This window comes from Engystomops pustulosus, chromosome 6 (assembly GCF_040894005.1).
Source record: "Engystomops pustulosus chromosome 6, aEngPut4.maternal, whole genome shotgun sequence".
In the NCBI taxonomy this organism is placed as follows: domain Eukaryota; kingdom Metazoa; phylum Chordata; class Amphibia; order Anura; family Leptodactylidae; genus Engystomops; species Engystomops pustulosus.
The window spans coordinates 124,191,186-124,335,364 of NC_092416.1; the positions used below are offsets into that span (position 1 = coordinate 124,191,186).

The 144,179-nt window shown below is 43.6% G+C and overlaps 1 protein-coding gene and 1 long non-coding RNA gene across 7 annotated transcripts; one reads left to right on the plus strand and one right to left on the minus strand.

The window, feature by feature from the left end:
• Nucleotides 1–12,736: 12,736 nt before the first annotated feature.
• LKAAEAR1 (LKAAEAR motif containing 1) lies at nt 12,737–53,662 on the minus strand. 3 transcript variants are annotated; one of them, XM_072110885.1, is made up of 5 exons: nt 48,540–48,823; nt 48,146–48,194; nt 17,951–18,302; nt 15,279–15,401; nt 12,737–12,930 (listed from the first exon to the last, which is right to left on the minus strand). In XM_072110885.1, the coding sequence occupies exons 3-5, from the start codon at nt 18,257–18,259 to the stop codon at nt 12,868–12,870; spliced, it is 495 nt and encodes a 164-aa protein (XP_071966986.1). In that variant the 5' UTR covers nt 18,260–18,302; nt 48,146–48,194; nt 48,540–48,823; the 3' UTR covers nt 12,737–12,867. The 3 variants fall into 3 exon arrangements, with proteins under 3 accessions (XP_071966986.1, XP_071966987.1, XP_071966985.1); XM_072110886.1 differs by lacking the exons at nt 48,146–48,194; nt 48,540–48,823 and adding an exon at nt 53,576–53,662; XM_072110884.1 differs by lacking the exon at nt 48,146–48,194 and having other exon boundaries at nt 48,540–48,821.
• LOC140064212 (uncharacterized) lies at nt 27,929–120,647 on the plus strand. 4 transcript variants are annotated; one of them, XR_011847722.1, is made up of 5 exons: nt 27,929–28,055; nt 53,581–53,704; nt 104,970–105,146; nt 105,488–105,594; nt 120,114–120,647. It is a non-coding gene; the product is annotated as an uncharacterized lncRNA (long non-coding RNA). The 4 variants fall into 4 exon arrangements; XR_011847723.1 differs by lacking the exon at nt 53,581–53,704; XR_011847724.1 differs by lacking the exons at nt 27,929–28,055; nt 53,581–53,704 and adding an exon at nt 64,581–64,668.
• Nucleotides 120,648–144,179: the final 23,532 nt, after the last annotated feature.

The window sequence follows — 144,179 nt, forward strand, 5'->3', positions numbered from 1 at the left end:
ATACATTCTGTTTATTAGTACTGTATCTGTATAAAACTAGTAGAAAGGTTTAATGAACATTGAGAGACATTTGTGACTGTGTACCTCTAACTTAAGAGAAGTCGATTATTTTCCAGCTATACTGTAGTAAAAATTGTTTTACCAGAAAAGCAGACAGAATGACAGGTGCTGTCTGGAAAGTTGTTTACACTTTAGAAACTTGCTGCCATAGAATATTACGCGGATTCAATGTAAGTCTATAGGAGAATGCTTTGTAATTGTTTTTGTGCTGAAATGTTACCACCCCTCCCCTGGTAGGAGGTATGTTAGGAGAATAGTCCCAGTCCCTAATGTATTGCAGTTAGAGAACATAGCTTGGAGCAAAGCTCTGCCATATACCCTGGGCTCCTGGCCTGTCAGGCTTCTGAGAAAGAGAGGAACAGGCCTGTCCTCAGCATAGAAGATTTCTTCTGCCAGGGAGGAGATTGGAGAAGTCCGCCCTTTGATTTGCTTGTATTGCTTTGCACCTTAATTTCTTCAATAAAGAAGATATATATTCCCTGTAGACCCCGACTCTCTGGACTTATTTCCTATTGGGTTGCACCATGCCTTAACATCCACTCAGGAAAGCAGCAATACATGGTACCTCTCAATGGTGCCTGGCGGACCCAGCATAGTGTTGGAACCACCGCTAACCCAGGCACTGTCCCTGGTTTATTATGATGGATTTTGAGGGTAGATTTTCTTTAATTAATGCACAGTTTAGCAGTCACCCCTTTCCCCTTATTAATAAATGCAGAGTTCAGGAGCATCCCACTTAATAATTAATGCAGAGTTATATTGTTGTTCATAAACTGAAACTATAGTGGTTATATTTTTCTTAGTAGGTTATATTTAAGAAGATGTACAAAGGGGGCATGAATGTAGTCTGTGTTCTGCTGGGACTTTTTTTTATCGTAGATAGATATATTGATGTTCCTCCTATAATCCATTCAAATAATAATAGTGCCCCTCTTGACTTCTTCAGGACTCCAGTGACTTATGTATAGACACAAGTGGTGCCCCATCTGGGAGAGCATTGTGGCCTTAGGAAGGCATGTAGCTCAGCTTCTTCCAATCTTAAAGACACCATTACAATGTGGCTGCAACAGATAGTTTTGACAGAATTAAAAGGTCATTCTGATTGAAAGGGGGCCTGTGCCACTGGCTAGGACTGTAGTCTTAATGGGGTAATAATACAGTAGTAATTTTCATGCTTATAAAAGCAATATCCATGTATATAAGTAACAGGATTATAGTTAATTTTTGTTAACAAAGGAAACATGGTGGTAATATAATTGCATAGAGTGTAGCAGTATTATAGTCTTCATACTGTTTTACAGGGGAGGCAATATTATAGTCTCCACATATGTAAACATGGCATACTATTATAGTAGTTATTATCTTACACGTCATGCTTAGAAGTTTTTGTATTGCGGGTAGAAGGCAGTATTATAGTAGTTATATTATTGTCTATAATAAACAGTAATATTGGGGGAGATTGATCGCTGCTTCTATACCAGTTTTCTGGCGTAGAAACAGTAAAATAATTGCAAAGTCTTGTGCAGTGCAAGAATTTGTGATTACTGTAGCGACCACGCCACCTGCCCTGCGTCTGTGTTCTTTTTAAAAACAAACATTAGTTGGACCAGGTTGGACCAGGCATAGTTTTGTCCAGCGGATACATGGAGTACTCACCATACCGACGCCCCGGGCAGCGTTTCTTCTTTCTTCATGTGCTCCAGGATCGCGACAGCTCAGTGCACACGGCCAGGTCAGGGCACAACTGTGATGTCGGCAGCGTCTGACATCACACTTGTGTGCCTGCCGAGCCTGTCGCGGACCTGCTGCCGGCGCACATGAAGAAGGAAGAAGCACTGCCCCCGGAGCTGTTGCAGACCTGGAGCTGGCGGCACCCACATGAAGGTAGAAGAGGAGCTGCCAAGGACACCCGAATGGTGAGTTTATTTTTTCATATACTCGAGTATAAGCCAAGTAGGGAATTTTCAACACAAAAATTGTGCTGAAAAACTCGGCTTACACTTGAGTATATACAGTATATTTGGTATGGAATTCCATGATTACTTAGGTCAGCATGACGCCTCAGTCATTATTTCTCATTGAAAGGGGGACCTTTCACGCCAGCCTGCTAGAGACAATTTTTCATTACATTAATAATAGTAATAATCATCTTTATTTATATAGTTCCATCATATTCTGTAGTTTATTACAAATTATGGGAGACATATACAAATAAAAATTAAAATAAAACACGAACGTAACTTAAAGGGGGTGAAGAGGCCTAGGGGGCTCATGTGGTGTACTTTTCCTGTATAAGAAGACTAGTACTCTAAACAATACATTATAATTGGGGGCCTGGTACACATTTTGCCCACACTGCGGCCCAACAGCTTCAAGTTACACCACTGAGTGAAAACAATCATATGGAATATTATGAGTAAGGACTCTGTTTGCAAGTGCTTACAAGTGTGGGAGGTTCAAATTTAGGAAGAGAATAATCTTGGGCGATAGACTGAGATGAGAGAAGAGAGACAGGAAGGTGCCGCAACGTGCAGAGCTTTGAGGATGTGGGTGATTATTTTAAACAGTATTTGGACAAGTGCAGTGACTGACACAGACTGGAGGCATCTGTGTAGCGTTTGGACTGAAAGACAAGCCTGAATGCTGCATTAAAGGGTACCTGTCCCCAGGAATCTCATTTCACTAAAGACAGGTTCCAGAAGCCCATCACACCTGATGTCAACTCACTGATGTCACAGATGTCAACTCACCAGGCTGTGAGCTCTGAAGAAGCAGGTGTGAGGAGCTGTATAGGAGCAAAAAGGTGAAGGCCAAGAGCTGAGCAGTCTGCAGCACAGACAAGTCACATGTTGTTTTCTGAAATACATCCAAACAAAACCCCAACCCGAAGGTTACACAGAGGATTTTGTCATGGTGCAAGGTAAGTTATAACACAATTATATTGTAATGCAAATGCTTAGAGAAAGCAGAAAGACATATTTGCACTTCAGGTATAGTGGGCTTCTGCAACCTGTTTTTAGTGAAAATGAGATCCCTTGTGACTTTAAGAATAGATTGTAGAGGAGAGGGTTTAGTGAGTGGAAGAACGATTAATAGGGAGATACAGTAGTCTAGACAAGAGTGAATCAATTGACGATAAGTGTTTTAGAGATTAGCGAGAGAGATCCAGAAGAGACACTGAAAGTGTGGTCAGAGAGATAGGAAGAAAACTAATACAGTGTCTTTCATGTCAAAAGAGCAAAGCATTCTGTCGATAAACTGGTGATCCACAGTATCAAACATTCCAAAAGAATGAGGAGAGCATCGTCACCATTGGATTTAGCAGTGAGGAGATCATTGGAGACTTGGAGTTTGGAAATGAAAAGGAGACTGGTCGGTAGTTAATAGCACTTGATGGGTCCAGGGATGGTTTTATTAGTAATGGGGTAACAATAGCATACTTGAAGGAAGAGCACCAGAAGAGAATGAGAGAGGGTTAAAATTTTAGTGAGGTGAGAAGTGACCACTGGGGAGAGGGACTGTATGAGATGTGAGGGGATGGGGTCACTGATGCAGTTAGTGGGGCGAGCAGAGGAAAGGAGCCGGGACAATGGAGCCTAGTGTGAAGAGTCAGATAGCCTTGTTAGAGAATAGAGAGAGAGGATATTATATTTGTGAAATAGACATGCTTGACAAGTTCTTAACATAAATTTGAATTTTGCTGATATGCACAATTTTCTCAACAGAAGTGGTACTTGAGGAGCACTGCTGAAGGAAACAGGTTTGGGGCATGTGCCAAGGTTGCCGACATCTGTTTCAAAAAATTCGGACAGAGAGTGGTACCGCCTTATCCAGGGAAATTTTGAGATCATGATTATAATGGTTAGTAGCCATGTTTGGACAGGAGAGAAATTAGATGGGGGACAGTGATGACTGCAAAGTTTATGTGAGATGGTGAGTGCTAAAGGCAAATTGGTTCCAGTATGTGTGATAAATGGGCATATTCTGTAGAGAACAAAAACTATTTACAGTATAGGAGAGAAGGTTATGGTCTGAAAGTGGAAAAGTAATATTAGTGAAGTGAAAGAGTTGGGCAAAGTTAAGAATGTTTCCTTTCTGGTGAGTTAGTTAAATAAAAGCAAATCATCATAGGGCAGAACAGTGGGGTGAAGCAGGGTCATCCTGTTGGATCTACATTTCAATGATGGTTCAAGCGTATTGCCCACGGATTGTCCATTCCAGGGGGCACATGTGGAAGGAATTATGGGAGGAGGAGAGAGAAAAGAAGGGATGAAATGTATATTTGGTTATTTTGCAGGGTTATTTTGAATGATGAAAAGTTTTACACCAGAGCAAGATGGAATCAGGTGGTTAGATAAGGTATAGAACACATAAGAGGAGAGCAAAGGTGAAGGAAGGATGGAAGAGCTGATTTGGATACATGTACAGAAGGCATGGAGAAAAACACTTAACTTTAGTGTAATAAAATAAAAGAGGTTTATTACTCCAGGCTGCCCTTTAAATTGCTTTAGGGGGGTATATGTATGAAGTCCCCTCCTTTGTAGGAAAGGGAGATAGGAGTAAACTAAAAAAGGTAATTAGACAAATCTAAATTTGATTCTTTCACTAATGGTTCCAGGTTAAAAGAGGTAGGTAAGAACTTAGAAATCATTTTTTCAACATACTCATGAATGCAGGGCCTCTAGATGCAGGGGTATGCCTTGATTTTAATATAAGACCATAAAACCCTTCCCATCACTTGCATAAGGGTTGGTGTTTCTCTTATGATCTGGGGCCTCTGATTCTCCAGGGACTGCCTTTGTGGTATGTCGACCTTTGGCCTCTGGCATTGCAGAGCTGCATCAGAAGCCCACATGTGTAATATTCAGCTGCAGTGTATGGAGTATATCCCCGATCACTAAGCTGTACACTGTGGGAATATTCCCAGCAGTGGATATTTCGAGGCTCGGTCTTTAAATCACTTTCTATTTTAACCATAAGAGCTTTAAGTGTCCTGATAAGATTCATCCAATTATGGACGACTTCTCAGCCAAGTCCAGGCAAAAAGACAGTATAGCCTATTAAAGAATCCTAGCAAGTTGACTGTAGACCGCACATGATAGGTGTAGATGCAGCTCAGCAGACACTATCACACATTGGGCCACATGTATTAATGTTTTGTACAAGGTCTGTTTTCTGGTGCCCAACTTTAGTGATGTTTTATACTGTGATTTTACATTGTTCAAGGGGGCAATGTATTTGGCATACCGAAAGAAGACAAAGAGGGTGCCAGAAATGACACTCCAGAATCAGAAAGGTGTTAAGAAGTTGGTAGGCTTGCTTTTTGTTGGTATTAATGTGTGACAAAAATTGTGCCAACAATAGGTGTGGGGCAACTAGAAGTGCAGGAAAAGTGTTGGGAAACAAAAGCTGCACCCAAATTGAGAGACAAAAAAAAGATGTGAGTGTCTAAAAACTGGTTTGTGGGCAGATACTATGGAAATCTGTTGGAACAGGCGCAAGATAAAAAAAATCCTGGATTTGCTGGACAAAAAACATGGGCAAAATTAATACACCCCCCTTTTTATGTTTAGAAGTAGTGGCTCTGAAGACAGCATCCAACATGATAGTTATCGCTGTAACAATCTAGGTCGCAGGGGTGCAACCAAAACAAAACAGTTTCATGTGTGGTGCACTGGTAGCTCTGACTATTGGCTGTTATGGGTGGCACCATGACAACTGGCTGCTTTGGGGGACAATGTGATTTTTGACTGCTGTGGGGATGATCTATGATTATTGGCTATTGTGGGGGTACGGTAAATATATTGGCTACTGTGGGGCCCCTGTGACTACATTGCCTACTGTGGGCACTGTAACTTTATTGGCTACTGTGATGCCTATGTTACTTTATTGGATATGGTGGGGACACGGTTCCTGTATCCCAATCGTCACAATGTCTTCCCCAGGAGAAAACTGGCATACAAGCCCTCATAAATGTCCCCCATTGTCTTTCTTTATAAAATAGTTTGATGCAGTTTTAACTATACTATAATGCACATAAAAGAAATCTTACGATGGAATGGTCAGGCTTCTTAATATTGCTAAGGGGGGCACCTCTTGGGCTTTTGATTGGCCAGGCATACCTCCAGTAGAAAGCCATGCATTTACGGATCCTATTTACCTTGGTGAAATAATCTTGCCTTGTCACTTTTAAGGTCCTGTCTCAACAATAAATGATAAAAGACGTAAAAACATTATATATTTCTACCTCTTGATGACAAAGCTGAGGAAAGGGGAATACTCTTATCTTCATTTATGGAGACAGGGTGATAATTGGATAACAGAAAAGCTGCTGCACAAATAATTTGAAGGCTAACTTTGCATCATATGTTCTTAACATGCCACTGCATAATAACTATGGCCCAGATTTATCAATAGCACTAAGTTCAGTTTTCCACACATATGTGCGGGGTGCACCAGAAGGTTTTAATTTTTTTAATGTGTTAAAACACAATAAAACCTATCTAAATTTACATGATTGTACATGTTATAGAATATTAAATACAGTCACTATGAAGTACATTTTGTTGTGCAGAAAACAAGCCCTCACACAAATCTTTACATGGAAAAGTTATAGATTTTTGAATGTGGGGAGTGAAAAATGGAAGTGTAAAATCGAAAAAGGGTATTGTTGGGGAGGGGTAAAATAATTTTCTGTGGAAACTCCCTTTTATTGGTTAGTCATTATTGTTTATTCCCATCCAGTCGATAAACGTGAAGAGAACATCATGCTGGCTGTGTTCTGGCATAGCTATCTCATTAGATTTTTTGGAAAGTTTTGGAAAGCGGAGTAACGTACGGGAGACATAAACAAAACAATGATAGCTGCAGAGTGTTACATGTATACTATGTACAAAAAGAATGAAACCAATATTGTATATTGTTATGTTGTTTCATCATACATGCAGTGACATGAATTCCATAGTGCAATGCTGGGACTCTTAGGAATGTGACTGGTTGTGGATGAAGAGATAACGCAGCTTTGGTGTTCCCTATAGACTACTATTATACATCCATCTATTTGAATGTGAATTCAGCCTCTCAAATCATTAGATGCTGTCTCTTCCTGGTATTCTGAATGATCTGCTGGAACATAGGGCTCTAACCATTATGCGAAAAAGGAAAGCTTAGCACATACAGCTGATCCCCCTTCTCATTGAGGGGAATTTATTAAGACTGCCGTCCCCCCACCAGCGCACAGAATGCCGGATCTACTAAGAGGCTCCATCCCCCTAGTAGTTCCTGAAAGAGACCTCCACCAAGTTGCATCTGTTTAGACCAAATCTAACAGGAGGTTTCATTTACTGGTTTTCTGCTGGAGACTATAGTAAATACCGTGGTGTGGGGCATTCCCGTCCATGCCCAACCTTCCATCTTTCTGCCATGTCATGCCCAAAGTGGTGTGCGGGATCTAAAAGCACAATAAACGGCGCACTTGGGGCTTCATACATGTTTGTCCACCAAATAACTGGTGGAGAAGGCATAGTAAAAGTTCCCCATTGAGTAGAGAAAATTTCAGGGTTGCAAAACTCCCATTCTAGAAAAGTGGGAAACATGGGAAAGACACAGAGATATGCTTATATCCAACACAATTTTATTACTAACTATTTAACTATGTTGGTTAGCTGCTGCAGCTCTCTTGTTAGGCAGACAAATCATTTGTCTAGTATATGTGACTTGGCATTATCTACATTTTTGCTTTGCTGTGGTCATCAAAAATTAATTTTCTGCTAATATCAAGAAAAATACTGTAGAGCAGTGGTAGCAAACCTTTTAGAGACCAAATGCCAAAACTACAACCAAAACCCACACAATTTTCACAAATTGCCAATACGGCAACTTAAGCAGTAATTTATTCCTCCCTGCTCTGTTAAAAGTTTCGATTGTAGTGGCATCCTGGGGACACAAATACAGTAGAAAGAATGAGTAGAAATTCTGATTATCATTGTAGCTTCCCTCCAGAGTCCCTTGAACAGGTAGAATCACAGGTCCCAGAGCCCTGTCCACAATTCCTTGCTACTCCTGCAGTTCAAAGTAACTTTAAAATAACATTGAGCGTGGCAGGTCCTGAGCTGCATGGGACCGCAGGAGGAGGCCTAGAGTCCTGTGCTGGGGCGATGGCTTTAGTGCCCACAGAGAGGGCTCTGAGTGGCATCTCTGGCACCCATGCCATAGGTTCACCACCACTGATGTAGGTGATAGTGAGATCTTCTGATGTTCAATAGGTAAGATGGCCTGGTTGCAGAGCATTCCTTCAAGTGAATGGACCTGAGCTGTAATACCAAGCGCAGCTACTGCAAAAAATATGTTGAATGGCTTGATGAGCAATGAAGAGACTACAGATCTTGCCAAAATGCTGCACTCTATTTAAGAAGCTTACCAGTGGGTGGTGTCAGGTGTCGTACACCCCAATATCTCAATCTCTACATTTACTTTTAATCTTTAGCTCTCACACTACTCCATCAGTTATATTTACTCCACAACTATGCCAGCATAAAAGTATAACTAATCCTACCCAAAACAACCCCTTGTTAATGGAAAATGTTGAGATTTATTGCTCCAAAAAATTAAAACAATAAATTGCCAGGTCCTTAAATGATCACCACAACAAACATTGCGTAAATGAATAATACACATACATATAATAACCATTAAAATGTATCTAATGTGCTTGCATTTGCTTTTTCTGTTGAACCATTACCAATAGTGGGGCAGATTTCTCAAGCTGTCTGAAAGTCAGAATATTTGTAGTTGCCCATGGCAACCAATCACAGCTCCCCTTTAAAATATTCATGAGCACTGGAAAAATGAAAGCTGAGCTCTGATTGGTTGTCATGGGCAAATAGAAATATTCTGCCTTTCAGACAGTTTGATAAATCTGCCCCAATATACTCACAAATAGGGACGGTGAGTTTAACACCTGTTCACACATGGTGAGCCTTTTTTCCTGTTCACATGGTGCGGTGTTGCATGGCGTCCGCCGCTTCTGTGGTGCGGTGCTGGTGGGGGCCTGGGCCCGGAGCCATGGGGGCTATGCCCGCCAGTATGGGTACTGGGGGGCAACCGGGTCTTGGTCCCTGCCGGCGCTGTGCTGCAGCGGGGGTGGACGCCATGTGATGCTGCACAAAATAGCGTAGGGACCCACCATAAAGAGGTCACCGTGAAGTGGTTGGTGGGCTTATACAATTTGATCAAAATGTAACTAAGAACCTCGAGTTCGTTATATAATGTAGCCTAGCGGCATTAGATCATTGTGTGATGTGTGGATGTGCGGTCCAGTTCTTTTTCTCTCCCCATGTTGGTTTAGTACATTCTATCCCTTCATTTATTTTGTTTTTCCTGGTACCAGCACTCCGCCCCATTCGACCCAGGTGTTTTTAAATTAGCAGGAGACTGCATTTAGGGGCCGCCTACTTCCTCTCAGCCAGTGTCTGAGACCACATGGAACGGTGAGTTTAACACCTGTTCACACATGGTGCGGTGTTGCATGGCGTCCGCCGCTTCTGTGGTGCGGTGCTGGTGGGGGCCTTGGCCCGGAGCCATGGGGGCTATGCCCGCCAGTATGGGTACTGGGGGGCAACCGGGTCTTGGTCCCTGCCGGCGCTGTGCTGCAGCGGGGGTGGACGCCATGTGATGCCGCACATAATAGCGTAGAGACCCACCATAAGGAGGTCACCGTGAAGTGGTTGGTGGGCTTATACAATTTGATCAAAATGTAACTAAGAACCTCGAGTTCGTTATATAATGTAGCCTAGCGGCATTAGATCATTGTGTGATGTGTGGATGTGCGGTCCAGTTCTTTTTCTCTCCCCATGTTGGTTTAGTACATTCTATCCCTTCATTTATTTTGTTTTTCCTGGTACCAGCACTCCGCCCCATTCGACCCAGGTGTTTTTAAATTAGCAGGAGACTGCATTTAGGGGCCGCCTACTTCCTCTCAGCCAGTGTCTGAGACCACATGGAACGGTGAGTTTACCACCTGTTCACACATGGTGAGCCTTTTTTCCTGTTCACATGGTGCGGTGTTGCATGGCGTCCGCCGCTTCTGTGGTGCAGTGCTGGTGGGGGCCTGGGCCCGGAGCCATGGGGGCTATGCCCGCCAGTATGGTTACTGGGGGGCAACCGGGTCTTGGTCCCTGCCGGCGCTGTGCTGCAGCGGGGGTGGACGCCATGTGATGCTGCACAAAATAGCGTAGAGACCCACCATAAGGAGGTCACCGTGAAGTGGTTGGTGGGCTTATACAATTTGATCAAAATGTAACTAAGAACCTCGAGTTCGTTATATAATGTAGCCTAGCGGCATTAGATCATTGTGTGATGTGTGGATGTGCGGTCCAGTTCTTTTTCTCTCCCCATGTTGACAAATAGGGACATTCATCATTACGCAGGCTTTTTGCAATAGTTCCATGTTTGCCTTTGGAGCTCTGTAGCTTTTCAGATGTATTAAAGTGGCATTGGCTCTTTAATACATCTCTCTGGGATTTTTTAAAATAATCGCAACAGCACATATGCCAGGAGGGGAGTGGAGTGACCTTGCAATTTTTTGGGAATTATTTTTTTTTAAAAAATTGCAAATCAGAAATCTGGCTTTGCAGTGGTTCTATTTTTAAAGCGGTATTCCAGGAATACGCATATTTTATATACAAATGGGTACTCAAAATATAAGCTAACATATAATAAGTTGCTATTTAATATTTTGCTCCCCTTAGCAGTAAATGCTGTGGACAATGTAATGAAGAATTAAAATGCTACGGGCCCTCTAATCAATCCGTTGATTTCCTCCGTGTGGAGCTGACAAAGGACAGAAGATGGCCGCTGGTCACATGTAGTGACGTGATGACTACTCTATTTTGCTGTAGTTAGTTGGTTGCAGTACATCCAGTATGACCGACCTTGTGGTGAGACATTATCTCAGAGAGGTAACCTCACCATATCCCTATACTCTACCACAGTGATGGCTAACCTATGGCACTGGTGCCAGAGGTGGCACTCAGAGCCCTTTCTGTGGGCACTCAGGCCATCACCAGAGATGACTCCAGGTATCTTCCTGCAATCCCAGGCAGCCCAGGACTTGCTTTGCACAGAGATATTTTAAAATGAAAGTGCTACCTGGGACTATTTTCTGCTTTATTGGTGTCCTCAGAGTACTGGTATCAATGAAAACTGTGACAGAGCAGGGAGTATAAATCCCACATTAAATTTCTGTGTTGGCACTTTGCGATAAATAAGCGGGTCTTTGTTGTAGTTTGGGCACTTGGCCTCTAAAATGTTTGCCATCACTGCTCTACCATATAAAACCAGATCATACTTGATAAAGGTCGTGATGACAAACGTCGTAAACTACCTCCGATCTGTAAAATATATACCTTTCCTGTATTCATATATCTCGGTGAAGGCTATGCTATGTGATATACTCACTAAAATAAAATCATAAAAATTACTCCTGTGTGTGCCATGTTCTCTGTATGTTCCCCCAGTGATGTCACCATCCTAATATGAACAGTGACATCACCGGGTCCTCTTCCTGCCGGGTGACCTATGCACTCAAAAGGGCTGTGGGGAGAGATGCAATACACTGCCCATAGCTGTTCATTGCCTCCGCCTGACCGACATATGCATAGCTTGTTATGTCTTTCCATCCTGCAATTTTTGACATATGGGAGGTATAGGGGCCAGAAAGAGGCTACAACTATGCCTCCATCTGCCACTATGGGGGTCATTTACTAAGGGCCCAAATCGCGTTTTCCCGACGTGTTACCCGAATATTTCCGATTTGCGCCGATTGTACCTGAATTGCCCCGGGATTGTGGCGCACGCGATCGGATTGTGGCGCATCGGCGCCGGCTTGCGCGCGACGGAAATCGGGGGGCGTGGCCGAACGAAAACCCGACGTATTCGGAAAAACCGCCGCATTTAAAAACCGAAAAAGTGTCGCTTGGGAAGCGCTTACCTTCACCTGGTCCGAGGTGGTGCATTCCGGCGCGTTGAGATGATTTTCAGCGCAGCGGCGCCACCTGGTGGACGGCGGAGGAACTACCTTCATAGATCCCGGCCGGACCCGAATCCTGTGCAGAGAACGCGCCGCTGGATCGCGAATGGGCCGGGTAAGTAAATCTGCCCCTATGTGTCAATGTATATACTAAGCGTATACGTCCGGTGCTTTCCCAACATATACACTTAGTGTATACAAAAAACATGATGTAAACCCAGCCTAAGTAATCATAAGAAATCTGCTTTCTGTGAAGTCATTAGCTGGACATTTAGATTTCGACTATTTCTATCAATTGTTGGCCATCAGATCAGCATAGTCTTATATTCAGATGTCAGACACTCCGTATATCAAGATATATATTCTCTGTACCTACATTGTTGACATTGATTATGTGTTTTCCTGTAGGCAGCTATCTATGTGGATAATGTCTTTCTCTACATATACCTGTCTAGAGGAAGTAAAGGGCAGTCAGTGAAGGAGGGAGCTACAAAGGGGCTGTCATTAGAAAGAGAAGCAGTAGGTGGCGCTCAAGCCCAGAGTTACACAAGGCCTATAGGTAACAGTAAAACTATAATAGAAACACCTTTTACGTAAAAATGGCGTTCCTTATCTGCCAGGGTAAGAACTACACACAAAATGAGAACATCAGTACATGCAGACTTTAATAAGGAGCAGAATCAGTCAGCATCAGTATAAGGGTTACAGACTACAGAGGAGATTGTTTGGGTAACATTGCTTGTGTTCTGTATGACAAGGGTCAGTTCCGACCAGATCACCTAGGAAATTCGGTTAGTCGCCAATCCTCGATCATCCTCCAGGAGTTGTTCAACTCGTTCTCTCTGTAAAAGGACACAAGACAATACTCAGTGTTCATCTCATATGTGGATCATACTCTCTTCTCATCTGACTGCTCCCTATCACAGGACCTTCTACCCCCCTTTACCTCAGAGCACTTGCCATCCTCTCATAAACAGATCATTCTCCCTCCGAATATAGATTGATAATCTCATCGTAATGAACAGAGTGCTGAAGTTATCTTAATATACAGAGCGCTTAGATTCCCTTGTTTAGCAGAGCTAAGACCACCTGCTATAAATAGACCCTACAATGTCCATTCAAAATGACGGAGTAATTCCATCCAGTGTCATCTATTTGGATTTTAGCCGCAGTACCCGAAGCTAGAAAATCATAATGATATGTCTTCACAGTGGCAGATTTTAGGAATAGTTAATTTGGTAGCAGTTATGTACTCAGACCTGCAAATATTACAAATATAAACCATTTATAAAAGGGAAAGGGGGTCAGTAGTAAAATCTCTAACTCCCATGCAGGTTAAGATTACCTGGAGAAATCTTAAGGATCCACCAAAATATTTCAAGGGAACCTGCCCTTTCAATTAAATCCCACAAAATAAATTTTTAATGAAACAATGATTACAATTATTGCCCTTATCCTTATATGGTTTCTTTCCAATTGTTAAGAAATCAGTTTGTGAACTTGTATGCAACTCACCTGATGTGAGTCCAATAATATTAATGGAGTTCTGCATATTCAATTTTACTTGCATTGATCTTCCCTGATAGGTCTCACTGTTAGGACATGCAGCTGTATGGAACTAATACTGAGGGACCCGCCAGCAATTCAACTAGCAACATAAACAGCTATTTACTTATTATTGGAAGTAGAAAAAGCTGTGTCAAAGTTTGTACACTTTGGGAGTCATTTACTAAGGGCCCGATATGCGGTTTCCCGACGTGTTACCCGAATATTTCCGATTTGCGCCGATTTTCCCTGAATTGCCCCGGGATTTTGGCGCACGCAATCGGATTGTGTCGCATCGGTGCCGGCATGCACACGACAGAAATCGGGGGCCTGGCCGAACGAAAACCCGACGGATTCAGAAAAAATGCCGCATTTAAAAAAAAAAGTGTCGCTGGACTCGCGCTTACCTTCACCCAGGAATAGGACGGTGAAGTAAGGGCCTGATTCGCGTTTTCCCAACGTGTTACCCGAATATTTCCATTTTGCGACGATTTTCGTGCATTCTGGCAGGCCGCGGCGGACTTCAGCGCAGAAGCGACACCTGGTGAACGTCGGAAGAACTACCTTAGTGAATCCCGGCCGGACCAGAATCCACCGCAGAGAAAGCGCCGCTGGATCGCAAAGGGACCGGGTAAGTAAATCTGCCCCTGTGCATTAAATGAGAGAGAGTTCCGTTGCATCATTGAGTTCTTCAAGTCTTGTGACCAAATGAATGTAATTTAAGGTCCTTTTTCCAGCAACATTTGCTTTGCCCAGAAACATTAACATCTGCCTCATTTATGTATCTGATCACATGAAATCACAGCATGCCTCCATGCAGAATAGGGAGGAGTAGAAGTCCATGGAGGTATGCTGTGATTTCATGTGATCAGATACTTACATTAGGTAGATGTCACTGGGCAAAGTACCTTGACATGAAGAAGAAGGCATGGGGCGGATTAGATGGGAGGGGCCAGCTGAGCAGGACATGCCCCATCTGATGCCAGTAGGATAACATAAAGTTGATATTATGGGGATGTGAGGGGGCACATTTTAACTAAAAGAAGGGTGTTATTAGAGTTCTAAGGCTACTTGTCAATAGCTGTATTTGTGAAAAACATGGTGACAAGTTCAAATTAACACATATGGCAGCTTTGAAAATTGCATAAACCTGCCGTTCATTAAAACATGTGAGCCATCTACCACCCTATGTAAAGTAAGCAAAATAAAACAAAGAAACATATTCCCTGCATGGAGATTTTCTATCAGACTGTAATATAGTCTGTATAACATTGTCACATCAAGCTGACCAAATAGTCTCATCCTATTCATTCCAATAACAGCTTCAATGTGAACTTTTTAATGAAGTGTTACTTTAAAGAAAATCTACCATCATAATCAAACAGGATACACCAGGGTCACTTAATCATAGATTAATGTACTGTGACTGTGATAATCTTCTGATATTTGTTATACATGGTATCCTTTCTTCTAAAATCAACTTTTAAAATTAAGCTAATGAGCCAGAAAGGCTGTGGGGTGTTTTAGATGTAAGCCATGGGTAACAAGTATTATAAGATTACCAAAATCACGGTGCCTGGGTCTACCTAAGTGTCCCTGGTTTATCATGCTTGATTTTGATTGTAGATTCCTTTTCCAGGCTTACCTGTAGTGGGCGTAAAGAGTCATGGGACTTTACTGCATGTGACTTGGGTGGCAGGAAAACTTCTAGACGGATTGCTTCACGGGCAGTGGGTTGACAAGATATCAGATATTTTATTTCCTGAGCCTGTAAGAAAGTGTTAGATTGTTACTAACATTATACATTGCTTTGAAGTTCGTGGACATGTCTAAACAGTATTTCAACAACATTACTTTAAAGGGAACTTGTCACCACACCAACCCCCTAAGCCCACAAACAGTACTTTCTTCTGTAATATGTACGTCCCCAGAGATCTTTTTAATATATTTCTAGGTAGCAGCATGAATGATAAAGCATCTTTTATTCTTTTTTCGTAAGATGCTGTCAGGCAACTCTGCCTTCCTCAGTTAATCTGCTCTTCCCAATCCAAGCGTCTGGTATCCCAGGCCTGCCTCCTAATTGTGCCATCATACTCCACCTATCCACAATTAGAAGGCAGGGCTGGGACACCAGATGCATGAAATTGGCAGAGCAAGCTGACTGCAGGAGGCGGAGTTGCCTGACAGCAGGAGGCGTGGTTACCTGACTATCTGACTGCATCATACAAAAGAATAAAAGATTTTTTTTTCATTCATGCTGCACCTAGAAATGTGCTAAACAAACCTCAAGAGGATGTACATATTAAAGAGGAAGGTATGGTTGGTGGGCTTGGGGGGTTAGTGTGGTGACAGGTTCCTTTTAATTTTTCAATTTGTCTCTGTAACTTATTATCCCTTATCCCTGACTTACTATTCTCCCGTAACAACCCTGGACAGACCCAACTAAAAATCTCTGCTTGCCCCTCCTAAACTGTGGTCTTACTCTAAACTACCTTAGAACACTGCCTGCCTGCACCTCAACCTGCCACTAACTACGATGAATCTGAATTTTGCTGCATTGCACAGGCATTTCTTGATTTGAGCATGTCAGCTGCGCATTATTCTCAGAGGTTATGACCTACTGAGTAACAATTCATATATAATGTTTTGATGCCTTATGTCTGTTACATGTATATACATATATATATAAAGAAGTATAATGAATCGATATGTGGTCTACGTTATATCTGAATTGTTACTAAGCCACGGGAAAGAGAGTCTCGTAATTACTAGACTAATTTTCACACTGAATTATCAAACGAGCATGTATTCTATTTGTCAAGACTGTTATGACCTACTGACCCTGTCATAGCTAGGCCTGGCTTATGGCTGCTAAGGTAGTGGGCCCTGTGCCACCTGAAGGGTGGCGCATTTGAGTGGACTTCCCCGCCATCAGCCGGACAGAAAGTGGAGGTTATTGAACAATTATAGGGAGAACCAGTACCTGGACACCAATAACAATTTACAAAAATAAAACTGCCAGATGCACCAATACAATACTTAAAACCCATATTAAGAAAATGGAATTTACATTCTCAGGCTTCTTTATCCTATACATTCTGGTCTCAACAGTAATTCAACACACATAAGGAATGAGGGAGTCTGCCATTTTTACTAGTCCCCTCTTTTATATAGATTGGGCAGTTTAGACCTCTAGAACTATTGTTTGGAATCATCACACCCATGCCGCAGGCCCTGTGAGCATTCTTCCAGATCTAGTCTGGGCTACACACAACTCCTGACACATTCTTGACCTCCTCTCAGTGAGAGGTATTTCTGGTGCATGTGACATGGGATGGATGAGGATAAAACAGGGAGGCAGGCTTTCTTAATTTGGATTTCTAAAAATAACTGCAGTGGGGATGTCGGGAGGAAATTTAGAACACATTCCAGATGTTTTAGGAGATACGGTTCAAACAATGTCACCCTTTGCTAGAGATTGCTGCAGGCCTTAACAATTAGCTGGAAGAAATCTTATGATTAAAAGGAATAAAATTTTGCATTGAAGACCATTTTGGGCGTATTCTCCCTTCTTAAAATGGACAGCTGTTATAGGGATGAAGAAAACAGAACTATTTCTAGTTTGGCTAAGTAACTTGCCAAAGTTTGTTTATTTAATCAGTTATTTTAATCAGCCAATGCTCCAAACATGAAGGGTGCCAAAAAGAATCAAATAAACTTGGCAATGCTAAAGAATAGAATATAAACGTCCCCTTGAGGGTCGTGTGCATGGGGCCTAAGGTTCCTCAGTTCCTGCCAGTCCTTTTTTAATAGGTACTTGCAGTCTACACTGGCGGTGCATACAAATATTTGCCAGAGCCCTACACAGGTTCCTACAATCTCCATTGACAATAAAATAGAAATCTGTATATCCAGAATATTGGCTGATGGGTGAAAAGCCATTTCCACCGACAACACTTAAAAACTATATTTATAGATCTGAGAGCTGAAATATAATTGCGGTTCTTTTAGCTGAAAGCATTAGACCATGTGTAGGGGAAAAAGATAAAAAGCTACCACATTCTCCACAATCAGCTTGTTGCTGTGTGTTTATGCAAATGGAGGGAAACAGCCCTCACTTGACCTGTCCTCTCCTGTCTGCATCTCTGCTGAGACTGCACTAGATGTCTAGCATGGATGCCACCATTCCCTCCATCATGGGTGGCAAAAAAGTCCAATTTAAAGTTCTGGGGGCCCCTATAGACACATTCATTGTAGAAAGATGTGGGGAGATAATAAGAACATTGTGGACACATAATTTGTGTACGTGAATTTTACCCTCATAAACTGAAAGCGTAGTCTCATCAGACGTAAACGGTTGTGAGCTTCTGCAGCCTTCAGTTGTCCTACCACCTTCATTTGTTTCTCTTGTTCTGGATCAGGCATCTGCTTTTTTGGTTCTTGGACAGACTTCAGAGCATGTTCCCTCAATCGGTTCTGAGTCATGAGCAAGGATGTAGCTATGGGTTTGCTGGGTTGTTCATAAGCCATGTGTCTTGCTCTTTGCAGGGGATCCATTTTCTTGATGTCTCCATGACTAATTATTTTCTTTCCTTGAAAACCAGGTTTGCTTTTTCCTGAAGCCATTATGACACATCAAGTTTTCTTCAATATCATTAGTGAAACCTACCTAAAAATGAACACAACATGGGGTATTAATATTTGAGTTATGGCTCTCTGTGTTCATTTTGCAGCACCATATTATTGAGCCTTGCTGAGCCTTGCCCTTGATGAGCCTTGCTTCTGTGTAATACAGCATCTAATAGATCATGATCTGGGCCACATCTGCCTTAAGGTGGGATGAATGGGGGTGGCAGATCACCACCGGTAGTACAAACTCGCCAAACCCTGCAAGTCTGTATTACCTGAAAATCTATTACATTGGTGCCTCTAAGGCACCAACATAATTAATAGACAGAGTGGTGCAGCACAGTGCGCCTATGTGTACCACTCTGCAGGACACATTTAATTTGGGTGTATGTATATGGGCGCTGTTATAAATAAATTTGGGGAACTGTATATAAATCGGGTGTGTATATAAATTAGCAGGGTGCTATAATTCAGGGGGCCTGGTATATATAATAAATTGTGGGTTCTGTAGATACTATAAATTATCGAGGGAAGGTATGGAGCAGGGTTTTTTGTTTAATAACCTGGAACAGGGGACAGGGGGCCACAGGTAAAGGAGGCTGCAGGACTGGAGGCCACACTGGGGGTGTCTGTAGGACTGGAGGCCACATTGGGGGAGACTGCAGGTCAGGAGGCCACACCGGGGGAGACTGCAGGTCAGGAGGCCACATTGGGGGAGACTGCAGGTCAGGAGGCCACACCGGGGGAGGTTGCAGGACTGGAGGCCACATTAGGGGAGGCTGCAGGACTGGAGGGCACATTGGGAGAGACTGCAGGAGCAGAGGCCACACTGGGGTCCTTGGATCAGGCAAAAGTGTTTGATCAGGTTAACCACGAGTACCTCTGGTCTATCCTTCTGAGGTATGGCCTGCCGGGGGAGTTTGTTGATTGGCTGAAAGTTTTGTATGTAGTGGCAGAGAGTTTCCTGCTTGTAAATGGTTGGATTGGCCATTCTTTTGAGGTTGGGTCTGGTGTTCGCCAGGGTTATCCTCTGAGCCCAGTACTGTACTTGTTCGCAATCGACCCATTCCTTAGGAGGGTTGATCATGGCACGCTGGTAGGAGTCAGGATGGACCGTGGTAGCGTATGCTGATGATGTCGCCGTTTTCGTGTCCTTGGGAGGGGAGGTGCAATGGGTGATGTCGAAGGTTGACCGCTACCCAGAGGCTTCTCTCCTTTGGAGGGGGTCCTCCTTTAGTGTCCCTTAGTCTGTCATCTCCCCTCCTGGGGTTGCGCTGATGCTGACACAGTAGATTTTTGTTTTGTTTTTAGTTTTGTTTTGTACGATATTTTCTTTGTTATGTTGTAAATAGTGTATATATTGAATATAGTGGGGTTTGGGACATACAGTTAGGTTTGGAGGGAGTGATGGTGGTGGGATTATTTTTTTTATTTATGAACTGACCTTGACATTAGACCAGTGTCTGAGGGGAAGGGGCGGGAGTGGGCGTGGGATTCAGTTTAGTCTATAGTGTATTCTGTGTTTGTTAGTATATATATATATATATATATATATATATATATATATATATATATATATCATGATGATATCTGTGTGGGGTGTGTTTATGTTAATTGGTTTCTTTGTGGGTGTGGCTTGTCTTTTTTTTTTTTTGGTTGGCTGGGGGTCGGGCTATTTAGTGTTTATTTTGGTGTGTATTAAGTTATTGTTATTTCTAGGTGTTTTTGCTAACTGTGAATGGGGCTGGACCAACAGATGAGTTATTATATGTTATATTATGTTACATATTGTTATGTTTTCTACTTTCAATTTTAGTAAAAGATCTACAGGACTTGAGGCCACAATGGGGAGGCTGCTGGAATAGAGGCCACATTGGGGGAGGCTGTAGAGGCTGCAGGACTGGAGGCCACATTGGGGGAGGCTGCAGGACTGGAGGCCACATTGGGGGAGGCTGCAGGACTGGAGGCCACATTGGGGGAGGCTGCAGGACTGGAGGCCACATGGGGGGAGGCTGCAGGACTGGAGGCCACACTGGGGAGACTGCAGGACTGGAGGCCACATAGGGTGAGGCTGCAGGACAGGAGTCCACACTGGGGGAGGATACAGGACAGGAGTCCAGACTGGGGGAGGCTACAGGACAAGAGTCCACATTGGGGAAGGCTACAGGACAGGAGGCCACACTGGGGGAGACTGGAGGACAGGAGGAGCCTGGGGGACAGGGGGCTACATGAGAAGGCAGGTAGACAGGAGGATGCTGGAAGACAGGAGAACACAATATGAAGGAGGATGGAGGACAGGAGGCCACAGGAAGAGAAGGATGGGGGACAGGAGGCTACACTATGAGGGAAATGGTGGACAGAGGAGTCCAATATGAGCGGGATGGAGGAGGACAGGAGGCCACAATAGGAGGGAGGATGGAGGACAGGCGCAGCACCATTTAAGGAGGCATGGGTGTAAGATAACTGATAGTATTATTTATAAGTTTGGGGAGATAAATGAAAGTGAAAAACCCAAATGTAAAGGTAGTATAAAAAAGTTTTATATGTTGCCGGTATACTATGTTTGGAGGTGGGGCAATGGGTGTGGTTAGAAAAAAAGGCAAGGAACTATTTGTCCCCCTTTCTCTCACCCAATAGTTGGGAGGTATGGATTTTTGTTATGTTTATATTATGCAAACTGTAAGCATATTGCATGCTGTACTACATGTGTTGATGTATGTATTGGGTATGCTACATGTGTTCATGTCTATAATATGTATCCTGTATGTATTCATGTGTATAGTGTGAGTCATGAGTGTGAGGCCTACTTATTAGTGTAAATGGGCTATTATATGTATTAACATATGCTATATGTAGATATAGGGGCTTATTTACTAAGGGTCCGAATTTACTAAGGGTCCGAATTGCGCACTTTTGTCGGTTTTGGCCCAGGATTTTGGCGCACGCTATCGGATTTTGGCGCATCGGCGCCAGCTTTCACGCAACACAAATGGGGGGGGGCGTGGCCGTCGGACAACCCAACGCATTCGGAAAAACCACGGCATTTAAAAAGAATTTGTGTCGCAAGATCAGCACTTACATGCACCAGGACGAAGAAGGTGAACTCCGGCAGACCTCGGTGCAGCATCGACACCTGGTGGATATCGGGCGCACGGACCTTAGTGAATCCCGGCAGGCCCGAATCCTCGTCGGAGAACTCGCCGCTGGATCGCGACTGGACCGGGTAAGTAAATGTGCCCCATAGTGTCAGCAGCATAAAGATCGCAGTTGCTTACTCGCCTTTAGCCATGTTCCCTGGAGTCCTGGTTCCTCCTCTCCCCGGGGCTCAGAGATGAGGGGAAGGGAGAGGGGCCACCAAGGGTAGGAGCTACAGACGGATGGCCCTGCCCCCTCCTCATCGTCATCTCGAAGCCCCAGGAAGAGGAGGAAGCAGGACAGCAGGGGAACGATGGAAAGGCAAGGTATGTTTTTTTTGTTTAATAACCAGGAGGGGAGATAGGCCACAAAAAGTAAAGATGAAGGACAGGGGCCACAATATTCAGAGGAGGGAAGCTACAATATAAGTGGCTGGAGGATAGGAGGCAAGAAGAGGAGGCTGGAGGACAGAAAGCTACAGGAAGAGGCTGGAGGACAGGAGGTTGCAGGAGGAGGCTGGAGGACAAGAGGCTACAGGAGAAGTTTAGAGGAAAGGGGAGGCTACAGGAGGAGGCTACAGAAGGAGGCTGGAGGACAGGAGGCTGCAGGAAAAGAGGCTATTGGAGGAGGCTAAAGGGGGCCACAGGAGGCTACAGGAGGAGGCTGGAGAATAGGAGGCAACTCGAGGAGGTTGTAGAACAGGAGGCCACAGGAGGAGGCTGGAGAACAGGGGGCTATAGGAGGAGGAGGCTGGAGGACAGGAGGCCACAGGAGGAGGCTGGAGGACAGGAGGCGGCTGGAGTACAGGGGACTACAGGAGGAGGCTGGAAGACAGAAGGCTAAAGGAGGAGGCTGGAGAACAGGAGGCTACAGGAGGAGGCTAAAGGGGGCCACAGGAGGCTACAGGGGGGCTATAGGAGGAGGCTGATGAACAGGAGGCTACAGGAGGAGGCTTGGGGACAGAGGGTCACAGGAGGAGGCTGGAGGACAGGAGGCTACAGGAGGAGGCTGGAGGACAGGAGGGCACATAAGGAGGCTGGAGGACAGGAGGGCACAAGAGGAGGTTGGAGGACAGGTGGCCTCAGGAGGGGGCTGGAGGACAGGAGGCTACAACACAATTTGTGTTGTGGTAAAAACTCTCTGGGTTACAAGCGCACCCATCCGTAGCGCCAACCTTTTCCTCTACCCATACTCTTGTACTTACGGTTCCAACGGATACCGGTCTTGGAGCGTTTGGGAAGCTGCTGAGGTAACCTGAGAAGGATCCACCAACAAGGGTAACCTAGTTCCCTACACCTATATATGCTACTAGCCAAGTGGCTACCAGGTGAGCACCCTCTATCACTCACCTAAAAGAAACCGTTCAAAAACGTTATCACACGAGGCGCCGTCCTCTTCGGTTGTTTTCTTTGTTTTTTTCCTTTTCATGAGGGATGCCACAGGGGGAGGCTGAATGGAAGGAGGCCACAGGAGAAGGCTACAGGAGGAGGCTAGAGAACAGGAGGCTAAAGGGGGCCACAGGAGGAGGCTGGAGAACAGGAGGCTGGAGGACAGTCTGATATATCGGCTGATACATAATGGCCCACTATATTCATTTCAGGGTAATTCATTTCAGGGTAATTTCAGGGTAATCTAGCTATTGTCAAGGGATTCATTTCTAAGTCTATGCCACCATCTAATGGTTACTTATGGTATTGCAGTTGAATTACCTTCTGTCTGTGAAAGTAGTGTTAATGTTTACACTGTTTACAATTAAATGTAACATTATGTATATCCTTCTCTGCAGCAAGTTCAGCCATTGGTTGGAAGCGTGGAATACCCCCAGAGTAGAACTTTATAAATACTCTCTCTGGCTGGAGTTCTAGAGCATTCCATCAGTCTGTTCTGGATTCTTTCTATATGAGGAGGTCTGCAGATATAAGCAGCCTGCAGTTGCTGTCTCCCCTCAGAGGGCTATCCCTCCAGCAGACCAGCAGCTCTCCACAGAACCTCCAATAAATGCTGCCCAAGCCGCCTAAGCTATTCTCCAGCCCCAAGCTACAGGACCAGGGCTATGAGCTACACTCAGACTGCAAACCAACTAAGAGCTATCTCGTGGACCTGACTGAAAGGGCCTTCTACCTGTTTTCCACTGGTCTGTTGGAAGTATGCTGAATTAAGAGACTGTGAGTTATATGTTTATCAACCTTGCAATCCTTGGCTGTCACTAGCATCACATGCCTCCCCTTTAACATCTGCCCGTGGATTCCTTCACTACACATACACTGGTAGCACCCCAAGGTAAACCTTCCACTACATTGCAGCCTCCACCTCTTCTTGCATCCTCTCGCTTGCCCTACCCAGTGTGAAAAAGGCTTGTTCACCTGAACAAAGCTACCTGTCACACAATTAGCACTAGGCTGCGCAACAAGGCAGCCACTCAGGTATCAGGGAAATCCTGCTCTCACTCCTAAGATTAGGCCCCGGTGGGAGGACGTTGCAATTACTCCCTGTGATATAACAAGCCGTGCACCTATGTGACATCACATGACCGTGGACAATGAAGCTTCCTATAGCATGACAGAAAGCAGAGATCTAGACAGCATAAGGAATTGATAGAGAAAGAATATTGGAAAATGGTATAATTTTTCATTACACAAGCTTTATCAATAATTTACTGAAACTGCAAACCCTTTTAAGCAATTAAGGAACTACAGGCAATCCCTGGGTTATGTACAAGATAGGTTCTGTAGGTTTGTTCTTAAGTTGAATTTGTATGTAAGTCGGGACTGTATATCATATATTTGTAACCCCAGCCAAATTTTTTTGGGTCTCTGTGACAATTGAATTTTAAAAATGTTGGATTGTCATCAGAACCAGGATTTTCAAAATCTGAATTGCAGACACCTTTGATAACTGTTACAGCTGTTACAGCCTAGGGTTAAAGTAGAGTAAATTACCAGAAGTCTGTTTGTGACTAGGGGTTGTTTGTAAGTCGGGTGTTGTTAAGTAGGGTACTGCCTGTATACGTTTTGCATCAACTTTGTTCTATGTGCGAGTTCCTGGTTATAGCCACTAACATCATGGGCCTCTCCTTTTATCGCGAGCCGGGACCCATTATATACACCAGGAATGCCCCATGGAGGACCTTGTTACTACAGAACCCTCCTCTTCTTTCTTCACTTTGCTGACCCTGACGGGTGTGGAAGAAATATCCACCTGGATTGTGCTACGGTGACTCCGTGGCCAGGCTGCCACAAAGTCAGCCATTCAACTTCTGGTCTACTGTCTGCTTTAATACATAGGCCCTGGTGGGGTTGGTGTATATATGTATGGATTCCCTTTAAAAAAAATTAGGGGACCCCAGAGTTGTTCCTATCGCATTGCTTTGGTGAAGACAAGCATATTAAGTACCGAGGAGATCTGAGCTACAACATTTTCTGCCTGTGAATGACTCCTTACAAGACTGACATAATAAGCTGATGTATACTGAGCACCAAAGAAGGCAGTATGAAAACCAAGCTTCAAACCCAGCGTCCTTCAACGCACACGTTGGTACAGCACATTTATAATTATTCTTTTATTTATTTATGCTGTGTCTAAACAGCATACTGTATGTCTCTGCAGTTAATATTGACAATGGACAATGCAGCATAATTTGAGATGGGTTTAAATTCTGCAGCAGATGTGTGTAAATCCCATCACTATACAGGTCCAAAAATCAGATTATTCTGTGTATGGCTCTACCTTAAATCAAAAGTATCAAAAGTATTGTAGCTTTAACCTTGAGATTCTGATGGAATTTTTAAATAACTGAACTGATCTGGATGAGAAATACATTTCATTAAGTACAAGTTAGAGAACTCAGCTGGGAAATCTTTAAATAGGTTTGTAGTCCTGATTGGCTAAATACTGCAAGGATTATTTGTCTTACTGGAACAGCGTAGATTTGTTGGAATTCTTTATAGGGCTTCTGCTATTTGCAAGTATAAACTCTAATACCCGTTCTCTCCCTGTGCCCCTTGAGTACTACTGCTGAGCTTGAAACCACTCTGTATGCTGCAGTCAAACGGTTCCACATGCCAGGCATGAGAGGAATGGATCTTCCAGTGCGCACACAAAGAATCATTAAGAGAACAAAGCGCCTAGGTCTGAATGTAACCTAGCATGCAGAAAGCTGGTAAGCAGCTGAGATCAAACTAGAGAAGCAAAACTAGTGTTTTGGGTCAAATGCAGTCACTTATTCTTTACAGTAAATGCAGCTCCCAGGTCTCCTACCTCCTGAAGCAACACACAGTGGGGCTTATTTACTTAGGGTCCGCGGATCACACTTTTGCTGGATTTTTGAAATTTTGGGGTTTTACGCCGCTCTGACAGGTATCTAACTGGGGATTGTCTCGCACATGATTGGATTGTGGCGCATTGCGCTGGCTTTCATGCAAGTCGGGAGTCGTGCCATCAGATGATCCGACTGATTTGGACTGAGTGCAGGATTTAATATTCAAATTGTGTCGCATCCAATTCACTTGCACTTCGGCTGAACTCCATCGGCCAGGTAGGTAAATGTGCCCCAGTGTGTTCATGGACTGTTTTTAAACAGAATGAAAATGCAAGATTTTTTGGATGTTTATTATGCGTTTGGCTGGTTTGATTCAGTTTATCTTTATTTCTAGAAGTGTAGGCAGTTGTGAAACGGGTTAAAACCAGCCAAACGCTTGGTAAACATTCAAAAAAGCTTGCATTTTCAGTCGGTTTTAAAACGGTCCAAGAACACACAGTGTGACAGCACCCAGGGTGTTGCTGCAGTAGGTAGAGGACCTTAAAACTTTACTGACAATTTCCTTTTTGCATCGAATTGCCCCGGGATTTTTGCACACACGAATCAGATTTTGGCGCAACGGCGCCGGCTTGCACGCAATGGAAATGAGGGGGGGGGGGCGACGGATTCGGACATCCCACTGAATTTAAAAACCCGATTGTGTCGCAAGATCAAGCACTCACATGCAGCGGGAAGAAGCAGGTTAACTCCAGCGGACCTTGGTGGGGAAGCGATGGATGCAGGAACTCCGGCGCACGATCTTCATGAGTCAACCCGAACAACGCGCCGCAGGATTGCGACAGGACTGGGTAAGTAAATCTGCCCCACTGTGTGACAGTGGTGCCTTCTTGGCCTGTTTTTCCTTTTTTTGTATGTCTACCATGCTTTTATCTTGTTTTAATCCATTTCACGGTTGCCTACTCTTCTAGAAATAAAGATAAACTGAATCAAACCAGCCAAACGCATGGCAAACGTACAAAAAGTTAATATTCTTGTGAAATTCTCAATATGTTTGAGTAAAATGACACTCTTCCTATTTGTAATAAAAAGTTGGATCCAAAATGGCAAACGTCAAAATGGCCGTCATGGTCAACAATCATCTTGAAAAGTTTCCCCCCTCCCTTATACTAATTTGCCACAAACTGGAAGTTGATATCAACAGCTATTCCCATTTAATTTAAGTGTTTCAATATAAATGGTTACCCTGTAGACTGTGTGGGAGGCTGTACAAGGGGGCTTTTTACAAATAGACTGTGGAAGAGACTATGAGGCACATTTACTAAGGGTCCGAACACCGCATTTTCATTGGGTTTCGCAATTTTTTTCAGATTTGCCCTGAATTGCCCCGGGTTTTTGGCGCATGCGATCAGATTGTGGGGCATCGGCACCGGCTTGCATACAACCCGACTGATTCGGACAAACCGCGGAATTTAAAAACCAAATTGTGTCGCAAGATCAGCACTCACATGCACTGGGAAGAAGAAGGTGAACTCCGGCGGACCTCAGTGGGGGAAGCAGGAAATCGGACGCATGATCTTAGTCTATTGCGGCAGACCCAATCCTCGTCGGACATTCCGGATCGGCGGTATCAACAGGACGGGTAAGTAAATGTGCCCCTATATGTACACTGTGTGGGAGCTGTACAAGGAGGCTGCATACAAATAGACTCTAGGGGGGACTGTATGTAGACTGTGTGGTCGGTACCTTAGACTGTGGGATGGTCTATATGTAGACTGTGGGGGGAGGTTGTACAAGGGGGCTGCATACAAATAGACTGTGGGGGCTGTTTATAGACTGTGGGGTTGGGGTGTATATAGATTGTCGGTGGGGCTGTATATAGACACTGTATATAGACTGTGGGGGGGTGTATATAGACTGTGGGGGAGGACTGTATATGGATTGTGGGTGGGGTTGTATATAGACTGTGTGGGGGGGAGCTGTATATAGATTACTAAGGCTCTGGTCACATGATGCATTTCTACGCACAATGGGAGAAATGCATCATCAGACATAAGTGTGTAGTAGGAACATGTGTTATGCATTGTTAATCCTTATTATTGTTATTATTAATGTTCAAAGACATAACACATGTTGTTAGTTATAGAAATAACTTATACATATGCATTTAGTGAATTATTATCATATATAATAATAATAATAATAATAATTAGGCATTCCTGTATAAAAGCTTTAGTATCCAGGTGACAATATACTGTGACTGTGGTATATTTACAGGCGCAGTGTGGAAATGTGCTGCCAGTAGCTGAAGACATCTGGTGGTGAATTCAGCAGTGATCAGCCATGGCTGGGAGAAGTGGTAATGAAGTCCATTCCCTGATGGAGCAAATCATCACCTGTAAGGTACTAGATGCTACTAATGTCTGTGTCACTGACGGATCTGCTAGTGTGTGAGACAGATTCAGCCTTTGTAGTGGCCTTTGCAGTTATTAGTAATGTTGTTAGCATTTTCTGATCAGGGCATGGGAGCTTTTTAAGGATTTGTCTGTGAATTCAGTGCAATTATTATAGCAGAGGATCAGGAGTAGGCTGCTTGGGGGCAGCATTTATATTTTCGCCGAAGGGTGATGCCACACGTCCCATTTGCATGAGTTTTTAAATGGACTGAAAACGCGTGCTTTAAAATGGTTCAAAAAAAACGGGACGTGTGGCATCACCCTCAGGCTTGCAGGGCTGTAGATTGGCTGGTTGTGGTGAAAATGAGCAGCATTGGTTTGTAAGGATGCCAGAGTGGACCAGTGAGCAGCTCTGAAGCATCAACCATATGACACTCAATCTGGTAGCAATGCACAGAACTCTATGAGTCAGAAGTCAAAGACAAAGACTAAAATCTCATGAAAAAGAGATGCCAAGAGCTCTATATAGACCCTCTATTTAAAGTTTTGGTCTGTCTATACACCCTGTGTAGCCAGCCAATGACAGCCTGTGAAAATCTCACAGAACCGCAGGCTCAAGTCTATGCGTTCTCTGCTCCGAAGCCAGTACTGCGCAGACTCGGGCCTGCTGTTCTGCGCATGCGCAGACGGCAGTTTTCTCGGATGAAGGCACGCAGCCACGAGGGGCGCTGGGGCGTGGAGTAGCCGCACCATGTAGCCTTAGCTCCGGCTACCCCGCCCTTCAGTAGCCTCTTTACAAGATGTACATATTAGTAGAATAAAAGTTATAAAAAAATTGTGGGGACGTGAGGACTAGCCCTTAAAAGGGCTATCCTCACATCCTATAGATCCATCTACCACCCGATCAGGGCCAGTTCTAGACAAAGTGGGGCCCTGAGCAAAACTAAAAGTGGGGCCCCAAAATAAAACTATTTTATGACCAGTCACAGTCAGGAAGTGGCTCCCTTTAGTATGGTAAAACAAACTGTAATATGGGAAAATTTTATAGGAGATAGATAATAGGGAGATTTATGGGCAGCATGGTGGCTCCGTGATTAGCACTACAGCCTTGCTGCGCTGGTCAACATCTGCAAAGATTTTGTATGTTCTCTCTGTGTCTGCGTGGGTTTCCTCTGGGTCCTCCGGTTTCCTCCCACACTCCAAAAGATTACTGGTAGGTTGATTAGACTGTGAGGCCTATTGGGGAGAGGAACTGATATTTTCTGAAAGCAGACACTTGCCCGATTTTCAAAATTGCATCAAACAGTTTATAGACAGAGGCACCTGCATGCAATTTTGATTCAAACTGAAACATTTTATAAAAAATACTTAAAATTTGACTTTGATGGCAAAAAATGTGCTCCAAACAGAAAATGTTTACCTTCACATCTCCTAAATGTAATACATGGACATGTGTAGAGTTCACAAATGTGCCCTATTGATATGTTCACATAATATCACTAAAACTGTAATAACTAGATATCTGCTTTTCAGCTAGACATTTTTAGACAGTCACAACCTGCAAAATATAGCAATAAAACAGAATAAAAAGTATAGGCGCCATAAAACCTATAGAATTTTGAAAGCAGACAACCAGGCGATGCATTTGGCAATTAACATTTAAAATTCCCTCTAAAATATGTACAAATCCAGGATACTTACCTTATATACTCGAGTATAAGCCTAGTTTTTCAGCACAAAAAAATGTGCTGAAAACCCAAACTCGGCTTATACTCGAGTACAAAATATATAGGTTTTACCAGGTTTTTGTGGTAAAATTAGGGGCCTCTGCTTATACTTGGGTCGGCTTATACTCGAGTATATACGGTATATAAAGAAAATATACTTTCCTAAAAGAGTAAGATGTGAGGAGATCATACAGACCCCACACCAATATACTGTATTCACCAAAATATGCAGCAAATGGAACTGCAGAAAATTCACACAGATCTATCATTGTCTGTTCCTTACACAATGGTAACCCAAATAAATAACTATATATCCATAAACCAAGCTAATGAGATAATAAAAGTCACTTTTAGATGTCTCCAATGTATTAGCCGCACAATAACAGAACCCTCCGCGCTTCATAAGAATGAGAGTGAGAACGTCATAACATAGGTGTGAGTAATGGAGGATGGTGGGAGATACAAACTTTATTCCAGAACGTGTGTGTTTTTGGTGTTACATATAACTTTATGGACATGTTCTGGTCGAGGTGTAGTCACATTAGGCGAAGAGGATCGAATGTTCATCGTATCAGTCAATTTTCCCAACACTAAAAGACTATCACAAAATAAAAGGGAATAAGAGAGAAAGGGCCCCATTTATCACTTTTGTGCGCCTAAGTGTAGTAGTTGCGCCTAAATTCTGGGGCACTGTTTTCCAGAATTATCACATGCTACTATCATCTGTGATAAGTTAATTTCCTGCTTCTTATTAATCACTTTACTTTAACACAGTGTAGGCGCAATTTTGGCGCAGTTTAGGCGCAATGTTAGATTCAGGCTCTTACATGTGATCCTGCTACAAGCTCCTCTCTGCTTCTCCCACACAGAATGAAGATAACACTCACAGCAGCACCCAGGTGTGTGACACCCAGCAGGGGCTTCTCCTGAAGGGGATCCTCCAGTATTGATCTTATGCTGCACCCCTGTAATTCTCCACAGTATCCCCCTCAGACACACTGGTGTCTGAGGGGGATACTGTGCAGAATTACACGGGGGACACTTGTCTGTGATATCTGCAACATTCTGCAAAGTTCTGAGCTCTTGCTTTGAGCTCAGGAGTCTGCAGAATGTTTTGTAAATAGAAGGTGATGAACTGTAAATAGAGTCTGCAGCTCCTGTCTGCAGAGTATCTTATGTCTGTATTATATGTTCTAGTGTCTGCAGTGTCTGGCTGAGCTCTGCTGCTAGAAATGAGCTGTTCTGCAAAGGGGCTCAGTGCTTACTTCTCAGTTAACGCCACCTTCGGGTTGGAGTGTTTTTGCGCCTAAATGAAAAGTCGCAAGTGATGAATATCATTAGGCGCTGGATTGCTATGATAAATGAGGGAAAGCTGGTTATTTTTGCTGTGCAGCTAGTTTGCCGTTTAGTCGCAAAAATGGCGCAAAAAAAGGTGCGCCTGAATGAAAAGGCGCAAAAACAACAGAAAAAAACGATTGATACATGTGGCCCAAAGTGTGTTCTTAGATAGTTCTGCATAGAGAAGGGTTAAAAACATGAATATTAGTTGAAATTATCCCTTCTCAAAATGTAGTAACATATAAAGTGAATATTTCCATTATCTGTGAGGTGCAGCAGCTCCTGTGTGCAGCAAATGCTCCCTGCAGCCTGATGGCTAAGAATCTGGATTGGGGGGGGGGGGGGGGGGTTAATTTTAGGGCGTTGTATCTCTGGCTCTGTGACACATAGAACCTCACTTCTTTTTTCCTATGAAAGAAGAGAGTCTCCTCTTTTATATGAATCTAAATTTGTGTTTCTAAAATGCAGAAAAACGGAGATATTAACTGTTAAACTGCCGTCGGAAGTGATATTTATATATAAAAATGGCACCTGATATTCTCACTTTAAACCTGAATATCTCTGGATCCATAGCACCTAGAAACAAAATTCAAGATTCATTTGAAAGAAGAGATTATCCCCTTTCAGGGGGGCCCTGGGCAATTGCCACCTTTGCCTACCCATAGCGCTGGCCCTGCACCCGATCTACCTTTATAGGTAGATTTGTGGTGGTAGGTTCCCTTTAAATTGATGGGGCAATTGCTAGCACGAAGGTCTCTCCATCCACTCCTATTGGTAAAAACAGTAAAAAATAAATTATAGCAGTTTGGTTCTCCCTCTATCCCCCCCATTTGACGCATAACTCTTTTACCATTTACAGCCAGATGGTACTCAACGCTGACCTGACAGTGTGCTTGTAAGCTGCTGGGCAACCTGGGAATTGTGTAGACATTATGCACAGTCCAGGTGGTGTTAGCACAGTCGCTCAATCATATGCTGCCCCCTAATCACCCCCATTGAAGCTACTGTGACTTATAGGACAGAAGCAACAAACAACTCTCTGGCTTTTCAGGTTTTTGTGCACAGCACAATCTTACAAATACATGTTGGAAATATATGGCCTAGGCCACTTGCACACGAACATGATACTTTGTTTGCGACCTGTCTGTCATCAACGTGTGAGCACTGCCCATAATCTGATGACAATAGAAAAAGATTGCCCAAGCAGCAAACCTGGGCATGAAACCTGTAGAAGTAAATAGAAACATTTGCCATTGCAAAATGGCTGCCACAAATAAAGTTTTGCTGTATTTCTCATGCAAATGTCTCTGCAGTTCTCCCATAACATTCAACATTGCTGCAGGTTTAAAACTTTAAGTACAAATCCCTTAAGTATATAAATGGGATTTACTTAAAGGGAATCTACCATTTGTTTTTTTTTTTTGCATTATGAACTAGAGATGAGCGAGCACTAAAATGCTCGGGTGCTCGTTATTCGAGACGAACTTTTCCAGATGCTCGAGTGCTCGTCTCGAATAACGAGCCCCATTGAAGTCAATGGGAGACCCGAGCATTTTTCAAAGGGACCATGGTTCGGGAATAAAATGTGTTAATTAACTGAAAAAGAATGTCTTCTGATAAGTTAGCAGATGTATGCAAACATCTGCGATCTATTCTTCACTGTTCCGTGCGTATATTATCTCCCGACAAGTTAACAGATGTGAAGAACAGTGAAGAATAGAATAAAAACAGTGAACACAGGATGATTTAAGTGAAAAACGCAGTGAAGAATAGATTACAGATGTTCTGCACATCTGCTTACTTGTCGGGGTGATACGCTGTCCCGGGATCCGCTCTGCTTCTTCCACTGAAGTCTCCCCCGGGCTGCCCGATGTCTGTGTCCCCCAGGCTGCCCGATGTCTGTGCCCCCCGGGCTGCCCGATGTCTGTGCCCCCCGGGCTGCCCGATGTCTGTGTCCCCCGGGCTGCCCGATGTCTGTCTCCCCCGTGGTGCTGCCCGATGTCTGTCTCCCCCGTGGTGCTGCCCGATGTCTGTCTCCCCCGTGGTGCTGCCCGATGTCTGTCTCCCCCGTGGTGCTGCCCGATGTCTGTCTCCCCCGTGGTGCTGCCCGATGTCTGTCTCCCCCGTGGTGCTGCCCGATGTCTGTCTCCCCCGTGGTGCTGCCCGATGTCTGTCTCCCCCGTGGTGCTGCCCGATGTCTGTCTCCCCCGTGGTGCTGCCCGATGTCTGTCTCCCCCGTGGTGCTGCCCGATGTCTGTCTCCCCCGTGGTGCTGCCCGATGTCTGTCTCCCCCGTGGTGCTGCCCGATGTCTGTCTCCCCCGTGGTGCTGCCCGATGTCTGTCTCCCCCGTGGTGCTGCCCGATGTCTGTCTCCCCCGTGGTGCTGCCCGATGTCTGTCTCCCCCGTGGTGCTGCCCGATGTCTGTCTCCCCCGTGGTGCTGCCCGATGTCTGTCTCCCCCGTGGTGCTGCCCGATGTCTGTCTCCCCCGTGGTGCTGCCCGATGTCTGTCTCCCCCGTGGTGCTGCCCGATGTCTGTCTCCCCCGTGGTGCTGCCCGATGTCTGTCTCCCCCGTGGTGCTGCCCGATGTCTGTCTCCCCCGTGGTGCTGCCCGATGTCTGTCTCCCCCGTGGTGCTGCCCGATGTCTGTCTCCCCCGTGGTGCTGCCCGATGTCTGTCTCCCCCGTGGTGCTGCCCGATGTCTGTCTCCCCCGTGGTGCTGCCCGATGTCTGTCTCCCCCGTGGTGCTGCCCGATGTCTGTCTCCCCCGTGGTGCTGCCCGATGTCTGTCTCCCTGCTGCCGTTCCGCGCGTATCTTCCGACAGGTAAGCAGATGTGCCGAACATCTGTAATCTATTCTTCACTGTGTTCTTCACTGTGTTTTTAACTTAAATGATCCTGTGTTCACTGTGTTCACTGTTTTTATTCTATTCTTCATTGTTCTTCACTGTGTTTTTTTAATTAAATGCTCGATCTCGAGCAGGGGAAATACTCGTCCGAGCAACGAGCCGTTTCGAGTACCTTAATACTCGAACGAGCATCAAGCTCGGACGAGTATACTCGCTCATCTCTATTATGAACCAACCATACCTTGAGAATGCTGTAGCTACACTGATGCAAAAACATATCTCGTTTAATCCCCAAACTGAGTGTTTTTTCTCAAAAAAAAAAAAAGATAAAACTCAGGACCTTGGGAAAGCTGGGTGCTGGCTTGCTGCCGTGCATAAACACATTACTTCCACATGCCTCAACTGTACAAACAGGACTAATCGTCCTGGGCTGGATGACTCATACACAGCCGCTGGGGGATGGTACAGCGATTGCTTACTCATGCCACTTTGCCACTCTACCTTTTTTTCCCAGCCTCTGATCTTAAAAATGTTATAATAACAACAAAAAACATGTCTATGTTATTTACATGATAATATTTCTATGTTCTTTTATTTTTTATGGTTTATGTATATTTTATGGTTTTTGTAGTTCACATTGAGATCTATATTACTTCTCCTACTACTTTAGGATCTTGTTTTTATAATAAAAACTTTTTAGCACATGTGAACAGTGTGAACTGGTGGTTGGTGCAGATTTTTGATTGCTTACTTATGCCTGTCACGGGCAACACAGTGATGAGTAATTCTCAGCTTATGCGGGGCAGGACAAGGCTGAAGAAGTGCATAATTAGGGCTCCTGGCCAGCCACAGGAGCAACAGAGCCTCATTATCATAATTTTATAATAGTTTTTTCACCAAAACCACTCAGCTCAGGGATTAAACAAGACATGAACCTGCATCAGTGTAGCTACAGCATTCTCAAGGTAAGTTTGGTTCACAATGCGTAATATCCTTTATAAGGATATGTACCATTTGGTTTTTATAAGGGTTTTCCCACCAAACAATTTAGGCCCTATCTACAGGGGTTCTCTGTGATGAGACCTCCACAGTTTATGAAAACAGGGGGTACAAAAGAGTCCAAGGTGCCTCCGTCAGACTCTTCGTTGCTCCCCAAGATGACAAGCAGACAGCCGCACATGTCAGTTTTGCTCCATTCATCTCTATGGAGTTGACAGAGATTGCCAAGCGGTGCTTGTAACTTGTTTGGTGGGAGAACCCCTTTTACCATGTAGCATCATGGTTATATTGTGTTTATTGCATTCATGTGTATATTGTGAGTCATGTAAACATTTGTTTGAAGTCAAAGTCTGTGATATGTAAATATAGGTGCTCATTTACTAAGGGTCGCAGAGCACACTTTCGTTGGACTGTGCGCCATTTTCGGGGATTGCACCACTTTGACAGGTATTTAGCAAGTGTCTGCACCAGGATTTTGACGCAACCGGTCGATTTTTGACGCAGCTGTGCTGGCCTTCATACAACCCAAATTGGGGTTGTGCCATCAGACTGTCCGACTATTTCGGACTGAGCGCGGGATTTAACATTCAAATTGTGTTGCAAGCCCAAGCACTTAAATGCACCACATAAAAGATGGTGAACTCTGTCGGACCTGAGCGGGGAAGCGACACATGCAGAATATCGGGCGCATAATCTTGGTGAATCGCAGCACAGTGCATTACTGTTGGAACAATGCACTTCGAAGCTGGGTAAGTAAATGTACCCCATAGTGTCAGCGGCATAAAGCTCACGGTCACAGAGGCCCTGGGATGGAAGGGCCTGCAAGACACGCACACAATTGATTATCAGAGCACACGTGCAGAGACATATCTGTGGCATCATACAGTGCGTGCAGGCAAAGTGCATAGACTTGTCTCTGCCTGTGCTACTGCATCTGCTGTGTGTCTGCTTAGATTTTTTACCGATTTTTTTACCCACAGAAGCCACACCCTAGCCACGCCCCTAACCACACCCCCTGGCCACGCCACTGCTCATACCTTCAACGCATCCACTGGCACCAATGTATATTTATGTATATAATTGGGGGGCATATTCCACTCCCCCTAGACAATGAGCATGTCCCCCCCAGACAACGAGCATGTCCCCCCCCCAGACAACGAGCATGCCCTCCTAGACAACGAGCATGTCCTCCCCTAGACAACGAGCATGCCCCCCCCAGACAACGAGCATGCCCTCCAAGACAACGAGCATGTCCTCCCCTAGACAACGAGCATGCCCCCCCCAGACAACGAGCATGTCCTCCCCTAGACAACAAGCATGTCCCCCCCTAGACAACGAGCATGTCCCCCCCAGACAACGGGCATGTCCACCCCCAGACAACGAGCATGTCCGCCCCCAGACAACGAGCATGTCCGCCCCAGACAACGAGCATGCCCCCCCTAGACAACGAGCATGTCCTCTCCTAGACAACGAGCATGCCCCCCCCAGACAACGAGCATGCCCCCCCTAGACAACGAGCATGTCCCCCCCTAGACAACGAGCATGTCCCCCCCTAGACAACGAGCATGTCCCCCCAAGACAACGGGCATGTCCGCCCCCAGACAACGAGCATGCCCCCCCTAGACAACGAGCATGCCCCCCCCAGACAACGAGCATGCCCCCCCTAGACAACGAGCATGCCCCCCTAGGCAACGAGCATGTCCCCCCCTAGACAACGAGCATGCCCCCCCCTAGACAACGAGCATGCCCCCCCTAGACAACGAGCATGTACCCCCACCTAGACAACGAGAATGTCCCCCCCCTAGACAACGAGCATGTCCCCCCCCTAGACAACGAGCATGTCCTCCCCTGTGGCTGCGTGCCCTTTTTTGTGTGTTTGTGTTATTTTTGTCTTCCAGGACCGTGCCTGCTGTGGACTGCTTCGGATTCGAAGGATTACGTCGATGACCGACATTTCTAACAAATAAAATGGTTAACGAGGGTGTGTCTGCGTTTTTTGTCCAATAAAATTTTCTGAAAACGGTGTGATTATTTATTTTTTTGCGACACTCTTCATAGTTTGCCGTAGTAGTGGTGCCGGCTAGGTGACGGTGCTCATTACTAAGGGCTGGCCTTAGTGTTTGCCTTAATTTTTTTGGCAAATTCACACTAACGCCCATACCATTACCCCGGTACCCACCGCCACCAGGGGTGCCGGGAAGAGCCGGGTACAAACCAGTACCTGACCGTCTATAGATGGTCAGGTAGTGGGGCGGCTGCAGGCTGTTATTGTTGCGCTGGAATAGCCCCCTAACAGTGGCCTATCCCAGTTCAGTAATGGCAGGCTGCTGCTGCTTTTTTGTATCAGGCTGATTTGAAAAATAGGGGGAGCCCCATGCCGTTTTTTCTTCAAATTTTTGACAAAAATATGCGTGGGGTTCCCCCTTTAAAGGGAGCTCCCAGGCTGTTTCCCCCATTTTTACAAAAAAATGGGGGGAAAAACGGCATGGGGTGCCCCCTATTGTTCAAATCAGCCAGATACAATAAAGCAGCAGCAGCCTGCCATTACTGAGCTGGGATAGGCAACTGTTAGGGGGCTATTCCAGCGCAACAATAACAGCCTGCAGCCGCCCCACTACCTGACCATCTATAGACGGTCAGGTACTGGTTTGTACCCGGCTCTTCCCGGCACCCCTGGTGGCGGTGGGTACCGGGGTAATGGTATGGGCGTTAGTGTGAATTTGCCAAAAAAATTAAGGCAAACACTAAGGCCAGCCCTTAGTAATGAGCACCGTCACCTAGCCGGCACCACTACTATGGCAAACTATGAAGAGTGTCGCAAAAAAATAAATAATCACACCGTTTTCAGAAAATTTTATTGAACAAAAAACGCAGACACACCCTCGTTGACCATTTTATTTGTTAGAAATGTCGGTCATCGACGTAATCCTTCGAATCCGAAGCAGTCCACAGCAGGCACGGTCCTGGAAGACAAAAATAACACAAACACACAAAAAAGGGCACGCAGCCACAGGGGAGGACATGCTCGTTGTCTAGGGGTCGGGGGTAGACATGCTCGTTGTCTAGGGGGGGGGGAATGCTCGTTGTCTAGGGGGGGGGACATGCTCGTTGTCTAGGAGTCGGGGGGAGACATGCTCGTTGTCTAGGGGGGGGGGAAATGCTCGTTGTCTGGGGGGGGACATGCTCGTTGTCTAGGGGGGGACATGCTCGTTGTCTTGGGGGGGGACATGCTCGTTGTCTAGGGGTCAGGGGGAGACATGCTCGTTGTCTGGGGGGGGGGAAATGCTCGTTGTCTAGGGGGGGACATGCTTGTTGTCTAGGGGGGGGGAGACATGCTCGTTGTCGCAGTAAAGGGGAGGGGTCCTATGGAGCGCAGTAAAGGGGAGGGGTCCTATGGAGCGCAGTAAAGGGGAGGGGTCCTATGGAGCGCGCAGTGAAAGCCATAAAAACCACATTTGATATTTTCCTTCCCGCTTCCCAGTACAGGGCCTGTAATATTTAATACTGTCACTAGGAAGTGTAATTTGTTACGCAGAAACAGGCCGCACACAGCTCTGTACGTGGAGAAATAAAAAAGTTATTGATTTTTGAAAGTGGGGAGTGAAATATGGAAACGCAAAAATCGTTCTGTCAGAGTAATGGAGCAGACGGCCGTGTATGACCATTCTGCTCCATTACTGTCATAGAGCGATGACATGGACCTTATGTGGACCCCAACAGACCCCTCGTTTTCATGATCTATGGGGGTCACATCACTGAAACCCCCACACATCAGCAGGTTAAGCCCTGTCCTATGGATAGGGCCTAACTTGTATTTGTGGGAAAACCCCTTTAACCCCTTAACGCTCTGCGCCGTAGCTCTACGGCGCAGAGGTATAAGGAGTGTATGAAGAGGGCTCACGGGCTGAGTCCTCTTCATACAAGGTGGGGGGTTTTGCATGTTGCAGAAAACCCCCACCGCTAATAACCGCAGTCGGTCATTCTCGCCGGCAAAGTCTTTTTTACGATCGCTGTGACCCCGAACGTCATCGGGGGGCGGCGATCGTTTGCCGTGGTAGCCTCGGGTCTTCTTTTGACACGAGGCTACATGGCTTCTGCAGATTCGTTACAATGAGCCAGAAGTATTGCAGTATATGGTAGGAGCGATCTGACCATCTAGGGTTAATGTACCCTAGAGGGTCTAAGAAATAGTGGAAAAAAAAAGAAAAAAAAAAGTTTTAAAAATAAAAAAAATGTATAAAATATTAAAAATTCTAATCACCCCCCTTTCCCTAGAACGGATATAAAACATAATAAACAGTAAAGATCACAGACACATTGGGTATCGCCGCATCCCAAAATGCCCGATCTATCAAAATATAAAAACGGTTACGGGCGGCGGTGACCTCCGAGGCGGGAAATGGCGCCCAAATGTCCGAAATGCGACTTTTACACCTTTTTACATCACATAAAAAATGAAATTAAAAATGATCAAAATGTCGCACAGACCTCAAAATGGTAGCAATGAAAACGTCGGCTCATTTCGCCAAAAATGACCCCCTCCCCCAGCTCCGTGCACCGAAATATGAAAAAGTTATTAGCGTCAGAAGATTTTTTTTGCACACATTCGTTTAATTTTTGAAAATGTATTAAAACACAATAAAACCTATAAATCTGGTATCACCGCGATCGCACCGAACCAAAGAATAAAGCTGAGCTGTTATTTTGAGTGCACAGTCAAAGTCGAAAAAACTGAGCCCACAAGAACGTGACATGTGCGGTTTTTTTTTTAAAATTTTCCACATTTGGAATTTTTTGCAGCTTCGCAGTACATGGCATGTTAAAATAAATAACAATACAGGAAAGTAACATTTGTTACGCACAAAATAAGCCCTCACACAGGTCTGTACACGGAAACATGAAAAAGTTATGGATTTTTGAAGTTGGAGAGCGAGAAATGAGAGGAAAAACCCTGCGTCCTTAAGGGGTTAAGGGATTAAGTATATGGTACAATAAAAACAGAATAGAAGGGCACTGGGGGGATTAGGGATGGGGGCAGGGGGTCTATGGAGGAAAGTGTTTAACCCTTTAGCTGCTGCCTGCAGTCACTGTAGAGAACCTGTTATCACACTGCAGCAGCTGCACACACTCGGCTCTGCTTCATCAGACGAACTTCAGTGAAGAGCAGGAGGAGGTGGGGGCAGGGAGCTATTGATGTAGCAGAGCTGGAGAGCTCCTGCCTGCACGGAGGCTGATCCCCTGGGGCTGCTGTGCAGGGGCAGTGCAGAGAATATGACACTCTGCACTGCTCCATCCATCCATCCATCCATGTGCCTGCAACTGGCAGCCTGAGGACAGGGAGGGCTCTGCCTCCCAGGGGAGGGGATGGGGGAGGTGCTGGCTCTGCAGCAGACAGCCCGGGAGCTGGAGAGGAGGAGGACGCTGCACCCCGCCCCCTGGCTTCTCTGTATCCTGAGCAGGACGGAGGCGGGACTCGGGGGCGGGACTCGGGGGCGGGACAAGACGGAAAAATCTGTGAAAACGCAGAAATAACCGGGACTTTCACTTAACGGTCCGTGCAGTCGGGACAAGGGTTAAAAAACGGGACTGTCCCGCCCAAAACGGGACGGTTGGGAGGTATGCACTGATCATTACTGAACTTTAGGCACATGAGCAAAACCCTTTAATAAGAGAGACTGGACATTATGTATAAGGTGTATGAATATGGTGCTGTGAGAATATGTTGGTGTAGCACTGTGTTCTTCTTCAGGAATGGGACAAAATAATCTAGGAACACAGGGAGTTATTTTAGGGCATGAAAACATACTTTTTTGGCTATAAAACTCACAACAGACTGTATCCCCCAACCCCACCTCTCCCTGGAGAAAATTTATGTTTACAGCCGCTCCCTGGGCAAAAAAAGGTTGGGGACCACTGGTGTAACATATATATGTATTTTCAAGGGAAATGTGAAACGATATTTCAATCAGTTTCTGTCAGAGTTTTTTCAGTGTTTCAATTTTTTACAGACGTTTATGATGCGCTTGAAAAAAAAATGAAGATTTGGTAAATGTTTTCTATGACAATGGATCAGTGAAACATGCATTAGACCAGGGTGTAGAATGCAGTGTGTTTTTAATGCATCCTCATAGACTTACACGTATGCGGTTTCTCTTAATCCTATCCTCTATGCTTCCTTGTAAATTGCTGTAGGTTAGAGCTTAGAGTTAGCACAGACATACTGCTGGGGACAGAACACTTTACATGACAGCGACCTGTGGTGTAAGGAGTTCCTGCTTTTCTAATAACCCCTTAACGCCGCAGCCCTTTTACGTTTTTGCGTTTTCATTTTTCACTCTCCACCTTAAAAAATCTATAACTTTTTTATTTTTCCATGTACAGAGCTGTGTGATGGCTTATTTTCTGCATAACAAATTACACTTCAAAATGGTAGTACGGTACTTAATATTCCATGCAGTGTACTCGGAAGGAGGAAAAAAATTCCAAATGCCTGGCGCTAATAACTTTTTTATACTTTGGTGTACAGAGCTGTGGGTGGTGTAGTTTTTTTTGCGGATTTTGATGACGTTTACATTGTTATCATTTTTAGGACTGTGCGACCTTTTGATCACTTTTTAAAGAATTTTTTTTTAAAAAAGGGTTTTGATAGATCGGACATTTTTGGACGCAGCGATACCTAATGGGGGTAATTTACTAAGGGCCCGATTCGCGGTTTCCCGACGTGTTACCCGAATATTTCCGATTTGCGCCGATTTTCCCTGTATTGCCCCGGGATTTTGGCGCGCGCGATCGGATTGTGGCGCATCGGCGCTGGCATGCACGCAACGGAAATCGGGGGGCGTGGCCGAACGAAAACCCGACGTATTCTGAAAAACCGCCGCATTTAAAAACGGAAAATAGTTTATACGGTTGAAAAAAGACACTTGTCCATCAAGTTCAACCAAGGAAGGGTAGGGATTGGATGAGGAAGGGATTTAGGGGAAACAATTCTATATAACATAACCATCAATGGTATTTAGGTGTAAAAAGGCATCTAGACCCTTCTTAAAGCTCTCTGCTGTCCCTGCTGTGACCAGCTCCTGAGGCAGGCTATTCCACAGATTGACCGTTCTCATAGTAAAAAAGCCCTGTCGCCTCCGGTGATTAAACCTTGATTTCTCCAAACGGAGACAGTGCCCCCTCGTCTTTTGATTTGATCTAATCTGAAACAACTTACCACCATATTTTTTGTATGGACCATTCATATATTTATATAAATTTATCATGTCTCCTCGTAGTCGTCTCTTTTCCAGACTAAATAAATCTAGTTGTTTTAATCTTTCCTCATAACCAAGACCCTCCATACCCCTTATCATTTTTGTGGCTCTACGTTGAACCCTCTCCAGCTCCAGGGCATCCTTTTTATGGACCGGTGCCCAGACCTGGACAGCATATTCCAGATGAGGCCGAACCAATGCCTTGTATAGTGGTAATATTACATCCCTATCACGAGAGTCCATACCACTTTTGATACATGACAAGATCCTACTAGCTTTAGAGGCAGCTGATTGACATTGCATGCTGTTATTCAATTTATGATCTACTAGTACCCCCAGGTCCTTCTCAACAAGGGACTCTCCCAGATTTACTCCCCCAAGGACATATTTTGCCTTTGGATTATTGGCCCCCAGGTGCATAACCTTACATTTATCCACATTAAACCTCATTTGCCAAGTGGATGACCAAACATTCAGTTTGTCCAAGTCACCCTGCAGCCTATGAACATCCTCCATAGACTGTATTACACTACACAGTTTGGTGTCATCTGCAAAAATAGACACAGTGCTATTAATTCCTACCTCTATATCATTAATAAATATATTAAATAGTAGTGGGCCAAGCACAGAACCCTGGGGTACACCACTCATAACTGGTGACCATTCCGAGTATGAATCATTGACCACAACTCTCTGGATACGATCCTTCAGCCAGTTTTCAATCCAATTGCAAATGATTTCTGCCAAACCAATAGCCCTAATTTTACCCATCAGACGTCTATGAGGGACAGTGTCAAATGCCTTTGCAAAGTCCAAGAACACAATATCCACAGCTGCTCCTCCATCCAGGCACCTGCTCACCTCTTCATAGAAGCAGATAAGGTTAGTTTGACAACTTCTATTCTTAGTAAACCCATGCTGGCTATCACTTATTATTCTATTTGATGTCACATACTCCAGTATATAGTCTTTTACTAACCCTTCCAATACTTTCCCCACAATGGAAGTTAAGCTTACAGGCCTGTAATTGCCAGGCGAAGTTCTAGAGCCCTTTTTATGTATTGGCACCACATTTGCCTTGCGCCAGTCACTTGGCACCACACCAGACATTATGGAGTCCCTGAAGATTTTAGACAGTGGTACAGCAATAACAGAACTGAGTTCTTTAAGAACTCTGGGGTGTAACCCATCTGGTCCAGGAGCTTGGGACGCGCTTAGGACGCGCTTAGGACGCTTGGGACGCGCTTACCTTCACTTGGTCCGGGTCAGTGAATTTCAGGGCATCCGGATGCTTTTCAGCGCAGCAGCGCCACCTGGTGGACGGCGGAGGAACTACCTTGATGAATCCCGTCTGGACCCGAATCCACCGCAGAGAACGCGCCGCTGGATCGCGAATGGACCGGGTAAGTAAATCTGCCCCAATGTGTTTTTGATTTTTACTGTTTATTTATATTTATATCAGTTCTAGGGAAAGGGGGGTGATTTGAGTTTTTAGGTTTTTTTATTATAATTTTTTTAAAATTTTTACTATTTTTCAGACTCCCTAGGGTACTTTAACCCTAAGTTGTCTGTAGGATTCTAAGGATTCTATCATATACTGCCATACAACTGTATGGCAGTACAGGCAGTCCCCGGGTTACATACAAGATAGGGTCCAGATGTTTGTTCTTAAGTTGAATTTGTATGTAAGTCGAATCTGTATATTTTATAATTGAAGTTCTAGACAAATTTTTTTCTTTTGCCCCAGTGACAATTGGAGTTTCAAAATTTTTGGTGTAATTGGACCAAGAATTATCAATAAAGCTTCATTACAGACACTTTATAGCTGATCATTGCAATCTGGGACTATAGTAAAGCATCCAGAGAGCTTCACCAGAGGTCACAGTGGGCAGAGGGGTCCGTCTGTAACTATGGGTTGTCTGTAAGTCGGGTGGCCTTAAGTAGGGAACCTCCTGTGTATGGGGATTTTACTCCTCATACATTACAATGTGCTGGTAGCACATTGTAATGCATGGGTTAAGCCGAAGTAGCCCCAGGTCTTCGGAAGACCCGAAGCTACCATGGCGACTGATCGCTGCTCCCCGATAACGTCACGGGGAGCGACGATCCTCGGAAAGGAAGCCGCCGGCAGCCGCCACTTTCTTTTCAGAGGATCGTCGCTCCCTGTGACGTTATCGCAATATGCAACAAAGATTTACCGGCTATGGAGAGGGCTCAGGCCGTGAGCCCTCTCCATGCACCCGCACCCGGCATGTGACTACTACGTCACATGTCGGTAAGGGGTTAAACAGCAGTGCCAACAGTGTAAACATGGTTACAGTCTCGGTGCAGCTGTTTAACCGCTAAAGAGCCCCAGACGAAAATGTACGTCCATCTCGGCATCTAGTTCATGCACCTGGACGTACATTTTTGTCTTGCACTGCTGTCACTGTGACAGCGGTCAACAGTAACAGCTGTGCAGGAGCCCGGCTGTATGCAACAGCCGTGATCCCAGCTGTTTAACCATTAAGACGTTTTTTGGGGCGCTGTCAGAGACAGGATCTGTCATTGTGCATATTAACCTATGCATGTGCATAGTCTCACTGCTGCAATACACTGCCATATATCAGAATCAAATCAACCTACCAGTATGTTTTGGAGTGTGGGGGGAAACTGGAGGACCCAGAGGAAACCCATGCAAACACGGAGAGAGCATACAAACTCTTTGCAGATGTTAACCTTGGATGGGACTTGAACCCAGGACCCCAGCGCTGCAAGGCTGTAGTGCTAACCACAAAGCCACCGTGTTGCCCTAAATGCATTATTATTCTGCAAAACTAAAACATTTAAACATAAAAATTAGATATAGAACCTATATTTTGTTTTATTTCATGTTCGATGTTTAAACGGTTATTAAGCTTAACAAGGGCTGTTTGAATAGTTTGAGGGGTGCAACTTAATAATGGGGTACTTTGTGAGGAGTTTCTAATAAATAGACCTTTAAAACGCCTATAAATGTGAATAAGCCTCTAAAATAAATACATTTTCGGGAAAATCTGGAGAAAGAAATTACATCAACATAGTTATATCAAGTCATATGGTTAATATTAGTTAGTTCGTTAGTTTGGGAGGTTAGACGAACTGTGTGATGAGCATAACATTTAGAAATCAGAAAACGCAAATGTTTAGATCTAGACACATACGTGATTGGGGAGAAGTAACTCTAGATGTGCTTGAAAAGCATTTCAAAACACAATTCAGATGCAACTTGTGAGCATGGTGCAGCACCGCTGCCAATGCATAGGAAGGCTGGTAATTGCGAATAACGCCCTCTCCTGGTCAAGAGCTGCTAGGGGGAGTCATGAACCCTCTAGGAAGGTTCTGTAACCTGGATATTATGTAATTGCAGCTGTAGATGCATGGAATGGCAACAGTTAACTAGTGTATGTAATCATCCAATGATGTGGCTGAAAAGTCAGCTGGATTGTGATTGGAGAGGTGCTACCACCTGACCAGGGGGAGTATAAAAACCCCTGCTGGGTGAGAGCATGTGGTCAGAGCAGAGAGTCAAACCTCATGGTCTGTTCTTCAGTGAGAATGAGGAGCACAGCTTCAGTGCTGCCTTAGCCCTCAATCCCAGGAACTTCTAGTGCTTCATGCCTACTGCCTGGCACACAGGGCAAGTCTGCAGCTTCCACCACTTGGACTCAGTTCCATCGTAACCAGCCAAGCCTGCATCTACTATCAGGCTGCGTACACCTTTCCTGCGCCTTTCCAACTCTCCATGACCACTCCAGCATCCAAGAATCTGCTGTTAACTGTTTTGGGCCATTGCCTGCTGTTCAATAAAGAACCGTAAGTTGATTTGCACAACATTGTCTCTGTCTGATCCCTGGATAGGGCTGCTTACCACCAGAGGCTTCCCCATCCATTACCCGGGGACTCATCCTACAGACACTCAGGGGTTACCCCAGGGAGAACCAGTACTTCAGCTTCTCCCTCCATATTTCAACCACACACCACCTGCTGGAGACCTACCAGACTGTAGGCCAGCCCTCCGGTCCCCATATCAAACACCGTGACCACAGAGTGCCCAAGGCTGCACTAGCCAGCCACTCCAGTATTCTAGGCCCTGGCTGCCTCCAGGCCCACAAGAAAAGGCTAGGCCCCGGTGGACCTCATGATAAGCAAGACGAGTGATGAGCGTTCAGTTCCTAACATACTTTCCCTGTTTGTGGTCTTGTTTGCATTGCAAACATGGCCATGTGCATGAGGCCTTAGGCTGCATTCACACAATGGAAGAGATTTATCAAATGAGAGCTAAGAGCAAAACTGTTCTAGTTGCTCATGGCAACCAATCAGAGCTCAGAATTCAATTTCCCACAGCAGTTTGGACCCAAAATCTCTATGTTTTGTTCTCTGAGCCATTTAGTTATCACCTTTGCTTTAAGGCAAACTGCTCCATCATGCTGGAAAAGACATTGTTGATCACCAAACTGCTCTTGGACGGTTGGGAGAAGTTGCTCTTGGAGGACATTCTGGTACCATTCTTTATTCATTGATGTGTTTTTAGGCAAGACTGTGAGGGAGCCGATTCCCTTGGCTGAGAAGCAACTCCACACATGAATGGTTGCAGTTGGCATGAGACAAGACTGGTGGTATCGCTCACCTTGTCTTCTCCTAACAAGCTGTTTTCCAGATGTTCCAAATCGGAAAGAGAAAATGACTTTACCCCAGTCCTCAGCAGTCCACTCCCTGTACCTTTTGCAGAATATCAGTCTGTCCCTGCTGTTTTTTCTGGAGAGAAGTGGCTTCTTTGCTGCCCTCCTTGACACCTGGCCTTGATCCGCCTCACAGTGCATGCAGATGCACTCACATCTGCCTGCTGCCATTCCTGAGCAAGCTCTGCATTGCTAGTAGCCCAATCCAAAAGCTGGAACACCTTTAGGAGACAGTCCTGGCGCTTGCTGGTCCTTCTTGGGCGCCCTGGAGCCTTTTTGGCAACAATGGAACCTCTCTCCTTGAATTCCTTGATGATGCGATAGATTGTTGACTGAGGTGCAATCTTTCTAGCTGTGATACTCTTCCCTGTTAGGCCAGTTTTGTGCAGGCAATGATGACTGCACGTGTTTCTTTAGAGATAACCATGGTTAACAGAAGAGAAACAATGATCCCAAGCACCAGCCTCCTTTTAAAGTGTCCAGTGGTGTGATTCTTACTTGATCATGACAGATTGATCTCCAGCCATTTCCTCATCAACACCCACACCTGTGTTAATGGAGCAATCACTGAAACAATGTTAGCTGCTCCTTTTAAGGCAGGCATGCAGGGAAGATGAAATGTGTTTTGGTGGAAAAAGTTCATTTTCTAGGCAAATGTTAACTTTGCAATTAATTGCTGTTAAGCTGATCACTCTTTATAACATTCTGGAGTATATGCAAACAGCCATTATAAAAACCTCATGCAGTTTGTAAAAATTAACATTTGTATCATTTCCAAAACTTTTGGCCATGACAGTATTGCATATCCCCAGGCTATTACAGGCTATCAGCAATGGAAATTCGCTGCCACGACAGCTAGGAGTACTTCTGAGACTGCCCAGTACATTGCAAGAAATTTTTAGGGTGACTAGAAAGTACAACTTGTCGCACAGAAACTAGCTCTGATATATCTCTGTAAACTGAACAAATCTTAAAGGTATGGTTTTTATAATAAAGTGAGGAAAGCAAAAGGTCTACGGTGTTAAGTGGTAAAATCCCATCCATATAAATTTTGATAGTTGGCCACCATGGAATTTATTTAGTATCCTTGGTTCAACTCAGACAGCAGAAAACAGAATCATTGGGGATTATTTATCTTAGGCTTTTCTCTTTTTTTTCTCCTATACTTGCAATATTTTTTTGTCGTATTTGCATATTTGAGCCAGAAATTTGCAAGTTTTCTACTCACCTTGCATGGTTAGCTGTGCAATCATTTTTCAGTGTTGCACCTCACATATCTTTAAAATACAGATATATAAATATAAAAATGGTGCAATTTTGACATATTTTGTGTTAAAAATTGCATATAAACTCCAGTACAGATCATGCGTAGGAAAACCTTTAAACGAGATTGCAGAAGATTGTGCGACTTTTGCAGAAGATTTATTGACTTTTGTGTGACTTTTTAATAAAAATTTGCAAAAACCCAACAGATTCAACTGCCTTATATATCAACCTCTAAGATAAATCAAAGAGGTCCAAGACCTGCGAAAACCAGAAAAAGACACAAAGATTCCCGGAGCAAAGATAAAGTTTGAGCAGTGACTGTAAGCAAAAAAATGTGTGATCACACTACAGCGTACCTTGTCCTATTTGCAGTCCACTAGCCGTGCAGCCTTTGGTCTCTGCATGTCTTTTTCCTTGTGGCTAGATTCCTTGAGACAGTATTGTTTCACAAACTCAGTTTCCTGGCAACCATGGAGCCCTGCCTCTCTGCGTGCTGATCCTCCATGGAGAATGCTGCTTTGTCTCCTGACAGTACTCAATCACAAACTGGGGCAACAAGGACAAACAGCAGGAGAATACAATGGAAGAGACAAACTGGGAAGAGACAGCATTTATGCACCACACAATTCCAGCGCTGGAGGGGGGCTTTCCTTATGTGTTCACAAATATTCTGTGAGACACCAGGCGCACAAGTCATGCAACAGCAGCTCCGAGTGATGCAAAAGTTACTGCAAGTAAGATCTGTGCAGCTCCGTGTTAGAGACACCTGGCTGCCTGATAACAACTGTGCAATGGAACAGCACCCCCAACTTCTTCCTCTCTCCTTACTGGGGAGGAGGAATCAGAGAACCAGAATGTTTGCATTGCTAAGACACAGAAGTATAAAAACACACAAACACCAATACAAATAAACAAAAAAATACAGGATCACATTTACTTTCAGGGTCACCAGAGTTCACTGAAAGTGCATTGTCCATCTACACTCACCTGTCACTTTATTAGGTACACCATGCTAGTAACGGGTTGGACCCCCTTTTGCCTTCAGAACTGCCTCAATTCTTCGTGGTGTAGATTCAACAAGGTGCTGGAAGCATTCCTCAGAGATTTTGGTCCATATTGACATGATGGCATCACACAGTTGCCGCAGCTTTGTCGGCTGCATATCCATGATGCGAATCTCCCGTTCCACCACATCCCAAAGATGCTCTATTGGATTGAGATCTGGTGACTGTGGAGGCCATTTGAGTACAGTGAACTCATTGTCATGTTCAAGAAACCAGTCTGAGATGATTCCAGCTTTATGACATGGCGCATTATCCTGCTGAAAGTAGCCATCAGATGTTGGGTACATTGTGGTCATAAAGGGATGGACATGGTCTGCAACAATACTCAGGTAGGCTGTGGCAATGCAATGATGCTCAATTGGTGCCAAGGGGCCCAAAGAGTGCCAAGAAAATATTCCCCACACCATGGCACCACCACCACCAGCCTGAAACATTGATACAAGGCAGGATGGATCCATGCTTTCATGTTGTTGACGCCAAATTCTGACCCTACCATCCAAATGTCACAGCAGAAATCGAGAGTCATCAGACCAGGCAACGTTTTTCAAATCTTCTACTGTCCAATTTCAATGAGCTTGTGCAAATTGTAGCCTCAGTTTCCTGTTCTTAGCTGAAAGGAGTGGCACCCGGTGTGTGGTCTTCTGCTGCTGTAGCCCATCTGCCTCAAAGTTTGACGTACTGTGCGTTCAGAGATGCTCTTCTGCCTACCTTGGTTGTAACGGGTGGCAATTTGAGTCACTGTTGCCTTTCTATCAGCTCGAACCAGTCTGCCCATTCTCCTCTGACCTCTGGCATCAACAAGGCATTTTCGCCCACAGAACTGCCGCTCACTGGATGTTTTTTCTTTTTCGGACCATTCTCTGTAAACCCTAGAGATGGTTGTGCGTGAAAATCCCAGTAGATCAGCAGTTTCTGAAATACTCAGACCAGCCCTTCTGGCACCAACAACCATGCCACGTTCAAAGGCACTCAAATCACCTTTCTTCCCCATACTGATGCTCGGTTTGAACTGCAGGAGATTGTCTTGACCATGTCTACATGCCTAAATGCACTGAGTTGCCACCATGTGATTGGCTGATTAGAAATTAAGTGTTAACGAGCAGTTGGACAGGTGTACCTAATAAAGTGGCCGGTGAGTGTATAATGCAGCTTGTGAAGATTTATTAAGATTGTGCGCCTGACATTATGAATGTGTCGCTTCTAGGTCCAACAGAGTTCACCATCTTTTTTATGGTGCGTTTTAAACATAGGGTGTGTGTTAAATACGGCGCTCAGTCCGAATCAGTCGGACCGTCCGATGGCATCCCCCCTAATTTGTGTTGCATTGGAAGCCAGTGCATCTGCGCCACAAAAAGGATTGCATGCTCCACAATCCCAGCGCACACACTTATTAAATACCTGTGCAAGACGTTTTAGCCCCAAAAAAGGTGCACGGTCCAACAAAAGTACATGAGCCTCATAGACTTGGAGTTTTTCTGGACCCTGACCTCTCCTTTACACCCTACATTTAATTACCTACACACTCATACCGCATGCACCTTTGGAATCCGCCCATTACTTACCATGAATACCTCTAAAAAAGCCCTGTCATTCAATGTTGTCACTCCGTACTTACCAGCCTTCAACTGACTAAACTTTCCCTCTGCAATCTATAAATTTCATACAATTCTATATAATGGTAAAGATTATATTTTGTGAAGTTGTCATTTTGAAATAAACAAAAAGGAAATACAAGAAGAATTATTGTGTGTGCCAAATTTTTCAGAATTGATGTAATTGGACTGAGAATACACCACTAAAATCTGAAGAGTGCGGTTTCTTCTGGTTCCTGGTCTGGAACACTTACTGACTGCTTGACACACCCCTCTGGGTCTGGACTTGTCTCAAAGACAGACCCTTCAATTCTGACCATGTGCTCCCACCCACAAGGGGTTTTATCAAATTATGAGGTGGCAGGTACTTGTCCAACCAGTACACCCCTTCCTTCACAGCAATTAACTCATGACCTCCCAGGCAGAATCGTACAGCAGCAATTACCAAGTTTCTCATGCTGGATACCTCAGTCTCACCAGGTAGTTACTGACATGGAGAGGGACACTTTCTCACCACCTACCTATCCCATGCATTGACAGGCGTGTTACAGTTGGGTGCAGCAAAAAAATGGTCACTTTACTGGCCACAAACAGTCAGGCTTGAACAATGCAGTACAATGCAATCAGTTCTGTAAGCGACTTCAATGGTTTCTCTAGGGATGGCTAGCCGACTTTTGCAGCTGTATACTGTTCACCAGTTTTATAAGGAAATTACTAAAACCTTGTTCCTTATTTCCTCTGTGATATTGGGATTCAACTAGAGGCTACCTGTTCTGAATGCAGAAAGGAGCCAGCAGACATGACTCATATACTGTGGTCTTGTCCTTGGCTTCACTCTTTTTGGACAAAGATATTATTGATTAAAGTCTATGGTGTCCGTCTTCCTAGGAATAACTTATTGGGGCTTATTTAATAAGGGTCGCGGATAACATTTCATCGGAATCTGCAATGTTTTCAGGATTTATGCAGCTTTGACAGGTACTTAACAGGGGTTTGCTCTGCGATTGTGTCGCACACGGATTGCTGCGTTGGCTTTCATGCGACAGAAATCGGGGACCGTGTCATCAGACAATCTGACTGATTCGGGCTAAGAGCGGCATTTAACTTTAAAATTGTGTTGCAAGACAATGCACTTACATACACCAGGGAGAAGAAGGTGAACTCTGGCAGACCTGAGCGGGGAAGTGACACATGCAGGATATCGGCACAGTGTATTATCGTCAGACAATGCACTTAAGTTAAACTCAGTCAGACGGTAAGTAAATCTCCCCCATTATGTACTAGGTTGTACTAACAAAATATTGATGGAGGGGCAGTTGTTAAATTAAGTATAAGTATTTCATTTGAATGAGCAGGCCGTATATAGAAAGCCGAGTACCACACCTCTAAGTTTGAAAAATTGTGGGATCCCTTGCTTGAAACACCAGGTCTGGTTTCCCCCAGTACTATGGGATAGATGTATATTTATTTGCAACTTTCAGAATTCTGTGTTTTGTTGCTGATATTGCCCTTTATCATGGCAAGGGGGAAATTGTTTTGGAGTTTCTTTTTATTTTATTGTTTGTATATCTGAAAAACTTTAATAAAAATAAAACTTAATTCAAACTCATATGTTTCCACAGTTTTTTGGGTGATTTAATGATTGTCTATCCATGACAAGGAAATGGATGAAAATCAAATGGTTTTAATAATCCAACAGGAATGGGTCAGAAGGCTAATAATAAAAACACCGAATCAGAATTAATCCTAATAAAAGGGAAAACACAATAATATCAGTCTCGGAGTTTAATTAAAAAGATTTTAGATATTCAGTCCATATTTTCTTAGCTATTGTTCCCTTAAATTAATTACACTTCTGCTGATAGACAATGTAGTAAATCTGAATTAGCATCTATTCATATACAGTTTTGGTGGATACCATTTTCCAGCTATCCAATTACAGTGTTGGCTCTTCCATTACACCCAGCTGAATAGCAGGAGATATGGAACAATATCTCTGATATGGGGATATTGTTCATGTGACAGGCGCCAGGCTTTTTAATGGAGCTGTTCGGCTCAGTAGAGGACACTCTGGTGTAGCCCTCTCTTGGAAACTAATAATGTGCTCTGCAGAGGTGAGATATTATCTATTAATGAATGAAAGAAAGATCCATGCTGCTTTGATAGCACACACATTTCTGTTAAGTCATTCTGCCAGATAGGATCTCATCCTTCATAATCAGTCACCGACAAATCCCATAAAGGGGAGGGGGAGGAAAGTGGTCTCTTGAACATCAGCACTGATTCCTCTTGTATATCCTATACATGGGGGTATATTCAAGAAATCTGCAACATTTTATTGTTTAAACATTGATTCTTAAGGGAAGTTTAAGTGGTGGAGTAGAGGGCATAGCTAAGTGGAGTAGTTGTCATGGCCTGTGGCATAACTTGAAGCTGATGGGCCCCAGTGCAAAGTCTGTGCCAGGTCCCTGATTACAATGTATGGTTTAAAGTACTAGTCTTCTCATATGGTAAAGTGACAAATGATGGGCCCCAGGAGCCTCTTGGGCCCAGGTGCGACCGCACTCTCTGCACCCCCTCAAGTTATGCCCCTGGTCATGACCACAAATTTGGTTGCTCTGACATTTTTCTTTAAAAAGAAGAGCAACGGATGGGAAATTCTTTTTTTCATAAGGTTTGTAAAATAATGACCATTAACTTCATTTTGGAATAATGCAATTGTATGTCACTTTATACCTCAGTTCTGTCAGTTCTGACAGTATAAAGAGAGAAGACTTGGTTCCTGCACTCCAGAGGATAAAATATGATGGTGGTCACCCCCAGGACAGCTATCTTGGGCTTTCCCAGGTCCTCCCCCCTCTACAGGTAACAAATTGTAACTGAACTGTTCAGCATGTGCACATATACTGGATTTCAACTGCCTCTATCTGCACATCTAATGGATGCATTCCCTTGTCGTTCATTGTGTATGCAACGAGAAGCAGTAGCTTTACCATTAGGCTACATGCACTGAAACGTATGCCCCGGCAGGCATACATTCGTCCCGATGGAGAGAACGAGTGGAGAAGCCTCCCCTGTTCATAGCAATGGATGGCGCATGGCGACATAAGACAGGGAAATATAGGATATGTCCAATCCTTTCCCCGTGTACAGAACGATGCAGCACCGTATCGTTTTGTGCAGCCATTGCTTTCTATGGGGGACTTACAAGTTTGGGGCTATACAAACTTACCCCATACAGTTGTGTGAATGCGGCTTTAGGTCAAGATAACAGATATAAATGATAGCTGTCCACACATGTGTCATAGATACCAAACAGGGTGAATGCAGATGACATTAGGGTAGTTTATGAAGCTTGGGACTGGAAAAATATTTCCACCAAGTCTGACCTGATGGTGATGGTGTTATGCAGAGAGAAGACCCTTAAACCACATCTAATCTACCATCAAAATCAAGCATGATAACAAGGGACACTTACTCATAGATCCTGGCACTGTGGCAATCTTTTTATATTTGCTATCCATGGCCTTCTTCCTTAAACAACCAACTTTTAAAATTGCAGCTTCATAGGCTGTTAGACTGTTTCACCCTCCCCCTCTGCTCCCTCAGCAATTGCCCACGGGGAATTGGTCCTGATGCCATGCTTCTCAACAAAGCTTGGTTGTAGTACTGTACTTATGTATTGAACTCCATACTAGGGCTGTATTTATGTACTAAGCTTTGTTCTGGTGAAGTATATATGTAAATCACTATTATAATAATTCATGACAGGCACAATATTATAATTGTATAACTGTACATTTTAATTAATGGGGAGAGCACTGTATATGTATTAATTTGTGGGAGCAATGTCTAAGATAACTTAGTGGGATAGTGCTGCATACACTATAATCCATACATACATGCATGTCTCTTATATTTTTAATTTGGTGGGGTGGTCTGTTTATGCTAAAATCAAGGCACATTGTATATATTTTATTGTACTTGAGGGGTTGGAGGGAGATTTTTTGAGATTCGCCCTGTGCTACAAATTACCTAAAATCTGCCCTGGTTGCTATCCCTACGGGTACATGTTTAACATATACAGTAGGTAGCAGATTCTAATATAACTTTCTTTCCTCCTACTAGAGGGTTGATTGTACGGTAGGTGAGAAGTCAGATTTTATATACCGTATATACTCGAGTATAAGCCGACCCGTGTATAAGCCGAGACCCCTCATTTTACCACCAAAAACTGGAAAAAAACCTATTGAATCGAGTATAAGCCGAGGGTGGGAAACGCATTGGTCACAGACCCCCCCAGTATTTAGCCAACCAGCCCCCTATAGTATACAGCTGCCCCCTGTAGTTTACAGCCAGCCCAGCTTGTCCCCAGCAGTATACAGCCAGCCCAGCTTGCCCCCAGCAGTATACAGCCAGCCCAGCTTGCCCCCAGCAGTATACAGCCAGCCCTGCCTGCCCCCAGCAGTATACAGCCAGCCCAGCCAGCCCCCAGTAGTATACAGCCTGCCCCCAGTAGTTTACAGCTTGCCCCCAGTAGTATACAGCCTGCCCCCAGTAGTATACAGCCTGCCCCAGTAGTATACAGCTTGCCCCCAGTAGTATACAGCCAGTCCCCAGTAGTATACAGCTTGCCCCCAGTAGTATACAGCCAGTCCCCAGTAGTATACAGCTTGCCCCCAGTAGTATACAGCCAGTCCCCAGTAGTATACAGCTTGCCCCCAGTAGTATACAGCTTGCCCCCAGTAGCATACAGCCTGCCCCAGTAGCATACAGCCTGCCCCCAGTAGTATACAGCTTGCCCCCAGTAGTATACAGCCTGCCCCCAGTAGTATACAGTCTGCCCCTAGTAGTATACAGCCTGCCCCCAGTAGTATACAGCTTGCCCCGAGTAGTATATAGCTTGCCCCCAGTAGAATACAGCCCAGCCCAGCATTAGAAAATAATAAACTTACAGTATATACTCACCCTCCGGTGGCCCCGATGCGCAGCGCTGCTCCCTCGATGTCCACGCGTCTCGTCTTCAGGCTTCCGTGCTCGTCTTCTTTCTTCTGTAGGGTGCCGCCATTGTTCTCCCCCGGCCAGCAGGCGCATAGTGTGACGCGACGCTGCTGACGTTATACTAGGCGCCGCCTGGGGGTAAAACAAGGCGGCGCCCAGCAGAAGTAAGAAGACAGTGCGGAAGGCTGGAGACGAGCCGCACGGACATCGGGGTAGCAGCGCTGCACATCGGGGCCACCGGAGGGTGAGTATATAAGTTTATTATTTTTTAAGTATTTTTTACGAGTATATTGACTCGTGTATAAGCCGAGTGGAACTTTTTCAGCACATTTTTTGTACTGAAAAATTCGGCTTATACACGAGTATATACAGTAATTTTTTTTATAAGTGGCTCTTTCCCAGAAAACCCACTTTGAGTCTGATTGTATGCCAAAATGCTCAAGTAAATACTATCCCATGAGATACGACGCTACTAATCCACATAATGGGGCAGATTTACTTACCCGGCGCGATTCACTAAGATCGTGCGCCCGAGTTCCAGCATGTGTCACTTCTGCGCCAAGGTCCGCCGGAGTTCACCTGCTTCTTCCTGGTGCATGTGAGTGCTTGATCTTGCGACACATTTCCTTTTTTAAATTCCGCGGTTTGTCCAAATCTATCGGGTTGTCCGATGGCCACGCCCCCGATTTATGTTGCATGCAAGCTGGCGCCGATCTGATCGCGTGCGCCAAAATCCTGGGCAATTCATGGCAAAACTCTCAAATTTCAGTCCCCTAGTGATGTTTACACAATAAATATAATTTTAAACCGCTTACTTTACAATTTTACTGAGTTTTATCGCTGCTTTAGCTCCTGCCACTCAGTAATGGTCAGTGTAAAATTCCAGGGAGTGGGTGGGAACTATCTAAGCAGACACTTCATGATATTGTGTGCTTTTAGATGCTGTGTGCTGACAATATGGTTAGATTATCAGGGTAGAGGGTTTATATACACTTTCATTTACCTTCTGAACATTGTACTTGTATCTGACACATAGAAAGAGAGATGAGACAGATCAGAGATGAGATTATGGGATCCATGTGATGCATATTAAACACTATGACACACTCCAGCTCTGCTACTTCTCTGCTCTGATCAGATCGGATGTGCCTCCCTCCCCCAGATAAATAACTTATCTGCCTGTAGTCATGTGTTGTTTGCCGGCAGGAAGTCAATGCGTATGAGCTGATTCTGGAATTCAAAGGGAGGGGCTAGATGCTGGATTAACAAATTACAGATTAATAACAAAATGTTGACATTGATGAGAAATTATCTTCACACAGGGACATCTTTTTAATAAAATGTACCGTATATACTTGAGTATATGCCGACCCGAGTATAAGCCAAGGTACCTAATTTTAGCCCCAAAAACTGGGGAAACATATTGACTCAAATATAAGGCAATGGTGGGAAATGCATTGGTCACAGCCTCCCAGTATATAACCAGCAATTCCCCTTTATTATTTAGCTAGCCCCCTTTAGTATATAGCCAGCCAACCCCTTTTTGTATATAGCTAGCTCCCCGCGGTATATAGCCAGCCCCCTGTAGTATATAGCCAGCCCCCTTTAGTTTATAGCCAGTCCCCTTTAGTATATATCCAGTCCCCTTTAGTATACAGCCTGTCAATCACCTTTAGTATATAACCTGCCAGTCACCTTTAGTGTATAGCCAGCTCCCTTTACTATATAGCAACCCATCCCCCTTTATTACACAGCCAGTCCCCATTAGTATATAGCCAGCCCAATGTATAATGCCGGCCAGCTCCCGTGTAGTATATACCCAGCCCGTGTAGTATATAGCTAGCCAGTTTTTGAAGTCAAAAGTCAGTGTGGATCATAACGGATGAGAACATAAAGAGGTGCTACTCCTCCTCTTTTCTTTCACTTCACTTGGAAATGCAGCCTCATGAAGCTCTTTAGAATGTCCAAAATAAGTTCTCAGCCTGTCACTCCCTGCGTTCATTGCCAAATATCAAGATTTTCTATCCTAGGTTAACTTCCCGAGCCCCTCTATTGCTCATTCTGACAATCCTCTCTAGATGAGAACTTCTCTGTATTAAAACTGAAAGAGGTTCAGGGTCGGACTGGGCTACCTGGGGCCTAACATTGAAATTTATTCTGGGGGCCCACCCTACTGCTGCATAGAAATTTTACCTATAGCAGAACAGTCTTGGATCAGGGAATTTCAACATGTTACAACTAACATGTTGTACTTCATGTTAGTGGTAAATTTTGGCTCATAGTTTTGCATTTACTTTCAAAAAAAGAAAAAATGATGAATTGTGGTTTTCGAAATTTGAAAAGATTGGGGGTCATTTACTAAGGGCCCGATTCGCGTATCCCGACGTGTTACCCGAATACTTCCGATTTGCGCCGATTTTCCCTGTATTGCCCCGGAATTTTGGCGCACGTGATCGGATTGTGGCGCATCGGTGCCGGCATGCACACGACGGAAATTGGGGGCGTGGCCAAGCGAAAACCCGACAGATTCGGAAAAAACGCTGCATTTAAAACAATAAAAGTGTCGCTTGGGACGCGCTTACCTTCACTTGGTCCGGCTCGGTGAACTTGAGTGCGTTCAGATGCTTTTCAGCGCAGCAGCGCCACCTGGTGGACGGCGGAGGAACTACCTTGATGAATCCCGGCCGGACTCGAATCCACCGCAGAGAACACGCCGCTGGATTGCGAACGGACCGGGTAAGTAAATCTGCCCCATTGTGTTTTCAGGCAGATAGATTTACCACCTAAATAAGTTGCTAAATAACATTTCCCATATGTCTACTTTACATTTTAATAATTTTTGAAATGTCTGGATAATTTATTTTGATGCGGCTTAAAAATCGAATATTTTCCATATTTTCTGAATTTAGCATTAAAAAACCCTTATATAATCAACCCATTTGCAAATCTGCACCCCACAAACTATCAGAAACAGCTTTTAGGAGGATTGTTAGAGATCTTCATAGTACCTAAATCAAAATGGAGGAGAAATTTAGAATGGTCCATTTGTCTCGGTAATACGTTCATTTAGCCCTAAAATTTACACATTTCCAAAAGATAAAAAGAGAAAACCCATCTTACAATATTTTTTCTTATGTTTCACTAAATTTGCCAAATATTTAGTTGATGGCTTTTGCGGGACATGTTGTACTTTGCAACAGTATCATTCTGGAGTACATTTTTTTTAATTACTTTTTGTGGAATTAAATTGTTAAAAACATGCCAAAAATTATGATTTTACCCGTTTTTTTTACACGGCATCGTGCGGGTTTAATAATTATTTACTTTTATTCTACGGGTTGTTACGGATGCAGTGATACTATATATGGCATTTCTGATATGATTTAGAATTTTTTTGCACATTATGAGGCACATTTACTTACCTATCCTGCACAATGCCTGAAAGTGCATTGTCCGACGATAATGTACATCTGCCTCGATTCATGAAGATCGTGCGCCCGATATCCTGCATGTGGCGCTTCCCCGCTTAGGTCCACCGGAGTTCACCTTCTTCTTCCTGGTGCATATAAGTGCCTTGTCTTGCGACCTAAATTGAATGTTAAATCCAGAACTCAGTCCGAATCAGTCGGATCGTCCGATGGCCCCTCCCATTTTTGATGCATGAAAGCCGGCGCCGCTGCGCCAAAATCTGATTGCGTGCATTGCTATCCCCTGATATCATCATACAAATCTGGGCTCAGAGTGCATGTCAGGAAGTCTCTAATTATTTTTTATATGGCATCTTTGAATGAATTAAATTACCAATTTAATGCTCTCTCTAATTATATTTATATAGTGCTGCTACTAAAGAAATATGTTTTCATATAAGGCTCTCCAATGCCTCCTAATCATTTTTTTATACCAATGTCCTAATAAATTTTTATACCACATCCTGATTGTTATTATACATATAATCCCCTTCAAATTATTAATGTACACATAATACCACTAAAATGATAAATGTATGTGATGTGTCTTATTTTTATTAAGTTACACATATTTTGTTATACAGAGGCCCATAAATTATTAAAGGGATAGTTAGTCAGGATAACCCAGGTAAACCAGCACCAGTGACTTGTACAGCATGTAATCCCCTTTCCTTATAGCTACTTGTTGTTGTGTTTTTCCAAAAAAATTTACGTTTAATCCGTGTATTAAGTAGCATGATAAAGTGGGTGGGGGAAGGGGGAACTGAATGCTATAGTGAATCTCAGCATGCCCCCTCCTTTGTGATTGGCATGTCTATTTTAAAACTGTCTGGATTTCCTGATGATTTTTGCATTTGTGACATGTATGTAGGATGTGCGTCCGCAACACTTCAGAAAACCCAAGCAGTTTTAAAGTAGGGACACAATAGAGGGGGAATGATGAACCTGTCTTTCGCGTTCAGTTCCCTGCCCCCTGACATTATCATAAATGCCCCTTCCCAAACAGATTAAAATTAGAAATACCGGTAGATATAAGGAAAGGGGATAATATATATGATGCACAGGTCTACTGATGCTGGATTTCTCCCTGCTGACAGGTTCCCCAACAGTTTTACTTATGTATACTTCCCAACAAACATTTTATATACTGTGCCACTCCTTACATTTTCCATATTGACCCCCCCCTCCCACATTTAATTTTCTCATTTTCAATACTGGGCCCTTCAACCCCATACATTTTCCACAATGGTATCCCCCTCTTGCATTTTCAAAACTTCCTACTATTACATTATTTATACTGGGGCTATATTACATTATTCATACTCCCATACTGCCCCCTTTGTATTTTCCAAACTTGGCCCCCTTGCATATACAATACCACCAGCCATACATTTTTCTATACTATTGTCCCATTCAGTCCATTGTTCACACTCGTACTGTGCCCCTTTTTCCATCGCATGTTCTGTACTGTTACCGGGTCCCTCAACTCCCTTATATTTTCCATACTGCCTCCCCCCTTTCATTATTTATGCTGGGCCCCCACTTCTGTCCTCTCTAATGGTTCACCACTGCTTTGCATCCTTCGCTAAGTCTTCTGCCTTCTTGCTGCTTCTACAGACAGGCTTTCATCACAAAGCAGCGCATCCAGGGTCAAAGTGTGACGCATGCCGTGAAAGTCGCATCTACAAGATGCTGATGTTATTGAATGTGTTTGCTGCAGTCATAGTACTTGAGCGGCTGCTTCTAGCTGCATCAAGTACAATTACAATCACTAATAGGGGCCTCCTATGTGTACAGATGGAAGCCCCTGTTGTAGAGCCACATGTTGGGGCCCACCAGAGGATTCTCAGGTCTTCCAGTGGGCCAGTCAAGCCTGCTCATATGACCATTCCTAATCCTTTTATAGGACTAACTTTTGCAAAAGTAGAGGAAATAAAAACAATTTTTCACATTCAAAAATACTTTAATGCTTCAGAAAAATGTTTAGATATTACATCTTTATTGGCAAATTTGTGTTGGAGCAGGTCTTATTTTCATGTTTCATAGTTTAATGATGTCTGTATACAACAATTTTTGCTCTCAATCCACGGTCACTGCTCATTATACGTCTTTTTCCCTTGCCATATGTTGCAATTAAGAGGACTTAATGATGGGTGGCAAGTAAAACTTGTGCTGCTATTTATGGATTTTGAGAGTTTACACAGAAGATGAAGTGTCCATGCTATTGATTAAGTTATTCTCAGATAATTAGACATCTTGTTATGTCCATTACTTTCCTACGTCATATCTGAATCTATAATATCCTGAATAGTTGACCTTTTTGACAATTGTAACTTGTGTATCTTACAGCTGCTTCATTGGCAAGGACAATGTCAGGTTGGTGTATGACACTTCCTGGAAACCAGCGTCTACAGCCTTTATAAATAGCTTTTGATTTCAATGAGTAGAATAAGTTCCTTTTTTTAAAGCCTCGTTTGCTTTTCCTGCCATGTCTTTTAATGTATATGCTGTATAGACTCTTCTGCTCTACAATGAAAATAAGACTACAATAATTTAAATGCGATGTATCGGAAGTAAATTTTTCTTTAAATAAAACCATATCCAAAAACATATTGTTATTATTTACCCTAATAACAATAATCGTTAATTATACAGCACCATCAAAATCTGCAGCGCTTTACAAATTTTGTTTTTAATTTCTGATTGTTGATATGTTCATTCTATAGTCTTTACATAATTATTGGAACTACTATCTTGCCAGAGCATCTTCTATGTCATCATTATTTAGCCCCATGTCAAAATAGAGCTGTATGGGACAGTGAGAACTAGTGAAATCCCACCATTCATGAGATCAGACATCTTGTGTGCTAATGAAATACTGGCGGCGTGTAGGCGCCGCTATCTTGGATTCGATTACCGGCCCCCTGTGAGGTCATCAGGGGGCAGGGATTGGTTGCTATTACAGCCTCAGGTCTTACGAAGACCCAAGGCTGTCTGGTTTTAACTTACTCATTACAATGTGCGATTTGCACATTGTAATGAATGATGAGGAGAATCCCCATAGACTGCCTTACTGTAGTATGGCAGTATATGTTAGGATCAATTAGACAACCTAGGGTTAAAGTACCCTGGAGGGTCTGAAAAATAGTAAAAAAATAAAAAAGTTGAAAAAAAATTATATTAAAAGAACCTAAAAATTCAAATCACTCCCATTTCCCTAGAACTAATTTAAATATAAATAAACAGTAAAAATGTAAACATGTTAGGTATTGCTGCCTCCCATAATGTCTGATCTATCAAAATATAATAACAGTTATTCCTAGCGTTTAACCTCATAATGGAAAATTGCAGCCAAAGTAAAAAATTACATTTTTAAAAATATAAAAAATATTGAAAACACTGTCAAAAGTCACACAAAATGACACCACCCACAGCTCAGAAGATTGCAAAATCAAGATTTTTTTTGTACATTTTTGTAAATTTATGAAAAAAAAACAAAACATTTTTTGGTATCCCCATGATCGCACAGACCCAAAGAATGAAGAAGACATGTCATTTAGTACACAAAGTGAAAAGTGTAAAATCGCGGCATTTGGAATTTTTTTCCCACTTTCCAGTACACAGCATGAAATATTATACTCACTATGTAAGCCTTCATACAGCTCTTTTTACATGGATATCGGCGCCCTCCAGGGTTGTCGCTAAGTTAAAAGATCTGACGCCCCTTCACTGTATCTTTTGGCCCGTGCCCTGGATCTCCCCTGCTCAGCAGGACATATGTCCCGCTGCCCAGGTATTCCTCCCCTCTCTTATCTCTGCAGGTTCTGGGCGGATATTACTATCTAAAGGCTACAGGACCTGTGATGATGTCATGATAACATGACCTGCAGGGGAAGGCAGTGCTTAGAGTTGCACCAGTTAGGTGAGGGGAAAACATGATAGGTAGGAGCTAAGGGCAGGGGGAGAACATGGGGGTAACTGTATGGGGCAATGTGTGGGGCCCATTACTGGGGGTAACTGTGTGGGGCCCATTACTGGGGGTAACTGTGTGGGGCAAATTACTGGTGGTAACTGTCTGGGGCACATTACTGGGGGACTGCGTGGGGGACATTACTGGGGGGCTGAGTGGGGGACATTACAGGGGAGCTGTGTGGAGCACATTTCTGGGGGGCTGTGTGGGGCACATTACGGGATGTAACTGTGTGGGAACTTTACTGGGGGTAACAGTGTGGGGCACATTATTGGGGGTAACAGTGTGGGGAACATTACTGGAGAAACTGTGTGGGCAAATTACTGGGGGAAACTGTGAACGCACATTACTGGGGGAACTGTGTGGGGGGCATTACTGGGGGCTGTGTGGGGCACATTACTGAAAGTAACAGTGTGGGATGCATTACTGGGGGTTGCTCTGTGTGGAACATTACTGGGGGTAACAATGTGGGGCACATTCCTGGGAGTAACTGTGTGGGGCACATTACTGGGGAGATGAGTGGAGGACATTATTGGGGGTTACTAAGTGGGGAACATTACTGGGAGTAACTGTGTGGAGCAGATTACTGGGGAGATGAGTGGAGGACATTACTGGGGGTAACTGTGTGGGGCACATTACTGGGGGCTGTGTAAGGACATTACTGGGGGTGGCTGTGTGGGGGACATTTCTTTGGGTGCGTTCACATGTGGAACTAAGACGGGCTTCAGTTTGATCTCACATGCGTTTCCAGTGAAACGCATGTGATCGATAACTAGCACCTGGTGTGTATTATTCAAATGCAAATGTGTGAACACAGCCTATACAATATTTGGGGAGAGTGATTGGGGTAGCACCAGGATAAGACTGTCAGGGAAGCAAGCTGTAGCAACAATGATGAACATAAAATGTGGTGATGCCTAATGGAGACAATTGAGGATGCGTCACCTGCAGTCACTGGATGGAACGAGTAGGGATTTCTCCTGTGTTGACTGTAGCTGTATATACCATTCAGTAACGTTGTTATTGGCACAACGAAATGTGAGGGGGTTATGTACAGGAATGGGCACTAATGGAAGTGCTATACATATGCATTGGGGCCCATGAGCCGCATCTTTTATCACCCTAGCTACATCCGTGGTGCCCTCCATCTACCTACCTAATATTACTAGTTTAATTATTCTATATTCTATTGTGTTTCATTCTTTCTCCAGCCACACCCCATGCTATTTCCATACTATGATATTAAAACCTTTTTCCCTTGGATTTCGTATGCTCTTCAGCCCACTCACTGCAGCCTAGAACCAGTTGCTGTAGAGACCAGATCCTGGCTATTAACTAAAGAATAAAGAACATGTAAGCTTGAAAAGAACCATTTGATGAAATGTTCTGAGGTGGGTGAGTCAGACACAAATGCTTCTTATATTTTGGCCCTATGGATCCATTACTAAAAATGGGCAGTAATGCTGCAGATCATGTCACCCTTCTCATAAAAGAGATGACTCTTCACAGCGGTCTCATAATTCTATACATTCTGTGCTAACATTAGAAGCATAAGCAAGGATTAAGGGGCAGGCAAAAGAATTGCTTGTCTCTTTTGTGACCATATCTGTAATGCTAATTACACTGCAACCTCTATAGTCATCCTTTTTTTGCTGCTCAGAAGCGCACCTTATGTTATAATGTGTATCTATTATGCTTTTGATGTGTCCTTGTGATGATAAATCCATTTACTTTTCTGACATGTTTGGATAATTTTCTGGGAATTCTCCTGGCACCTACAGCAACAAAAAGTCTTCCAATTTTAAATTCAATTTGATATAAATTTATTTATTTTAAATGTTTTTAAATATATAATGTGTATAATGTATTGAGGACCTCTTGAGTACTGTAGTATATTGTGAATGTGCTACTTCCAATATTAGACTTTAGGACAGTGATGGCGAACCTATGACACGCTTGTCAGCACTGACACGGGTAGTCATTTTTCGCTGACACGCGGCAGCCGGAGAAAAATTGCATGGGCGGACTTGTCTGTAGGTGGTCGGCCGGTCGGGCAGGTGCTCGGTGATACAGCGCTGCTCCTGTACTCCCATCCTGCTCTGCGGAGGCCGCATGCTGACGTAAGAGCGTAGAGACAAAGCAGCCCCGGCGACCTGTGCTATGCCTGCGTGGGAACATCTGCACACAAGGAGTAACGGAAGCCCGAGGTGTCATTGGAGCCTATGTAAGTTAATTTATTGAGTTCTCTACCGGGCTGGGCTGTGATGGGATGTACACTGTTTTGGGGGGCACTTCTCAGGACACAAATGTCCTTAAAACTAGTTAAAACACTGCTTTTTTGTTATTTGATGGAGGGGGGGGGGGATCTCACTTGATGAATTGAGGACTGCCAGTCCTTTCTCTGACTAAGGGCGTTAGAGGGGGTTAATATGCACTGCTTTAGGAAGGGGGGGCAAATTGTGCCGGTTATACGTTCATTTAGCATAAAATTTACACATTTCCAATAGATAAAATAAGAAAACCCACCTTAGAATTTGTTCTGCAATTTCTCCCGAATACAGTGACCCCCAACATGTGGCCGTTACTTCTCCTGAGTGCAGAGACCCCCCTCATGTGGCCGTTACTTGTTTTATGGGCGCACAGCAAGGCCCAGAAGGGAAGGAGTGCCCTGCAGCTGCCAGGATTTTAGTTTCCTCATTGGCCCCTTTTGTAGGCTATAAAATTTTAGCTTTTTCATTATTGGGGTCATGTGACGGCATGTATTTTGCGGGATGAGATGCTTTTTCCAGTGTTACCATTGTGGGGTTTGTATCTCCTATTGTTGAAAATGTAGGAACTTTTTTTGAGGGCAGGAGTAGAAAAGCATCAATTCTATACTGGATTTGTTACTTTTTCTTTTTTGGTGTTCACCGTAAAGCCTAAAAATCATGTTATTTTATTCTATAGGTCAATACGATTACGGAAATACCATAATTGAATATTTTTTCTTATGTTTTACTGAATTTGCCAAATAAAACTCTAATGTGGGGAAAAATCATTTGTTCATTGCCGTCATCCAAGTGGCACAACATTTTTACTTCTTTGGCTATGGAGCTGGTTGATGGCTTTCTATGGAGCTGGTTTGGCTATGGAGCAAATGTGGTACCAATATACAAAAAAGGATCAAATAGCAATCCTGGAAACTACAGACCCGTGAGTCTAACTGCTGTGGTGGGGAAAATATTTGAGGGCTTTGTTAGAGATGCTATACTGGAGTATCTCACTGTGCACAACCTTATAACCTGATTGGTTTCTATGAGGAGGTAAGTTCAAGGCTGGATCTGGGGGACGCTGTATATGTTGTATATCTGGACTTTTCAAAGGCATTTGACACCGTGCCACATAAAAGGTTGGTATATAAAATGAGACTGCTGGGAATAGGAGAAAATCTGTGTATTTGGGTAAGTAATTGGCTTAGTGATAGAAAACAGAGGGTGGTCATTTATGGCACATTCTCAGATTGGGTTGACGTTACCAGTGGAGTGCCACAGGGGTCAGTATTGGGGCCACTTCTTTTTAATATTTTTATTAATGACCTTGTAGTGGGTTTACACAGTCAAGTTTCAATATTTGAAGATGATACTAAGCTGTGTAAAGTAATAAATACTGAGGTCGATAGTTTAGCATTACAGAGGGATTTGTGGAAGCTTGAGGTGTGGGCAGAGAAATGGTTGATGAGGTTTAATGTAGATAAATGTAAAGTTATGCACTTGGGCCATGGAAACAAAAAGTATAATTATGTTCTAAACGGTCAATTACTTAGTAAAACTGGAGCTGAAAAGGACTTGGGGGTATTGGTGGATGGTAAACTTAATTTTAGTGACCAGAGCCAAGTGGCTGCTGCTAAAGCAAATAAAATTATGGGATGTATCAAGAGAGGAATAGATTCTCATACTTTTGCCCTTATACAAATCCCTGGTCAGACCACACATGGAATATTGTGTACAGTTTTGGGCACCAGTGTATAAAAAGGATATAGTAGAGCTGGAACGGGTGCAGAGGAGAGCAACCAGGATTATTAGGGGAATGGGGGGATTAGAATATATTGACAGATTACAAAATTTGGGATTATTCAGTTTAGAAAAAAGAGGACTGAGGGGAGACCTCATTACAATGTACAAATACCTGAACGGACAGTACAAGGATCTCTCCAAAGATCTTTTTATACCTAGGCCTGTGACCAGGACAAGGGGGCATCCTCTGCGCCTAGAGGAGAGGCGATTTTACCATCAACATAGACAAAGGTTCTTTACTGTACGAGCAGTGAGACTATGGAACTCTCTGCCGGAGGAGGTTGTTATGGCGGACTCTATGTACATGTTCAAGAGAGGCCTGGATGACTTTCTGGAGAGAAAAAATATCACGGGTTATGGGGATAAAACATTTATTTAATTCTTAGAGGTTGGACTTGATGGACTTGCGTCTTTTTCCAGCCTTATATACTATGATACTATATATGTGACTGATATTGTTCTTTGTATTTGCAATATAGCCTGTTTGCAACTATGGCTTGGAGTAAATATCACAAAATTAGCTTTTTTTCTAAAGGTAACACACCACCCGAGTTATACTTTTTTGGCGAATTTTGACACGCCAAGCTCAAAAGGTTGCCCATCGCTGCTTTAGGAGAATGTTCTAATTTTCGGTGCTTGATCTGTTTTTTTTTTATGCATGACATCAGTGTCTTTGAAAATAACAACAAAATTGCTGGGAAACAAATTCCATGCCCACTTTAGGAAACCCAAAAAAAAAGGTTAGAGGGCTGACTCGTTTGTGGCGCCGAAACTTTGTTAACCCCTTAACGCTCTGCGCCGTAGCTCTACGGCGCAGAGGTATAGGGAATGTATGAAGAGGGCTCACGGGCTGAGTCCTCTTCATACAAGGGTGGGGGTTGTTGCATATTGCAGCAAACCCCCACCGCTAATAACTGCGGTCGGTGCTTGCACCAATCGCGACTACTAACCCTTTCATTGCCGCCGCCGGCATTTAAAAGACAGCGGCACATGGGCGCCTCCATCTTTATTACGATCGTCGTTCCCCAGAACGTCATCGGGGGGCGGTGATCAGTTGCCATGGTAGCCTCGGGTACCTACCAAGTATTGCAATATATGGTAGGAACGATCTGACCATCTAGGGTTAATGTACCCTAGATGATCTAACAAATAGTGGAAAAAAAAAAGAAAAAAAAAAAAAAGTTTAAAAAATAAAAAAAAATTAATAAGATATTAAAAATTCAAATCACCCCCCTTTGCCTAGAACTGATATAAAACATAATAAACAGTTAAAATCACAGACACATTAGGTATCAAAATGCCCGATCTATCAAAATATAAAAACGGTTACGGCCGGCGGTGACCTCCGAGGAGGGAAATGGCGCCCAAATGTCCGAAATGCGACTTTTACACCTTTTTACATCACATAAAAAATGGAATAAAAAAATGATCAAAATGTCGCACAGACCTCAAACTGGTAGCAATGAAAACTTTGGTGCACGTGTGAGGTGTCATTTTTTGAGAAATGAGCCAAAGTCTGAAAAAGTTAATAGCGACAGAAGATGGCAAACTTTTTTTTTCTTTTTTGTACACATTTGTTTAATTTTTGAAAATGTATTAAAACACAATAAAACCTATATAAATTTGGTATCACCGCGATCGCACCGAACCAAAGAATAAAGCTGAGGGGTTATTTTGAGTGCACAGTCTAAGTTGAAAAAACTGAGCCCATAAGAAGGTGACGCACAAGGGTTTTTTTTTCAATTTTTCCACATTTGGAATTTTTTTTTCAGCTTTGCACAAAATAAGCCCTCACACAGGTCTGTACACGTAAAAATGAAAAAGTTATGGATTTTTGAAGGTGGAGAGCGAGAAATGAGTGAAAAAACCCTGCGTCCTTAAGGGGTTAAACATCCGTCACTGTATTTGCCTGGTCTGACCTCTGTTCTATATCTTTCAGTCGGTCTGTTTGCTGCCTTCCTCGAGATTGTACACGGGCATCCTCTGACCTGCCTAAGACAGCAGGAACTACTCACAGAGGTGGCGCTGTTGGGTTCTCACTGCAGTGAAGTCCAAATTCCTGAATAGGGACAAGGTAATGGGGAGTTTACTACATGTTTATTTTTTTATACAGCCCCCCATCCACATCTGTATTTTTTATAACTCTGAAACATCTCACATGGGTTCACATCTCACTCCTGGTTATGCACACTGAGGTGTTGCCTGACTTTGTGTTTGATTATCCAGTGTGATTTGATCAACCTTAATTTATTTAGTTCTCCACAGGTAAAACAAATGCGAAAAAAAATAACACTCCAAATCTAGGAAGTGTTGTGAAAGATTATAGACCTACCTTTGATTGGTCTAAATGAGTGCCAAAAATTGGCCTAAAATCAAAGTAAATGTATCGACCCTTTTGGGAACCAAAAGACATGATCACATTAAAAGGAAAAAAAGACAAGCTGTGATGGTCGGAATACCAACTGTAACATCTGTGCCTGAACGTCGCTCTATCCGCAGTTGGCGGAATACATGGCGTTTATTTGTGTGTGAACTGTGGCTTAATTCTTATGTTTGGATTAACTGAGCCACACCCGGCTCCTTGCATTTTAGTCCTGTCCAGCAAGGGTTACTAGCCTGATGGACAGTTCCCCAGTGTGCTACTGGGGGCATGTCTGGGATCGGCCTTGTATGCCTGCCTACTCCCATCATACCTTGCTGGTTATTTTGAGTCTTGTCTTCCCTGTGTTTCTAGTTCAGTTTTACCTGTCTCCATTTGTCTGCCTGTATCTGTACCTGACCTGCATATAATCTGCTTGATCTTGATCTTGACCTGACCTGAGTATATCCCGCCTGTACCTGTATCTAGATCTGTCTTGCCATTATCTGCCTGAAGACCTGTCTATATCTGTTGTTTTGTCCCTGTCTCAGTCCTGTGTTTGTATTCTGTGCACCAGTGTGAACAATGGTCTATACCTGAATTCCGGTTACCTGTTCAGTCCTGTGTTGGTTTTTCTGTGCGCCAATGTGAACACTGGTCTATTCCTGTATTCCCGTTACCTGTCCGCTCCACCATCCAGCAGCTGCCAGACGAAGTAGTTTCCCCTGTCATGTTGTAGGGTCGCTCAGGGACCGTCAGTTAGGTTCCTGATAGTGGGTTCGCTCTTATCAGGGCGGTTTATCTGCTTTAGGCAGGGCCTTAGCCCGCAGGGACGTCGCAGGGTGAGTTCGCCACGACCTACCTAGTCTGACAACTAGCGCCAAGCCTGGTTGTAGTTGCGCGTTTGCTGGACAGGTGCTGACACCAACACTCTGCAAATCAGGCGAAACTGCATAAAGTACAAAACCTTGAAAATCACATGCCACAATCCTGCTGCCAAATAATTTTACATTCTCCCTATTGTTTGTAACACTTTCATCAGATGCAACATGACTTGAGATTGTACACTCCTTATAGATTAATTTCCCACATTCCCCTTATGGCAATAAGCACAAGACACCTGAGTGAAGTCTATTGGCCACATCAGCCATTTATTTATAAACCAAAAAATTTACAGATTTAACAAAATTTGAGTGATGAAAAGGAGGTCCTTGGAGCCCCAAAAGGTCTGGTGTTAACCATTGAATCTAACTTTATTTCTTTTTACCATCACCCCCCTCCCCCTTCTACCCAGCTCCACTGCACCAATTAGCCCTTTCAGGGCTAAGGGGATAATCTCCTTAAAGGTGTATTCCCGGAACTGCAGCAAAATTTGTACAAGCTTTCATGGACATTTAATGGATCGATACTCTTCTCACACTGAGTAAAAGTGAAACATTACAGTATGAGTATTATGTCTCATTAAGATTAGTTCATTGTCCTACACTATTCTATGTTTAGATGTGTACTAGCTTATCCGCTGCTTGGCTCATAAGGGCCTATAATTGTAACATTTACCACTACAGTCTACTTCACCTTACAGCTATTTTCTCTTGTGCTATAGTGTTAGTGGAATGCATTTCCTATGAGTACACATTCTTTCAGGATCTTTTTTAGTGATGCCTTCAAAGCACTTCACTAATGTATAGCACTCTCACTGCTGCTATAATACACTATGCTATGATACATCTCACCCTCTGATCCCTTTGTAGCTCTACAGGTCCCTGAGTTGAATTATTGTGACAAATAACCATTTCAAAGTAATCTTAGTCATCAACAAGCAATTGATTAGAACAAGTACTAATGGCTACAGTGTCAACCAGCTCTTGGGAGCCCTGGCATATGCCCTTAATGGCATATACACAGACTGGCTAAATGTGTATCATAATAAAGTAGCTGGGGGAACTGCCAGTCATCTATGGCAATGGCTTTCAAAAAGGGCTCATTCATAGTTGTCTGATTCAAGGTTGCCAATTCTTTAAAAGGGAACCAGTGAACCCCTCCCTTTTAAGATGTCTTTATACATGGGATTAGAGCCACCATCCTTCTAAAAAAGACTTTTATTGATGCTCTCTATTTCTAAAGATCCAGTCATGGAGGCATGGGTAAGTTCTTGCATGAAGTCAAGCTACCCTGTCTGCTAACTGCTGATGACACAACTGAGGGAGGGGAAATGAGGAAATTGGGAGAGACACTGCCTGTGTATGACTTTCTGAAGAGAATTCCTGAGACGGGAGGAGTTGAGAGACGTTGGCTATGTTAAAGTTGTTAGACAGAAATCAGCTCCCTCATTTCAACTTCGCTCAGGAATTCTCTTCAGTGAATTACACACAGCCAGCCTCTCTCTAAACCTCCTCATTCCCCCTCCCTCAGCAATTCTCCTCAGCAAGTCAAACACAACCAGCATGTCTCTCAACTCCCGCATTCCCTCCTTCTTAAAAGGGTCTGGGTTGCAAGTGGCAGTGGCAGTTAGGAGTCAGGGTAGCTTTATTGTATGCTGGAGCTCTACCACCTGCATGACTGAATCTTTAGTAGCAGAGGGAATCAAATTTTTTTTTTTCAAGAATCATGGTCCTATTCCCATGGATAGATCCATCAGTGCAACATGTATTAAGAGATCTAAAGGATACTGTGTGTGGTTTGTTTACAACCCCTCCCCCCCCCCAAACAATTAACATGTTAATTGAGGATGTGCACTTTTATCCTCAGCATAAAAATAAAAAAACTTTCCATACATGGCAAGGCTATAGAAAAGAAAATATATACTGGGTCTTTAAGGCCCAAACAGGCCCCATTAAGGGGATAAAATTGTTTAGGCATCTACAAAAGCAGAATAAAATTAGTATTGGATTTTAATCCCTTTATTTATCTTAAAGAGTTATTCAAAAAAATAAAAAAATTTTAAAATTTCAATGGGTCCCGCCAATGCCCTTCCTCTCAGAGCCTGCGCAGGTGCCTCGTAATAACATGTCTGCCTGTGCCGGGTCAAAGGTCTATGGCCAAGACTGTTGGGGGCAGCACTGTGGCTACCTGGGGCAAGCACTGGCTAGTGGGGGACGCACTGCTTAGTGGGGACAGAAGTGTGACTAATGGGGAAAGAACTGGTTACTGAGGGCAGCAGCAGCCAACATTTAATGAAATTTCCAGCAGCAGCCTCCACTCAATAAAATGATCAGAAGAAATCTCCACTCAATAGTCTACCTAGCAGCCTCCGCTCAATAATAAGATGTCTAGAAGCACCCTCTCTGCTCACTAATAAGATGTCTAGTAGCAGTCTAACCTCAATAATAAATTATCCATTATTAGTCACAAGGCCCTTCATCGTATTAAAAGGAAAACTCAGTACTTACCTCTTACGCTACAGTTTCCTCTTCTCTCTGCATTACCTGGGATAGAAAATAACTGCTCTTAGCTATAAGAAAATAGAGTGGGTTGACAAAAAATATTTATATGTAATTATCTCTATATCTGTCCCCGTCTGCCTCTCTCTCTATATATCTGTCTGTCTCTCTCTGTCTGCCTCTTTCTCTCTCTCTTTCTGTCTGTCTGTCTGTGTCTGTTTGTTTCTTTCCCTGTTTGTCTCTCTATCTCTGTCTGTCTCTCTGTAGGTGTCTCTCTCTGACCGCCTGTCTCTCTGTTTCTTTTTCGCTCATTTTCTCACTGTTTGTTTCTGTCTGTCTCTCTCTGTCCTTCTGTCTCTCTTACCCTATCTCTATCCATATTACTTCACAAATAAGTATCCTATTGTATCTCCAAGAGGGCCACTTGGAGAAAAAGCCAGGCTACGTATGAATATTAAAAATAAACGTACAAATCTTTTTAATATGCAATATAATCAATAATCGATAATAGTAAATTTAACAAGAGATACAATTTACAAGTGATGGTACACAGACTGAGGGGTCATACCCGGATAACAGTTAGAGATAAATAAGCTGTGAAAAAGGAGGAAGGAAATCACATACAGTGGGACTGTTGGACTATACTGTATATATACCAAAGAGCGTATCTTTATACATCATGTAGTTCTAAGACAGCGTTCACCTTAAAAAGACCTTACCCATTACTTGGTAATACTTTAGGGTGACACTTTGCTGTAATGTCAGAAATCTAATCATTTACCCCACTTTACTGTTCCAACATTATTGTATATATTACTTCACAAATAAACATATTTATTCTTATACTTATTGCCTATAATAACCAATCAAAGCTCAGGGCTCATATTAATGACCTATGACAAAATAGAAGCTGGGCTGTGGTTGATTACTGCCAAATCAGCCAGCAAACAATGGCTGTGTATGGAGGTTAATAAGTGTGTTTTGGAAATTGCTGGGTGAAATTTTCAACTCAAAACATAGTCTAAGATGTTCCCTGAGTCACAGTGATTCCAAAGATTCCTTTAGCGGACATACATACACACAAACAAACACATATATAGACTCAGCTTTATATTTATATTGATCTTCTATTTATAGTGATCTGTAGGGGAACAACAACACAGTATTAGGTTTGTGATTAGAAGATAGAAGAGAAGATGATGAAGTGAGGAACCTAACATTTTTGCTTTGCTAAATCTTCAGAAAGCAGTTGTGCTGGAAGATGTTGAAATTGTGACCAGGGAGATTAAAAAAAAGATGTTTTTTTCTGATTAGACTTCTACTTATTAGTGCTGGCATTACACATGAGCTCTTTGCACTCAATACTCAATATTTTTTACACTGAGCTTGGTTCTATGTTCATGTACTTAGCTGGGTTCCGGAAATGTTTTTATGTACTGAGTTGGGCTCTGGTGCTGTATTTATTTACTGATCTTGGTTATGGTGCTGCGTTTCTTTCTTCTAATATCAGTTCTGGTGTTGTTTTTATGTATTGAGCTTGGTTCTGGTGTTGTAAATACATTCAAACTTGGTTTTAGTGCTGTATTTTCTGTAAGTATTGAGCATGGTCTTTGCGCTAAATATTTATAGAACTTGATTATGAGGCTGTTTTTATTGTATCTTATCTTATTGTATCTTAAAGATGTATGCAGTTAACTTTTTAATTTATATTTTGGTGAAGGGCTGTGTATAGTGGGTACGGAAAGTATTCAGACCCCATTACATTTTTTACTCTTTGTTTCATTGCAGCCAATTGGTAAAATTTCTTTTTTTGCTCATTAATGTAAAAATGTAAAAAAAAAATTAAATATCACATGGTCATAATTATTCAGATACTGTTCTGTGATAACTCACATGCTGTCCATTTCCTTCTGATCCTCCTTGAGATGGTTCTACTCCTTTATTAGAGTTCAGCTGTGTTTAAATAAACTGATTGGACTTTATTAGGAAAGGCACATAATTGTCTAAATAAGACGTCACAGCCCACAGTGCATGTCAGAGTACATGAGAATCATGAGCTCTAAGTAACTGCCCAAGGAGCTCAGAGACAGAATAGTGGTAAGACATATATCTGGCCAAGGTTACAAAAGAATTTCTGCAGCACCCAAGGTTTCTAAGAGCACATTGGCATCCATAAGTTTGGGACGACCACAACTCTTCCTCGACCTGACCATCCAGCAAACTAAGAAATCATGGGAAAAGAGCCTTGGTGAGAGAGGTTAAGAAGAACCACAAGATCATTGTGGAAGAGCTACAGAGGTGCAGTAAGGAAATGGGAGAAACAAAGTTCCACAAAGTCAACTATCACTGTAAATACCAAAAAAGAAAACCCAATACTAGGTAAACAGCTCCTATTACCAATCAGAAACATCAGATACCAATCGAAGTATATAGGGCCCAAGAAATTCTTATCAATAAATCATACTCAGTACTACTCAATTCAATGAAATAATTATACAAACTTTATTAACTGGCCATCAAAAAAATAGTTTAAAAACACACAATAAAATCCACAAGAACAAAGATGTGGTGATGGTCACCAGTGTTTCAATGCATAGCAAGCATTATCCAATGCATAACTATCAAAGATCACAATGGGGCAGATTTACTTACCTGGCCCATTAGCGATCCAGCGGAGCGTTCTGTGTGGTGGATTCGGGTCTTCCGGCGCTGAAGTTCCCCGAGGTCCGCCGGAATGCACCATCCTATAACTGGTGAAGGTAAGCTTGTGTCCCGCGACACTTTTTTTTTTTTAATGCGGCGGTTTTTCCGAATCTGTTGGGTTATCGTTCGGCCATGGGCCCCGATTTCCGTTGCGTGCATGCAGGTGCCGATGCGCCACAATCCGATCGCGTGCGCCAAAAACCCGGGGCAATACATGGAAAATCGTCGCAAATCGGAAAAATATTTGGGTAACACGTCGGGAAAACGTGAATCGGGCCCGTAGTAAATGACCCCCAATGTATCCAATTTCGGCTACAAGTGTATTGCAGTGTAAAGGCTTGAAAAAATTATCGGACATATATGGTATCACCGCGTCCGTATTAATCTGTACAATAAATCTAAATCAAAATTGAACCCACTTGGTGAACGATGTAAAAGAAAAAATAAACAATTTTTTATCAAACACCATCACAAAAAATTTACTTAAAAATGATCAAAAAAAGTTACGTTGCCTAATACAATATGACTGAAAAGAACTGTTTTCACAAAAAATAAGCCCTCAACCAAATCTGACAACAGAAAAATACAGAAGTTATGGCCCTGAAAAGTTGTCGATAGTAAAAAAAAATGCGATTTTCTCCAATATTTGTTTTGCTCAGTAAAATTTAGCAGAGATAGGAAAAAATATAAATGAGGTATCACCGTAATCGTAGTGAACCAGAGAGATAAAATATTATTTTTACGTTACGGTGAGCGGGGGGTATAAAAAAGGGCTAAAAATCTGAAATAAAAATTGATGATTTTGTCTGTGTCCCCCTTGAATAGTTAATTAAAATCTCATGTATAAGCTATAGACCCCAAAATGAATACATTGTATCTCATCCCGTACATAATAAGCCCTCATATGTTCGCAATACCAAAAAAATTAAAATGTATAGCCCATACATTGTGACAATACAAATCTACTGTGAATAGCGCTGCTTTCATTCTATGCCCGGCCGTGCGCCCATACAGCAGTTTACCACCACATATAGGGTATTGGAGAAATTGGGCATCAAACGTTGCAGAGCGTTTCATAATTAAACTTATTATGAAACTCAGTTTTGGCCTAAATTAATGTATTTTCCAAAAAAATTGCCCTTTTTAGAGCACTCTAAAGAACAGCATGTTGCTATTCAAAGACTTCTATAGTGCAGGGCCAGTCTTAGTACTATTTGCATTCACAGCGTAATACAGTAATACCTTATAGGACCAATCTTGGTACTATTTGCATCATACAGTGTTCTGCATTGAGAGCATCATGCAGTAATATCTTAAAGGACCAGTTTTAGTAGAATTTCCATTCACATCATCATAAATTGGGGCAGATTTACTTACCCGATCCTGTTGCGATCCCCAAGGTGCGTTCTCCGACAAGGAAGAAAGTCAAGATCGTGCGTCCATTTTCCTGCATGTGTCGCTTCCCCGCTGAGGTCCGCCGGAGTTCACCACCTTCTTCCCGGTGTATATGATTGCATTGTCTTGCGACAGAATTTGGATTGTAAATCCCGCGCTTAGTCCGAATCCGTCGGGTTGTTCGTCGGCCACACCCCCCGATTTGTGTCACATGCAAGTCGGCGCGATTGCGCCAAAATCCGATCGCGTGCGCCAAAAAAACCCACTTAAATGCGGCGGAAATCGGAAATAGTCGAGAAACCCGATGAAAATGCACCATGCAGACCCTTAGTAAATGTGCCCCATTGTGTCAGGCTTCAGGAGTCCCACTGGACCACCGCAGATGATGACCTGAGCCGACACCTGGGACTGGAATCTGAGTGGTACCTGGTTTTCACCAGAGTCCATTGCAAAGTGGGTTGAACTTGCTGTGGCAGGGTACCACCAGGTCGTTCGACAGGTGTGACTTTGTCCGCGGATGCAGCCAAGGCGAGGTACAAAGACGACAGGCAAAATTGTGATCGGGGATAGGCAGGAGGTTGAGACAGGCATCACAGGATCAACGTCAGGAACAAAACAGCAGGAGCTCAGGGAAGGTGGAACAGGGTGGCGTCGGCAGGAAGCACCCGTGACACCTTGTTCCATTGCACTGCAAGTCTTTGTGCTATTTACATCATACAGTGTCCCGTTACAGAAAGTACAGTACTTTTTTGCATTTATAGTATTATACAGCGTTCCAAGTTTCTTATTTGTACTCTGCACAACAAAATAACACATTCTCTAATTTACTGTTATTAACAAAAATGCAGCATTTCACAGATATAAGTCCAACCTGTCTGTATCAGTCCTGCTGTACACAATTTCAATTGCCCCTAGACACGACCCTGTAACTTCAGACTTAGGGTCGGGCCGCCATCTTGGATTTTTGTGTGAGATCATGAGATTTCTGTGTCTTGTGCCTGTAGCGACGCCCCCTGCAATCCTAGCACCGGAGCTCAGAGACACATACACTGATTAACTTCCTGGCAGGAGTTTGGAGGAGAGATAAGCTGAGGTCATTTATCTTTATTTTTCTTCCTTTTTTGAGACATTTTTGGCACATTGCAATTTTATTATGTTATAAGTCTTTTATTATAAAAAACTTAGAAAATGGAAAAAAAAGTGACATTTGTAACAAATGCGTAAAATGAGATCTTACCAAAGTAGAAGACAGAGAAAAGACAATAAACAAGCCAAAAGAAACAGAGATAAGATAAATGCGCCCCTATGATTCTGAGTACTATTCTATTTACAACATCATATGGTCTTCTTATGTTATATTTGCATCATACAATCTTCCAGTATACTACCCGTCTTAGTTAGGAATATATTATAATACTGGAGATTTGGGCGCTCAATACACATGTACACAAGAGCAATTTCAGGACCTTTGAAGGTCCTCCACAGTTTGAAAGCAGGCAGAAGGGATGCATCATTCATATGAAAGAATTTAACTTCAGACTTATGTCTCTATAATATTCAAACAGCTCAGGGCGCATGGCAGCCTTAATCCCCCCCGTCCTTGTTGTTTTTGAGGTGCAGGACTAAGCACTTTCAAAAGAGGTGGAGCAGGCTGAAGACAATCTGATGGATGCAATGTAATTGACTAGAGCCTTGCACTAGAGGAGAGTTGTAGCACGCACAGATGTAAAACGTCTCCTCCCTGCAACTCCAGCTCCATCACCAGCACCACATCCCTGTCCTTATTTGCTGCCACATTCATTCTAACATATGAACAGCTCTTGTCACTGTACTGTAAGACTGTACGAGTATATACCTACAGTTACTATCAATGCTCTATACGACAGTATGGGAATAGATACACAGTACTTCACATTGTTTTGAAAAGACCAATTGTCATCTGTCCCTCACTGTCATTGTACCTGCCTCCTCGCCCACAAACAGTGCTGGTCGGGTACACTCACTACCCATACTGTCTTCTAGCACAGTGCCTATAACAGCATTTTATTTTAATTACATTTTTTTAAATTATTTTATATAGTCTGTTCACCTCCCTCCCTCTCTCTGCACATGCTTCTATGGTTGCATAGACCTACACTCACCGGCCACTTTATTAGGTACACCTGTTTAACTGCTCGTTAACACTTAATTTCTAATCAGCCAATCACATGGTGGCAACTCAGTGCATTTAGGCATATAGACATGGTCAAGACAATCTCCTGCAGTTCAAACCGAGCATCAGTATGGGGAAGAAAGGTGATTTGAGTGCCTTTGAACGTGGTGTGGTTGTTGGTGCCAGAAGGGCTGGTCTGAGTATTTCAGAAACTGCTGATCTACTGGGATTTTCACGCACAGCCATCTCTAGGGTTTACAGAGAATGGTCCGAAAAAGAAAAAACATCCAGTGAGCGGCAGTTCTGTGGGCGGAAATGCCTTGTTGATGCCAGAGGTCAGAGGAGAATGGACAGACTGGTTCGAGCTGATAGAAATGCAACAGTGACTCAAATCGCCACCAGTTACAACCAAGGTAGGTAGAAGAGCATCTCTGAATGCACAGTATGTCAAACTTTGAGGCAGATGGGCTACAGCAGCAGAAGACCACACCGGGTGCCACTCCTTTCAGCTAAGAACAGAAAACTGAGGCTACAATTTGCACAAGCTCATCGAAATTGGACAGTAGAAGATTGAAAAAACGTTGCCTGGTCTGATGAGTCTCAATTTCTGCTGCGACATTTGGATGGTAGGGTCAGAATTTGGCATCAACAACATGAAAGCATGGATCCATCCTGCCTTTTATCAACGGTTCAGGCTGGTGGTGGTGGTGTCATGATGTGGGGAATATTTTTTTGGCACTCTTTGGGCCCCTTGGTACCAATTGAGCATCGTTGCAACGCCACAGCCTACCTGAGTATTGTTGCTGACCATGTCCATCCCTTTATGACCACAATGTACCCAACATCTGATGGCTACTTTCAGCAGGATAATGTGCCATGTCATAAAGCTGGAATCATCTCAGACTGGTTTCTTGAACATGACAATGAGTTCACTGTACTCAAATGGCCTCCACAGTCACCAGATCTCAATCCAGTAGAGCATCTTTGGGATGTGGTGGAACGGGAGATTCGCATCATGGATGTGCAGCCGACAAATCTGCGGCAACTGTGTGATGCCATCATGTCAATATGGACCAAAATCTCTGAGGATGGCTGCCAGCACCTTGTTGAATCTATGCCACGAAGAATTCAGGCAGTTCTGAAGGCAAAATGGGGTCCAACCCGTTACTAGCGTGTACCTAATAAAGTGGCCACTGAGTGTATTTTGGGTATTGTATCATGTTGTCACAGTTGTAGGCATGTACTTATCTGATATTTGTCTTGGCCACATTTTGTGATTATCACCATTGTATGCAATTGACTGATCCTTAGCCCTTAGTAGCCTTGTACACTGTGTGGGTGTACTTTTAAGTGTTTTATTCTGCTTGTCCTGTACTTTCTATGTGTATCTCATTGATTTTTCAATAAACTTGTTTTGCTTATCATTGGTAGTCCCTGTTCGCATCTTTGCATGTTCAAATTCAGAAAATCAACTTAGAAGTTTGATGTAAATTGGTTTTATACAGTCATGGAGGCAGATAAGCTCAGCATTGAAGTCAAGCCCTCCTCACCTCAGCATGAAGGAGATCTGGTGTGTCTGGATGCAGGAGCATCAATTACAGTTTCTTGAGAAATACTTGACTTCAGTGTTAAACTCTCCGCCTCCTTGACTTTATAACCAAATTACTTCTCACTTCAAAGTTGATTTTCTGGATGATGCCACCGAGCTGGGCCATGAAATAGATATGCCCTAGAATGTGTTTATCTGCTTGATGACATACTGGTAGTTCGGTCAATTTTTGCTGACAGATTCACTTTAAGTATTTTACCTAGCCCATTTTGTTATAACCCCTATTTTCTGCCCTCTTGCCCATACTACCTCTATTTAACAGCAATTTTGAGGGGGTTGAAACTTGAGTCCCCATTAACTTCAATGGGTTTAATATTCAGGGACAATGATGTTAGGATGAACTTAACTAACCCGAATTTCGACCAACCCACACTATTCTTGTACTGAAGAATCAGCAAAGGCTGTAAAATCCTGCATTTGTGCTCTAATAGCAAAGTTCTATAGAAATTTTAGATTTTCTTCCTCATTTTTGGCACAAACATCATTGGCTTTGTGCATCAATAAATTTTAATTTTACCCTGCTCATTGACAAAAAATACAGTAAGCCCTGTAAGTAAGGCTCTTGCATTGTGGTTCCCATCTTTTTGTTGCAGTGCTCGCCTTTTAGTCAAACATTGGCGACAGTGTGGGCGCAGCCTCAAACCACCTAGATGTGGATTTTTGTCATTAGGAAACTGTATAGATTTAAAAGTAAAACAGTTAGGTGAAGTCAAATTGCTGAATCTCATGAAATCTGATCTTTATGGCTCTTTTATTAATTAACCTCTTGTAGCATCCACATTTAATGACTTTAAGAAAAAGAAACTGTAAAACATATATGGTATAAAAAAAGAATAGATGTTCTGTCGTGTTGACGTATTGTCGATATATTATGGATTTGAGACAAAAGTGGCGCCATCTAGAGGTGTTTGTAGCTTATTAGTGCTAAGATCCTGACTGCAGATTCTAAACTAATGATCAACGTCTCGGAAGATATAAGCCACAATGTGACAGCATCTGATGAATGATATTCACACCAAGTGCACAGAATAGATTTATCTATAGCTGGGGACGTGCCGAGGCGACTAAGCAGAGGAGGTCACATCTTTACAGGAATGCTGTGCACAGAGAATCTACAGAGATGGGGATTTCAAAAGCGGGATTAACCCATTGTTACGCTTCACAATGACTAGCCGTACATACAAAATGCATTTAATGGAAACATTTATTACATATTTTAGTGCAAGTACAGGTCATAAGGCTTAAACATGTGGTGACCTTTGAGTTCAAACCAATAGGGAATTCTAGATCTATGTTTCGTGAATCCATAATAATGTGCTCATAGCCTGCTAAGGGACTATGCTGTCCCTTTATGTGCCTCTCAATTCACAAGCCTGATTTCTTGCTGCTTGGCGAAGGTGTTCTCTCTTTAAAAGCTTTAATGCTGCATGGAGATAGTTGAAACCCACCGAGTGCCTAAAGATCCATGTGCTGTCAGGTGGGTAGCCTAAGAGAGATGTTTTATCCTAGTGAGAATACTTACGACTGGTGAAATGCATACAACCATGACCCCTTTAACCCTCACAAGGCACTATCTTGGTTAACCCACATGCACAGTATTAACCTTACAATACCCATAAAAAATAATAAACACTGAGGCACTTGGGTGGTGGAAAATACTTTCACAGCTTTAATATCACATTTCAGGCGGTTCTGGTATTACGTACAAGAGAGGTTCTTTGGGTTTGTACTTAAATTGAATTTGTATGTAAGTCGGAACTGGTATGTTTAACCCCTTAAGGACGCAGCCATTTTGTAGCTTAAAGGGGTATTCTCATCTGGGCACTTACATTCAGTTTCATTAATCTGTCATATATAAACATTTCTTCAATTGGATGTTATTAAAAAAAATGTTCCTGTGTGAAGATAATTTCTCATAAATGTAGCCATGTTGTCCCTCAGAAACAAGATGGCTTCCTCGGATACGGCCACGTCTGATAGATTGAGTGCACAAAGACACAAAAGGTTATTGTATATAAAATGTCCAGGAGTTACTACATGTCCTACAGCCACCCTGTGATAATGATCGCTGAATCCTGGTGGTCCGGCAGGACTCTATAGCGCAAGTCTGGCCACTGCAGCCAGAGTATGACGTGGTCGTATCCGAGGAAGCCATCTCGTTTCTAAGGGACAGAATAACTACATTTATGAGAAATTATCTTCACACAGGAACATTTTTTTAAATAACATCCAATTGAAGAAATGTTTACATATGGCAAATGAATTTAATTAAATGTAAATGCCCAGATGGGAATGCCCCTTTAAGGCTCAGCCCGATTTTTTTGGATTCTGACTTGCTTAGCTTTATGTGGTTATAACTTTTGAACACTGTTACTTATCAAAACGATTCTGAGATTGTTTTTTTCCCCACATGTTGTACTTCATTTTAGTGGTAAATTTTGGCTGATAAGTTTTGCGTTTATTTACAAAAAAAAGAAAATATGATAAATTTTTTGAAAAATTTGCCATTTTCGAAATTCTAAATCATTGCGTTTTCAGGCAGATAGATTTACCACCTAAATAAGTTGCTGAATAACATTTCCCATTTGTCTACTTTACATTTTCATAATTTCTGAAATGTCTGGATAATTTATTTTGACGTCACGCGGCTTACAAATAGAATATCGCTTTTCCGGATTTTCAGAATTGACTATTTTGGGGATAAATACAGTTTTGAATGAAATTTTACATATTTAGCATCAAAACCCCTTATATAATCTACCCATTTTCAAATCTGCACCCCTCAAGCTATCAGAAACAGCTTTTACGAAGATTGTTAACCCCTTGAGATCTTCATAGTAATTGAATCAAAATGGAGGTGAAATTTAGAATGGTCATATTGTTCCCTTATACGTTCATTTAGCACTAAAATTTACACATTTCCAAAATATAAAAAGAGAAATCCCACCATACAATTTGTTCTGCAATTTCTCCTGAGTACAAAGACCCCCCACATGTGGCTGTGACTTGTTTTATGGGGGCACAGCGAGGTGCAGAAGGGACGGAGGGCGCTGCAGCTGCCAGGATTTTAGTTTCCTCATTGGCCCCTTTTGAAGGCTATAAAATTTTCGCTTTTACGTTAATGGGGCCATGTGACGGCATTTTTTTTGCGGGACGAGATGCTTTTTCCATTGTTACCATTTTGGGGTTGGTATCACCTATTGTTGAAAATTTAGGAACTTTTTTTGAGGGCAGGAGTAGAAAAGCATCAATTCTGTACTGGATTTTTTACTTTTTTTTTTTTTGGTGTTCACCGTATAGACTAATAATCATGTTATCTTTATTCTATGGGTCGATACGATTACGGGGATACCAGACACGAATATATTTTCTTACGTTTTACTAAATTTGTCAAACAAAACCCTAATGTGGGGAAAAATCTATCATTTATGTATTGCCGTCTTCCAAGTGGCATAACATTGTTACTTTTTTGGCTACGGAGCTGGTTGATGGCTTGTTTTTTGCGGGACATGTTGTACTTTGCACCAGTATCATGTCTGAGTACATATGGTTTTTTGATCGCATTTTAAAGCATTTTTTGTGGGATTGAAAAGGTAAAAATCATAATTTTTGGAGGGTTTATAACAGTTTTTTTTACGGCGTTTATCGTGGGGGTTCAATAATGATTTACTTTTATTCTACGGGTTGTTACGGACGCGGTGATACTATATATGTGGGGTTTGTGTTATGATTTAGACTTTTTTTTGAGTTATATATCTCTTTATATGTTTTGGGGGTTTGGGGCATTTTTAGTGATTTATGACTTTATTTTTTTATTGAATAACTTTTTTTTTAACTTTTTCACTTTTATACCATGGGACATGAACAAGCAATCATCTGATTGCTTCTTCATGATAATATTCTGCAATACTGATGTATTGCAGAGTATTATCAGTGTCAGCCTATACACTTGCATAGGCTGGCACTGTGCCAGTAAGATGACGTCACAGACGCCATCTTACCGGCAATTCTTGCAAGTAACTCTGGGGTCCAGATCGGACCCCAGAGTTGCTATAGCAACGATCGGCGCCCCCCGAAAACGGTTCGGGGGGGGCCGTTCGTGGGGGAAAGATCCCCCAGATGCATGTTAGATGCCGCGGTCGCGCTGACCGCGGCATTTAACGGGTTAAGCACCCGCGATCGGAGACAACTCCGATCGCGGGTGTTACACTGGGGTGCCGGCTATTAGTTACAGCCGGCACCCCGTGTTTCCCGATGCCGGTTCGGCTCTGATCCAGAGCCGAGCCGGCATAAGCGCGAAGGGGTGAAGGGGTTAATAATTGTAACTCCAGACAAAATCTTGTTTTTTTCCTGTGACAATTCGATTTTCAAAATTTTGTGCTCTCATGGAAACAAGGATTATCAATAAAGTTTTATTACACACACTTTACAACTTATCATTGCAGCCTGGGACTAAAATAGATCATCCAGAGAGCTTCACCAGAGGTCACAGTGGGCAGACAGGTCTGTCTGTAACAAGGGGTCATCTGTAAGTTGGGTGTCCTTAAGTTGGGGACCGCCTATATATTAATATATATAAAACATTATTAAAACTTGAGATATCTCAAATTCTGAACATTTGGAAGTAAAAAATCCAAACTGCACTGTGCCCATCTGGACTCCCAGATGACAAGTCGGTCAGATGAGCAAAGCAGCATTCCATTATTTCTCCATTTTCATCGTCTGCTATGAATTGAGGACTATAAAGAAGAAAAACAGTAACAGTAAAAACGAACCACAAATTGTAGGGAGGGAGGGAGGGACTGCTTCAGTGCCACAGTCCAAAGAGGGAGGGAAGAGGATAGCAACCCCTTATAAAGATGGGAAACAGGAAGCAGAGGAGAGCATTTCTTGGAACGCCCATCCCAATAAAGGGCAAAATCAACACCTTAGTGCCAAGCTAAACTGGACAGCATTCACCAGTCTATGATGGGAGTTCACATGTTTCATTTTTGGGGGGTCCCAGAAGAGAGGGGACTGAGCCCTTAAGTTTGTGCTATAGGATGATTTGTGTATTAATTCACCAGTCTAGGTGCACCTTCTTGACAAATAGCAGATGTTGAAATTGCATGGAAAGTCCATATTGATAGATGTTCTAAAAAAATCCCATGCTTTATGAAATCTTCCATGTTAATCAAAGCTTATATGAATAGCCTTTGAAATTGTTTAAAAGGCATGTTTATGCACGTGTATCCTTCTCTCCATAGGTGTGTGAGTTCTATCTCTCTGGATTCACATGACTACTGGCGTAAGATTTAATTTCTACCTTTTTATGTATCACATCTTTAGAAGCTTGAATATTATAGCACCCAAGTCAGCATTAATTTCCTTAGAGGAAATGCAGCATCTCATTACAAAAAATGGTTATGAATTTCTGCACGCTTCTGCTGTAGGCATCTGATAAGCTACTGTGTTAGATATCATGTCATTTGGATACCATTGTAATGTAGAGAGCAATAAGGTTATCCTTTTAGTCATGAGTAGATCATATCAATGTAGACATAGTATGCTTTGTTGTAAACTATGATTCCAGAACAGACTTTATGTGCAAATTTCGGTACCCACCACTATTATTTAATAAATTCAAATTTATACCACTAAATTATTTCAAACTTTAGTACGAGTCAAGAAAATTCTCTGCCTATTCACTTTCATGTGGTAGAAGGCAAGTCACATACTGGGGCGTAGATAATGACTCTACAAGACTACAGCATGGAATTTATACCACTTCGCCTCTCACTCTTGTCTGCCACTGCTCATCTGTATCTTTCAGAAGTATCACACAATCTGATTGATAGGTGGCTGACTCCTGACCCCTGAACTGATCAGCTTTGTCATTTGTGTAGTAGTTACTCAAAGTAACTGGCACTCGTAATGCAATGCTTGGAGGCCAGTCTTGTAGTTGCAACACACCATCACTACTTTTATCTCTGTACTCTTAGTTATGCTATACTCTTCCAGTTTACAGCCTCCATTGACTTGCATTATGTCTCACCACACCACGACTAAGCCGTGTGGCCGTGAATTATAGAGCAGGTACTGTTTTTGCTAAGATTTGTAGCACATCTGCTCACTCTTTGTATCTCCAATGGGTAGAAAACTTCACCCTGTTTGCAGTCCATGTGAAGCACACAGCTATTTCAAGCCTTACTTGATTATATAATGACCTACTACCCTTTTTGTCATTACTAATTAATGTTCTCCACACAGGGGGGAGGGGAGATGATAGGCAGCCAATGGGAGGGGGGGCATTCAGTATTTTTGTTGTTGGATGTTGGTTTTTGGCACCTCATTTTAGCAGCAATGCCATTGCACGGACATTTTATATTGTGGTACACAGCCTTAAATAATTTGGCGGACCATAAAATGAATGAGCATCAAATATGTCAAACCATATTCATGAATTGATTTAAAAGTTGGTAGACTTGCTTTTTGTTGGTCCAAATTTGCAACAAAAAAGGTGATAACAAATTTAGGAAACTAGAAGTGCAGAAAAAGTGTTGGGATTGAAGAGCTGCACCCAAATTGAGTGACAATAAAAAAAAAGTTATGTCAGAAAAGCTAACCAAGAAAAATGGCTGCCAAAAAACCTGTTGCAAAGCAAATAATAAATGCCCTTAATGTGTCATTAATCGCAGTGCACCAAAGTACCTAATGAGTTTGAAGAAGGCAGTAGCAAGATAGGGGGTATGCAAAGTCTGACTATGCCCCTCTAAATTCTTCATTGAGACTGTTGTGGTATGAGTGTTTAAGCTGAATGTTAGAGTGGGTTTAAAAGGTTACCCTAAGAATTTTGAGGAAAATGCAAAAATGACATGAGACAATAGCCAAACCTGTAAGTCTCATCTTTGACAGTACTGTTTCAAAGTCATTGGCCCACATTTATTAAGCGTTTGCACCAGTTTTCTGTCTGACTTTGCGCTGAAAAGAATGTGCAAACTGCTTGTACATGTGTTTATAAAGTGGCAGTGCCAGTTTTGTGTCACGGCTGCACTTTGTCCAACAAGACAGAAAAAATGTGCACCTATATGGGCTTGCTATTGTTTAGTCGGATTTTGCGGCTCATTTATTACTGACATACGCCACAATTTTGTCTGCACTGCAATTCTGCAGCATGAAAAAAGTGCACCAAAGAATGGTGCACACTTCCAGAGCAGTGCCGGGGGTGCCAGATTAATGAACACCGTGCGCCAGTTCTGATTGCCGGTAATGTGGCACACTGCACAGGCAAACTGCACATAGTACAGACTACACTAGTTTTGATAAATGTGGCCATTGTTCCTGGTCTGTAGGGAACAGGCTTGGCTACTACGGTGCCCATTTTAGGGTCAGGAAGTGGAATGCACCTCCGTTTGGAGATTGTCTTGGCAGACTTAGGAATAGCTACCTATTCTGTCAACTTTTGTTGTAGTCTTGCTCTGGATGATATTATGATGCAAAGATTTACAGTTGGATTATTGTTGAATTTACTTTCACACCGTTTATTGGTTCATTCCTAGAGAAGCAGATATTATATTTTTGCAGATTTTATCAGTGCTATAGAGTTTTTATATAAGCATGAATATTTTTGCTACTCTCTCCTAGTTCCTTCAGTTCATTTGCTATGCATGAAATATGTTGATTCTACTACGGTCTCAGCCTATCTTACAGAAAATGTATGCACATACACAAATATGGTTTCTAAAGCATTAACACTGCAGGGAAAGTATTTTGCACTTTTGTAAATAGCTCTTTACGTTTCCAGTGAAGTATAATGTCCCTTCCAAGCTCTCTATAGCATATCATGAAAATAATAACACTAATTTTCTCATCTTTATATCAAATTATAATCCAAAAATAACAGGGAGGATGCAGCCAAGATCGTACTCTTGGTCAAAAGGACCTTGAATCAGCTTTGTGTAATGGAACAGGTTACCATAGCAACTAACATGCGTTCCAGTCCCGGTAAATATATTTTTTTTACAGCTGTCAATGTTATAGAAAACACAGATGACTAGCATTTTACTTTCACACTTTCACTGTTAACAAATATTTAGCTGAAAATGAAGGGGGGAACTGCATCCTAAACAGAAGGAACATATGTTCAAATTTTTTAATCCAGCTTTGGATTATAAAGGGCAAACATCATATAAAAGTTGTAGTCGTAGTGGAAAGTGGTACTTTCCCTACTTTTAATCCATTACTGATTTCACTTCCAAAACTGAATAAATAAAAAACTAAAATATAGAAACACAGCGATTTACATTGGAAACCAGTTCCAATTTACTTTAAGTTTTAATGTGGATAAAAAATTCCAAACCCTTCTCTACAACCTGAACTCTAAACATCACAGTTGTCTAAGATGCTATGAGTCCTTGCCTGCCCATGGGAATACTGTCCTGTAACTACGCTTTCAGTATGGAGGCAGTGAGTGACAGCAGCACAAAGGTCCCAGGCACAATATTCAGTCTGAAATATGCTTAATATTTGGTCTGCATTTTAAGAACTGAAATCTTACAAGTGGGCCAAGCATAGCATAGTACAATTATGAAGAAAGGATGCATCCCAAAGAAATAAAAAAAATAACAGTAGTACTCCGTACTATATAGGAAAAGGGAATGCGGACAAGTAGAGGTCATTGTAAAGCCCTTCCTCATATCAGGTTTTATTGCTAGGGGGCAGCATACAAGGGGTTAATTGCAGTGGGATAAGCACACATCCCTGAAGGATTATGAATGAAACAAGGGGTCTCCTGACACTGGTGGGCGGTGGATATATAAAAGAGTTCATCATACCTCCCTGATCCCTCTTTTCATAGGATGCTATTTGTCCTGCTCTCAATCCCCTGGGTTTTTGGAGCTGGTTGTGACATTTATATCATTTCCTGTTGTGAATTTCAAGTCAAAGTTGGCGGAACTTCTTATGTGATTGGGAGACATGGAAAGCTGCGATAGCGTGAAAGATGGAATATCGCTTTGCGGCCTGCTGAAGTGATTACACAAAAGGTGCTCAAGTTCTATATAAACTTGGATAAAATTGACCGCTGTGGACTACCAACACGAAGCAAAATGATAAATATAAGTTGTTTGTGTTTTTATTGGGCATGGAAGACCATAAGGTATCCAGTGCTAGCTAACTCGCAGTCCAAATCATTAAAGGACATCTACTATAGTTTCACTGATGGAACATGTGTATCACTTACGTGCACATTTCATTATGTACTAAGTAGAACTGTTCTTAGTGAGTAAAGAAAATGAGAAAAAAAGTTGTTGAGAAATAGAGGTAATAAAAATATGAAAATTAGCCAGAGGCGCTCAGGCTGATGTTACCTGAGTGCCTTTCTGCATTGCCTGCTTTTAATTTTTTAATGCACCAAACTGCTAGTCCTGCTAGTCTTGCCAGCTCCTGCCCGAGGAGCATGAAGAGAGCGGGGTCTTGGAGAGTATGAGAGTAACATTTATAAATTAAAAGCCGGCGATGCCTAGAGACGTTCGGGTGACATAAGCCTGAGCCTCCAATAAATTAATTTTTTTAGAACTCTTTTTTTCACAAATTGTGACACTTCTTTACCCATTAAGAACTGTTCCACTTTGTTCATAAAGAAACAAGCACATAGTTGAAACTGATGGTAGATATTAGAGATGAGCGAGCACTAAAATGCTCGGGTACTCGTTATTCGAGACGAACTTTTCCCGATGCTCGAGTGCTCGTCTCGAATAACGAACCCCATTGAAGTCAATGGGAGACTCGAGCATTTTTCAAGGGGACCAAGGCTCTGCACAGGGAAGCTTGGCCAAACACCTGGGAACCTCAGAAAAGGATGGAAACACCACGGAAATGGACAGGAAACAGCAGGGGCAGCATGCATGGATGCCTCTGAGGCTGCATAATCGCACCATTATGCCAAAATTATGGGCAACAGCATGGCCATGACAGAGTGACAGAATGAAGCTAGATAGCATCTAAAACATCCAATAATTGACCCTGACACTATAGGGGACGGCATGCAGAGGCAGCGGCAGCAGGCTAGAGAGTGTCATGGCGACATACCCTAAATGGACTCAGGCTTCAAACCAATGGGTGGCAGAGAGGAACCAAAGGAGGTGAGCAAGAAGCGCTCAAATAATATCGGTACATGATAAAAGTTTGCCAGTATATTTTGTGGATTACACAGCAGGGTGGCGACAAAGTTAACATGGAAGCCATGAAAACAACCCAAAATTCTGCCTGACACAGCTCGTTTGATAAGGGGACGATGTATGGAGGCAGTGAACTAGTAGTAGATTAAAGGTGCTGCAGTTAAAACTATGTTAGTTGGATCTTGGCATGGAGCTGGCGCTCCGCTGCCAGGCGAGCTTTCGCCAATCCAAGCCCCTGTCTCTAGGCTACTCCCCAAACAGCACTTCTAAGAACCTTTTGTATAAGATCAAGTGTAGTAGCGTTCTTATAAGTTTAGGATATGCCGGGTGAGGGGAATGTAAACAGATGCGCAAGAAGCGCTGAAATAATATCCCTAAATGGTAAAAGTTTGCAAGTATATTTTGGGGATTACACAGCAGGGTGGCGACAAAGTTAACAACTTTGATGTGGAATGCCCTGTAATAGCTCTTGGGCGGTGTGCCTTTTATCGCCTAGGCTCAGCAGTTTCAGCACCGCCTGCTGTCGCTTAGCGACGGCACTGCTGCTGTGCCTAGAGCTACCGACTGATGGCGCCGTGCCCACGGATGGTAGTTCGGAGGAGGAGGTGGAGGAGGGGTGGGAGGAGGAGGAGGCATAGTAGGCCTGAAACACCTGGACCGAGGTAGGCCCCGCAATCCTCGGCGTCGGCAGTATATGAGCAGCCCCAGGGTCAGACTCGGTCCCAGCCTCCACCAAGTTAACCCAATGTGCCGTCAGCGATATATAGTGGCCCTGCCCGGCAGCACTCGTCCACGTGTCCGTGGTCAGGTGGACCTTGTCAGAAACGGCGTTGGTCAGGGCACGGATGATGTTGTCTGACACGTGCTGGTGCAGGGCTGGGACGGCACATCGGGAAAAGTAGTGGCGGCTGGGGACCGAATACCGAGGGGCGGCCGCCGCCATGAGGTTGCGAAAGGCCTCGGTCTCTACTAGCCTATAGGGCAGCATCTCCAGGCTAAGCAATCTGGAGATGTGCACATTAAGGGCTTGGGCGTGCGGGTGGGTTGCACTATATTTGCGTTTCCGCTCCAGCGTCTGGGGTATGGAGAGCTGAACGCTGGTGGATGCTGTGGAGGATCGTGGAGGCGACGATGGGGTTTTTGTGGCAGGGTCCTGGGCAGGGGGCTGACTAGCAGCTGACACAGGGGAAGGAGCAGTGGTGTGCACGGCCGGAGGTGAACGGGCTTGTTGCCACTGAGTGGGGTGCTTAGCATTCATATGCCTGCGCATACTGGTGGTAGTTAAGCTAGTAGTGGTGGAACCCCTGCTGAGCCTGGTTTGGCAAATGTTGCACACCACAGTCCGTCGGTCATCCGGTGTTTCCTTAAAGAACCTCCACACTTCTGAAGATCTAGCCCTCGCCGCAAGAGCCCTCACCACGGGAGCTTCACTAGTTGACAGTGGCGCTGATGCACCAGCTCTGGCCCTGCCTCTCCGTCTGGCCCCACCACTGCCTCTTCCAACCTGTTCAGGTCGAGGACTCTCCTCCGTCTCAGAAGCACTGTGTTCACCCGGCCTCTCAACCCAGCTTGGGTCTGTCACCTCATCATCCTCCGATCCCTCAGTCTGCTCCCCCCTCGGACTTCCTGCCCTGACAACAACTTCCCCACTGTCTGACAACCGTGTCTCCTCATCGTCGGACACCTCTTTACACACTTCCACTACGTCAAGAAGGTCATCATCACCCACAGACTGTGACTGGTGGAAAACCTGGGCATCGGAAAATTGCTCAGCAGCAACCGGACAAGTGGTTTGTGACTGTGGGAAGGGTCCAGAAAACAGTTCCTCAGAGTATGCCGGTTCAAATGCCAAATTTTCCTGGGAGGGGGCAGACTGGGGGGGAGGAGGCTGAGGTGCAGGAGCTGGAGGAGTGGCGATTTCGGTGACATGGGTGGACTGCGTGGAAGACTGACTGGTGGTGGACAAATTGCTCGAAGCATTGTCAGCAATCCACGACATCACCTGTTCGCACTGTTCTGGCCTCAACAGTGCTCTACCACGAGTCCCAGTAACTTCAGACATGAACCTAGGGAGTGTAGCTCTGCGGCGTTCCCCTGCTCCCTCATCAGCAGGTGGTGTCTCACCCCGCCCAGGACCACGGCCTCTGACCCCTGCAGTAGTTGGACGCCCACGTCCCCGCCCTCGTCCTCTACCCCTAGCCCTCGGGTTAAACATTTTTAAAATGAGAGTTATAACTTTATTTTTTTTTTTACTTTTTTTTGTTTTTTTTTGTGTTTTTTGTTTTTTTTTGTGTTTTTTGTTTTTTTTTGAGTTTTTAAAACCAAACAATGCTATCCTATTGCTATGGCTATTTTCTAGCCAAGTATCAAAGGAAGCACAGTACTATGCCAGATGAGATGACACTGAGTTATTGCCTAATAGAAATCCAACCCCTACTGAATTTTGCCACTTCGGCCTTTGCTATGGATATGTGCGCCACTAAGCGCAGAACACAGCGGTCGCAAGTCCCACTACAAATTGCTCAGAATTGGCAAGTACATGCACTGCAGAAACTACAGCCACCAGCAGATCAACCAGAAATCAAATATATAGAACGCTACTGTAGGCTTCAAGATCAAGAAGCTGTTTGTATTCTCCTATGGCTATTTTCTAGCCAAGTATCAAAGGAAGCACAGTACTATGCCGGATGAGATGACACTGAGTTATTGCCTAATAGAAATCCAACCCCTACTGAATTTTGCCACTTCGGCCTTTGCTATGGATATGTGCGCCACTAAGCGCAGAACACAGCGGTCGCAAGTCCCACTACAAATTGCTCAGAATTGGCAAGTACATGCACTGCAGAAACTACAGCCACCAGCAGATCAACCAGAAATCAAATATATAGAACGCTACTGTAGGCTTCAAGATCAAGAAGCTGTTTGTATTCTCCTATGGCTATTTTCTAGCCAAGTATCAAAGGAAGCACAGTACTATGCCGGATGAGATGACACTGAGTTATTGCCTAATAGAAATCCAACCCCTACTGAATTTTGCCACTTCGGCCTTTGCTATGGATATGTGCGCCACTAAGCGCAGAACACAGCGGTCGCAAGTCTCACTACAAATTGCTCAGAATTGGCAAGTACATGCACTGCAGAAACTACAGCCACCAGCAGATCAACCAGAAATCAAATATATAGAACGCTACTGTAGGCTTCAAGATCAAGAAGCTGTTTGTATTCTCCTATGGCTATTTTCTAGCCAAGTATCAAAGGAAGCACAGTACTATGCCGGATGAGATGACACTGAGTTATTGCCTAATAGAAATCCAACCCCTACTGAATTTTGCCACTTCGGCCTTTGCTATGGATATGTGCGCCACTAAGCGCAGAACACAGCGGTCGCAAGTCCCACTACAAATTGCTCAGAATTGGCAAGTACATGCACTGCAGAAACTACAGCCACCAGCAGATCAACCAGAAATCAAATATATAGAACGCTACTGTAGGCTTCAAGAAGCTGTTTGTATTCTCCTATGGCTATTTTCTAGCCAAGTATCAAAGGAAGCACAGTACTATGCCAGATGAGATGACACTGAGTTATTGCCTAATAGAAATCCAACCCCTACTGAATTTTGCCACTTCGGCCTTTGCTATGGATATGTGCGCCACTAAGCGCAGAACACAGCGGTCGCAAGTCTCACTACAAATTGCTCAGAATTGGCAAGTACATGCACTGCAGAAACTACAGCCACCAGCAGATCAACCAGAAATCAAATATATAGAACGCTACTGTAGGCTTCAAGAAGCTGTTTGTATTCTCCTATGGCTATTTTCTAGCCAAGTATCAAAGGAAGCACAGTACTATGCCAGATGAGATGACACTGAGTTATTGCCTAATAGAAATCCAACCCCTACTTAATTTTGCCACTTCAGCCTTTGCTATGGATATGTGCGCCACTAAGCGCAGAACACAGCGGTCGCAAGTCTCACTACAAATTGCTCAGAATTGGCAAGTACATGCACTGCAGAAACTACAGCCACCAGCAGATCAACCAGAAATCAAATATATAGAACGCTACTGTAGGCTTCAAGAAGCTGTTTGTATTCTCCTATGGCTATTTTCTAGCCAAGTATCAAAGGAAGCACAGTACTATGCCAGATGAGATGACACTGAGTTATTGCCTAATAGAAATCCAACCCCTACTGAATTTTGCCACTTCAGCCTTTGCTATGGATATGTGCGCCACTAAGCGCAGAACACAGCGGTCGCAAGTCTCACTACAAATTGCTCAGAATTGGCAAGTACATGCACTGCAGAAACTACAGCCACCAGCAGATCAACCAGAAATCAAATATATAGAACGCTACTGTAGGCTTCAAGATCAAGAAGCTGTTTGTATTCTCCTATGGCTATTTTCTAGCCAAGTATCAAAGGAAGCACAGTACTATGCCGGATGAGATGACACTGAGTTATTGCCTAATAGAAATCCAACCCCTACTGAATTTTGCCACTTCGGCCTTTGCTATGGATATGTGCGCCACTAAGCGCAGAACACAGCGGTCGCAAGTCCCACTACAAATTGCTCAGAATTGGCAAGTACATGCACTGCAGAAACTACAGCCACCAGCAGATCAACCAGAAATCAAATATATAGAACGCTACTGTAGGCTTCAAGAAGCTGTTTGTATTCTCCTATGGCTATTTTCTAGCCAAGTATCAAAGGAAGCACAGTACTATGCCAGATGAGATGACACTGAGTTATTGCCTAATAGAAATCCAACCCCTACTGAATTTTGCCACTTCGGCCTTTGCTATGGATATGTGCGCCACTAAGCGCAGAACACAGCGGTCGCAAGTCTCACTACAAATTGCTCAGAATTGGCAAGTACATGCACTGCAGAAACTACAGCCACCAGCAGATCAACCAGAAATCAAATATATAGAACGCTACTGTAGGCTTCAAGAAGCTGTTTGTATTCTCCTATGGCTATTTTCTAGCCAAGTATCAAAGGAAGCACAGTACTATGCCAGATGAGATGACACTGAGTTATTGCCTAATAGAAATCCAACCCCTACTTAATTTTGCCACTTCAGCCTTTGCTATGGATATGTGCGCCACTAAGCGCAGAACACAGCGGTCGCAAGTCTCACTACAAATTGCTCAGAATTGGCAAGTACATGCACTGCAGAAACTACAGCCACCAGCAGATCAACCAGAAATCAAATATATAGAACGCTACTGTAGGCTTCAAGAAGCTGTTTGTATTCTCCTATGGCTATTTTCTAGCCAAGTATCAAAGGAAGCACAGTACTATGCCAGATGAGATGACACTGAGTTATTGCCTAATAGAAATCCAACCCCTACTGAATTTTGCCACTTCAGCCTTTGCTATGGATATGTGCGCCACTAAGCGCAGAACACAGCGGTCGCAAGTCTCACTACAAATTGCTCAGAATTGGCAAGTACATGCACTGCAGAAACTACAGCCACCAGCAGATCAACCAGAAATCAAATATATAGAACGCTACTGTAGGCTTCAAGAAGCTGTTTGTATTCTCCTATGGCTATTTTCTAGCCAAGTATCAAAGGAAGCACACTACTATGCCAGATGAGATGACACTGAGTTATTGCCTAATAGAAATCCAACCCCTACTGAATTTTCCCACTTCGGTCTTTGCTATGGATATGTGTGCCACTAAGAGCTAAACACAACGGTAGCAAGTCCCCCTGCTAATTCCTCACAAAATGGTAAAAGATGCAAATTAAAATAAAAAAAGTAGAACGTTATTGTAGCCCTAAGAAGGGCTGTTGGGTTCTTTGAGAATCACTCCTGCCTAACAGTAAGCTAATAGAACACCCTAACGCTTTCCCTGAGCAGCAGCAGCTCTCTCCCTAGCGGCATCCAGAGACAGAATGATCCGAGCAGCGCGGCCAGCGGCTAGTCTATCCCAGGGTCACCTGATCTGGCCAGCCAACCACTGCTATCGACGTGTAAGGGTACCACGTCATGCTGGGTGGAGTGCAGAGTCTCCTGGCTTGTGATTGGCTCTGTTTCTGGCCGCCAAAAAGCAAAACGGCGGGAGCTGCCATTTTCTCGAGCGGGCGAAGTATTCGTCCGAGTAACGAGCAGTTTCGAGTACCCTAATGCTCGACCGAGCATCAAGCTCGGACGAGCATGTTCGCTCATCTCTAGTAGATATCCTTTAATGGATTTTTATTTAAAAAGATCTATTCCATGCAAGTTTAAAGGGAACCTGTCAGGGCGATTTGGAACACTTAACTTTACAATTTTGGTCCCTCATGTGCCGATGCTTAAGTATTAGAGATGAGCGAGCACTAAAATGCTCGGGTACTCGTTATTCGAGACAAACTTTTCCCGATGCTCGAGTGCTCGTTTCGAGTAACGAGCCCCATTGAAGTCAATGGGAGACTCGAGCATTTTTCAAGGGGACCAAGGCTCTGCACAGGGAAGCTTGGCCAAACACCTGGGAACCTCAGAAAAGGATGGAAACACCACGGAAATGGACAGGAAACAGCAGGGGCAGCATGCATGGATGCCTCTGAGGCTGCTTAAATGCACCATTATGCCAAAATTATGGGCAACAGCATGGCCATGACAGAGTGACAGAATGAAGCTAGATAGCATCTAAAACATCCAATAATTGACCCTGACACTATAGGGGACGGCATGCAGAGGCAGCGGCAGCAGCGGAAGGCTAGAGAGTGGCATGGCGACATACCCTAAATGGACTCAGGCTTCAAACCAATGGGTAGCAGAGAGGAACCAAAGGAGGTGAGCAAGAAGCGCTCAAATAATATTGGTACATAATAAAAGTTTGCCAGTATATTTTGTGGATTACACAGCAGGGTGGCGACAAAGTTAACATGGAAGCCATGAAAACAATCCAAAATTCTGCCTGACACAGCTCGTTTGATAAGGGGACGATGTATGGAGGCAGTGAACTAGTAGTAGATTAAAGGTGCTGCAGTTAAAACTATGTTAGTTGGTTCTTGGCATGGAGCTGGCGCTCCGCTGCCAGGCGAGCTTTCGCCAATCCAAGCCCCTGTCTCTAGGCTACTCCCCAAACAGCACTTCTAAGAACCTTTCGGATAAGATCAAGTGTAGTAGCGTTCTTATAAGTTTGGGATATGGCGGGTGAGGGGAATGTAAACATCTGCGCAAGAAGCGCTGAAATAATATCCGTAAATGAAAAAAGTTTTCCAGTATATTTTGTGGCTTACACAGCAGGGTGGCGACAAAGTTAACAAGTTTGATGTGGAATGCCCTGCAATAGCTCTTGGGCGGTGTGCCTTTTATCACCTAGGCTCAGCAGTTTGAGCACCGCCTGCTGTCGCTTAGCAACGGCACTGCTGCTGTGCCTAGAGCTACCGACTGATGGCGCCATGCCCACGGATGGTAATTCGGAGGAGGAGGAGGTGGAGGAGGGGTGGGAGGATTTGGAGGTATAGTAGGCCTTTGAGACTTGGACCGAGGTAGGCCCCGCAATCCTCTGCGTCGGCAGTATATGACCAGCCCCAGGGTCAGACTCGGTCCCAGCCTGCACCAAGTTAAGTGTAGTAGCGTTCTTATAAGTTTGGGATATGGCGGGTGAGGGGAATGTAAACAGATGCGCAAGAAGCGCATGATGCGCATGGAGCTGGCGCTCCGCTGCTAGGCGAGCTTTCGCCAATCCAAGCCCCTGTCTCTAGGCTACTCCCCAAACAGCACTTCTAAGAACCTTTTGTATAAGATCAAGTGTAGTAATGTTCTTATAAGTTTAGGATATGGCGGGTGAGGGGAATGTAAACAGATGCGCAAGAAGCGCTGAAATAATATCCGTAAATGGTAAAAGTTTGCCAGTGTATTTTGTGGATAACACAGCAGGGTGGCGACAAAGTTAACAACTTTGATGTGGAATCCATGAAAACAACCCAAATTTCGGCCTGACAAACCTCGTTTGATAAAGGGACGATGTATGGAGGCAGCTATATGGACGACTTTTGGAGGTAGCAATGGAGACAACGTGTGGAGGCTGCTATGGAGACAATTCAATTTGGATAGTGCCTGTATGTGGCAGTCCAAAAAATTTTTCAAACCAGAGGAGCAGGTAGGTGGCCCTCCAGAAAATTGGAATAGATTGAGTGCCTGTATGTGGCAGTCCAAAAAATTTTTCAAACCAGAGGAGCAGGTAGGTGGCCCTCCAGAAAAATGGAATAGATTGAGTGCCTGTATGTGGCAGTCCAAAAAAGTTTTCAAACCAGAGGAGCAGGTAGGTGGCCCTCCAGAAAAATGGAATAGATTGAGTGCCTGTATGTGGCAGTCCAAAAAAGTTTTTAAACCAGAGGAGCAGGTAGGTGGCCCTCCAGAAAAATGGAATAGATTGAGTGCCTGTATGTGGCAGTCCAAAAAAGTTTTTAAACCAGAGGAGCAGGTAGGTGGCCCTCCAGAAAAATGGAATAGATTGAGTGCCTGTATGTGGCAGTCCCAAAAAATTGTTTAAAACAGAGGACCGGAAAGGTGGCCCTCCAGAAAAATTGAATAGATTGAGTGCCTGTATGTGGCACTCCCAAAAATTGTTTAAAACAGAGGACCGTGTCGGTGGCCCTCCAGAAAAATTAAATGCATAAAGTACTATACCTAGAGCCAGTGGGCCCTGTCAAAAAACAGCCAGTTTCCTCTGCTTTACTGTAGAAAGAGGAGGAGAAGGAGGAAAATGAGGAGGAGGAGGAGTGGATAAATTATTCAGGTTGAGCTTCCTTCACCTGCTGGAGATTTGAAATTAGGAGAAATCCATGCTTTATTCATCTTGATAAGCGTCAGCCTGTCAGCGCTGTCAGTCGACAGGCGTGTACGCTTATCGGTGATGATGCCACCAGCTGCACTGAAAACCCGCTCTGACAAGACGCTAGCGGCAGGGCAGGCAAGAACCTCCAAGGCGTAGAGCGCCAGTTCGTGCCACATGTCCAGCTTTGAAACCCAGTAGTTGTAGGGAGCTGTGTGATCATTTAGGACGATGGTATGGTCAGCTACGTACTCCCTCACCATCTTTCTGTAAAGATCAGCCCTACTCTGCCGAGACTGGGGACAGGTGACAGTGTCTTGCTGGGGTGACATAAAGCTGGCAAAAGCCTTGTAAAGCGTACCCTTGCCAGTGCTGGACAAGCTGCCTGCTCGCCTACTCTCCCTCGCTACTTGTCCCGCAGAACTACGCACTCTGCCGCTAGCGCTGTCAGAAGGGAAATACTGTTTTAGCTTGTGCACCAGGGCCTGCTGGTATTCATGCATTCTCACACTCCTTTCCTCTCCAGGGATGAGAGTGGAAAGATTTTGCTTGTACCGTGGGTCCAGGAGAGTGAACACCCAGTAATCGGTGCTGGAATAAATTCTTTGAACGCGAGGGTCACGGGATAGGCAGCCTAGCATGAAATCTGCCATATGCGCCAGAGTACCAACGCGTAAGAATTCACTCCCCTCACTGGCCTGACTGTCCATTTCCTCCTCCTCCAACTCCTCCAACTCCTCTTCTTCTGCCCATACACGCTCAACAGTGTAGGACTCAACAATGGTCCCCTCTTGTGTCTCGCCAACATTCTCCTCCTCTTCCTCCTCATCCTCCTCCACCTCCACCTCCTCCGATATGCGCTGAGAAACAGACCTAAGGGTGCTTTGGCTATCAACAAGGGAATCTTCTTCCCCTGTCTCTTGTGAGGAGCGCAAAGCTTCCGACTTCATGCTGACCAGAGAGTTTTTCAACAGGCCAAGCAGCGGGATGGTGAGGCTGATGATGGCGGCATCGCCACTGACCATCTGTGTTGACTCCTCAAAGTTACTCAGCACCTGACAGATATCAGACATCCACGTCCACTCCTCATTGTAGACTTGAGGAAGCTGACTGACCTGACTACCAGTTCTGGTGGAAGTTGACATCTGGCAGTCTACAATCGCTCGGCGCTGCTGGTAAACTCTGGATAACATGGTCAGTGTTGAATTCCACCTCGTGGGCACGTCGCACAACAGTCGGTGAGCGGGCAGTTGGAGGCGGCGCTGCGCTGCCCTGAGAGTGGCAGCATATGTGCTGGACTACCTGAAATGCGCACAGATGCGGCGCACCTTCGTGAGCAAATCAGACAGATTGGGGTATGTCTTGAGGAAACGCTGAACTATCAGATTTAACACATGGGCCAGGCATGGCACATGTGTCAGTCTGCCGAGTTGCAGAGCCGCCACCAGGTTACGGCCGTTGTCACACACAACCATGCCTGGCTTCAGGTTCAGCGGTGCCAGCCACAGATCAGTCTGCGCCGTGATGCCCTGTAATAGTTCTTGGGCGGTGTGCCTTTTATCGCCTAGGCTCAGCAGTTTGAGCACCGCCTGCTGTCGCTTAGCGACGGCACTGCTGCTGTGCCTAGAGCTACCGACTGATGGCGCCATGCCCACGGATGGTCGTTCGGAGGAGGAGGTGGAGGAGGGGTGGGAGGAGGAGGAGGCATAGTAGGCCTCAAACACCTGGACCGAGGTAGGCCCCGCAATCCTCGGCGTCGGCAGTATATGACCAGCCGCAGGGTCACACTCGGTCCCAGCCTCCACCAAGTTAACCCAATGTGCCGTCAGAGATATATAGTGGCCCTGCCCGGCAGCACTCGTCCACGTGTCCGTGGTCAGGTGGACCTTGTCAGAAACGGCGTTGGTCAGGGCACGGATTATGTTGTCTGACACGTGCTGGTGCAGGGCTGGGACGGCACATCGGGAAAAGTAGTGGCGGCTGGGGACCGAATACCGAGGGGCGGCCGCCGCCATGAGGCTGCGAAAGGCCTCGGTCTCTACTAGCCTATAGGGCAGCATCTCCAGGCTTAGCAATCTGGAGATGTGCACATTAAGGGCTTGGGCGTGGGGGTGGGTTGCACTATATTTGCGTTTCCGCTCCAGCGTCTGGGGTATGGAGAGCTGAACGCTGGTGGATGCTGTGGAGGATCGTGGAGGTGACGATGGGGTTTTTGTGGCAGGGTCCTGGGCAGGGGGCTGACTATCAGCTGACACAGGGGAAGGAGCAGTGGTGTGCACGGCCGGAGGTGAACGCGCTTGTTGCCACTGAGTGGGGTGTTTAGCATTCATATGCCTGCGCATACTGGTGGTAGTTAAGCTAGTAGTGGTGGAACCCCTGCTGATCCTGGTTTGGCAAATGTGGCACACCACAGTCCGTCGGTCATCCGGTGTTTCCTTAAAGAACCTCCAGACTTCTGAAAATCTAGCCCTCGCCGCAGGAGCCCTCGCCACGGGAGCTTCACTAGTTGACACATTTGGCGCTGATGCACCAGCTCTGGCCCTGCCTCTCCGTCTGGCCCCACCACTGCCTCTTCCAACCTGTTCTGGTCGAGGACTCTCCTCCGTCTCAGAAGCACTGTGTTCACCCGGCCTCTCAACCCAGCTTGGGTCTGTCACCTCATCATCCTCCGATCCCTCAGTCTGCTCCCCCCTCGGACTTCCTGCCCTGACAACAACTTCCCCACTGTCTGACAACCGTGTCTCCTCATCGTCGGACACCTCTTTACACACTTCTTCCACTACGTCAACAAGGTCATCATCACCCACAGACTGCGACTGGTGGAAAACCTGGGCATCGGAAAATTGCTCATCAGCAACCGGACAAGTGGTTTGTGACTGTGGGAAGGGTCCAGAAAACAATTCCTCAGAGTATGCCGGTTCAAATGCCAAATTTTGCTGGGAGGGGGCAGACTGGGGGGGAGGAGGCTGAGGTGCAGGAGCTGGAGGAGTGCCGATTTCGGTGACATGGGTGGACTGCGTGGAAGACTGACTGGTGGACAAATTGCTCGAAGCATTGTCGGCAATCCACGACATCACCTGTTCGCACTGTTCTGGCCTCAACAGTGCTCTACCACGATTCCCAGTAACTTCAGACATGAACCTAGGGAGTGTAGCTCTGCGGCGTTCCCCTGCTCCCTCATAAGCAGGTGGTGTCTCACCCCGCCCAGGACCACGGCCTCTGACCCCCGCCCTCGTCCTCTACCCCTAGCCCTCGGGTTAAACATTTTGAAAATGAGAGTTATAAGTTGTATTTTTTTTTTAACTTTTTTTTTTTTTTTTTGTTTTTTTTTTGTGTTTTTTAGTTTTTAAAACCAAACGATGCTATCCTATTGCTATGGCTATTTTCTAGCCAAGTATTACAGCACACTACTATGCCAGATGAGATGACGCTGAGTTATGAAAAAAATAAACGTAAAATAAAAAAGGAAATGGCAGACTGTGCCTAGTTGAAATACAACCCCGGGCCCTAATAAATTTTCCCACTTCGGTCTTTGCGATGGATATGTGCGTCACTAAAACACAGTGGTCGCAAGTCTGACTCCAAATTGCTCCCAATTTGATAGTAGATGCACTGCAGCAAGTACAGCCACCAGCAGATCAACCAGAAATCAAATATATATAACGCTACTGTAGGCGTAATTAAGACGTTTGTATTCTCCTATGGCTATTTTCTAGCCAAGTATTACAGCACACTACTATGCCAGATGAGATGACGCTGAGTTATGAAAAAAATAAACGTAAAATAAAAAGAAACTGGCAGACTGTGCCTAATTGAAATACAACCCCGGGCCCTAATAAATTTTCCCACTTCGGTCTTTGCGATGGATATGTGCGTCACTAAAACACAGTGGTTGCAAGTCTGACTCCAAATTGCTCCCAATTTGATAGTAGATGCACTGCAGCAAGTACAGCCACCAGCAGATCAACCAGAAATCAAATATATATAACGCTACTGTAGGCGTAATTAAGACGTTTGTATTCTCCTATGGCTATTTTCTAGCCAAGTATTACAGCACACTACTATGCCAGATGAGATGACGCTGAGTTATGAAAAAAATAAACGTAAAATAAAAAGAAACTGGCAGACTGTGCCTAATTGAAATACAACCCCGGGCCCTAATAAATTTTCCCACTTCGGTCTTTGCGATGGATATGTGCGTCACTAAAACACAGTGGTCGCAAGTCTGACTCCAAATTGCTCCCAATTTGATAGTAGATGCACTGCAGCAAGTACAGCCACCAGCAGATCAACCAGAAATCAAATATATATAACGCTACTGTAGGCGTAATTAAGACGTTTGTATTCTCCTATGGCTATTTTCTAGCCAAGTATTACAGCACACTACTATGCCAGATGAGATGACGCTGAGTTATGAAAAAAATAAACGTAAAATAAAAAGAAACTGGCAGACTGTGCCTAATTCTACTCAAACCCCTAATAAATTTTCCCACTTTGGTGTTTGAGGTGGATATGTGTGTCACTAAGAGCTAAACACAACGGTAGCAAGTCCCCCTGCTAATTCCTCACAATATGGTACTAGCTGCAAATAAAAAAAAAAAAAAAATTATAACGTTATTGTAGCCCTAAGAAGGGCTGTTGGGTTCTTTTAGAATCACTCCTGCCTAACAGTAAGCTAATAGAACACCCTAACGCTTTCCCTGAGCAGCAGCAGCTCTCTCCCTAGCGGCATCCAGACAGAGAATGATCCGAGCAGCGCGGGCAGCGGCTAGTCTATCCCAGGGTCACCTGATCTGGCCAGCCAACCACTGCTATCTACGTGTAAGGGTACCACGTCATGCTGGGTGGAGTGCAGAGTCTCCTGGCTTGTGATTGGCTCTGTTTCTGGCCGCCAAAAAGCAAAACGGCGGGAGCTGCCATTTTCTCGAGCGGGCGAAATACTCGTCCGAGCAACGAGCAGTTACGAGTACGCTAATGCTCGATCGAGCATCAAGCTCGGACGAGTATGTTCGCTCATCTCTATTAAGTATCCAAAACTGCCCTATATGATTTTAAAGCATTCAGCAAAAATACCCTAAAGCTTTATACTCACCTTGTCTTCTCATTCCTCCTCAGCAATTGCGTGGTCCAGCAAGTGAAACTGATATGTATTACAGTGCCGGCTTCGACGCAAGCACCGTAGGTACGGCACATGCACAGTGAAGCCAGGATAGTGTCCCACTTTCACTTCCCACATCACACGATGAGGTGACGGTGGGGGATCTGAAGATGTGTCCGATGTGTCTCATCTAGGTCAGTATAAAAGTCTATTTTTTCATTTGTTTAACTAAAGACTTTAAAGAGGTCAATCTGGGACCCTAAACCACAGGTCCATAAGGAACTGTATTTGGTTAAGGGTCCCAAAGCAATCTGATCATCTTCTGTACATAAACCAATAATCACCACTTTATTTAGGTGAACATTTCTATTTGCTTCCATAACAGCTGTAAAAGATATGAATTAGTTAATACAAAAAGAGACTGAAATGTTTTATGATAGGTTGTGAATATTGCTAAATATACAGTGAAATACTAACCTAACCTTAAATTAGGTTTTACTCCAAGTTAAAAGAATATTGTGGATTATTTCTCTAGGAATGCCCCAACTGCTCCTTCACTGACATCCAAGAAACCAGAAATGGATGGTAGAAACTTTGGATGAAACTTAAAGTTAAGAGATGCAATGCAAGGAATATTTGCAGGTCAGTATCACTAGCCAGATATAAACTAAATTATTATAAAGCTGCCCCAAGCCATATAAAATGTTCAGCTATGTCTCTATTGATGTCATACAGTCACCATAAAAAATTACATTAGAAACACATATCCCCAGATATAATGGAAAACAGTGGTTCCTGGATCTGAACATGTAGTTGTATTTGGATGCACACTATTTGATTAGACCAAGGAAAAACAGTATTCATTATTCAGCTTGGTGCCACCTTTCTGCAGTACTTTTCTTGCCTGATCCATTGACCAGATCACCATAGAGACACTGCCTATTGTTATGAGAACCTTGAGTTGGTCTTGTTGGAGGAGAAAACTACAGGTCTATGAAAATATTCAATGGCTGTTGAAATGCTATTGTTCTCTAAACATCATGTAATATTAGAATTTACAGCTCGGGAAACTAAACTTTGAATTAAAATGAGATAAGCCTAACCCTAATTTACTGCTTTTCTCAACAAAGACCGCAGTAAGCAAATGGCAGTTTACTTGCATCTTCATTTAGTATGCGGTCTGAGTCTTCAGCTCTCTGCAGAATAAAATTCATCTATGACCTTCATATGTGTTCTATGACCTTCATATGTGTTATTCATGCTGCACCATGCATGGGCATGGCATTTGGGGGGACACAAGCACAGTTAAATCTTGGGGTTTTCCCTAATGTACAATTTCTCTGCAAGTGATACTATCAAGGAGACTATGGTCCCACCCCTGTTATAGCTTTGAACTCTATTGGCATCCTAAAAAAGATGGTACAGTTTAAAGCATGTATGCTATGTGGGTCTGCATCCCACATCTCCCTGCTTCTCCAAACATGTCCACGAGGATCTGTATCTCAACAATCTCTTGGGCCACATACAAATGATTGGGTTCAGTGTTACATTATTAAATGAATATGTCTAAGGTTTGCAATATTTAATGCAATATCCTGACCAGCTGTAGGAGAAGAAAACCCTTATTGTAGAGTTCTTTATGGGAATAAATAAAATGATGGTCAAGGAAATATTATTGTCTCTTTTTTCTAATATTCTTCTCATGACTGACACTTTTCACCTAAATTGTAAGCGTGGCTGATTCTAGCCTATTTGCTGCCTGAGGCGAAAATTGAAATGCCGCCTCCCCCCAACACCCGACCACCCCTGTACAGCTACTGAATTTACAGACAAACTCTTAAAAGAATGATGACAACATTACTTAAAATTAGTTACTGTCCCTCTGTGACACCACAGTAGCTAGTAGTAATTTAGTAATCTAGTACCTCACAGGTAACAATCTACTCCATCAGGAAGAGGACTTTATTACTTCTTCTTCTGGCCATGACTGATTCTGCAAGATGTCATCAGCTCCTGGCACCACATCTCTGCACTGCACCAATAATATATCACTGTCACTTACAGTATAAAGTCACCTAAATAACAGTGCTCCTAAATCATAAACCGCTTAGGACACAACAGACCCTTATTACATTATATACAGCCTTAGTATATAATATTACAGGTCCCATATTGTATAATATACATCCCCCCTTACATTATATACAGCCCCCCTTATATTACATACAACCCCCCTTATTAAATACAGCTCCCTTTATATGATATACAGCCTCATTATTCCTCTTCCCCGGTTTTCTGCTCTGTATCGGGACGGAGGCAGGGTGACGTCATTCCATGCTGCCTGGGTCCTCCAGACCAACAGAGCGGCACTCTACACAAAAATCACGTCATCAAGGTGGGTATAGCGTTTTTTTTCAAGGGGGCTCAATGTGGATATTTAAAGGGAGGGGCCCTGCTGTGAATGAATGAACATTTCATTAAAGGGAGGCCTTCTGTTGTGGCCATTTCTTTAAAGGGGGGCTCTGCTGTGGACATTTCTGTAAAGGAAGGCTCTGCTGTGGACATTTCATTAAAGGGGGGCCAGTATGGGTTTGCGGGGGTGTTGTCAGGCAGAGGAGATTAGGCCTCGGGGCACGAGTTTGGGAGCACCACTACTCATGTGAACAGCCCAGGGCCTATGGGACACTTAATACAGCACTACTTGGTAACTAAACAAAATTATCATTTGTTAATCCCCAGTCTGGATGTAATGTCAAATCCTCCTCCAAACTGCCCACCTGACAACTGTAAGAGGGCGGGCCAGACTACGCAACCAAACATATGTGCAGATGTGAATAGATTGTTTTAGTTTTTTTTTTAATATATATATTTTAGCTCATGAAAGAGACAATTTATGCTATCATCTGTTTTTCAAAAATAATTTTAGAATAAATGTTTTTAGCAATGCAGGAGTGAACTCTTCTATCCAGCATGTAAGTATTTACCTGCATCACATTAGTAATTTTCCCTTTGAGCTCATCCTATAAACCCAAACAGCAATATGCCTTAAGCATTGCTGGTAAATCAACGTGCATGAATGTATGTAAAATGGAATTATTCTTCTGTGTGATCAAATGACATGCTTTTCACGAGTGGAACTGTCTAACATCATTCAGTATTTATGTGACAAGCAGTTACACTGTAAGTAATACTTGCATAACAAGCACCATCTATTTCTATTTCTCGAGTTGCCTGTGATGTAAGGCTTTGTTCCTGTAGACTGCACTCCCACAGAGACAGATGCAGGTGGAGGGATCACGTGTAGATCTTGGAATTATCTGTCATCCTATTTCGCTTCTGTATTTCTACTATTATCTCAATCAGCTTCTTTTGCTTATTTGGATTTTATATGGAAGGGAACCCATTTGTAAGCAAGACCAGGGGATGCAGAAAGTGGGCCCTGATGCTAAACCCACTTCGTAGCTGTCTCTTCCTATTGCATCTAGAAGGCGATCCTTCCTTAGGTCTCTGTGCACACATGGAATATGACAGGCAACCAAACAAACACGATAACGTGGACAAACCAGAAACAGCAGATGCAAATTTGCAGTCCAAAGAGAACTCGGAAATACTGTGCCAGCGTTAAGATACCAGAAGTTTAGCAAACAGACGAACAGAGCAACACTGGCGATCGGTAACCAGCACCCAGTGTCTTGTCTTGTTTAAATACATGACACTGAGTGCTGGTTAACAAATCACATGCTCTTCACTAGAAACTCATATGCGTTCGGGCCTCCCCTTGTGTGCTAGCATTGCATTAGGAAACGCAAGGTTAGCGGAACGTGTGACCGCTCCCTTTTAGGGAGGCTAGGGCCTGCTTCAGGTGGAAAGCGTAAGCAATTACAGGCACACATAGTTGAAGGGAACCTGTCAGAAGAAATTGACTGTCACGCTCCTCCGTGTACCCCCGCTGCACCCCCGACAGTTCTCTTACCTCTCCCGGCTCCTGCTCTTCCCCGGATTGCCATGCACGCGCCTCCCCGCCTTCTAGGGCGCATGCGGCTCCTGCCGTAAATTTAGAGGGCCAGCGCACCGCTAATTGGTGCACTGGCTGAACACTTCACCTTTAAGAATCCTGCCTCCTCCTGTCTCCCCTACCGGATCTTTTTGCCTCATAGCCTAAGAGAAAGCTTCCAAGCGAGTATTCCAGCATCCCTGTGTATTCCTGCGTTCCTGTGTATTCCTACGTTCCTGTGTATTCCTGAGTGTCCCCGCTCCTGAGTCCTGTGTTGCCGTGTTACCTGAGTTCCTCCGTGTTGCTGTGTTCCATGTGCCTGTGTTCCCGTTCCCACCTGCCTGGACCTCCAGTTGCTGACCCCGGACTTGGACTTGACGTTGCATCTCTGCCGCCTGCCCTGACCCTGTGCCTGGACCTGACTAGGAGATTGTCATCCGCTAAGGTACCTCCACCTCGGCTGTCACCGCGGGCTAGTCTCACCTGGGAATGACCTGGTGGTATCCTGCCGCAGCAAGTCCAACCCGCTTTGCGACGGGCTCTGGTGAATACCAGGTGCCACTTAGACCCCGGTCCCTGGTGTTGGCTAGTTTCATCTCCCGCAGTGGTCCATAGGATCCACTGATCCCGACAGTAAGATCCGGCCATGGATCCCGCCAAGGTTCCGCCTCCCAGTCAGCCTGATCTTGCCATCATCGTGATCCACCAATCCCGGCAGATCGCTGCACAACGGAATCAGCTTGAACAAGTCACCGCCATGCTGCAACAGCTGCTAGCTACCCAGCATCAGCAACAGTCTCCTGAGGCTGCACCTGTGACTCCTGCTGCCCCGGCTTGCCTTCCTGCTGTTGAACCCAGGCTACGTCTCTCCTTGCCCGGCAAGTATGATGGTGATCCCAAGATGTGCAGGGGCTTTATAACTCAGTGCTCCCTGCACATAGAACTCATGCCATCACAATTTGTCACCAAGCGGTCCAAGGTGGCCTTTGTCCTCAGCCTCCTTTCCGGGAAAGCCCTGGCCTGGGCTACTCCTTTTTGGGACAGAGATGACCCGGCTACGGCTTCCTTCACGGCATTTCTGGCAGAGTTTTGGTCAGTCTTCGAAGAACCGGCACGGGCCTCCTCTGAGGAGACTGCATTATTGAACCTGCGCCTGGGCAACTCGTCTGTGGGAGAGTACGCAGTTCAGTTCCGCACCCTAGCTTCCGAACTGGCCTGGAACAATGCAGCCCTCATAGCTACATTTAAGAAAGGACTCTCTGCGCAGCTCAAGGATGCACTGGCGGCTCTGGACCTGCCGCCAACTCTGAATGGTCTCGTCACCCTGGCCACTCGAATTGACATTCGGTTTAGGGAGTGTGCTGAGGAACTACGCTTCGAGTACCCCCAAGGCCATGCTAGACGTCTTCCTTGCCTGGCACCTGTCTTCCAAAAGCCGCTCCAGCCCCCGCCTGACTCTTCTGCTGAGGAACCTATGCAGGTGGACCAAATCCGGCTTTCTCTACAAAAGCGTTCCAGACGACGTTAGGAGAACCTCTGCATGTATTGTGCCAGCCCAGAGCACTTCGTCGGGACTTGTCCGGCCCGTCCCCAACGTCCAGGAAACGACAGCACCTAGTGTTCTTGGGAGAGGCGTCCCTAGGTCTGAGCAAAGCCTCTCCACGCTTGATGATTCTTGTGCTCCTCAGCGCTGGTACCGGCACCCCAATTCAGGTCTCTGCTTTCCTGGACTCAGGCTCTACAGCAAACTTTGTGGACGAAGCCCTGGTCTCCCAGCACCACTTCCCAGTGGTTCATCTTAAGAAGTCATTGTCCATTGCCTCGGTAAATGGCCAGATCCTTTCTGTACCCATCTGGTTTCAGACTGAACCCCTGCTCTTGCAAGTTGGCGCTCTACATAAAGAGAGACTTTCTTTGTTTGTGCTACCCCAAAGCACTTCCGCTCTCCTGTTAGGCCTCCCCTGGTTACAACGCCATGCCCCCATTCTGGACTGGTCTTCTGGGGAGATTCTCCGATGGGGCCCGGACTGTTCTTCTCACTGTATGCAGATCCCTCATCCACTTCCTGTCAGGGATTCTACCGTGTCTCCCAAGCCTTTGGAAGGGCTTCCAGCTCCATATCTTGACTTCACAGACGTGTTCTCCAAAAAACAGGCTGAAACCCTTCCTCCACATCGTCCCTACGACTGCCCCATTGATCTGCTGCCAGGTACTTCTCCTCCACGGGGTCGGGTGTACTCGCTGTTAGTACCTGAGACTGCCGCTAGGTCTGAATATGTAAAGGAGAATCTACAAAGAGGCTTCATCCGCAAATCCTCCTCACCAGCTGGCGCTAGTTTCTTTTTTTGTCACTAAGAAGGATGGCTCTCTCTGCCCCTGTATAGACTATCGCGGTCTTAACAAAGTCGCCGTTAAGTATCGCTACCCTCTGCCGCTGATCACGGAGCTGTTTGGCCGTCTGCGGGTGCAAGAATTTTTTCCAAATTGGATCTCCGTGGGGCCTACAACCGCATCCGCATCAGGAAGGGTGATGAATGGAAGACCGCCTCGTGATGGGCATTTTGAATATCTAGTTATGCCCTTCGGTTTTTGTAATGCGCCTGCCGTTTTCAAGGAATTTGTTAATGATATCTTTTGGGACTAATTGTACAGTTGTGTGGTGGTTTACCTGGATGACATTCTAGTGTATTCTGCGGATCTCAAGTCCCATCAGTCCCACGTACGGCAAGTGCTCAGCCGCCTTAGGGTGAACCATCTCTACGCTAAACTGGAGCAGTGCCAGTTTCATCGGAAGAGCATTCCATTCCTCGGCTACATAGTTTCTGATAAAAGCTTGCAGATGGATCCTGCCAAGTTGTCTGTGGTTCTTCAGTGGCCACGCCCAGTGGGACTGCGAGCTATACAAAGATTTCTGGGCTTTGCTAATTATTATAGACATTTTATCCCACATTTTTCATCTCTGGTCGCGCCGATGGTGGTTCTTATGAAGAAGGGTGCTAATCCCCGTGTCTGGCCTCCAGCGGCAGAAGAGGCCTTCATGAAATTAAAGACGGCTTTTTCCTCCGCTTCAGTTCTTACCTGACCTGATACTGAAAAGCCGTTCCTTGTGGAAGTTGATTCCTCCTCCGTGGGCCCTGGGGCGGTCTTTACCCAGAAGGGGCCTAGGGGCCGTACTCTCATTTGCGGCTTCTTCTCCAAGACCTTCTCCTCTGCAGAGAGAAATTATTCTATTGGAGATCGGGAGCTTCTAGCTATCAATCTTTCTTTGGAAAAGTGGCGCCATCTGCTAGAGGGAGCCCGATTTCCAGTCAGCATTTTCACGGACCACAAAAACCTCCAATACCTACAGACGGCTCAGCGATTGAATCCACGTCAAGCCCGGTGGTCCCTCTTCTTTTCTCGCTTTGACTTTCAAATCCATTTTCGTCCTGCAGAGAAAAACATCAAGGCTGACGCCTTGTCCCGTGCTTCGAATGTTATGGGGGAGGACTCTGAGGCATATTGTTCCTCCAGAGAGACTTGTGCTTGCAGCGCTGGTGGACCTCCGGCAGCTGCCTCCTGGCAAGACTTATGTGCGACCTGGTCTTTGAAAGAGGATCCTGACCTGGGGACATTCTTCTCGTGTGGCTGGGCACCCTGGGGTGCAGTGCTCTGTAGCCTTAATTTCCCAATTCTACTGGTGGCCTGATTTGGTCAAGGACGTTCGGGATTTTGTGGGTTCCTGTGCCTCCTGTGCCCGCAACAAGCCCTCACGACTAAAACCTGCTGGTCTTCTGTTGCCGTTACCCGTGCCTACCAGCCCATGGTCTCATGTGGCTATGGACTTTGTTACAGATCTGCCGCCATCATCTGGCAATACCGTTATCTGGGTGGCAACTGACCGCTTTTTGAAGATGTCTCATTTTTTCCCTCTGCCAGTTTTGCCTTCTGCTCCACGTCTCGCCATCCTCTTCTTCCAGCATATTTTCTGTCTTCATGGTCTCCCCCGACACATCGTCTCGGATCGAGGAGTTCAGTTCGTGTCCAAATTCTGGAGATCTCTGTGCAACCAGTTGCAGGTGAAATTGGACTTTTCTTCTGCCTATCACCCACAGACTAACGGCCAAGTGGAGAGGGTGAATCAGACTTTGGGGTGCTACCTCCGCCATTTTGTCTATGTCCGTCAGGACGACTGGGCTTCTCTTCTACCATGGGCGGAGTTCTCTTACAATTCCCTGGACTCCACTTCTGCCGCTTCTGCAACCTTTTTTATTAACTATCTACTGCATTCTCGGCTCCTCTTCCATTACCCTTGTCTGCAGATGTTCCTGCTGTGGAGGACTTGGTACGTGATCTTAAAGCCATTTGGGAACAAGTCCACGCCTCTTTGCTCCAAGCTTCAGCCCAGACCAAGCGTCAAACGGACAAAAGACGCCGACCATTTCCTGTTTTAGCTCCTGGTGACAGGGTCAGGCTGTCCGCCAAGTATGTTCGACTGAAGATCCCGGGCTATAATTTGGGTCCCCGGTTATTGGGTCCATTTGAAATCCTTGGCCTACAAGTTGCGTCTGCCTCCTAGCATGCGCATGTTCAACTCTTTCCACGTTTCTCTCTTTAAGCCAGTCATCCTCAACTGCTTCAACCGACAAATTTCTCCTCCTCCGGCACCACAGGCTGATTCCACCGATGTCTTCAAGGTGAAAGAGATCCTGGATACTAAGACGGTGAGAGGTAGGCGGTTGTTTCTGGTAGACTGGAAAGGATTTGGTCCTGAGGAGAGATCGTGGGAGCCAGAGGATAACATCCTGGACAAGAGCCTGTTTCAACGTTTTCTCAGGCCCAACAAGAGAGGGAGGCCGAGGGGGGGTTCTGTCACAGGTGCTCCCGCGATCCCTGTCTCGGATCGAGGTTGCACCCGTGCTCCTCCGTGTACCCCCGCTGCACCTCCGCCAGTTCTCTTACTTCTCCCGGCTCCTGCTCTTCCCCTGACTGCTGTGCGTGCATGTCCCCGCCTCTGAAATTACATTAAAACAGACAGTGTTTAAATATATTGAAGACCTCTTTACCTCATTTACCTTTACCTCTTTACCTACATTATTGTATCTGGTTGTGTGCAGAACTATAAATACATTATTATACAATATACTTATTTTTAAACAAAATACAGGCAGTCCCCTACTTAAAAACACCCGACTTACAGACGAACCCTAGTTACAAACGGACTTCTGGATGTTGGTAATTTCGCGTTTTTATGTCGCGTTACCCGAATATTTCCGATTTGTGCCGATTTTCCCTTAATTGCCCCGGGATTTTGGCGCACGCGATCGATTTGTGGTGCATCGGCGCCAGCATGCATGCAACGGAAATCGGGGGACGTGGCCGTAAGAAAACCCGACAGATTCGGAAAAACCGCTGTATTTTTTAAAAAAGGTGACGCTTGACACGCACTTACCTGCACCCAGGATAGGACGGTGAACTTCAGTGAACTCCGGAATTCAGCGCAGCAGCTGCACCTAGTGGACATTGGGCGCACTACCTTAGTGAATCGCCAGAAGACCCGAATCCTGGGTAAGTAAATCTGCCCCATTGTGTTACATATATAAGTAACATAGAATTTTGCTCATAAAACTAAGCTTGTTGACTTAAACAAACAAACAGGGAATCATGTTATGTCACAATATATAACTTTAACAAAGTAATTTATTGTTGATTGTACCTATTATGGGCTTAAAATAGTCCTTGTTAGGATTTTATTGTAACTGTATGTGGTAATATTACAGACATATCTTAATTACACTGCGGGAGCCAGACAGGATCTCTCACAGAGAAACCTTGGTTAATTTATCGCGTTAAGCTATTCAGGAATATGGTTAAAATCACCTAACACCCCCCATTCCTGAACATACACCTCTCTTGTCTGATATGGGGTGCCCAGTTGATCAGAAGCAATTGCACTATTATTCCATCCTCCTACCAAAACTTATGGAGAGTAACATGAAACTATAAGAAATAGGTAACTCACTGAGCGGAGGGACAGCAGGTGAACATCCTCCTCTCAGTAACATCACAGTCAAGGGGGTGAGAGCAAAAACCCAGTGAGTTTAAATAAGCAAGGCAGAGAAACCCCTTTATCAGTCTCTAGAGGTTCTATTTTCAGCTGGATAGGGTGTCCAAAAGTTATTCTGTAGAACCTCCCGGCCAGAGGTCTATTCATTTTTATCCCTTTTATTTTTAAACTGTTTGTGTGTATTTTGTGTATCCTTTTTCTGTCAATTGCATGTTTTTCATGTTTGCACATTAGTATATTGCATTTATAAAACATAATAAGTCTCTGCTTGTAGTCTTAACTTAAATTTCCATAGAGATAGTGTTACCCATATCCATTTTAAATCATCTTATAGCTTATTGTGTAATCCATAATTTGGGGTTTCTAAATTGTTGAGGGACTTATGGAAACTATTTGTCTTCTTATTATATATGAATAAGAGAAGTACCGTATATGTGGTGGCAGTAAAGGATTTGAAAGAGTGGCAGGGCTTGGAAAGTAGGATATAGTGTAAAGATGGCACCTTGTGAGGGTCTCTAGGGTAAGTGCATCCCATGATTACACCTGCAAGTGGGGGTTTGTCACACTATATTACACTCATTTATACTGAACTATGGTCAGTTTATGGTTTATGACTAGAGAAGATTTGACTTGGAACACCCTGGCCAATCACATCCATGGCTAGTTGTTAGCTGCTTTGCAGCTAATTTGGCAATATGTCTGGGTTGAAAGGAATGCGCCCAGATGCCTAACATACACTTCGGGTCTGCTTATCTCTATTTATGACCCATTGGGTTAATGAAATATCAGGCAGTTTCTTTGACAGATTTATATATGAATGAGAAATGGAAATTATGAAAATATGCAGGCAGTGCAAAAGAAACTTCATTTCTTTTTTAAAGAGACCAATTAAGAAAATATTATATGTATAGTCAGTCATCTGATCAGAGATTGGCTGAGAAAGTGTGGTAAAGGGGATCTTCTTTCTAAAGTATGAGCAGGTTCTGGAAGTTTGTATCTGAAGTCTGTATCTTTCATGTATTTATAACATTTTCAGTGTTTTTATAAATATTATGTTTTTTAAGCTGTTGTAGTTAACCTGTCCAATAACAATGCAACGACAAGCTGTCAGACTGGGTAAGCAGTGACAAGCTAGTCCTGGACGTCCCTGTGGGCTATGGTCCTGCCTGCAACAGATAAAACCACTATCAGGAACCTAACTGACAGACCCTAAGAGACCCTACAAGGTGACAGGGAAAACTTACTTCATCTGGCAGCTGATTGGATAGTGGCACGGACAGGTAACAGTAAATCAAAAATAGACTTGTCTTCACACTATAACACAGAATAGCGTGAAGCCAATAAAAAAATATTCAGGGAAAGCGGGGTCACTCTGGGAGAGACAAGACACAGAGGGGCAAACAACAGATAATAGCAAAGTCAGATAAACTAGGTTCAAATCCAAGATGGCAGCGAGGCACAGAAATGTATAGTGAGAGAATGGTCGAATAAAATTAGCTGAGGTCGGATACACAAAATAGCAAAGATACAGTATAGCAATAGCACAAGCACAAACAAAACCAAGAGTAGGACTGCAATAACTAGCAACCTCTGAAGGAAATAGGCACAATTTAAAGAGATCGATGGACACTCCCCCCGGCACTCACTGATTCAGTCCTTGATCACTCAAGCCACAGCTGCACACAAAACAAGTTCAAACTCTGGGTTGGGATAGTTCCTGGTATACATATGCTCATTTCCATCGCAAATTGTAGTTAAATATTTTTTTAAATGACTAACTCCTAAATATGACATAATCCAAAGATATTTAATGCTGGGGCAAAAAAATACACTACAACAGGTTGGCAATTTGCAGTGTTACCTCGTGCCTTCTCTAAGTCGTATCTTTGTTAGTGGAATCAGTGAGGATCCTTTCTGAATGCTGAATACTCAGTGCCACAAAATGATCTTGAGTTTTCTGTAATGAGAGCAGAGCACTTACGCGTCATACGTAAGAAGACAATACAACAGGTGTGTCCTCATTGAGACAAAACATGCCAATTACTTACAATGGCACCAAAATTCATTAACTCCCTTGGAAAGCGCACGGCTTTGCTTTCAGTGTACAAGAAAGAATATGGAACATTTCTACCAGCATGCAGTAACGGAGCAATGCCATCAAATGCAAATTGTCGACATTATCGGGAATGAAGGTTTATAATACATTGCTCCCTATCAAACATAATGTATGGCAAATGTAGCATTGAATTGAAGATAATATGAATAATAATGTATTTGCATGCACTTGGCCTCTTGTCCTAGACAATGACAAGGTCATACCTTATTACTAAGGAAAAGATTCCATGGTGATTTTTTTCTGTAAAAAAGTAACACAAATGATTCATCATTCTAATATATTGTGTAACTAGCTGAAAACAACTAATAAAACAAGTAGTTTCTCAAAGTTTTAGAGATCCCTGCACTAATCAGATACAAGTACCACTTTTGGTAACAAATCTCCTCCATTTCTTGAAATTTTCTTTGCCCGAAGGCAACAATTTAACAAGCAAGTTTGTTGTGATGCCACATGTTCTAAGTAGAAGGGTCTTATATAAAACGGTGGGTATGGATAGTTTTCAGATCCCTAAATTTTTCACTCTTTGTTTCATTGCAGCCAATTGGTAAAATCGAAAAAGTTCTTTTTCTGCTCATTAATATACACTCTGCTGCCCATCTTGACAGAAAAAACCCCCCTGAAATGTAGGTATTTTTGCTAAATTATTAAACAAGAAAAATTGAAATATCACATGTTCATAAGTATTCAGATCCATTGCTCAGTTTTGAATAGTATCATCTTTTGAGCCAGTACATGGGTCTTCTTGGAAATGAAGCAGCAAGTTTTTTATACTCTGCCATTCTTCCTTGCAGATCCTCTCCAGTTCCCTCAGGTTGGATGGTGAACATTGGTGTAAAGCGATTTTCAAGTCTCTCCAGAGATGCTCAATTTGGTTTAGGTCAGGGTTCTGGTTGGGACAGTCAAGAATGGTCACAGAGTTGTTCTGAAGCCACTGTTTTAGCTTTGTGCTTAGGGTCATCGTCTTGTTGGAAAGTGAACCTTCAGCCCATTCATTTAGGATATCTCTGTGCTTGGTCGCATTCATCTTTCCTTCAGTTACAACCAGTCGTACTGTCCCTGCAGCTGTAAAACACAGGTGATGAGTGGGACCTGCACACATACCGCTTAGAATTAACACCAAAAAGTTGAATCTTCATCTTATCACTAAACCAAACAACTAGATGAGAAGTAGAAATAATACCAATTCACAAACAATATTTTTAATATCATAACAACATCATCTTTATTATTAGTTCTAATAAAAAAACAATAACGTTAAAATGAAATCACAAACATGGAGAATAAAATACCCTACTTGCCTACGACATATCTCTGATGCAGGAATTTCCTCTGAAATATGCATTGGGTGTCGCATCTCGTGTTGGGCCCCCTGACTATATCCTGGCTTTATTTCATTTGTGATGTAAGTGAACAAACGATATACCACTACCGGTAGATAACTGTTGGGTATAGGTTTCACCTATGTTTTACCATTCTTACCATTACCAGACAGATCCAATATACTGTATCTTTACAGTTTATTTATTATGCATGATGCAGTGTTCTATTTTGGGTTGAGCTTCATCTCATGAGACCAATGAATCTTATTAATTAATCTTACTTTTTGCAAACTGTATGCAAGCTTTCATGTCTTGCACTGAGGAGAGGCTTCTGTTTGCACATAAAAGCCCTGACTGGTGGAGGGCTTCAGTAATAGTTGACTCAGTCACACTGATCTTGTGGTTCTTCTTTACCTATCTTACCACGCCTCTTCTCCAATGATTGCTTAGTTTGGCTTGATGGCCAGGTTGACGAAGTGTTGTGGTCATACCAAACTTCTTCCATTTAAGGATTATTGAGGCCACTGTGCCCTTAGGAACCCTGAATGCTGCAGAAATTATTTTTTAACCTTGACTAGATCTGTGCCTTACCACAATTTTTTCTCTGAGCTCTTTGGGAAGTTCCTTAGACCTCATGATTCTCACATGCTCTGACATGCATTGGGAGATCTTATATAGACAGGAGTTTACCTTTATGAATCAAGTCCAATCACTTTAATTAAACACAGCTGGACTGCAATGAGTATAAACATATCAAGGAGGATCAGAAGAAAACGGACAGCCTGTGAGTTAAATATGAGTATCACAGCAAAGGATCTGAATTCTTTTGACCATGTGATATTTCAGATTTTCTTTTTTAACATACTTGCAAAAATTTCTGGGTTTTTTTCTGTCAAAATGGCGTGCAGAGTGTACACTAGTGAGCAAAACAAGAGCTTTTTTGATCTTATCAATTGGCGGCAATATATATATAATAATATATATATAGATATATTGGAAGGGTCTATAAAATTATATATAGAACATGAAGAGTCAGAGAACACAAGCACCAGCCAATGTGAATCAAACAGTTTTATTCAGGCCAGGCTTGAGAAAGCTCTCTAGGTGAGAAATGGACTGTCATCTATGGCGTCCAACATCTTTCTGTATCTCACTGGTCTTAATGAAGCTGTTAAATTTACAATGGGAAGTGCCCTTGTTATCTTCCTCTTCAAGTTAGATATTTTGTTTCATTATTTGCCTTTTGCTAACCTTGTGTGGAAGGAGTTATATTTATTCTGGGGACTGTTGCCAGTGTTTACACATCAATATAATTAAGCTCTGAAACTATTTTTGGCAAAACATGCACTGTGGAGAGACGCTTTCATAACCCGTATATAAACCATGGTGTTATAGGCTGAACCAGCCATAAGAAAGTTGAGCCTGTTGCCTCTTGCCTACAGAAAGATGGGGACAGCATCAGGGGAGCAGTTAGCTGCTACAAACCGGAACCTCACATTTAAAAGCTGTGTCTCTTCACACCCAATGTCAGCATGGGTTTGAGATACTGCATGGAGAACCCAAAATAACCTAATAAGGCAGCAGAGAGTTTAGGTTCACCTCTGCTTAACCGTTTGCCATCAATGCCATTTTCAGTGTTTGCATCTTCCTTCCAAAAGTCATAACTTTTTATTTTTTCATTTACAGATCTCTCTGAGGACTTGTTTTCCACAGAAGAATTAGGACTTCTAATATTAAGAAGAGTGAGAAGCTTGAACAAATTCCAAATGCCACAAACAAATTTGCATAATTTTCTTACGTATTCTGTTTTATGCCTTTCACTGTACAGTCCAAATGAAACCAGTAGGGTCTAATGCAGTTCACTCTGTGACAGACCTGGGAATCTTGGTGAGAATCTTGCTTTCCCCTGATGATGCCATGGGGAGCGACACTCTGTGTGGTCGAAGACAACTGTGTCATCTAAATAGCTGTGGCACCTCCATATTCTTCTACCTCATCGGGGGTGGCATTCATCTGCCAAGGCAGACCTCTCCAAGGCTTCCAGGCTTGGTACTTGACCCTATCTGTCGCAATCTGCTGTAAAAGGGACTCTTTTAAAAAAGTACATAATACACAGCTCTGCCTTAAGGTTTGTATCTATGTGGCAGCAGTTGCTAGAAATAAATACTGAAACTGTAGAATGAGATCCCAGCCATACAGTAAAGGTCAGAAGTTTGTCTATTCCTGATTCAGTGTCTGCTTCTTTCTCATGAGCCACTTTATTGTGGCCCTAGCCCTCTTGTTATCTCATCAGTCCACTTACGTGTTGGACATGTCCTCACGTGTTGATGATACTTATAAATGACATTATTAGTAACCTTCTGCAGACATGTCCCATAAATATACCTTACTGCATTGCAGAACTGCATAAGCTTGGTGCACTCTAGAAATCGTTGGCTACAGTCTTGGCACTGACACATGAATTGATTTGACAATAACTTACTATTCCTTCCTCTCGCAGCAATTACTGGAAAGCTCATTTGTAACTGGATCCTTTCATACCCTGGGACTCATTTCTGAAGGATCTAGCACATCTACTAATGCTAAGTAGTGCAGATTCTTACACATTTAGGACAATGTATCATTCCTTACACACCATACAACTGGTGTGCAAGTCACACATAATCCCAATTTTTGGTGCACGGCATTGTTTACACACAATATTGCAACTGCAAACTGCCTCAGCTAGACAGATTTTGGGGCATTCATTACTGGCTGTGCACCATTTTTTGTTGGCCATGGTATTTTCTGTGGTTTGTGACATATGTACCATAGTTATTGCTTCTTTTCCGCCTTTTTTTACATTTTTGTTCAATTTGTTTGCTCTCTTCGATTCTGACACTTTTCCTGCACTTCTAGATTTGCAAAACTTTCTATGGGGCAGCTTTTGGCTCATAATTAAACAAAAAGTTTATTTTAGTAATATGTAAATCAACCCAGTAGCCTCGGCAGTTAATTTACATATTACCAAAATAAGGTTTTTTAACAAGTTAGTTTTCAGGATTAATAAATTACATATTAGGGCAGATAGTGTAGATTTGTACCTTGTTAGTTATGGAGAGCAGAAGAAGAGTGAAGAAATCAGGCGATACCTTTTTGAGGCAGTATATTTGATGGTGAGGAAAAATGAAATTGTTAAAAAAATGCATTTGCAACATCTTCTTGTGGGCTCAGTTTTTATGGATTTCACTGTTCACGGTGATACCACATTTATACAGGTTTTATTGTGTTTTAATACATTTATATAAAAGGAAAACCTTTTGTACAAAAAAAATCTTCATTTTCCCCCTTCTAATGCTAATAACTTTTTCATTCTACAAGATACAGAGCTGTGTAAGGGATAATTTTTTTCTGAGATGAGCTGATGTTTTCACTGCTACCATTTTGAGGACTATATGACCTTTTGTTTACTTTTCATTAAATTGTTTATGTGTTGTAAAATGGAAAAAAAAGGGGCGATTCATACATTTGGGCACTATTTTCCATTATAGGGTTCAATACCGTGATTAAACGTTTTTAGATTTTGATAAATCAAGGCTTTTTGGATGCGGAAATACCTCGCATGTTTATGATTTTATTTGTTTGTTTATTTTTATATCAGTCATAGGGAAAGGGGTGTGATTTGAATGTTTTTTTTTTTTTGTTTTTTTTTTTTCCCTTTTTTTAAATTTCTATTTACCATTTTTTAGACCCCCTAGTGTACTTTATCCCTAGGGGTAGCTAAATGTCGTTCCCCAATGAAGTCACAGACAGCAATAATCAAGTGCTAGTGATAATGAATCTGTCACAGTATAAGACTGTTGAGTTCTACTTTTAGACCTGCCTTTAGCTGTTCTAAACTGTGCGCCATGTGTTGGCTCATTCTCCTTTCTTTTAAACCACAAGGCCACACACCCTTTGTTGGATGAGTCAGAAAACTGCCCAAAAAATGGTCTAAAAGCCTTCATAAATGTGTCAGAAGACATTTTAGACATTTTTTGGCACATATCCGTCATTTTCAGGTGTAGAAGCAATAATGAATTCCCCTCTGTGTGTTTGTGTGGACTATCCAAGTCCAAGAACAGTCCACACATGGGGTCTGGCTGCATATGATAAAGGAGGTAGTTAATCTCTGAAACACTTAATCTTCAAATAAATATCCATAGTATCATTGTAAGTGTGGACCCTCCACCTCATTTCCTGAGAATGACCTCTCTTTCCCTATGGCGCCAATCCAATCTAATGTGATGTATTGTCTTATTGTTTTGACACACAGAATATTTCCCACTGAGTCATGCCCCATATTTCAGAGACCATGGCCATTTCTGAAACCACAACCATATTAGTTGGACTAGTTGGAAAAGTGGATATGGCGCAAGGCATTTCAGACAATGCTTTGCCTAAATGACCCTCAATGTACATAGAAAGAGGCTTTCCAGTTTGGATTCGTACAGGACGCCCCTTTAACTGAGTGCCCCAGAAAAAAATCGGGTGCACACAGTCCATGCACTTTGGGCACGTGCAGCATGCGCCACATTTATGAAGGCCGAGTCATAGTAAATCTGGGCCATTGTGTAGCTGACTGGAGGCACAGCTAAAACCTGTCTTGTGAAGACCTTGGCAGATTATATTTGTGACAGCACATCAGTGACATGTTTTTGTAAACTCTAGACTTGACGGTTTATCAGGTAAATGGAAAAGCTTTTACTTTTCACTTGTCCAACTATTTGTACTGTGCATAGTCTGAGGCTTTTTACATCAGCACACACGCTTGTTTTCTGCAGATGCAGTTGACACAGTAAATGGGAAAGAACTAAATGTGTGGGTGGTGATAGGATGAGGTTGTCACAGGTGAGATGGGGACAGAACCAGTGGCATTTGGAAGAATTTACGCCTCAGTGGCAGATCAGATTTTGCTTAGAGAAGCGAGAAGACTTAGAGGTTTGATGTGCTAGAAGAATAGTATTAAAAAAAGAATAGTGAAAAAATTACATAAAAGGATGAAAAACAGGTCAGCCATCATTCCAGTCTTAGGTAGCTGAGAGAAAGGGTCAAGTGTAGAGAGGAGAGTTTATATTAAAGGGAAACTCTGCTTCATCATCTTCTGACATGTTTTTAAGAAGGAGTATTTCAATGCCAGCTTTCAGTGCATTGCAGTCTCTTCAATGCTACATCATAAGATTATTTAAAATTCCTATGGGATGTTGTATTTATGATATGACTTCAATAGATACCTTAATAGATGACCTTATCATCATAATAAAGACGTGGGGGGTGGTATTTATCTGGGTTTCTGCGCCACACCAGCTTATTGCTAGCACTTGTGATTATTTCCCCCTTTACGCCAGGGGGTGGGCACAGCAGGCAGGGAGTAGGCTGGGGCAGTCCTGTTCTTGCATCTGCGCACTCACTGCAGCCGGCAAATACTGATCTGTTGGTATGGTCTGATCAGATGATTAAGCAACTGGTATGATGTGATTACTTCCCACATAACCCATTTATAGTACTTATATAGTACCTAATCTTGCAGTGGGACTCATGGTCTCTGCCTACCAATAAGGCAGCACATTAATTCACAATCTCCTTATAGCCTTTTACCACCTCTATGCCTCCATGCGCACAAATTATCCATGGGGAATATCCATTTGGTATTTATGCCTTTGACATGTTATAGAACTGTGAATTGTTCTCAGCACTTAGTTCAAAAGACAGGATTTTAATTAAGTCAAATAAACTAAAAGAATAAAATGTAAAATGTAACAAGCCTTCTTACCCTTCCCACCACTTAGAAAAAGAACGCTGGCGGTGAGCTCAGAAAAATAATGGTCACAGACAAGATTATAAATATGACAAAAAAAATTGAGAGACGAAGATTGAGAGCAAAAACAAATCAATAATGGATTGCAAACGCACAGAGGATGATGGGAGAGGAGGTGGAAGAGGGAGAGAAGACGCGGAGATAACAACAGATGTGTGGTGGAGAGAGACTGAGGGGGAGGTAGGGAGATAGGGGACGATATAGGTGGAAAAGGAGACAGAATTTAAGCCACAAACTGTAACAAAGATAGGAACAGAGGGATAAAAAACAAGGTATGCCTCCACTTAGTGTAGAGAAATTGTGCTTCTTAAGGTCAAGACTAAGAGAGCAGAAATGAAAGAAGAAAAAAAGAAAAGAAAACAGAGTTCCAAAAGCAATAAAAGTCTCCAAGGGATCTATCGGGACCAATTGAGTAATGACAATAGCTATGTTATCTCCATGGCAACTGGACATGACTGTTGAGACTTTTATGTTCTCAATAGAGCAAGTCTCTTTTCCCTGACTTTATTGAGCCTCAGGCACAATTATAGGTTTTCTTATACTTATTCCAGTAATAATGGGGCATTTTGTAAGAGAATAATTAGGTATATTTTAAAATGTATAAGCAAAAATGTGTGCCAATTTAAAAGCATGACAAAATCTTTTGTCTAATGGTCACTGCAGCAGGAGAGCGGTTTTGTTGGTTTTGGGGGAGGAAGTCACTTGTCCAGAGGGACATTTGTAAGGACTGAGCGGGTGCGAAGTCATGATGTGGATTTGTCACGGGTTTTGAGACTGGGGTTGATACAAACCTTAAAGGACATCTACCACCAGTTTTACTGATGGTAGATGAATCCTACAAAGAAGTTCCAAAGGAATTATGTTCCTCAGGACTTCTTTTATTATAACTCTATATGATGTGATTGCGGCAATATTGAGTTATACAAATTATGCTAATTAGCCTGGTGAGCGCTGGCTACGAGTGCCTCATCTTAATTTATTAATTTCCTCTGTTCTGATACAAGTTCTGACCTGTCTGGTTATTGGAACGGATGATTGAAAGAATTTAAAGACAAGGCGTTCTAAGGTGCTCATAGCCAAAGCGCCCCATTACAACTATATTGTTGCTATCCATCATATAGAGTTACAATAAAAGAGTTATAATAAAAGAAGTCCTCAGGAACATTGTTCCTCAGTAGTTCTTAGTAGGACACGTTTACCATCAGCAAATGGAGTGTGAATGGAAAACCTTTGGAGACTTTAGTAGAAAATTCCAGTCTTAATGAATTACCCCCATTATGTTAACCAACATATTGGTCCTGGGGAGACATGGGTAGCATCAAATAATATATAGTAGTCAGCCGAAGCCTCAAGCTACACTCTGGCTTTCTATGGTAGTTGACAAATGGAGTTTGTGTCTGAAATCTATGTCTAATGTAAGTAACTTTTATATTCCTTGACATTTCCCTGCTGTCCACTGCACTATCCTTTTGGCAATAAACGCTGTGTTTCTGTTTTTGCCTGTAATCTGTCACACTTGCGTTGCAGATCATACCAGAGTGCAATGGGGCTTATTTACTAAGGGTCGCATTTTTGTCGAGTTTCGCAACTTTTTGGGGATCGTGCCGGGGATTGTGTCGCACGCAATTGTTTTGTGGCGCAATCGCGCCGGCTTCCATGTGACACAAGTCAGACAATCCGACGGATTCGGACTACGCACGGGATTAAACATTTCAATTTGTGTCACAAGCCAAGCACTTGCATGCACCAGGAAGAAGAAGGTGAACTCTGGCAGACCTGAGCGGGGAAGCGACACATGCAGGATATCGGGCACGCGATCTTCATGTATCGCAGCATCGAGTTCATCCTCGTCTGACAGTCAGGATCGGGAATCGCGCACCATAGACTTGTATGGTGCCTTTTTCCTGGGCATGACTTGCAAAAGTAAAGAATGCTGAGATTTTAACGAGTGTAAAAAAAAAAGTGCTGCGTACCTGAAAGGAATGAAAGTGTGACAAAACCCATTGAATACAATGGGTACAATACATGTATCTTTATTTCTGCTAGTCAAATTGCCTCATTTATGCGACTTTTGGCATTTTTGCGGCTTTTCACTGCAGCTTTTGCTGTCGTTTTTCAAGCACGCCTTGGTCTGCACTTTGTGCAGGTGGCTTATGTATCTTTGTTTTCCAGATGTTCCGTGCGACTTTTCACTTATGTGTCACTTTTTTGCTTATTTTTCCGACATGACCTTAAATCCAAAATTAACAGTAGTGTCCACTTCTGCATATAACTTTCTCACATGTCCTCTCCTGTATACTGTATAACCCCTCACATGGCTTGTGTCCACTCTTGTATATAACCCCCTCACTTGGCTTGTGTCCATGTGGATTTGAGACATTTGCATCAAAAAGTCTCAAAAAGAAGCCAAAATTTGCGCCTGCTAGGAGAGGAAAAACTGAACATTTATCAGAAGTAAAAAAACATGATCATACATAAGGCGCAAAAATGCCAAATGTCTCAAAAATTCACCAAAGAAAAAAAAACTATGATACATGTCCCAAATTGAGTCAGAGTGCAATATGAGTTCTGCACGTCAAAAACACACGCAGAACACATGCATGAAAAGGGGCCTAAGAGTCTGAAGTCCTTGTCTAATTTGAAGTCCAATTCGTTTGCAGCCTACCCGCTACACCTATGAGACTTATAAGACAGCTTCTCGCACTGGATACTGCTTATGCAAAGGCTTCTAGTGTTTGCTGTTTATGTCATTGTTCCTGTTTTTTCCTTCTGCCTCATTATTGGATTGGTTTCCCTGGACTCTGCTCACACACAAGTTATACCTGGATTGATTATGTCCCTGCCATGCTCTGCTGCCATATTTCCTGATGCTGCCCCCAGACGATCGCAAGAAGCAGTAGATTGGCAGCAGATTATTCTGCTACCAATGTGTACTTAGAATATATATAGGGTACACTGCATTTTTAGTGTCATTTCTTTGTTCATCTTTTTTTGGTTCATTAATCTTTATTGTTTAGAGAAAACGTAAAAGTTGTTAAAAATAAAGTATTAAAAAAATCACTGCACTGCACAGTGCACATTTCTGCCTATACACTTGTTCAATTAATCATTCAAGGAGGAGAGTTTATTGGTTCTGGAGCCCGGTCAGCAGATGCATAATACCTCTGTTTGTAATGCAGAATACCTTTGTCTATCTTGGCAAGGACTGTACCTGCAGGATTCTCTGTAGTTTCGCAGCGACCAATGTTACTTTGAATCTTGTGAACAATGCAGGTGACATTATCCAGGTGTCAGGCTTGTATTGTAGTGAATTCCTGGCCATGGCTGGGTTGTTAGTGAGGCTTTAGTTGTATTGCCTACAATGCATCACACTGCATTAAAATCTGTATTTGCTGGAATATACTGTATTTATAATTACTAAATGCAATAGATATATTAAAATGACCCTAAGCTATAATAGATTTGTATTCATTCTTGTGAATAAAATAATTTAAGAATGCTCTTTATTGATGAGTTGCTATGAGGAGTGCTTCTATGGGTATCTTTATAGCTTCCTCCCCAAGCCTCTTCTTTTGGCATAAACAACCGTTAGGGTGGTCAAGAAGACAATATAATTGTACATTGTAATACATTATAGTGCCCAGAAATTATGTGCATTTGTAGAGGTAGAAGAGGGAAGGAAAGACAGCAATCCAAAACCTGCACGTGAGTTCATGTAGTTTAGTGCTCGCAGCCAGAGGTTCTGGTACATGAACCTGTAGTCCAAGACATCGATGGAGGAAGCCACAGCACGCCAGGAAATCCAAAGTATAAAGGCTTTATTTACATAGAAGGCATTCTATTTACATAGAATGCGAATTTTATGCCTTCTATGTAAATAAAGCCTTTATACTTTGGATTTCCTGGCGTGCTGTGGCTTCCTCCATCGATGTCCCACATTTGTAGAGGTACACACTTGTAAATGGCCCCTTAAAGGAAATCTACCATCAAAATCAAATATGTATAAAACAGAGACACTTACTCATAGATTGACACACTGTGACTGCGGTAATCTTCTTATATTTGTTATTATATTTGTTAGCCTCCTTCCTTCTAAAATCAACTTTTAGAATTATGCTAATGAACCTGAGGTGCTCTGGTGGTGGTTTACAGAGCCCCTCACTGCTGCACTGTCATAGGCTGTAATCTAGTAGCAGCAGAAAGTGCAGGGGGAGGGTGGAACCTTCTCTGCTCATAGTAACAGTCTGTAAAAAGACATCACTGAGTTGCTCTGGGAACACCCACCTGAACCCCTTAGTATCAATACAGGCAGTCCCCGGGTTACATACAAGATAGGGACTGTAGGTTTGTTCTTAAGTTGAATTTGTATGTAAGTCGGAACTGTATATTTTATCATTGTAATCCCAGACAGAACTTTTTTGCTCTCTGTGACAATTGGATTTCAAAAATGTTGGTTTGTTATAAGAATCAGGATTAACAATAAATCTTCATTACAGACACCTCTGATAACTGTTATAGCTGTTTATTATAGCCTAGGACTAAAGTACAATAAATTACCAATATCCAGAGGTCTGTTTGTAACTAGGGGTGGAATGTAAGTCGAGTGTTCTTAAGTAGAGGACCGCCTGTAGTATAATTTTAAATATTTATTTTAGAAGGAAAGAGTCAATGGATAACAAATGTAATAAGATAACCACAGTCACAGAGCCTGGATATATGAGTAAGTGCCCCTGGTTTATCAGGGTGGATTTTGATGGTAGATGGCAAACCTTATGTGTTTACCATGCCTAGGCTGTATAGGGGCATCCTTAGGAAGTACATATGTGTATTTCAACTTGTGGCGTTCATGCTTAAGTGGAGGGCCCATTTGGATATTGGGTCCTGGCTTTTCCAGCTATGCTACTGCTTCCTATAATTTTATCACTTTTTAACCTTCTTATCTATGTAGGTATCCTTTGAGAGAGGTCTCTCGATAATTCCTTTTAATTTCTATGACAATGACAGGCTAAACGTCTTGCTTCCTGTTCCTGCTACCATTTAGGTGTAGTCTTGTTTTTGTGTCTTGTTTTGTCTTGATATACTTCATTTAGCATACAAATAATCTGATATTCACTGGAGGAGTCTTCTAGTACACAATAATGGAATGTTATCCAGGTTGGGAGACAACCAATAGTCAAAGCTTATTGTATGATGGTGTTACTCAAGACTAGCTTTCTTTAATGCCAGATATAATTTAACCTGTGTTTTGTTAGTCCAGTAATGACAGACATTTTAGAGATCAAGTGCCCATATTACAACAAAAACCTACTTATTTATCAAAATGTACCAACACAGTAACTTAAGCAATAACTAATTCATAACTGCTCACCCACAGCTTTCAATCGTATTGGCATCTTCCGGATGTCAATACTGTTGAAAGAAGAAGAATACATTGAGATTATCATTGAGCTTTGAAGAAGCTGACGATGAAATGTGTTTTAGCGTGCTGTGTACGGTTATTAGTTGCATCCATCGGGTTGGTATTGGATATAGGATTTACTGGTTGATATACTTTGAGTACAAATTCTGCTGTATTTTGTTAACAATCCTTCTCTCTTCCTGGATTTATTATAACCCCCTGCAGATTGATTTACTGTATGTGCTGTGACCACCAACACACCAGTTTTTTGTTGTTGCATGTTTTAGGTCCTGGTGGCCCTTTTTTTTTTTTTTAATAGAAATAAAGATGACATTTTTTCTATGAATATTAAAGTGTGATATGCTCTTTGACTCTATTGGGTTATTGTACCTATAAGTGTAGAGAGTTCTAACTAATGTCCATAGAACATTATTTATCTTAAGAACCAAAGAGAGATGCATTATGGTAGAGATGGACGAATTTTAAAAAAATTTTGATTTACTGAATTTTCCATCAAAATTCTATTCGACCTGAATGGAATCATGGCAAATCACGTTAAAAAACAGGTATTTCCTGGCTGCAGGGAGCCTGTAGGGTGTTGTAGAACGTTGTGCCATGCTTAAATATGCATGGAGCGTGGTTGGGTCTTCAAACAATGCTGTGTTTTAGTATGACACGCACATGACAGCCACCGTTCTTAGAATCGCTTCACTCTTCAATTACATGGGAACTTACAGAGGCCAACTTGACCAAATAAGTGAAGTGGGAACGCAGCCTGCCAAAGTAACGTCTGTGCCAGCTTGAAAGGACTGAGCTAAGGGCCAAGGTCCCACTATAACAGTGATGGCAAACCTATGGCACGGGTGCCAGAGGTGGCACTCAGAGCCCTTATTGTAGGAACCCAGGCTATCACCAAGACGACACAAGGAATCTTCATGGATTCCCAGACAGCACAGGGCTAAGTGCTATCTTAAAGCGACAGTGCTTCCTGAGACTACAGGAGGAATGGGAAGGTGTGGACAGGTCTGGATTATCATTTTAGCACTGGCTCCAGGTCCGAAAATTCTTTCTATTCAGGGAAGCCTGAATTTATCAGTCCTTCTTTCTACTGAATTGGTGTTCTCAGAATACTGATACGATTGAAAGCTACAACAGAGAAGGGAGCAAGATTTTACTGCTTAAAGGGAACCTGTCACCGCTGTTCCAAAAAAATGAAACTAAGACAGGTTCCCATAGAGCCTTTTAGTCCTAAGGGCACCCATTTAGCAACTAACACTGGCGATGCATAGAAAAGCAAAAAAATCACATTTTATTCTGTACCTGGTAACCAGGGAGAACACAGAGAGTCCACGTGGGAGGATCACCGCGGCTCGAGTCCTCGCCCTCCTCTGTGCAAATCAGCCTGCGCACGCCCCCTGTATGATTTTTCCTACATCGCACAGCCGAGTTCCGCGCACGCGCACTGGCTGCTCTCAGCTGTGTCACTGCTTATCAGCAAGCAGGAAGCCAGGGAGCTGCGTGACGTAGGAAAGATGGAGGAGTGCGCTGGCTTATGTGCACATAGAAGGCCGAGGACTCGAGCCGCGGTGATCTTCCCACGTGGACTCGCTGGGTTCTCCCTGGTTACCAGGTACAGAATAAAATGTGATTTTTTTGCTTTTCTATGCATCGCCAGTGTTAGTTGATAAAGGGGAGCCCTTAGGACTAAAGGGCTCTATGGGAACCTGTCTTAGTTTCATTTTTTTGGAACAGCGGTGACAGGTTCCCTTTAAATTGCCACATATGTGTATCAGGTTTATAATGTTTTCATACATGCACAAAAATTAAAAACTCCTGCACAATGTTTTTTGGAGATTTTGCCATCTTCTGGCGCTAATAGCTTTTTCATACTTTGGTGTATGGAGCTGTGGGCGGTGATACCTAATATGTTTATGATTTTTACTGTTTATTTATATTTATATCAGTTCCAGGGAAAAGGGGTGATTAGAAGTTTTAGTTTTTTTCATTATAATTGTTTATTTTTACTTTTTTTAAATTTTTACTTTTACTATTTCTCAGACCCCCTAGTGTACTTTTACCTTAGGTAGTCTGATTGATCCTACCATATACTGCCATACCACAGTAAGGCAGTGTATGGGAAATTTCCTTCTCATTCATTACAATGTGCAAATTGGACATTGTAATGAAATGGTTAAAACAAGACAGCCTCGGGTCTTCGGAAGACCCGAGGCTGCCATGATGACTGATCGCCACTCCCCGATAATGTCACGGGGAGGGATGATCATCACCAAGATCATGTGCCGCCATCACTTTGAAGCCGCCGACAACTGCAGGCGGTGATCATCGGTGATCATCGGTGCTAGCACTGATGGTGGGTGTTACCAGTAATTCTTTGCTGCAATATGCCGCAAAGACTTTCTGGCTATGGAGAGGGCTCAGCACGTGAGACCTCTCCATGCTCCCGCACCTGACACGCCATACTATTATGGCGTGTGTCGTTACGGGGCTAAAGCCCCTGCTCCAGTTTTCTCTCTGACTTTGCACATTCTTTTCAGTGCAAAATGCTTGCACATGTACATTTGTGCCGTAGCTGCACTATTCTGCACTGAAATGGGCATTACTGTGCTCAGTCTTACTGTGCGTCACATTTATTATGCAAAGTCCAACAGAATTGTGTTGCACGCCCATGTTAAAGGTGCACCAAAAAAAAGTGGTGCACTCTGTCAGAGCAGTGCAGAGGGCGCCAGATTCATGAAGAACGGGGCCACAAATCATAAATCTGGCGCCCTGTACACACTAAACAGGAAAACTGCACATAGTACAGACTGCACTGTTTTGAGTAAATGTGGGTCACAGTGAATGGAGGCTTAGATACACCTCTTACAGATAAGATTTATGTTAGGCTACATTCACATGACCATCATCGGAACATATATAAGGCTGCAAGGTTGCTGGCCGCATATACATCTCCATAGATAGCGATAGGCTCCCGGCAGTGGTATGGCACCACACACATGTTGCGCCATACCGCACTGCAGACGGGGAAAAGATAGAACATGTTTTATCTTTCAGCATGTGCATGGTCGTGGTCTCTGCATCTCTATGGAGAGGGGAGGGGTGCGCAGTACTCACCCACCCTCCTCTCCAACGTGCATCCCGTATGCCCACTTTTGTGGGCATGTAACCTTAGATTTATATTTTACCTCATCTATGGCTGCCCTGCATTCATGGGAATCTGAAGAAACCACTTTAAAACTGACACTATAAAAAAAAGAGACATTTAACCACTTATCCGAGCTTAGGAATAATTTAGGGCCTGGCTGGGGCAGGCTATTTAAAAATAATAAACGTGTACTTACCTCCTAAGGCGCTGCTGATGTCTTGTGCCACGGTCCGTCTTATCTATGCGGCGGTTTGTTTACAAGAGCGCACAGGGAGCTTCTGGCCGGCTGGACTCTCCTATCCGACATCATCTCCCAACGCTTACAATACTGAGAGATAGGGACGGATGGGAGGAGCCGGCCACATCGCCGGCTGGAAGCTCCCTCTGTGCCCCTGTAAGCACACAGGGGCACGGATAAGACAGACTACAGCGCTGGACATCAGTGGCGCCGGAGGAGGTAAGTACATGTTTATTATTTTTAAATAGCCTGCCCCAGCCAGGCCCTAAGTAACTTTTTTATACCCGGATAACCCCTTTAAAGAGAACCTGTCAGGCAAATTAAAAATAAACTAAATGTATTATTATTAACTGCCATTAAAAAGCATTGTCACTCTACATGCCTGTAAACTTAAGCAATGAGGTCCTAAAGCTGTATGCAAATGACCTGTGAGATGTCCAATGAGTCATTATCATATTCAACTGTCCAGCTTATTCATGACTGGGAAGCATAGCCACACACCCCCGTGCTTGACTGACAGCCTGTATAATGGAGTGAGGTATAATGGTGTAATGGCTCCTCCATGTGCTTACTGGTGCTGGCGCCACCTGCAGCCCGTGTGTGTGTATAGGAGAGATACAACAGCTCCAGGCAGCCATGTAATGGCAGAACAATTCAGATTCATGTGTATCTGATGTCTGTGTCTCTCACATGTGTACAGGAGGGGAGAGCATGCCAGCAGATAAAGCACAGACACTAGCAATGCTTTACCAAAGTGATTTTGAGATTGTTTTATTTTGTCACATCATGTTCTTACATTAGTGGTAAATTTTGGTTGATAAGTTTTGCGTTTATTTATAAAAAAAATAAAAAATGGTGACATTTAAGAAACATTCTAAAATATCTTGTTTTTAGACAATTAGTTTTACAACCCAAATTAGTTACTAACTAACATTTCACATATGTCTGCTTTATGTTATCATATTTAAAATGTCGGGATATCTTATTTTGATGTCACACGACTTACAAATCGAACATCGGTTTTCCGTATTTTAAAGGAAATTTTAGAATTTACTTTTTTGGGGATCATTGTTGTTTTCAATGAGCTCTGAAATATATAATATTCGTAACGACCTACATATGACTCCATTTTTAAATCTGCAGAAACAGCTTTTAGAAAGATTTTTGACCTCTTGAGATCTTCTTAGTAAACAAAACAAAATGGAGGTAAAGTTTTGAATGGTCCGATTTTGTCAGAAATGCATTCATTTAGCCCTAAAATGTACAGATTCACAAAAGATAAAAAGAGGAAACCCATCTTAAAATATTTTATGAAATTTCGTATGGAAACATGCCACATGTGGATGTTACTTGTTATTTGTGTGCACAACAAGGTGCAGAAGGAAAGGAGGGTCATATATAAAGCCTGTTTTGCCCTTCAGAATTTAGTGGTTTTCAGTTTGTTCATGGGCACACTTTTGTGAGCTATAAAACATTTGCTTTTCCGTTTATGTTGCCATGTGGGGGCTTATTTCTTGTGGGTTTTTTCAGTGATACTATTTTGGGTTGGCTATGCCCAATTGATGAGAAATTACTAATATTGCCATCTTGTGGCGCTAATATCTTTTTCATACTTCAGTGTACGGAGTTGTGTGTCATCTTCAATGCAACCATTCTGAGGACTGTACAGCCTATTGATCACTTTTTTATAAAATTCTTTATATTTTGCAAAATGGGAAAAAAAGTGGCATTATTGATTTTAAGAGCTATTTTCCATTAGGGTTGAAAGAAGGGAATAACCGTTATTATATTTTGATAGATCGGACATTTTGGGACGTGGCAATACTTAACATGTTTCACTGTTTATTTGTATTTATATCACTTCTAGTGGGGGAAGATTGGCATTATGGGCTTTTTATTTATTTTTTCCCTTTTAATTTTTTTTTTACCATTTTAGATCCCCTAGGGTACTTTAACCCTTGGTTGTCTGATTGATCCTACCATATACTGCCATACAACTGTATGGGGATTTTACACATCATTTATTACCATACGCAAATCATACATTGTAATAAATGGGTTAAAGCGAGACAAACTCGGGTCTTTGTATGACACGAGGCTGTCATGGTCATAGATAGCCGTTCTACGATGACGTCACAGGAAGTGGCGATCTAAGCCTATATGGCAGGGCCCATATCAGCGATCGGGGGGTTACTGGTGTTACCGGTGGGTGTTTGCTGCAATATGCAGCAAATGCCCTCCTTGTTTGGAGAAAGCTTAGCCTGCGAGCCCTCTCCATACACTGGCAGCCAGATGTCTTGGGGCATTTGGAGTTGTAGTTGAAAAAGGTTTTTAGGGAATAGCTTGTGCAACACCCTCGCCGATGCAAGGCAGAGGGGTTGTTGCGAATACGTCCCACCATGTAGCTTGCCTCCTGTGAAGGGTCTGATCAACCCCACAGCAGGTCACTACATAACACAGGGGAACACTGCAGCGGTAGAGCCTGCCTGGTAAGGTAGGAGTTAATTGCTTTATGTGATGTAATTCCAGCAACCAACCACAGTTGTTCATACCTTGTTTCTGTGAGCTGAGATGTAATTGGAGGAATAGCCACCAACTGACCAGTGGGAGTAATAAAACCCCTGGTCAGGAAACTTCAGTCCAGTGAAGAAGAGTTCTCTCTCAGAAGAGAGGTCAGTCAGTCAGACCAAGGAGTCTGAACAGATCAGATTAGAGACTCAGAGGAGTCTGTGCAGCCAGCACACCAGACCAGAGCAGGAGAGCTCAGCTCCCTGCCTGAAGAGTGTAGTGAGCTAGTCACTGAGAGAAAGGGGTATCATTCTACCTTCAAGGGTAATATCTGAAGCAACCCAGGACAAGCTGAAGCATCCTACTAGGACACAGCTACCTCCCAGCCTGCCCATGCAGCCAGGCTGGTGCTCTACTCCTGTGGTTCCCTCCAACTGCATCTACAGCATTCTACCGTTCTGTCAAGGCACGTTGCTACTGTTCCTGTTGGTTCCAATAAAGAACTGTAAGTTATTTTTGTTCAACGTCTGCCTCCGTCCTGTTACTACGGCTGTCACCTTCACGGGCACCCTATCCACTACACAGGGACTCATATTCAAGAACCCCCAAGCCTCTCCCTCATCATTTCTTGCCAACACCACGTGCCTAGGCCGCAACTGCCAGCCACTCAGGTACTGTGGGCCCCAGCTGTCTCCAAGCCCCAAGAAAAGGCTAGGCCCCGGCGGGGGATGTTTCACTTTCATATAAAAACTTTGGTGTTTCTGAGATGACAAAAGATTTGTGGTATAGCTGATCCTTACAGGGATTTTTTTCACATTGTTTCACATAGTTATCTACCAAGCTATGTCATTTTAATCAGCTTTCACTCTGGCTTTCTATGGTACTCTTAGAATAAGCTACCTATGGCCTTAAATTTCTAATAAAATTGAATGTCCCATAATGTCTAAGACCCATATGAACAGCAAACAGGTGTGGTTGTCCTTGGGGGTTTCTGCCTGCCCAGTTGCCTTGTTAAAGAAGTTTGGGTCAGTAAAAGTAGTGGGTAATAGATGTTTGCATGCTGATGAGCTTCCTCTAACAGGTTACTATTCGGGGAAATTTGTAAATCCTGTTTTTAGTTTGGTACATATTCCTTAAAGGGGTATTCCCATTTCATCAAATTAATGTTATTGTTTCGATTATCAAAAGTTATACAATTTTCCAATATACCTTCTGTCAGGCTCAGAGGTTGTGGATCCTCTGAACCACTGAACGATGACACAAGCCACTACCTGGGTCTGGTCTAAGTGGCACCCGGTTTTTACCAGAGCCTTCCGCAAAGCCGGTTGGACTTGCTGTGGTGTGGTACCATCAGGTCGTTGCACAGGCGTGACTTGTCCGCAATGGTAGCCAAGTTCGAGGTACAGGAACGCCAGGCAATCTCATAGTCGGGGAAAGGCAGGAGGTCAGGACGGGCAGCACAGGATCAGAGTTGGAGACATAGCAACAGGTCAGGGAAAGGAAAGGCAAAGGAGCGAAGTCAGAACAGAACTGGGGTCACAATGGTAAATCACAATAATAGCGCAAGGCATCAAACACATGCATATATACACATAAATACACAGTATATACACAGTAGATGCATATATACACATATATACACAGTATATACACAGTAGATGCATATATACACATATATACACAGTGTATACATATTTAGGGCTCATTTACACAGCCGTCTGGGGGAACGTACATGCGAGCGCAAATTTGCGGCCACATATATGTAACCATAGCGGGCAATGGTGACCCGGCAGCGGTACGGTACCGATCCACGCCGTACACCGCAAAAAGATAGAGCATGCTGAATCTTTTTGCGAGTGTGTGGCCGCGCGCCGCTGTTTTCTATGGAGGGAGGAGGGATCACCTCCTCCTCTACAGCACACGGCGGTATGCCCACATGTCGGGCATACCGCGTGTGAATGTACCCATACACAGTATATACACAGTAGATGCACATATACACAGTATATACACAGTAGATGCACATATACACAGTATATACACTGTAGATGCACATATATACAGTATATACACTGTAGATGCACACATACACAGTATATACATAGTAGATGCACAAATATACAGTATACACACAGTAGATGCACATATACACAGTATATACACTTTAGATGCACATATACACAGTATATACACTGTAGATGCACATATACACAGTATATACACTGTAGATGCACATATACACAGTATATACACTGTAGATGCACTTATACACAGTATATACACTGTAAATGCACATATACTCAGTATATACACTGTATATACACATATACACTGTATATACACTGTATATACACATATACACTGTATATACACATATATACACACACAAATACATATTTACACACAAATACATATTTATATAGTTACATTTCAGGCTGACCGGCCGTGGCGTCAGGCGGGTGTTCCAGCGGGTGGGGGTCTTGCGGGTGCTTGTTCGGCCGGGGAAGGGGGGGGGGGCCACGGTCGGACTGTTGCTTGTACGGCCGCGGGGTGGGAGGGATCACTTGTTTGGCGGGGGAGGAGGGGGGGACCGTCAGCGGGTGGGTGCATTTTCCGGCGGGGGAGTTGCGGAGGGCGGGCTGCTTGTTGGGGCAGGGGGTTGGTGGCCCGGACATGCGGGGTGTGGGCGGCCGTGGAGGCGGTCACCTTTGCCGTGGGGCCTGTAACTCGACCTTGCATGGGAATAGGCGGAGGGCGGGCGTGGGGCGGTAGGCTCCACCATGCAAGCAGATGGGCGGGTGGGGAGGCTGTGACCTGTGCCGGGGGGTGGGTAGATGGCAGTCTCCTGTGCCGGGGGGCGGCCGGGCTTCAGGGAGATGTCGGCTCAAGAGGGCAGGCGCAGGGGGTGCGATCTGGTGGGGGCCCCCGGGGTTGCGATCTAGTGGGGGCCCCGGGGCTCGAGCTTCGGGAGCCCCGCCTATAATCCGGCCCTGCTGGTGATAGATGTCCTTTAATGGATAATAAAAGCCCCTACTACAACATGTTTGCTGAGTATTATTTTGGTAAATGATATGTTATGGTGGGGCTGGTGGTTAAAATGGGCTCTGGTTATACAGTTTTGTTTTTCTTTGCACTAGTCATTTATGAAAGAGGAAATATATTTCTAGAAAGAAAATGAAGTGCCCTTTTTGATCTTGGCAGTGGTAGACTATCTTTAGAGAGAAACTAATTCAAATTTCACAATTTAAAAGAAGAAAATGTTCTCTTAAAATAAGCATGAGTTGTCCTCATCTTCTAATGTCTGTGGCCTGACTTGCATAAGTAGCATTTTAGTATAATATCATTTTAATGAACAACTCTATAAAGCAGATGCAGTTTTGTTACTAACGTTGTCTGGCTCTGGATAAATGCTGTACTTTGGGGAAATGCAGGCAGTGGGACAATAGAGCTTTAGATTTGCATCCTTAGAGGTCACATTAATCACAGCTTGAGGGCCACCTGGTGAACATGATTGGACCATTTCCTCTGGATTTGCTTTGGTGATTAACACAATCAGATGATACCCTTTAGTAATTCTCACACAAACATCTGGTATAATTCTGCATAATCTTACTCCTAAAATAACTTATTGAATAATGAATGACCTGTTCCTAGGTTATTGCCCTAGGCGGGCCATACTTTTCTCTGTTTTTGTGTACGTTGGCATCTCTTTTCATAAAAGAGATGTGTGTTCAAGCGCAGGCGGATGTATGACAGATGACAGCCAACTTAGGGCATGAGGCTAGGCCTCTGCCTTGAATGGCAGAATTTCTGTGTGGGTGAAAGAGATTACCATCATCCGTCTGCGCCAGAACACATGTGCATGGACTACAGCAGGAGGAGCAGAGACAGAGGTGAGTATAGGCTTTTTTTTGTTACTATATTGGCTTATTCTGTGGGGCCCTGTACTATTCTGCTACCAGTGGGGGTTCTGTACCATATTGGCTACTGTGGGAGCCACATAGAATGCTTGCTACTATGGGGAACCTGTACTAGATAGGACCTTTGATCACCCCTGTGCTATATTTGCCTATTCTTTGAGGCCCTGTTCTATATTGGCTATTGTGGGTGCGTGTAATATGCTGGTATTGTTGTGGCCCTGTACTATGCTAGCTTCTCTGCTGATCCTCGTTTATGCCGATTATTGTGGAGCCACTGTGACTATATTGGCTACTATGTGGGCCCTGTACTATGCTGGCTGCTGTGGGGGCTGCTTAAAAAAATAAAAAGGCACTTACCTCCCTACACCCTCCGGGTGTCCCGTGCTGCTGTTGCTGCAGTCCGTGCGCCATGTAAACAAACATGGCCGCCGGAGCAGTACTGGATTCGGCTTCCAGGCGGACCTGACAACCATCCGGCAGGCATACACAGTGCTGTGAATAGGGATGGGTAGGCGTGGCCGGCAACAGCCGGCCGGAAGCTGAGTCCAGCGCTGCTCCGGTGGCCATGTTTGTTTACATGGCGCACGGACCGCAGCGATAGCAGCACGGGACACCCATAGGGCGCCAGAAGGTAAGTACATCTTTTTTTTTTTATGGAGCCCCCTCTCGGACAACCCCTTTAATAATGTCGTCTGTAAGTCAGCAGATTTATAGAAAGTTCTTGTATTACCCAGGAGCTCACAATTGTGCAGCGTCTTCTCTGTGCTGTGATGTACTTTGTATTTTCCCTTATGAGAGTAGTTATGTGGAGGCTTTTTGTAATTAGTTTTAAATGTAAAGCTACAGGTGCAGTCAGGAGCCGAACTACGAGAGACTGGGCTCCATAGCAGATTTAAAAAAATATATATACATATTTGTATACAAACATGTTTATATAATCACACTTTCATGGGTGCTCCCGTGACCCACATCTTGGGTCGTCGGCTCACCTTTGCCTAACCTGTCCTCATTTCTGCTCCGGCTTCAGTGGTTTGACGCTCACAACCCAGCCTCCTAGGATAAATATATAATATTTAAAGGGCCGGCTTACCAATGATTGTTGCTGGCCAGTCCCGGAATCCCTGATAAGCCAGCCTCTTCCTGCAATCCACGCTGAATCTTTGTGCCTCGTTCTCATTGAAAAAGCTTGTTTCCCAGACCCTGTGCTCTTACTGCGATTTCCTGTTGTGACCCCGGTTTCGTTACTGACTTCGATCCTGTGCTGCCTGTCGCTGACTATAATTCTGCTACACGACTTTGTACTTCGCCTTGGCTGCCATCGTGGACAAAGTCGCAACTATGTAGTGACCTGGTGGTACCACGCCGCAGCAAGTCCAACCCGCTTTGTGGCGGGCTCTGGTAAAAAATGGGTACCACTATTCTGGTACCTGGATACCATATAGAAGGCTTACAAGACGTATTGGGGGAACGCTTGGCTGAATTATGATGAGCAGTTCAGGCAGCGGGTAGTGGTACAGCAGTGAGAGCATAGGGATATCTCTCTTTAAAATGGGGGTGTGCTGGAAATTCAATGAGAGCTCCTGCTCTTGGGGAGCCTCCTGCTTGTAGAGGCATGAGTGCGTCGGTTATGGTGGATCTAATCACCCCCTGTTTAAATGTTTAATATGGGGAAAATCAGTACAGGTGAGGGGACTTCAAAAGGGGGTGACACCGGTGAAGCTAGAAAAAATGACAGCATGGCCAGAGAGGTACCCAAATAAAAGGCACAGTTGCTATTGGATGGTTTGATGGATGGCTTTAGGATCCCATATAAAGAAGGTTATGCGGTGGGTTTTGTTAATAATTTGAAGTCTGTAGCAGAATACCCAGAGGTAGTGAGGGAGAAGGTGAGTTTGGGGAGAATGTTAGGCCCCTTCATGTGTCCACCAGTGGTGGTGCCAAAGAAGGAGATGGGGAAGTTTCAGCTTATACATTATTATTTGGTTGTGTCTTATAGTTCATTTGATGCAGAGGTGGCATTGGTTCGAGATGCCTGGCAGGGGGCGCTGATGGCGAAGGCGGACATTGAATTGGTTTTCTGTTTGTTGCCAGTGCATCCCGAATCCATGCACCTGCTAGCTTTTTTTTTTTCAATGGTGTTTTTTACGTGGATGGGTGTCTCCTGATGGGCTGCTCCATTTCCTGTGCTTATTTTGAGGCTTTCAGTATGTTTGGGTCGTACTTTTGGGTCGTTCGAAAGTCATTCGGTTTTCAAGGGGTCATCCACTACTTATATGACTTTCTATGAGTGGGCCCACAAGGGGGTTGGGTGTGTCACATTCTGCTGAAGACTTTGTCGGAGGTTTTTTTTAGAGTTTGGAGTACAGTTAGCGCGGGACAAAACTGAAGGTCCAACCACAAATTTATGTTTCTTAGGAATTAGATTCAGTAGCAAAGCAAAGTAGGTTACAAGTGGACAAATTGGACGATTTGCGTTCGGGGATTCACTGGTTAAAACAAAAATATCATTACACCAGCAGCAGTCGTTGTTGGGAAAGCTTAATTTTGCATGTGGGAAGGGTTTTTTGCAGAAGGTTGGAACAAGTGACAGGGGGGGTTAAAAGCCCTGAGAATCTGGTGCGTTTAAAGAAAGAGCCGATGTCGAAAACCGACAAGGATGGGAAAGGGTATTTGATTCAGCTGTTCCGGCTGGCTGAGTGTGGATATTGTTCAGTGGCTTGGTATGAATCATTCTTGGCGGTCCACGGAGTGGGTCAGAGTTAATTGTTAAAGCATGAGGATGATTCATCTGTCCAAATATCAATTTATGGCTGTTTTCCAGGCCTGGTTTTCATGGTTGGGCTTGAGCCATAGTGAGTACAGTTCACACTCATTTAGGTGTCAACTTACGTCATCGTCCGGGATGGTCCAGTGGTCCACTATATATATTATATAGAGTCATTACAAACAGAGTATACTTTTACAAGTGTTTATTTATGTTAATGTTGATGATTATGACTTATAGCCAAGGAATAACCAAATCAGAAAATTAGAATAATTAACCCTAAACACCTGCACAAGCTTCCTAAGTGTTCAAAACAGTCCCTCAGTCTGGTTTAGTCTGGGAAAACTGCTGACTTGACACTCTAATGTGTGTAAGCCACAAAAGGTAATTGCTAAAGAAGCTGGCTGTTCAGAGTGCTCTATCAAAGTATATTAACCCCTTAAGGACGCAGGGTATTTTCGCTAATTTCTCGCTCTCCATCTTCAAAAATCCATAACTTTTTCATTTTTCTGTGTACAGAGCTGTCTGAGGGCTTATTTTGTGCGTAACAAATTTTACTTTCCCATGATGTTATTTATTATTCCATGCCATGTAGTGGGAAGCCGCAAAAAAATTCCAAATGTGGAAAAATTGAAAAAAACTGCATGTGCGTCATGTTCTTGTGGGCTCAGTTTTTACGACTTTCACTCTGCGCTCCAAATAACACCTCTACTTTATTCTTTGGTTCGGTGCGATCGCGGTGATACCAAATTTATATAGGTTTTATTGTGTTTTAATACATTTTCAAAAATTAAACGAATGTGTACAAAAAAGAAAAAAAAAATTTTGCCATCTTCTGACGCGAATAACTTTTTCATACTTTGGCGCATGGAGCTGTGTGAGGTGTCATTTTTTGCGAAATGAGCCAACGTTCTCATTGCTACCGTTTTGAGGACTGTGCAACATTTTGATCATTTTTAATTACATTTTTTATGTCATCTAAAAAGATGTAAAAGTCGCGTTTTGGACATTTGGGCGCCATTTACCGTTCCGGAGGTCACCGCCGTCAATAACCGTTTTTATATTTTGATAGATCGGGCATTTTGGGACGCGGCGATACCTAATGTGTCTGTGGTTTTTACTATTTATTATATTTTATATCAGTTCTAGGGAAAGGGGGGTGATTTGAACTTTTAATATTTTATTATTTTTTTACATTTTTTAAACTTTTTTTTTTCTTTTTTTTCCCACTATTTCTTAGACCCTCTAGGGTACATTAACCCTAGATGGTCTGATCGCTCCTGCCATATACTGCAATACTGCTGTATCGCAGTATATGGCATTTCTGCTCACTATACATTACAATGAGCCACAGGCTCATTGTAATGCATATGCAGAAGCCATGTATCCTCGGGTCAAACGAAGACCCGAGGCTACCATGGCAACCGATCGCCGCCCCCCGATGACGTTCGGGGGAGCGGCGATCGGAGGTAAGATGGCGGCGCCCACGCGCCGCCAAATTTAAAGTGCCGCCGGCGACTTTGCCGGCGGCAAAGAAAAGGTTAACACCCGCGATCGGTGCAAGCACCGACCGCGGGTGATAGCGATGGGTCTTTGCTGCGATATGCAGCAAAGCCCATCTCTGTATGAAGAAGGCTCAGCCCGTGAGCCTACTTCATACAACCTTCACAGCTCCGTGGCGGATATATCCGTCACGGAGCGTGAAGGGGTTAATGGAAAGTTGCGTGGAAGGAAAAAGTGTGTTAAAAAGGTGCATAAGCAACTCGGATAACCACAGCCTTGATAGGATTGATAAAAAAAGGCCATTCAAATATTTGGGAGAGATTCACAAGGAGTAGACTGCTGCTTCAAGAGACACCACACACTGACTTATCCAGGACATGGGCTACGACTGTCACATTCTATGTGTCAAGCCAATCCTGACC

Bases quoted from the DNA above. Each gene is read 5' to 3' on its own strand.
- LKAAEAR1 (XM_072110886.1), bottom strand. From the start codon at position 18,259: ATGGCTTCAGGAAAAAGCAAACCTGGTTTTCAAGGAAAGAAAATAATT. The intron at 15,402-17,950 runs GTAAAATTCACG...ACTTTCTTACAG, and splicing joins TACGCTTTCAGTTTATGAGG to GCTCAGGAAATAAAATATCT. The intron at 12,931-15,278 runs GTAAGCCTGGAA...GTCCTTTTACAG, and splicing joins ACTCTTTACGCCCACTACAG to AGAGAACGAGTTGAACAACT.